This window comes from Callithrix jacchus, chromosome 4 (assembly GCF_049354715.1).
Source record: "Callithrix jacchus isolate 240 chromosome 4, calJac240_pri, whole genome shotgun sequence".
Classification (NCBI taxonomy): Eukaryota; Metazoa; Chordata; class Mammalia; order Primates; family Cebidae; genus Callithrix; species Callithrix jacchus.
Window position 1 is genome coordinate 84,510,109 of NC_133505.1, and position 141,451 is coordinate 84,651,559.

The 141,451-nt window shown below is 38.4% G+C and overlaps 1 protein-coding gene, 2 long non-coding RNA genes and 1 pseudogene across 8 annotated transcripts; all 4 read right to left on the reverse strand.

Moving 5' to 3' along the window:
* Window positions 1–37,486: 37,486 nt before the first annotated feature.
* LOC103792513 (uncharacterized) lies at window positions 37,487–40,080 on the reverse strand. The gene is made up of 2 exons (XR_008480724.2): window positions 39,639–40,080; window positions 37,487–37,989 (listed from the first exon to the last, which is right to left on the reverse strand). It is a non-coding gene; the product is annotated as an uncharacterized LOC103792513 (long non-coding RNA).
* Window positions 40,081–42,117: 2,037 nt separating this feature from the next.
* LOC144582170 (uncharacterized) lies at window positions 42,118–49,175 on the reverse strand. The gene is made up of 3 exons (XR_013534338.1): window positions 48,428–49,175; window positions 44,352–44,499; window positions 42,118–42,260 (listed from the first exon to the last, which is right to left on the reverse strand). It is a non-coding gene; the product is annotated as an uncharacterized LOC144582170 (long non-coding RNA).
* Window positions 49,176–64,944: 15,769 nt separating this feature from the next.
* On the reverse strand, window positions 64,945–97,568 carry HMGN3 (high mobility group nucleosomal binding domain 3). 6 transcript variants are annotated; one of them, XM_008994695.4, is made up of 7 exons: window positions 97,419–97,568; window positions 78,967–79,017; window positions 72,689–72,718; window positions 67,302–67,352; window positions 65,984–66,097; window positions 65,821–65,863; window positions 64,945–65,426 (listed from the first exon to the last, which is right to left on the reverse strand). In XM_008994695.4, the coding sequence occupies exons 1-7, from the start codon at window positions 97,431–97,433 to the stop codon at window positions 65,413–65,415; spliced, it is 318 nt and encodes a 105-aa protein (XP_008992943.3). In that variant the 5' UTR covers window positions 97,434–97,568; the 3' UTR covers window positions 64,945–65,412. The 6 variants fall into 6 exon arrangements, with proteins under 6 accessions (XP_008992943.3, XP_008992942.3, XP_002746797.3 ...); XM_008994694.4 differs by having other exon boundaries at window positions 65,764–65,863; XM_002746751.5 differs by lacking the exon at window positions 65,821–65,863 and having other exon boundaries at window positions 66,025–66,097.
* A 41,786-nt stretch (window positions 97,569–139,354) lies between these two features.
* Window positions 139,355–139,473, reverse strand: LOC118153191 (5S ribosomal RNA; annotated as a pseudogene).
* Window positions 139,474–141,451: the final 1,978 nt, after the last annotated feature.

The window sequence follows — 141,451 nt, forward strand, 5'->3', positions numbered from 1 at the left end:
ACAGAAAGAAGAGGAACGCTAGGAAAGGTGGGAAACCCGAGTTTGGTGATGTAATAAAAAAATTAAGACATGAAGGTGTTAGGAGGAACACTGAGAACATTTAAAAACAAATGGATTGGAGATGTATTCAGGAGGTAGCATTGATGAGATTTGGTGATTAGTTGCTGTAGAAACAGTAAAGAGCTGTAGCAAATGGGAAAGATCTAGCGCAATTGCCAGAAAATAACAAAAGTCCAATCTAGGATGGCAACCAAGAACTGTACCACAGCACCAATTATCAATGTGCATGATATCTGTGTATTCATATATAACTATAAATCAAGTTATTTCTGAAGACCTTTTGCTTTTGGTCTTCTCATGCCTATGGAATTATTTTATGCATCTTCATAGATCTGGAGAGAAATAACTATCTCTATGAGTTTACTTAGGGATTCCAGCCATGTGCAGTAATTTTTCTAGAGGGAAGGGATTTCTTAGAGACAGATGGAAATAAGAGGGCAGAGAGAAGAAAAAGTTTTGAGTCCCAAGGAATTTTCTTTTTTGACAGCTCATGGTTATCCTTTCCTGTGAGCTCCACCTACTGTTTGAATCATTCAGACTCTTTTCTTAAATACATGTTCTGTTAAAGACATTCTGCAAGGCCTTGTGAAGGACCTAAGGATGAATAGCAATTAAGGGGCATCAACTCCACTGGCAGCTCCTTCAGGGCTGCCTTGGAGTCACTGGCCCTAAATAATCACCCTCTAAACCTTGTTGCCTTTATCAGCAATAGGGGAATTAAAAACCTGCCCAATATACCTTCTTTCTGCTTACATCTTTGGAAGATCTTCTTTCTTCCAAGTGCCAATCTTCCTGCTTCTTGTAAATGCAATCACTGTCAATTTCATCTGCCTTCTGCTTCAGGTCCCCAAACAGCACTATTTGGGGGTTCTCTTTTGTTTCTCTTTTGTCCCTTGGCCTGATAACAATAATGGCATTGGCTAACATGCCCATCTCTTATTTTGTCCTACATATTTAGTCATCAAGAGTATGTATCAACCAGGAATCACACTTGTTGCTTCAGACACTTTGACTCATGTAACCTTTTTTCAGCAAGCTGATGGTGGCCCACAAACAGCCTCTAAAGAATATGGTCATGAATTTGAATACTGCTTGTTCTCTAACCTCTCCCTCTTACAATGGCACAATCTCTGGTTCCTCCTGATCCCTTCTCTCCTCTCCCCCAGTTTTCCCCTCTTTCTCCTCTCTGTCTCTTACTGGAGTAAGTAACTAAGGGAAGCAGACATCCATAAATCAGAGCTAGGCAGAAACTGAGCTCTCTCTCCAATTCTCCATTGAAAATACTTCAGGTCAGAGATCACTGATATATCAAAAATTCTCTTAGAATAACAAAATATCAGCTTGCTTAGCCAATGGCTAGGTGCATGATTTTAGGCAAGTTATCTCTCCAGGCCTGTTTCCAAACTGTTATGTGATTAAGGGGTACTGGTAGAATTATTAAAGAAGCCTACAAAGCTTAATCTTTAAGGCCCTTCATCTACGCAGACCCCTTTCTAAGGTTCTGTGAAGAGGGACTGTAATTTTATATTATTTTCTTAAAGATCCATCCTCGCCCAAATCATATAAACTTCAAGCCTTACTAAACACAGGTCTACCTTTGCTGATAGGATTTTGTGAAAATAAAATAAACAATATATGTAAGTCACTTAGCATGAAACCTGGCAGCTATTCCTGTCATCATTATCATTATTAACACTACTAAATTATTTATCTATAGAAAAGATTGTAAAGGGCTTAATTACAATTTTAAAAATAAAACTTCAAAAAGTATATAAATGAATACAAAATATACATTTTTTCAATTTTACTGGGATTTTGCAGTAGTGACAACATTTTTCAAACATTTTCAAATTCACTTTTTAATTATAAAAGTAGTGCATGTTTGTTGTAAAAATTCAAACAATATACGTGTCTTAAGTTAAAATTTAAAGTCACCTTTCTTTTTCTCCTCTCACTTACTATTGATTCTCCCTCTCATACGCTTTTCCTGCTAGGGTAATCATATATTAATAGTTTGGTGTGTATTCTACCAAATTAAAAAATGTACTTTAGATTTAAAAGTATCTTAAAAACAACAGAAAATTATTTTGTTGTTTTTTAAAGTTCCCTCTCAGTTGAAAACTGGCACAAAAGAGCAACATCAAAGAGTTACCTATTTTACATAATTAGAATGCACACATTTGCATACATACATACATATGTGTTTGTGTATGTACAGATAGATATGAGGGGACTTTATAGTTTCTGAAAATGAAATTTAAAAACAAAAATATAAAATATAAACATTATTTCTAAACAGAAGCTTTATCAAGTTCAAGACAGTTTTGTAAGTAGCGATACCAGCGGGTTAATCCATCTCTAAAGAACAGAGGATCTTGAGAATTGAATCATGTCAATGCAGTGTTTTTTACATTATTAACTGAATGAAAATGAATTCCCTTTAAACATTCTTTAAGATATGGAAACAAAAATCAGAAGGAGCCAAATCAGGACTATAAGGTGGATAGCTAATGATTTCCCATCAAAATTCTTGAAAAATTGCCTTTGTTTGATGAGAGGAATGAACAGGAGCATAGTCGTGGTGGAAAAGGGTTCTCTGATAGAGTTTTCTGCTAAAGTGTTGGCTAAATTTCCCAAAACACTGTCATAATAAGCAGATATGATTGTTCTCTGGCCTTCTAGAAAGTTACCAAGCAAAATGCTTTGAGCAACCCCAAAAACTGCCTCCATGACCTTTGCTCTTAATTGGTCCACTTTTGCTCTGATTGGACCACTTCTACCACTTCATAGCCATTCCTTCGATTTTGCTTTGTCTTTAGACTAGTGCTGGTAAAGTCATGTTTCATCTCCTGATACAATTCTTTGAAGAAATTATTTGGGATCTTGATCCCACTTGTTTAAAATTTCCAGGGAAAATTCTGCGTTTGTCTGTAGCTGATCTGGCTAAAACAATTTTGGCACACATCGAATAGAAAGTTTGCTCAACTTGGTATTTTTCAGTCAGAATTGTGTAAGTTGAACCAATTGAGATGTCTATGGTGCTGGCTATTGTTTGTGCTGTTAGTCATTGGTCCTCTTCAATTAGGGCACAAACAAAATCAATTTTTTCCTTGAAAATGGATGTAGATGGTCTGCAGCTGTGGGCTTCATTTTCAAAATTGTCTCATCCCTTATTAAAATGGGTTATTGGAGAATTATCCAAGATGGCTAACATCTCGGGATAGCAACTCCCAGTGAAAGCGCAGAGAACGAGAGGACGCCACACTTTCAGACAAATTTTGGTCGCTCACGGAGCAGAAGACTCCCAGTGGAGGAGCTGCACGGGTGGACAGCACGTCTCTTGTGGCCGGTGCAGCGGTTTTGCCGGCACCTCGGCGTGGCAGCTCTTGGTGCAGAGTAAACAGGACTGGTTCCCCTTCTGACCGAGATTTGGAGCTCCAGGAAGGCAGAGTTGCCTATTACGGACTCAAGAAGGAAGCCAGACTGGAGATTCCCCGGGCAGAAAAGCACCATCAGTCTTAACGCCGCTGTATTGGCCAGCGCAGTGGGTTGCTCATATTTCGGCCCTAGGAATTAACAATTTGGACGTCCACTCAGAGATCTAATTTGAAAGTTGGTAATTACAAAGACGACAGGTGGATAAGTTTACAATGATGGGAAGAAACCAGCATAAAAAGGCTGAGAATACTCAAAATCAGAATGCCTCTCCCTCTAAAGAGGATCACAGTTCCTCATCAACAAGGGAACAAGGCTTGATGGAGAAGGAGCGCATTCCATTAACAGAATCAGGCTTCAGAAGATGGATAATAAGTAACGTCTGTGAGTTAAAAGAACATGTTGTAGCCCAATGTAGAGAAACTAAGAACTTTGAAAAAAGGTTTGAAGAAATCCTAATGAGAATAGACAACTTAGAGAGAAATATAAGTGAATTAATGGAACTGAAGAATACAATGCAGGAACTCTGAGAAGTATGCACAGGTTTAAACACTCGAATTGTTCAAGCAGAAGAAAGGATATCAGAGGTTGAAGTCCAACTCAATGAAATAAAATGAGAAGACAAGATTAGAGAAAAAAGGTTAAAAAGGAATGAGCAAAGTCCCCAAGAAATGTGGGACTATGTGAAAAGATGAAATTTACGTTTGATAGGTGTACCTGAATGCAACAGAGAGAATGAATCCAAGCTGGAAAATATTCTTCAGGATATTATTCAGGAAATTTTCCTAAACTAGCAAAGCAGGACAATATTCAACCCCAGGTAATACAGAGAACACCACAAAGATATTCCTCAAGAAGAGCAACCCCAAGGCACATAATCCTTAGATTCACCAGGGTGGAAACGAAGGAGAAAATTCTAAGGGCAGCCAGAGAGAAAGGTCAGGTTACCCACAAAGGCAAGCCTATCAGACTTACAGCAAGTCTCTCAGCAGAAACTCTACAAGCCAGAAGAGAGTGGGGGCCAGTATTCAACATCCTTAAAGAACAGAAGTTTCAGCCCAGAATTTCATATCCAGCAAAAATAAGCTTCACAACTGAAGGAAAAATAAAATCTTTTATGAACAAGCAAGTACTCAGAGATTTTATTACCACCAGGCCTGCTTTACAAGAGCTTCTGAAAGAAGCATTACACATAGAAAGAAACAACCAGTATTAGCCTTTCTAAAAATATACCAAAAAGTAAAGAGCATCACATAAAGAAGAATTTACATCAACGAATGGATAAAACAGCAAGTTGACATCAAATGGCAGCAATACTAAATTTAAATCGACTAAATCCCCCAATCAAAAGATACAGCCAAAACCCAACGGCATGTTACATCCAGACCCGTTTCACATGCAAGGATACACAAAGACTCAAAACAAAGGGATGGAGAAAGATTTACCAACCAAATGGAGAGCAAAAATAAATAAATAAATAAATAAAAAGCAGGAGTTGCAATTCTCGTAGCTGATAAAATAGATTTTAAAGCAACAAAGATATAGTGGTAAAAAGGATCGATGCCACAACAAGAGCTAACAATCCTAACACCCAGATACACAGAGACTTAGACTCAGTAAGACAGAAAATTAATAAGGATATCAAGGACTCAAACTCAGATCCGGAACAAGTAAACTTAATAAATATTTATAGAGCTCTCCACTTTAAATACACAAAATATACATTCTTGTCAATACCACATCACACCTACTCATAGGTTTAAATGAAATATTGATTGGCCATTATTAATACCCATTTTTTTTTTAGAATAAAGCAACATTTCCATTCTCTCTCCCTCTTTTTCTTCCTCTTTCTTCCTCTCCTTCACTCCTTTTTTTTTCTTTCCTTCTCTCCAAAAAATAAATAAATAAATAAATAAATAAAGACAAAAAGAAATCAACCTGTAGACCTCTAGATCCAGGTCGGCAATGTCTCTCTCATTGCCTGATTTCCTTCCTTTCCTTCTCTCCCTCCCTCCCTCCTCTCCTTCCTTCCTCCCTCCCTTTCTCCTTTCCTCCCTTCCTGCCTTCCTCCCTTCCAAAAAAAAATGGGTTATCAATTTGTAAACTGGGTATTTCACTGGGGCATTGTCCCCATAAACTTTTGTAAAGCAGTAATAATTTTACCATTCTTCCACCCAAGCTTCACCATAAATTGGATGTTTGTTCTTATTTCAGTTTTAAAGGAAGTTGTGTTGCTTTGATAGGGACTATTCAAACTGAAATTTTATCTTTCTGAGTACTGCAAAACTAGACCTATTCATACACATTATAACTAGTTAGTACAAGTTAGTACACGGTTTTTTTTTTGGTACAAAACAATTTGAAATCCACGCACTGCGTTTTTTACAATGTGCACTTTCCATGAACTTTTTGATGACCCTTATATGGTAATTTTTGCAAATCAAGAATTTGAAGAAACCAGTCCCCTTAAAGATTTTCTTAATTCACAAAAATCATTTATTAAGTGTTATCAGAAAGTGCCTGCTAAAGAACAATATACACATAACCTTAATATCAACACTTGCTAAAGATCAGTGTTTAGCCTTTCTACCCAGGTCAGGTTATGAAAGATAATGGAAAACAACCTCAAATAAAAGAAGCCACATATCTCTTTTATCTTCCTGCTTAGGTATACATGTTATGTATGTAGCTTTTGTTTTTTTTTTGGTTTTTGTTTTTTTTTTTTTTGAGACGGAGTTTCGCTCTTGTTACCCAGGCTGGCGTGCAATGGCGCGACCTCTGCTCACCGCAGTCTCCGCCTCCTGGGTTCAGGCAATTCTCCTGCCTCAGCCTCCGGAGTAGCTGGGATTACAGGCATGTGCCACCATGCCCAGCTAATTTTTTGTATTTTTAGTAGAGACGGGGTTTCACCAAATTGACCAGGATGGTCTCGATCTCTTGACCTCGTGATCCATCCGCCTCGGCCTCCCAAAGTGCTGGGATTACAGGCTTGAGCCACCGCACCCGGCCTGTATGTAGCTTTTGTATCAAGGAAGAAATAAAAACTAGTGCAGCTTCTGTCTGCATTTTTGTTCTATATTCAAGAGTATACCAAGCATAGAGGAAAGCTCATACTATTACAAAATTGTTTAGAATATGTGTACAAATATTGCACAAAGTGTTTATTACAGTCATTGTAAAAAGATTCCTAATAAGTTCTTAGGTCAATTTTGCTGCCACCAGAAATTAAATACTAAATACTGCATCCGAAATTTTTCTAGTGCCTGATGTGATATTTTACCTATAAAATATACGTTCACCCAGGAAACCTTAAATACAATCAAAAGGAGAGAAGAGTAAAAAGGGGAAAATATCTTCAAATATTTATTGAGAACCTTTGTGTCATACTCTTCCAAAAGTAGTTATTTTTCAGAAAGAACACAGATAATTATTCTCATGGGTTAGCTCTTAAGAACTTTTCATCAATATTTACTTAAACGAGTAACTTTCATGAACTTTCTAGTTTAACTTATTAAGTGCAATTTAAAAGTAAAGAACAGATACAGTTTATGGAGAAATCATTAACATACAATTGACAGAATTTTTTATGTACCTATGTATTTATAAAATATGTATTTGTAGCTTAATATAAATAATATGACTAAATTAACCCACAATTACATATTATTTTCTCTAATTTATGGATTTGATCTGTATTATTGGTTTACTGCCACCCACATAAATAAACCAGTTTAAACTACATATTATTTTAAGGGAAATATATGTCAGGACAGTTAACAAAGAATCTAATTTTAAATGTGTATATCTATACATATTATGTTTTTATAAGCACTTTAAACATTCAAAGAAAACTCTCATTAAGTGATTAAGATTCCAGATTATCTTAAAACATATATAGATTTCTGTGGTAAAATCAAGTTTGGCCTATTTTCTCTTTGTATGCATTGTAACACAAAATGTATTTTCTCTTCTGTAGTTATATACTTAGTAGGTAACACTCACACACACACACACACACACACACACATCCATACATAAAATGTTTTTTCATGTTTATTTTTGCTGTTGGGTTTGTACTCACAAACCATAACAAAAGTGGAACTTGCAAATCCAACTGCTACTAGAATTTGATTGTAAACAATGAAAACAAACTTTACCTAAGTAAACAGAAAAGAAATCTGTTAGAAGGATATAGATTAGCTCACAGAATCAAAGGGAAAGTTGATGAGTAACCCCATGAAGGAAAGAACCTAGGGCGGTTCCGGAGGTCTAGGTAGGAGGAACAGCATCCCCAGAAAGCTCACTGGAATGAATCTGCACTGGCATTTTCTGTTTCGACCTCACTCTGCTCAGGATTCAGATATAGAGGAGAGAGTCTGATCTGTGTAGCCAGGTTCGTAAGCCCATGACTTGACTGGGACAGCTGGATATCTTTACTGAAATTACCAAGGAGAAGGTTGGCATTTGAGAGGACATAGATTCCCAAAGGAAAACTGAACTGTGGTTATTGAAAAGGGGAAATGATTCTGGGCAAGGAAAACAGTACATGCTCTTAGATTCTAAAATATGGGATACCATAACTAGCATAGTATTTACTTGTAATTTCTACCTATGGCTTCGATTAATAGTTTATACATTTTAATGAGAGGATATTATAACTAGCGAGGCTTTCATTAAAAATAATAAATTAAAAAACAAGGACTTTTTAATTTATCCTATTTATCCCTTTCACATTCACCTGTTACTGCTAAGCTTTCAATGAAGCATGCAACCCTTATACAAATAATCTCTTTGCACTTGAATAAGTATTGAATACAAGCCAGAAGACCTAGACTGTATTCCCAGTTGCTTCTCTAATGTGCTAGGAGATATTAACTGAATGCTTTTTATGGTTTAGTTTCTTCATTTGTGAAACAAAAGCATTAGAGTACATTAAGTTCCGACTGTAGCGTTTATTCTGTGGTTTGGTGATGGCAGGCAGAATTCTCTGCTATTGGTTTCTGCCACCTTTTCCCAGGGTCAGGTCTCTTTACAGAGGAGCCATTGACTTAGTGTTTATAATTTCTGCAGGATGACTCCCGGCAGGAGAATATCCTGCCCCTACTGAGGAGTTAAGAAGAGTTCATTCAATCATTCACTTACATAGCCAATAAATCATTAACCAAGCTTACAGTGTTCCAAGCATTAGGGGATACAGGTGAGAGTCACTATTCTCAAGAAGCTTACAGATTCTGGTTCATAGTAATCCCTAAGTAAGAAGGGAGATCTTGTGAACTTGAAGACACCTGAAGGCAAGAAAGAGTTATATAAAGATCAGTTCATCCAGGTGTGCTAACTGTAGAGCAAGGTTATGTATAAAGGCTACAGAAGCAAGGAAGTGGGCACTCTTCCCACTCCAGGAGGTCAGAGGGCCAGGTATAGTTCTGGAGAGTTTGAGGCATTTATTCATTCAACAGTTATTGAACACCTTTGTGAAAACGCTGTTTGACAATGGAGAATGGCTATGGATATGAAAGCCAGAGCGTAAAGAAGATGGAGTGAGAGCAGACAGAGGATAGGAAAGGAAAGATGTTTTTGACAGAAAAGTCGAGAAACAGCACACCTGCAGCTATGGCATCATAAAAACAGAATAATACTAGCAGCTATGACCTAATGCTTGCTCTTTGCTAGGCATGATCCTAACTGCTTTCCAGGTACCAATTTATTTTTGAGACAGGTACTGTTACTATTTCTGTTTTACAGTTGAGAAAATGGAGACAGTTTAAGCAATCTCCCCAGGGTAATGTAGTAAGAATGCAGCAGGCTTGCAGTTTGAACCCAGACAAAGCAGGCTTTAGAGTCTGGTTGTTTAAGCATCAAGCTATACCACTTCCCTGAACATTTTCAATAGCTGAACAAACAATCATCCAATATAAATTTAGTAGGGTTGATCTATTTTAGAACAAATCAAAATACTGAGCCAGTTTAAAAAAATAAATTAGTACATACAACTATAAATATTCTTCTTAAAATTACACCATCATTTCCTTTTTATAGTCTCTTCACCCCACCCCCAGGATACATTTTCTCCAAAAGCAGCCTTTATGACAGAATCTTTGGCTAGAAATTAACACTTGGATAGAACTGGGAAAAATCTGATCTATTTGGGGTTTTTTAGGTTAGAAAAGGAAAACTTCCTTTGAAACTGAGAAAGTGTGGTTATTTTTTTTACAGGAAGAATAGTATTTTTTGGTTCATAATAATTCCTAAGTGGAGGCAGGTGAAAGCCACTACTTCCCAGTTCCTCAAGAAACAAATTCTTTTTAATTTGAAAAAAACCTGAAGGAAAAGAAATAAATATACTATTGTAGGACAATCTAATCACATTGTCCCCCTCAGATTTAAGGTGTAACATTATTAAGAGTTATAAAAAGTTTTTATTTGATTACAGGATCTTTTTTTGTTAGTAGCACTTTTTGTTAGATAATATATTTTTAAATACATTACCTAGAGATACATAATCTTGTACCTAGTTTTGGTTTTGATTTTTTTAATTGGTAAAGAACTGAAGAACTAATACTATTACAAATTTAAAAGCATGGCATACACACATTCTCACAATAGAGCCACACAGCAAAGTTTGAAGGATCACATAGAGAAAACTTTTTGATTTCTATAGAATTATTTTCAATTAAATAATAAAAATCTTAAGTCTAAAGCCTCAATTTTTCCCATCAAATTTCTTTTTAGACTTTTTTCATAACTCACAGAAATATTTCCCTCTTTTGAATTTCCACAAAATATTATCTTTTTTCAATGTATTTGGCCCTTCTTTGCTTGAAATATAAAGGACTACTATATATGTCTAATTGTTCTTATCCTGTGTGAAGCAGGTTCACTGTGCACTGGTTACCCACTTGTCTGAGACTGGTGACAAATGGCAAGCATCTCTGATCTGAGGCCTTTGCTCATGCTGCTTCTTCGGCCTAAAGCACCTTCGCCCACTTGTACACCTAGCTACTATCCATTCCTTCCTCAGTTCTAACTCAGATATTGCTGTTTTCAGGAAGCCTTGTCTGACACCCCACATCCACTTAGCTGTTCTTCCTCTGTACTCCCATACCTCCTCCATTATTGTGTATCTTCTTTTAAGTGCCCATTGACTTGGCTGTCTTTCTGCGGGATTGTTAACAAAGACCTTTTTATTACCTATCAAAGAACCTGACACCTAATAGGTGCCAGGCATATGAATGAATTAACATATGGCTCATCAGAATACTCAAACCTTTTTTGCCCCACATTTTGGGCCATATGTTTGCAAAGACCCACTTTCCTAAATCTGAAACTTAGGGAAAAAATTTCTATGAATTAACTACCCTGATCTCACTTAGTTTTATAATTTAACCTTTTTCTACTTCTCTACCCTGACAAAACAATTCTTAATTTTAATTCAAGACTCCCTAATATGGTTTGGCTGTGTTCCCACCCAAATCTCATCTTAAATTTTAGTTTCCATAATCCCTTCGTATCGTGAAAGGGACTGGGTGGGAGGTAATTGAATCACGGGGGCAGTTACCCTGATGCTGGTCTCATGATAGTGAGTAAGTTCTCATGAGATCTGATGGTTTTATAAGGGGTGTTCCCCCCTCTTCACTGGACACCTCTTCTTCCTGCTGCCATGTGAAGAAGGATGTGTTTGCGTCCCCTTCCATCACAATTGTAAGTTTCCCAAGGCCTCACCAGCTATGCTGAACTGTGAGTCAATTAAGCCTGTTTCCTTTATAAATTACCCATTCTTAGATATGTGTTAGCAGCATGAGAATGGACAAATACACTCCCTCTGTGGGAATAATAGCCACACTCTATTGCGTATCTTCAGTGAACATGCTTTTTGGATATTCAGCCTTTTGCATCAAACATTTGATCAAGAGAAATATCAGATAGTGCCAGGCCTAGTGTCATTCCTGGAGAATATGCCTCCATGGTGCTTCCCAGTGTGAAGGAGGTTGTGCCTGGTCCTCTTCCGCCCCTTGGCTTCCTTTCCACAATTTTCATGAGTCTGCTGCTATGGGGTGCTGGTTTCTTCTCTCTGACACCTTGTAATTGGCCTGGACCTGGCTTCTTGTCTGTGCCTTTGCCTCCTGGCCTGGAGCTGAGAATAGGACTGCTGCTTGTCCTATTCTAATCCTAGCACACTTAGGTCAGGGCATGCAGCTGTCACTGTCATTAGCTGCAAGGAGCACTTTCACATTCTAATGTTGTTTCCCATCAACTGCCCCTCCGATCCTCACAGCAGCTGGGAAAGAAAGGTGCTTGCCATTTTCAAATCCTTTTGTATTTGTAGCAGGGTTGCAAATTTAATAACTTTGTTTCTCATAACTGATTTAATCTTTCTCACCTACTAGACCGTGTATTTTAAATGTAAAGATTCACAATAACTGACTTTTTTTTTTGTAGTTTAAACAGTCTTTTGGAGATACCTCAGTCTCTTTGGGAAAATGCTAATTATTTAAGATTTTCTCTTCTTTCTTTTTTTTGAAACAGAGTTTCGCTCTTGTTACCCAGGCTGGAGTGCAATGGCGCGATCTCGGCTCGCCGCAACCTCCGCCTCCTGGTTTCAGGCAATTCTCCTGCCTCAGCCTGCCGAGTAGCTGGGATTACAGGCATCCACCACTATGCCCAGCTACTTTTTTGTATTTTTAGTAGAGACGGGGTTTCACCACGTTGACCAGAATGGTCTCAATCTCTTGACCTCATGATCCACCCGCCTCGGCCTCCCAAAGTGCTGGGATTACAGGCGTGAACCACCACGCCCGGCCTTCTCTTCTTTCTTTTACTCAACTCCAAGACACGATTATGACATCATGTGGAGGGGGCAAGGAGGATGGTAGCAAAAAGGAGTTTTGAATTCAGATGATGGCCTCTGTGGCCTCTCACTGGTCTCTGCAGTTGAGTGGCTGGTCTTGTGCCTGGACTTCTAACTGTGGTGGATGATAGTCCCATTTACCCTGCAGGTTGTGTGAACACCTACCATTGGAGGACTGTTTGCCTATCTGTCTCACTTCTGGACCTTGTTAGTCCACTGGGCCTTCTGCAGCTCTACTTTCCCCAGTGGGATACAGAGGCATTTCTGGATCCCCTGGTTACTGCATGCAGATCAGGAAAGCAGAGTCTTTGGTCCATACAACTCTCTCTACCAAGTGCCACTGTTGGGCTTCTCACCCCACATGTCCTCCCAGAATTCCACAGAAGGAGCAATGCAAAGACCATCTTCTTTCATGTTCCCCAACATATCTAATGAACCACCCTGCTGGCAGGACTTCTGCCTGGAAGAGATGGCTGAGAGTGAGTCTTACTTCCTGTCTCTGTCTCATTTCTCTTTGCTGCAAATCTTCCCTAGACCAAAAGAGATGATAGGCTGGCCTCTTTTTCCCCTTTGTCACATTCTTCTCAAGTTACAAAGTCTTCCCTCAGATTTATCCTGAATGCTGTCTATCCTTGGCATTTGGTAACTTCCACAGCAAAGTCAACATGAAACTTAAAAGAATTTAGAAAATGTAGAGTCTTTTGACAAAGCTTGGATTTCAGGATTATTATTATTATTATTTTGCTGCAGACAAAATATCTGCTTTGGATATTAAACACTGAATATTGAAACCCTCTTTATTTTTGTATTCCAGTTCTAATTCTAACACCTTGGGCAGAATAACCAAAGATTACTCATCAAAAAAAAAGTAAAAGAGGAAAAACTCATTAATATATACCAAAATATTGAAAATACTCCCAATACAATATTGATTTGGAGAAAACATTAACTATAGCAAAATTTCATTAATATGCACTGAATTGTGGAGTCAGTCTGGATTTGCAAAATTTTTAAGTTATTGACTATTACTAAAGGGAAGTAACAAGAAAATATGTAGAAATAAAATAAAATATTATTAAAGATGAGAAAGGGGGCCGGGCGCGGTGGCTCTGGCCTGTAATCCCAGCACTTTGAGAGGCTGAGGCAGGTGGATCACGAGGTCAAGAGATTGAGACCATGGTGAAACCCCATCTCTACTAAAAAAATACAAAAATTAGCAGGGTGTGGTTGTGCGTGCCTGTGGTCCCAGCTACTCAGGAGGCTGGGGCAGGAGAAATGCTTGAACCCAGGAGGCGGAGGTTGCAGTGAGCCAAGATTGTGCCACTGCACTTTAGCCTGGCACCTGGCAACAGAGCAAGACTCTGTTTCAAAAAAAAAAATTAAAAAAAAAAAACAAAAAAACATGAGTAAGGGACAACTGTTATTGGGCATTTGTAAGGGCTGTGTTCTACGTGTTTTGTAGAGTGCTATATTTTAAGTGTATATGTTGAGAAACATACATGTTACACATATATTACATGTATATGTTAAGATCTTTACATATACAAGCCAATTTATCTTTACAACCTATTTTACAGAAGAGTAAACAACACTGAAAGATTAACAACTTGCCTGGTATCAAGAAGTTGGCATGGTACTGGACCAAAACAGAGATATAGACCAATGGAACAGGACAGAGGCCTCGGAGGCAACACAAAACATCTACAACCATCCGATCTTTGACAACCTGACAAAAACAAGCAATGGGGAAAGGATTCCCTTTTTAATAAATGGTATTGGGAAAACTGGCCAGCCATGTGCAGAAAGCAGAAACTGGACCCCTTCCTGACACCTTACACTAAAATTAACTCCAGATGGATTAAAGACTTAAACATAAGACCTAACACCACAAAAACCCTAGAAGAAAATCTAGGCAAAACCATTCAGGACATAGGAGTAGGCAAGGACTTCATGAACAAAACACCAAAAGCATTGGCAACAAAAGCCAAAATAGACAAATGGGACCTAATGAAACTCCACAGCTTCTGCACGGCAAAAGAAACAGTCATTAGAGTGAATCGGCAACCAACAGAATGGGAAAAAATTTTTGCAGTGTACCCATCTGACAAAGGGCTGATATCCAGAATTTACAAAGAACTCAAACAGATTTACAGGAAAAAAACAAGCCCATTCAAAAGTGGTCAAAGAATATGAACAGACACTTTACTAAAGAAGACATACATGAGGCCAACAAACATATGAAAAAATGCTCATCATCACCGGTCATTAGAGAAATGCAAATCAAAACTACATTGAGATACCATCTCTCGCCAGTTAGAATGGCGATCATTAAAAAATCTGGAGACAACAGATGCTGGAGAGGATGTGGAGAAAAAGGAACACTTTTACACTGTTGGTGGGAGTGTAAATTAGTTCAACCATTGTGGAAGACAGTGTGGCGATTCCTCAAGGAGCTAGAAATAGAAATTCCATTTGACCCAGCAATCCCATTACTGGGTATATATCCAAAGGATTATTAAATTATTCTACTATAAGGACACATGCACACGAATGTTCATTGCAGCACTGTTTACAATAGCAAAGACCTGGAACCAACCCAAATGCCCATTGATGATAGACTGGACAGGGAAAATGTGGCACATATACACCATGGAATATTATGTAGCCATCAAAAACGATGAGTTCATGTCCTTTGTAGGGACATGGATGAACCTGGAGACCATCATTCTCAGCAAACTGACACAAGAAGAGAAAATGAAATACCGCCTGTTCTCACTCATAGGCGGGTGTTGAACAATGAGAACACATGGACACAGGGAGGAGAGTACTACACACTGGGGTCTGTTGGGGGGAATAGGGGAGGGACAGTGGGGGGTGGGGAGTTGGGGAGAGAGCATGGGAGAAATGCCAGATATAGGTGAAGGGAAGGGAGGCAGCAAATCACACTGCCACATGTGTACCTATGCAACAATCTTGCATGTTCTTCACATTTACCCCAAAACCTAAAATGCAATTAAAAAAAAGAGAATAAAAGGTAACTAACTCATGATATTAAATACTGGATAATAAACAAAAAGAAGAAAAAGAAAGAAGTTGGTAAGTTGTTTTGTTAGGTTTGCCTAAGGCCCCACGTATAACTTTCATAAAATTAATCTTTTAAAAAAATAAATTCTATGAAAAGAAGATAATTAATCAATAAATGAAGAGAATATAATTAGTATATTTTATATAGAAATGACCATTCTTGATATTTTCTTATTCACCTAGTATTATATAAAAATTTTCCATTGCTTATTTTTCAAACAACCTCTTTATAAATTTTATAATGAAAGTTTAGCCATTGGTTTACATAGCTATTCAGAAAGTTTACCCTATAAGGATTTGCCTTAATGCATTTTACTCTATGATTTACACAGAAATAAATACAATCTTTCCTTATTATATTTGTCATTTAATCTACTTTCTCTATGCACTTTGTAATTACAAGGTGTCAAAATATTTAGTCGATTCACTAGAAATTTAGAAAAAAAACAGTCAAAGGTCACTCAGCTTCACTTAACCATAAAGCCTCCTAAACTGATTGGACTGACAAAATGTAGAAAATATGAGTTTTCAGACACTGTATTTAATAATAAGATATTTAGAAACAAAGTATGTGTGTAAATGACTTGCTTTGGAATAAAAGGCATACTATTCAATACAAGCAGACATCTTAGATTACAGGTAACTTTTGAAAACGGAAACTAGCAAAATCAAAATGTAAAAATAACCTACTATAACAAGTTATTTAAAATTTTTGAAATAGATAAAATGGCAATAAAAAAGGGACTTTAAAAAACTTTATTAAATCTAGTCCTTAGATTTTTTTTTTTTCTTTTGACAAAGTCTTATTCTGTCATCCAGTTTGGCATGCAGTGACACAATCTTGGCTCACTGCAACCTCCATCTCCTGGTCTCAAGAGATTCTCCTGCCTCAGCCTCCCCAGTAGCTGTGATTACAGGCAGGTGCCACCATGCCCAGCTAATTTTTGTATTTTTAGTAGAGATGGAGTTTTGTCGTGTTGCCAGGCTAGTCTTGAACTCTAGACCTCAAGTGATTGCCCACTTTAACCTCCCAAAGTGCTGGAATTACAGGCATGAGCCACTGGACCTGGTCTTAGATCTTTATTTCTAATACCATTCTCAAATTAAAGGGACCAAGACTCCTTGAAATAAATGGCAGATTCTAGGACGGGGTCAAGGAATGTACATGATGAGCCTAAAGGATCTGGTAGTGCTAGAAGGTAAGAAAGTCCTTAAAACCACACATGCTCATAATGGTAAGGGTATGACAAAGGAACATAAGAGCCAAATGAGAGAGCTAATGGCCAAAGCTGGAACAATTTGAACAATAAAGTAAAGTAGTATAGAATTGTACCCCAAATGTAAAATAAATATCTATGAATCCAAACTGACTAAATGGTTGGATAAATAAATAACTAATTGGAAGAGAAAAAACACATTTGTTGTGCAGAAGAATTCCAAATAATTTATGAAAATAGGCAGGGTGCAGTGGCTCATGCCTGTAATCCCAGTACTTTGGGAGGCCCAGGTGGCTTATCACTTGAGGCCTGGAGTTTGAGACTAGCCTGGCCAACATGGCAAAAATCTGTCTCCACTTAAAATACAAAAATTAGCAGGGCATGATGGTGCACACCTGTAGTCCCAAGCTACTTGGGAGGCTGAGGTGGGAGGATCACCTGAGCCCAGCAAGTGGAGGCTGCAGTGAGCCATGATAGCACCACTGCACTTCATCCCAGGTAACAGAGTGAGACCCTGTCTTAAAAAAAAAAAAATTATATGGAGACGATCCAAGATGGCCGATCGCTAACATCCCGGGATTGCAGCTCTCAGTGAAGGCGTGGAGAACTAGAGCCACACTTTCAGACAAATTCTGGTCGCTCACAGAGCAGAAGATCCCCAGTGGAGGAGACACACAGGTCGCCGGCACGACTCTTGTGGCCGGCGCAGCGGTTCCACTTGCACCTCTGTGCGGCAGCTCTCGGAGCAGAGTAAACAGGTCCGGAGGACCCACATGGGCCCCCAGCACAACACCAGAGCCCGGCGCAGCGGCTGTGATGGCACCTTGGTGCGGCAGCACTCGGCGCAGAGTAAACGGGACCGGTTCCCCTTCTGACCGAGGTTTGGAGCCCCGGGAAGGCAGTCGACTACTAAGGACCAAGAAGGAAGCCCGACAGGAGAATCCTGGGAAGAAAAGCACCATCAGTTTTTTTTTATTTTTTATTGCATTTTAGGTTTTGGGGTACATGTGCAGAGCATGCAATACAGTTGCATAAGTACACACATGGCAGTGTGTTTTGTTTGCTTTCTCCCCTTCACCCGCATTTGGCATTTCTCTCCAGGATATCCCTCCTCACCTCCCCCTCCCACTGGTCTTCCCCTTTTCCCCCCAATAGACCCCAATGTTTAGTACTCCCCTCTCTGTGTCCATGTGTTCTCATTTTTCATCACCCGCCTATGAGTGAGAATATGCGGTTTCATTTTCTGTTCTTGTGTCAGTTTGCTGAGAATGACGTTCTCCAGATTCATTCATGTCCCTACAAATGACATGAACTCATCATTTCTGATTGCTGCATAATATTCCATGGTGTATATGTGCCACATTTTCCCAATCCAGTCTATCATCAATGAGCATTTGGGTTGATTCCAGGTCTTTGCTATTGTAAACAGTGCTGCAATGAACATTCGTGTGCATGTGTCCTTATAGTAGAACGATTTATAGTCCTTTGGATATATACCCAGTAATGGGATTGCTGGGTCAAATGGAATTTCTATTTCTAAGGCCTTGAGGAATCGCCACACTGTCTTCCACAATGGTTGAACTAATTTACACTCCCACCAACAGTGTAAAAGTGTTCCTTTTCTCCACATCCTCTCCAGCATCTGTTGTCTCCAGATTTTTAATGATTGCCATTCTAATTGGTGAGAGATGGTATCTCAATGTGGTTTTGATTTGCATCTCTCTAATGACTAGTGACGATGAGCATTTTTTCATATGATTGTTGGCCTCATATATGTCTTCTTTCGTAAAGTGTCTGTTCATATCCTTTGCCCAATTTTGAATGGGCTTGTTTTTTTCCTGTAAATCTGTTTGAGTTCTTTGTAAATTCTGGATATCAGCCCTTTGTCAGATGGGTACACTGCAAAAATTTTTTCCCATTCTGTTGGTTGCTGATTCACTCTAATGACTGTTTCTTTTGCTGTGCAGAAGCTGTGGAGTTTCATTAGGTCCCATTTGTCTATTTTGGCTTTAGTTGCCAATGCTTTTGGTGTTTTGTTCATGAAGTCCTTGCCTACTCCTATGTCCTGGATGGTTTTGCCTAGGGTTTTTATGGTGCCAGGTCTTATGTTTAAGTCTTTAATCCATCTGGAGTTAATTTTAGTGTAAAGTGTCAGGAAGGGGTCCAGTTTCTGCTTTCTGCACATGGCTAGCCAGTTTTCCCAGCACCATTTGTTGAACAGGGAATCCTTTCCCCATTGCTTGTTTTTGTCGGGTTTATCAAAGATTGTATGGTTGTAGATATGTTGTGTTGCCTCTGATGCCTCTGTCCTGTTCCATTGGTCTATATCTCTGTTTTGTTACCAGTACCATGCTGTTTTGATTACTGTAGCCTTGTAGTATAGTTTGAAATCCGGTAGGGTGATGCCCCCGCTGTGTTCTTTTTGCTTAGAATTGACTTGGCTATGCGGGCTCTCTTTTGCTTTCATATGAAGTTCATGGTGGTTTTTTCCAGTTCTGGGAAGAAAGTCAATGGTAGCTTGATGGGTATAGCATTGATTCTGTAAATTACTTTGGGCAGTATAGCCATTTTTACGATATTAATTCTTCCTAATCATGAACATGGAATGTTTCTCCATCTGTTTGTGTCCTCTCTGATTTTGTTGAGCAGTGGTTTGTAGTTTTCTTTGAAGAGGTCCCTTACGTTCCTTGTGAGTTGTATTCCAAGGTATTTTATTCTTTTTGTAGCAATTGTGAATGGCAGTTAGTTCTTGATTTGGCTCTCTTTAAGTCTGTTATTGGTGTAGAGGAAGGCTTGTGATTTTTGCACATTGATTTTATATCCTGAGACTTTGCTGAAGTTGCCTATCAGTTTCAGGAGTTTTTGGGCTGAGGTGATGGGGTCTTCTAGGGATACTATCATGTCGTCTGCAAATAGAGACAATTTGGCTTCCACCTTTCCTATTTGAATACCCTTTATTTCTTTTTCTTGCCTGATTGCTGTGGCTAGAACTTCCAGTACTATATTGAATAGAAGTGGTGACAGAGGGCATCCTTGTCTAGTGCCGGATTTCAAAGGGAATGCCTCCAGTTTTTGCCCATTAAGTATGATATTGGCTGTCAGTTTGTCATAAATAGCTTTTATTGCTTTGAGATACGTTCCATTGATATCGAGTTTACTGAGGGTTTTTAGCATAAAGGGCTATTGAATTTTGTCAAATGACTTCTCTGCATCAATTGAGATAATCATGTGGTTTTTGTTTTTGGTTCTGTTTATGTGGTAAATTACGTTTATACACTTGCGTATGTTGAACCAGCCTTGCATCCCCGGGATGAATCCTACTTGATCATGATGAATACGTTTTTTGATTTGCTGTTGCAATCAGCTTGCCAATATTTTATTGAAGATTTTTGCATCTATGTTCATCATGGATATTGGCCTGAAGTTTTCTTTTCTTGTTGGGTCTCTGCCGGGTTTTGGTAACAGGATGATATTGGTCTCATAAAATGATTTGGGAAGGATTCCTTCTTTTTGGATTATTTGGAATAGTTTCAGAAGAAATGGTACCAGCTCCTCTTTGTGTGTCTGGTAGAATTCGGCTGTGAACCCGTCTGGACCTGGGCTTTTTTTCTGTGGTAGGCTCTTAATTGATGCCTCGACTTCTGCCCTTGTTATTGGTCTATTCATAGTTTCAGCTTCCTCCTGGTTTAGGCTTGGGAGGACACAGGAGTCCGGGAATTTATCCATTTCTTCCAGGTTTACTAGTTTATGTGCATAGAGTTGTTTGTAATATTCTCTGATGATGGTTTGAATTTCTGTGGAATCTGTGGTGATTTCCCCTTTATCCTTTTTTATTGCATCTATTTGGTTGTTCTCTCTTTTCTTTTTAATCAATCTGGCTAGTGGTCTGTCTATTTTGTGATCAGCACCATCAGTTTTAACGCCGCTGCTCTGGCCCTGGGTACTAACAACCTGGATGCCCACTCAAGAGACCTAATCTGAAAGTAGGTAAATTCAAAGACGACAGGAGGATAAATTTACAATGACGGGAAGAAACCAGCGTAAAAAAGCTGAGAATACTCAAAGTCAGAACGCCTCTCCCTCTAAAGATGATCACAGTTCCACATCGACAATGGAACAAGGCTTGATGGAGAACGAGTGCATCCCAATGACAGAAGAACCCTTCAAGGAATGGATAATAAGAAACTTCTGTGAGTTAAAAGAACATGTTGTAGTCCAATGTAAAGAAACTAGGAACTTTGAAAAAAAGTTTGATGAAATCCTAATGAGAATAGACAACTGAGAGAGGAGTATGAGCGAATTAATGGAACTGAAGAATACAATACAGGAACTCCGAGAAGTATGCACAGGTTTAAACACTCGAATTGTTCAAGCAGAAAAAGGGATAACAGAGGTCAAAGTCCAACTTAATGAAATATAACGTAAAGAAAAGATTAGAGAAAAAAGGATAAAAAGGAATGAGCAAAGTCTCCAAGAAATGTGGGACTATGTGAAAAGACCAAATTTACGTTTGACAGGTGTACCTGAATGTGACAGAGAGAATGAATCCAAGCTGGAAAATACCCTTCAGGATATTATTCAGGAAAGTTTTCCTAAACTAGCAAAGCAGGGTAATATTCAACCCCAGGTAATACAGAGAACACCACAAAGATATTCCTCAAGAAGAGCAACCCCAAGGCACATAATCGTTAGATTCACCAGGGTTGAAACGAAGGAGAAAATACTAAGGGCAGCCAGAGAGAAAGGTCAGATTACCCACAAAGGCAAGCCTATCAGATGTACAGCAGATCTCTCAGCAGAAACTCTACAAGCCAGAAGAGAGTGGGGGCCAATATTCAACATTCTCAAAGAACAGAACCTTCAGCCCAGAATTTTATATCCAGCCAAACTAAACTTCACAACTGAAGGAAAAATAAAATCTTTTATGAACAAGCAAGAACTCAGAGATTTTATTACCACCAGGCCTGCTTTACAAGAGCTTCTGAAAGAAGCATCACACACAGAAAGAAACAACCAGTATTAGCCTTTCTAAAAATATACCAAAAAGTAAAGAGCACCAACATAAAGAAGAATTTACACCAACGAATGGATAAAACAGCCAGTTAACATCAAATGGCAGTAACCCTAAATTTAAATCGACTAAATCCCCCTATCAAAAGACACAGCCAAAACCCAATGGCATGTTACATCCAGACCTGTTTCACATGCAAGGATACACAAAGACTCAAAACAAAGGGATGGAGAAAGATTTACCAACCAAATGAAGAGCAAAAATAAATAATAAATAAATAAAAAGCAGGAGTCGCAAATCTCGTATTGGATAAAATAGATTTTAAAGCAACAAAGATACAGTGGTAAAAGGATCAATGCAACAACAAGAGCTAATGATCCTAACAGATACATAGAGACTTAGACTGAATGAGACAGAAAATTAATAAGGATATCAAGGACTTGAACTCAGATCCAGAACAAGTAAACTTAATAAATATTTATAGAGCTCCCCACTTCAAATACACAAAATATACATTCTTATCAATACCACATCACACCTACTCATAAGTTTAAATGAAACATTGATTGGCCATTATTAATACCCAATTTTTTTCAGAATAAAGCAATATTTCCATTTACTCTCCCTCTTTCTCTTCCTCTTTCTTCCTCTCCTTTACTTATTTTTTTCTTTCCTTCTCTAAAAAAAAAAAAAATTATAAATATATTCCACCCAAAAGTGATGAAGCATAGCTCTCCACTCCTTAAGTGTGGGCTTTGTGTAGTGCTCCCCTTCCAAAGGGCACTGTGTGAAACACGGGGGAAAAGTGTATTTTTATAATGAAGACTGACAAACACTACCTCAGTCTGGTGATCAGGGTTACGTCAACAGTGATAATTAATGTGTACAAAATGTACCTTTGATATGACCTCATGAAAATGGCACTTGACTTCTGTGGTCTCCTTCCCTGAAACCCATAACCCATTCTACAGTGGACCTCACCAATACTCCTTAAAACTGTCAAGGTCATCAAATGTGAGAAAAGTCTGAAAAACTGTCACAGCGAAGAGGAGCCTAAGGAGACATGACTACAAAGGCAACTGAATATCCTAGATGGGATCCTTGACCAGAAAAAATACATTAGGTAAGAACTAAAGACATCTGAATAAAGTATGGATTTTAGTTCATAAAAACATATCAATATTTGTTTGTTAATTTTAACAAATGTGCCATACTACTTTAAGATATTAATAATAAGGAAAACTGGATGTAAATATTCTGTATGATATTCACATATTTTTCTGTAAATCGAAAACTATTCTAAAATCCTAAGTTCATTTTTTAAAAAGAAACTATATGTGGATATAATATTGCATAGCACATTTCTAGATCCAAGTACTAGTATTCAGGAAACACATAGGACTAAAAAGCAGATTATACTATACCATGGGATACACTCAGTAAAATCTAGGCTGTAGAAAAGGCCACAGGACAACGACCCAGTTTCTTCAACAAATAAATTGCAAAAGGAAAAAAAGAAAAAGTTGAAGATTAAAATAGAATCAAGGGGCATGTTAACCGATCACAGTTTGGTTACTGATTGGGCCTTATTTGGTTTCTGATTGAAACAAACTGCAAAAAAATGATAAAATTACAAAATAGTTGGAAATCTGGATACACACTGAATATTTCATGATATTAAGCAATTATTGTTAATTTTATTTGGGGTGTGATGATGCTAATGTGATTAATTTTTTAAGAATCCTATCTTTTTAAAGATATATATTGAAATATTTAAGAGTTAAGTTATAGATATCAGATGTTCGTTCCAAACTAACAGGGTAGAAGAGGGGTGGGTGCGAGTACGAATGAAGCAGGACTGGCTATGAGTTGCTAATTGTTGAAACTGGGTTAGGTGTATGGGGATTCATGATACTACTCCATATGCCTATTCACAGGTTTAAATTTTTCTGTAATAAAAAATTAAATAAGATAAACCTATAGAGTGAAAATAATGACCTAATAAACCTTACTATATAGTACTCTACCTGTAAATAGTAAAGTGTTTTCCACCTACACATCACCAATTTTCAAAATAGTAGTTTGAAGATAGAAAGTGACATTTAAGCTGCGTGTACAGGAAGCCAAAAATCTACTGGTTGATTTGATTAATTCAGATAAAGAGCTAGTCAATTTAGAAGAGGGGAAAAATCCCAGTAAATAGATTACTGAATTTAATATTTGTCTGGCATCTTAAGGAAGACATGATTTGACTGTGAACAAAAACTACAAAAGAACTCAGAAACAAAGTAAAAGTCACAAGGGCCAGCTCTAGATAAAACTGTGAAGGCAACATTTATTTTCCAAATATTTACTTGCAATGAACATCACTGTAAACACACATAACCTAAGTTGATGATAAGTACCAAAGCATGACACTATAATTAGATTAAGTTTTGATAAAATTCTATCAAAAGTTCTAACAATATAGATCTGTGTTGAAGTGGTATTTCAATTATTTACATACTACTTTTTAAAGCCTAATATATACAACTTTTAAAGCCTAATGTATATAACTCTCTAAAATTTACAAAGCACTTTCATGTTACAGTATATCATGTTACCTCATTTTGGAAATCAGACAAAAACAGGTAATATTATCTGTGTTTATCAGGTAGAAACCAGGCTCTGGGAGGCCTCTTAGTGTTGTTCCCACTGCCAGAAGCATAGGAATGGAGACTGAAACCCAGGTGTTCTGGCATCAAGTCCAGTGCACTTAGCTATCTCTCAGGAGGGAATTCATAATATATTCTTACTGCTTCTACTTGGGTTATAGTGGAAAGAAGGTTGACATGAATAAACATCTTTAGGAACACTACCTTCTCTTTTGCCAATCTCTAGTATTTAAATCGTGTCCATAAACTGGTGCTTCCTCTCAATGACTGTATAGTATTAATAGTCAATATTCTGGGCAAGGTGATGCTCCATTAATATCACATCCTGTTTGTTCAGTGATGAACAGTTGAGATCCAGAAATTAAGCTCTGTGAGAATGCTAAATTTTCTTCTCAATATTATGAAATCCTTTGATGTTGAAAAAATGAATATGCACGAAAGTATACTAAATACTGTATAATAACTTTACAATGTCAATTAATATGAAGTTCATCATTCTGGTCCATTATTTGGCAAATGGCCTTATTCTTCCACAGTGTCTTTCTCCAGGAGGACTTCTGTTCCTCTTCAGCAGATTTATTTAACACACTTTCACTCCTGCTTGAATCCATTTCCAGCCTATTTTATGTGCAAAAAAGCCCATTCATAATAGTTTAAGTGACTGTTTTTCTCACCTCATTAATAACTATTTCTAAAGTATTTTAAACAATGTTTTGGAATCAGTCCATCACTTGCTTTTGCAAGTTATCTTTTTCTAACTTCCCCCAAATGACTTGCCTTTGTTTACAATTAAGGGCTCCTCTTACAGTTTCTTCCTGAGTATCCCCTTTGGAGCTAGACAGATACTTGTTTTGCACAGCAGTCTTTCCAGCCAATAATAAAAACATGGGCATGCATTATAACAAAGTTTAAGTGGATTTAATCAGAATGCAGTTTAACAGTTCAAATACATCCACATTTCAAAAACCGTAGAAGAACTTAACATTATATGCTCAGTTTCAGCAATATGAACAAACCAAATTGTCAAATTGTATCAACAGAAAATAAATGCACTTCCAAAATAATTACCCTGATCTGCTGCAAACAGCTTGATCATACTGGAGAATGTGACTCATAGGGTTGTCAAAAGTATTATGCCACTTTACCTCATGCAGAATAATCAGACTAAGAGAACCTAAAATGTCACTTCACAAACACAAGTTGAGGAAATGGAAAGAGATAAACTGGGTTAAAAAAAGAATGCCTGTTGGACCATGGCAGAGTGGGTGATTCATTGCCCTGCTTCACCAAGTGTATTACCATAGATGTAGTAGCTTGAAGCAACACAGATTTATTAACTTACAGTTCTGTAGGTCAGAAGTTCAGCAAGAATCTTACGAGACAAAAATCAATGTGTCGGCAGGGCTCTGTTTTTTCTGGAGGCCAGCTCAGCAGGTCCAATCTCACTGACTCTTCTGTCACCTCCTTCTCTGGCCACAGCCAGGACAGGGACTCTGTTTTCAGGGATTTGCATTATTAGATTGAACCCACCTGGATATTGCAGGATAATTTCCCCATCTCAAAGCCCATAACCTGAATCACATTTAGAGAGTACCTTTGCCATGTAGGGAACATACTCACAGGTTCTGGGGATTAGGGTGTGGATTTCTTTGTGAACCATTATCCTGCCCACCACACCAAGTAAAGAGTAGAATGACAGAGACTTGGGGTGCAGGCTCTTTCCGGCCTCCATCTTTCAATGTTTCCTCATGTCTTATCCTCCGGACTGGATCTGAACCTATTAGGAATGAGCCTCACCACATTTTAACCCTCCTACTGTTTACTGTCAGCTCACCTGGCTTTAAAAACAACATCATCCATAATTTACTCCATTATTCTCAGCAATAATATCTAGAAATCTGGAAAATATATGAAATAAGTTATTTTTTATGTTAGCTGAAAAAATAAGCATTAAGTATTAGGAAAAATCTTGCATCTACACATCAGCCATCTTCTGGAGCCAAGGGTGGGTGGCAAATATTTTTTCCAAAATTAGTCATACTCATTACAATACTATCACAAAGCAGGTCATCATATATTTAACAGTAGCAGCAAATTTGGATTCTTTAGATAAGTAAAATTTAAATAGATAGGTTTGCTCAGAGAAGGACATCCAGTGACTCCTACCTCCCTTGTAGTTTTTAGGTGAACTAGGTGACCTCAAGAGGCCAGAAGATTATCTTATCATGTTCTTAGGTCCAAACAAATAACTGATTCTCTATTTATTTAAAAAAATACAGTATCTTATTTTAAAAGAACAGTACTAATTCAAGTTTTGAAGTGAAGTATATATATTCTACCAAAATTTTATTAATGAATAAAGTTAGTTTGTTCTTACATTACTTAAAGTGAAAGCAAAATCAAATTTACCTTGAAGCTAATTAAATTTAAGCTTCAAACCCTCTAATTTATATTAGCAGTATTTGACCATATTTTTCTAAAGATGATCACAAAGATTGCATTAAGTTTCAGGCCCTGTAAAATTGGGTCCACCTACCACTAGCTGAAGGAGTTTTCTGTCTGAATTACGTGTTTAACAATCATAATATTTTCTTAAAAAATGTGCATTTGGTCATATTATTTTAATGTTTTCTATCTCTCAGATGTGATAAACTTAGTTGTTCACAGTTCTTTATTCCTTTCCAGCTTTGTCATGTTTTCCTGTAGTGCAATCAATTTCCTCCCCAACTGACTTTGGAATTGCTTTGCCAATGGAATGTGAGTGGATGAGAAGTATGCTACCAGCAGAAAACTGCAATGCTCTTGCGGGGAGGGGCTCTGCCCCCTCAATCCTCTGCCCTTCTTAGTAATACATGCTCCAAATAGTGGCTGCTGCTTTAACCTGGTTCCCAGATTAAGAAGACATAGAGCCTGGCCACGGTTGGCACAAGCCCAAACAACCTACTGCCCTCCTATAATGTGAGCGATAAATACATGTGTTTGCACTGAGATTTTGGTTATTATTTGTTACTGCAGCAAAAGCCAGGGTGATTGCCATTCTGCTTACTTTTTCATTTCACCATAAGAAATCTATCTCTCTGTCTATTATTTATCTATCCAACCTAGTATTTTCCTGGGTTTGCAGTATGCATATTATGCTCTTTGATTGCCTCTAACTAGCATACTTATTAATGGTTGCCAAGGACTGAGTCATTAAGTGCATACCCTTCTCTTCCCTGGAGACAGTCCATTGTAAGCATTTTTTTTAAGTAAATTGGCAGGTATACATGAAGAAGGAAGCTTACATCACTCGGGACTTTCGATCTCAAGCCTGTACTACACACTCACCATTTTCTGAAAATGCAAAATCTATCTCTGTCTTTTTCTTGAAGTTTTAAAATAAAATAAGTGAAGGGATTTTTTCTGCCTAATTATTTTTAATTATGCCCCTATAGAATTAGTGGAAATTTCCTCTTCTTGTTTATCTGAAAACACGTTATGTGAAGTGAGGCTATGTCCCCTGATGAGCACTATTTACATTTTAAAGTATCTAAACATGAGTCTCTTCTGCCGAGCCTCTCCAATGTGGCCAAATTAATGTCATTTCAATTTTTGCATTTCTACTAAATTTCCCCAATTGGTGATAACAGATGTTATTTTTGCATGTGAGTTTACTAAATATATTATTTCCTTAAACACACAAGATTATAAAAAAATCTATCCCTTCCCTGAAAGGTGCTGTGATTCTCAACTATCAACTTACGGCCAGGCACAGTGGCTCACACCTGCAATCCCAGCACTTTGGGAGGCCAGGCGGGTAGCTCACCTGAGGTCAGGAGATAAAAGGCCAGCCTGACCAACATGGTGAACCCCCATTTCTACTAAAAATGCAAAAAATTAGGCGGGCATAGTGGCGCATGCCTGTAGTCCCAGCTACTAGGGAGGCTGAGGCAGGAGAATTGCTTGAACCCAGGAGCCAGAGGTTGCAGTGAACCAAGATTGCTCCATTGCACTCCAGCCTGGGCAACAAGAAAAAAATTCTGTCTCAAAGAAAAAAACAAAAAACAAAAACCTATAAACCCTTCTGACTATCAGAGATGTATTACCCTTGAGACATCATGACACATATGTAGAAAACCCCATTCTTGGTAAGACAATCTATCCTTGAAAAACAGCAAGATATTCTCTTATTTTACAATGACTTTGATGAGTCTGACTGAATGTGCATCCCCTGGTTCTGTTTCAAATATTCTTGCATCTGAATTGTAAAGAAAGCTTTATTTTAAAAACTTTTTTTAGAAGTAACCAATTGCAGTTATATAAAACCTTAATGCTATTTAAAACAACTTAAATTTAAGCAAAGAAAAAGAGCAAAACAACAAGTTAATATTAAATAAATTAGGTTTAAAAATAATCCAGGATGTGGAGAATGCCCGAATATCTTTTTGCTTCTTTTTGGTGTGAGTTCAAATTTATCCTTACAGGAAGATAAAAATGTCCAAAACAGGGGAAGAAGTCTTTCAAGTGCTATCATAAATTGTAGTAGCTAATCAGCATATGTTGAGACAATACACTGGACCAAGCTAAAGAAATATGCTTTTTTCCAGGGGATAAGAAAATGGAAAAAGACACTTTGGAACATTGCACGGATATCTAAATTTAGGTTAGGTTGATATTTGTTTGGATTTAACTGTAAAGAGAACTCACTTAATTGCTTGACTATATTATTTCTTATATTAAACTGAATGCTTCTTAAGCAAATAAGACTTTTACTTCTTTTAATTCGAGACTAGTGGAGTGCACAAGGTAACCTGTGAGGCTGAAGCTGACTTTGTCTTGGTGGGAACAGTGGCATATGACCAACCAGGCACAGGAGGCTTCGGCCAAGTACTTCTTTCTAAATTTTCATTTCTTCACCTGTAAACAGAGAGGATCATGTCTCCATCACAAGATTGCTGGAGAATTTAACAAAATTCTGGAAGTAAATTGTAGTGTCCTCAATGATTAGCCAATAGCCCTCAACATTGAGGCAAGACCCTGCACCAGCAAAAAGAGTAAGACTTGCTGAAGGCTCAGATGATTGTTAGCATTTTTAAGTAATAAAGTAGTTTTCAATTAAAGCATGTAAATTGTTGCTTTTAGGCAAAATGCTATTGCACACTTAATAAGCTAGAGTATAGTAAAAACATAACTTTTATATGTACTGGGAAAAAAATTTGTGTGACTGGCTTTAATGCAATATTTGCTTTATTGTAGAGTCTGAAACTACATATGCAATATCTCTGAGGTATGCCTGTACCACGAAATTTACCTGTTTAAGTGTACAATTCCATTGTTTTTATATATTTGCAGAATTGTGTATATATATAAATAATCACAATCTAATTTTCATCATCTAGAATAGAAGCCTCATACCTATTCAGAGTCATTCCCAGATTATACAAGATGGCCAAATAGGAACAGCTCCAGAGTGCAGTTCCCAGCAAGAACAATGTAAAGGATGAGTGCTCACTGCATTTCCAAAGAAGTTTTCACTGCCCACAGACCAGGAGATTCCCAGGCTGAAAAGTGCCATGAATTTTCAGCAGGGCTGGTGCCGCAGGTTGGCACACAGAAACTCACACAAATCTGGGTGGGCATTTCAACTGAATGCCTGGGAGACAGAGCTGCCCATTCAACTGAAAAGGATGGGACTGAGACAGGGAGCCAGGAGATCTGGCTCGGCAGGTACCACCCCTATAAAACAAGCAATCTGAAACACTCTGGATTCAGAGTTTCACAGCAAGTGCAGCTGGACCTGGAGGGTCCAGCTCAGTTGGGGGAAGGGCGTCTGCCGATACCGAGGCAGTTCACACAGCAGCTGGGCAGAGCCTGAGGCAGCTCAGCAACACCTCTGCTTGCAGACTGTGACTAGACTACTCCGTGCAGGGCAGGGCATCTGTGAAAAAAGGCAGCAGCATGACAGGAAGTTATAAATAAAGCTGACCTTCCTAGGTCAGAGCACCTGGGAAAAGAGACAGTTATGAGTTCTAGCAGACTTAAAGGTACCTGCCCAGCAGCTATGCACAGAGTAACAGAGCTCCCAGCACAGCACTTGAGCTCCTATAAGAGACAGACTGTCTCCCCAAGCAGCACCCTGACCCCCAAATACGCAAAGAGACACCTCATAAAGGAGAGCTCAGGCTGACATCTGGCAGGTACCCTTCTGGGACAATGATAACAGAAGAAGAAACCAGCAGCAACCCTTACTATTCTGCAGCCCCCATGAGTGATCCCCAGGCAAGCAGGGTCTGGAGTGGACCTCCAGTGGTCCTGCAGCAGAGGGCACTGACTGTTAGAAGGAATACTAAAAAACAGACAGAAATAACTTCAACATCAACAAAAAGGATGTCCACTCAGAGACCCCATCCGAAAGTCACCAACTACAAAGACCACAGGTAGATAAAGCCACTAAGATGGGAAGAAACCAGCACAAAAAGGATGAAAACACCAAAAACCAGAATGCCTCTCCTCCTCCAAGGGATCACAGCTCCTCACCAGCAAGGGATCAAAGGTGGATGGACAGTGAATCTGATGAATTGACAGAAATGGGCTTCAGAAGGCGGGTAATAACAAACTTCTCAGAGCTAAAAGAACACGTGCTAACCCAATGCAAAGAAACTAAGAACCTAGAAAAAGTTTAAATGAGATGCTAACTAGAATAAACAGCTTAGAGAAGAATATAAAGGAATTAACGGAGTTGAAAAACACAACATGAGAATTTCACGAAGCATACACAAGTTTGTATAGCCGAATTAATCAGGCAGAAGAAAGGGTATCAGAGATTGAAGATCAACTCAATGAAATAAAACGAGAAGGCAAGAATAGAGAAAAAACAGTGAAAATAAGTGAACAAAGCCTCCAAGAAATATGGGATTATGTGAAAAGACCTAATCTACGTTTGATAGGTGTACCTGAATGTGACAGAGAGAATGAATCCAAGCTGGAAAACACTCTTCAGGATATTATCCAGAACTTCCCCAGCTAGCAAGGCAGGCTACCATACAAATTCAGGAAATACAGAGAACATCACAAAAGATATTCCTCAAGAAGAGCAACTCCAAGGAACATAATGGTCAGATTCACCAGGGTGAAAATGCTAAGAGCAGCCAGAGAGAAAGATCAGGTTACCCACAAAGGGAAGCCCATCAGACTCATAGCAGATCTCTCCGAAGAAACCCTACAAGCCAGAAGAGAGAGGGGGACAATTTTCAACATCCTTAAAGAAAGGAACTTTCAACCCAGAATTTCATATCAGGCAAAATAAGCTTCTTAAGTGAAGGAGAAATAAAATATTTTACAAACATGCAATGTCTGAGAGATTTCATCACTACCAGGCCTGCTTTACAAGAGCTCCTGAAAGAAGCACTAAACAAAGATAGGAATAACCAGTACCAGCCATTCCAAAAATGTACCAAATGGTAAGGACTACTGACATAATGAAGGAAATGCATCAACTAACACGCAAAACATCCAGCTGCCATCAAAATGGCAGGATCAGATTCACACATAACAACGTTAAACTTAAATGTAAATGGGCTAAATGCCCCAATCAAAAGACAAAGACTGGCAAATTGGATAACAATTTAAGACCCATCAGGGTGCTGTGTTGAGGAAACCCATCTCATGTGCAAGGACACACATAGGCTAAAATAAAGGATGGAGGAAGATTCATCAAGCAAATGAAGAGCAAAAAAGAGCAGGAGTTGCAATCCTAGTCTCTGATAAAATGGACTTTAAATCAAAAAGATCAAAAGAGACAAAGAAGGGCATTATATAATGGCAAAAGGATCAATGCATCAAGAAGAACTAACAATTCTAAATATACATGCACCCAATACAGGAGCACTCAGGTACATAAAGCAAGTTCTTAATGACTTACAAAGAGACTTAGACTCCCACACAATAAGAGTGGGAGACTTTAACATTAAACTGTCAATATTAGACAGATCAATGAGACAGAAAATTAGCAGGGATATCCAGGACTTGAACTCAGATCTGGAACAAGAAGACCTAATAGACATGTACAGAAATCTCCACCCCAAATCCACAGAATTCTTCTCAGCACCACATTGCACCTACTCTAAAACTGACCACATAATTGGAAGTAAATCACTCCTCAGTAAATGCAAAATAATGGAAATCATAACAAACAGTCTCTCAGACCACAGGGCAATCAAATTAGAATTCAGAATTTAGAAACTAACTCAGAACCACACAGCTTCATGGAAACTGAACAACTGGCTCCTGAATATCCACTGGATAAACAATGAATGAAGGCAGAAGTAAAAATGTTCTTTGAAACAAAGAACGAAGACAAAACATACCAGAATCTCTGGGACACATTTAAAGCAGTGTCTAGAGGGAAATTTATAGCAATAAATGCCCACATGAAAAGCAAGGAAAGATCTAAAATCGACACCCTATCATCAGCATTGAAATAGCTAGAGGAGAAAGATCAAAAAAACTCAAAAGCTAGCAGAAGACAAGAAATTACTAAGATCAGAAAAGAACTGAAGGAGATAGAGACACAAAAAACCCTTCAAAAAATCAATAAATCCAGAAGCTGGTTTTTTGAAAAGATCAACAAAATAGACAGACTGCTAGCCAGATTAATAAAAAAGAAAGGAGAGAAGAATCAAATAGATGCAATAAAAAATTAAAAAGGAGATATCACCACCGACTCCACAGAAATACAAACTACCATCAGAGATTATTACAAACAACTCTATGCATATAAACCAGTAAAACTGGAAGAAATGGATAAATTCCTGGACACTTGTACCCTCCCAAGCCTAAACAAGGAAGAAGCTGAAACCTCGAACATATCAATAACAAGGGCTGAAGTTAAGGCAGCAATTAATAGCCTATCAACCAAAAAAAGCCCAGGTCCTGATGGGTTGACAGCTGAATTCTACCAGACGTACAAAGAGAGCTGGTACCATTCCTTCTGAAAGTATTCCAAATAATCCAAAAGGAGGGAATCCTTCCCAAATCATTTTATGAGACCAACATCATCCTGATACCAAAACCTGGCAGAGACTCAAAAAACAGAGAAAACGTCAGGCCAATATCCATGATGAACATAAATGCAAAAATATTCAATAAAATACTGGCACAAGGATTGTAACAGCACATCAAAAAGCTTATCCATCATAATCAAGTAGGCTTCATCCCAGGGATGCAAGGCTGGTTCAACATACGGACATCTATAAATGTAATTCACCATATAAACAGAACCAAAGACAAAAACCATGATTATCTCAATAGATGCAGAGAAGGCCTTTGACAAAATTTAGCAGCACTTTATGCTAAAAAAATCTCAATAAACTAGGTATCGAAGGAACATATTTCAAAATAATAAAAGCTATTTACAACAAACCTATGGCCAATATCATACTGAATGGGCAAAAACTGGAAGCATTCCCTTTGAAATCTGGCCATAGACAAGGATGCCCTCTTTTACCCCTCCTATTCAATATAGTATTGGAAGTTCTAAGCAGAGCAATTAGGCAAGAAAAAAAATAAATGATGTTCAATTAGGAAAGGAGGAAGTCAAATTGTCTCTATTTGCAGACAACATGATTGTTCATTTAGAAGACCCTATCATCACAACCCCAAATCTCCTGAAACTGATAAGCAACTTCAGCAAAATCTCGGGATACAAAATCAATGTGCAGAAATCACAAGCATTTCTATACACCAATAATAGACTAACAAAGCCAAATCATGAGCGAACTCCCATTCACAATTGCTACAAGGAGAATAAAATACCTAGGAATACAGCTAACAAAGGATGTAAAGGACCTCTTCATGGAGAAGTACAAACCACTGCTCAAAAAGTAAGAGGACACAAACAGATTGAGAAACATTCCATGCTCATGGTTAGTAAGAATCAGTATTGTGAAAATGGCCATACTGCCCAAAGTAATTTATAGATTCAATGCTGCCCCCATCAAACTACCTATGACCCTCTTCACCGAACTGGAAAAAAACACCTTAAGCTTCATATGGAACCAAAAGAGAGCCTGCATAGCCAAGACAATCCTAAGCAAAAAGAACAAAGCTGGAGGCATCATGCTGCTTGATTTTGAACTATACTACAAGGCTACAGTAATCAAAACAGCATGGTACTGGTACCAAAATAGAGAGAGAGAGACCAATGGAACAGAACAGAGGCATTGGAGGCAATGCTACACATCTACAATCATCTGATCTTTGACAAACCTGACAAAAGTAATGGGGAAAGGATTCCCTGTTTAATAAATGGTGTTGAGAAAACTGGCTAGCCATGTGCAGAAAGCAGAAACTGGACCCCTTCCTGATACCTTACACTAAAATTAACTCCAGATGGATTAAAGACTTAAACATAAGACCTAACACCACAAAAGCCCTAGAAGAAAATCTAAGCAAAACCATTCAGGACATAGGATTGGCGAGGACTTCATGACTAAAACACCAAAAGCATTGGCAAGAAAAGCCAAAATAGACAAATGGGACCTAATCAAACTCCAGAGCTTCTGTACAACAAAAAACAACCATCATTAGAGTGAACCAGCAACCAACAGAATGTGAAAAAATTTTCACAATCTACCCATCTGACAAAGGGCTAATATCCAAAATCTACAAAGAACTAAAACAGATTTACAAGAAAAAAAAAAAACAAACCCATCCAAAAGTGGGCAAAGGATATGAACAGACCCTTTTCAAAAGAAGGCATATATGAGGCCAACAAACATGTGTAAAAATGCTCATCATCACTGATTATTAGAAATAGGCAAATCAAAACCACATTGAGATACTACCTCAAGCCAGTTAGAATAGTGATCATTAAAACATCTGGAGACAGCAGATGCTGGAGAGGATGCAGAGAAATAGGAACACTTTTGCACTGCTGGTGGGAGTGTAAACTAGTTCAACCATTGTGGAAGACAGTATGGTGCTTCCTCAAGGACCTAGAAATAGAAAGTCTCTTTGACCTAGCAATCCCATTACTGGGTATATACCCAAAGGATTATAAATCTTTCTACTATAAAGACACATGCACACATATGTTCATAGTGGCACTGTTTACAATAGCAAAGACCTGGAACCAACCCAAATGCCCATTGACCATAGACTGGACAAGGACAATGTGGCACATATACACCATGGAATACTACACAGCCATAAAAAATGATGAATTTGTCTCCTTTGTAGGGACATGGATGAATCTTGAAACCATCATTCTTAGCAAACTCACACAGAAAGAGAAAATCAAACACCACATGTTCTCACTCATAGGTGGGTGTCGAACAATGAGAACACATGGACACAGGCAGGAGAGCATCACACACTGGGGTCCCTTGGAGGGGGCCAAGGGAGGGAGAGCGGGGGTTGGGGAGGTCAGGGATGGATAACATCGGGAGAAATGCCAGATGTGGGTGACAGGGGGATGGAGGCAGCAAACACATTGCCATGTGTGTACCTATGCAGCAGTCCTCCATGATCTGCACATGTACCCCAGAACCTAGAGTACAATTTAAAAATAAAAGAGTCATTCTCTATTCTCTTGCATCCCAGCTTTAGATAATTGGATGGACTTTTTATATAAATGGAATCCTAATATATAGTCTTTTTTTTGAGACAGAGTTTCGCTCTTGTTACCTAGGTGGGAGTGCAATGGCACGACCTCGGCTCACCGCAACCTCCGCCTCCTGGGTTCAGGCAATTCTCCCGCCTCAGCCTCCTGAGTAGCTGGGATTACAGGCACGCGCCACCATGCCCAGCTAATTTTTTGTATTTTTAGTAGAGACGGGGTTTCACCATGTTGACCAAGATGGTCTCGATCTCTTGACCTAGTGATCCACCCGACTCAGCCTACCAAAGTGCTGGGATTATAGGCTTGAGCCACCGCGCCCGGCCTACATAGTCTTTTGTAATTTGTTTCTTTCAATAAGCATAATTTTTTGAGGTTCATTCATGTTATAATATGTATCAAGTCTTCATTCCTTATAATGGAATGATATTCCATTGTGTGGATGCTATGGTTTAATGTTCCCACCAAAACCCACCTTGAAACTTCATGCCCATAGTAACAGTATTAAGAAGTGGGAACTTCAAGAAGGAATTAGGTCATGAGAATTCCACCCTCATGAGGGGATTAATGCTGCTTGGAGGGAGTAGGTTAGTCATCTCAGGAGTGATTACTGATTACAAGGATGAGTTTGGCTTCATTTCCTCTCTCTGTCTTGCATTTTGCTTTTGTCTTCTGCTAAAGGATTGCCCTCACCAGTTGCTAAACCATGGTTCCAGAACCATGAGCCATTTCTTTTCTTTACATATTACGCAGTCTGTGGTACTCTGTTATAGCAGTGGAAAACAGACTAAGACAATGGATATACCACATTTCATATTTCCATTCATCAGGAGACAGACATTTGGGCTATTTCCACTTTTTTGGCTAGATTTTTTTCTTTTTTCTTTTTTTTTTTTTTGAGACGAAGTTTCGCTCTTGTTACCCAGGCTGGAGTGCAATGGCGTGATCTCGGCTCACCACAACCTCCACCTCCTGGGTTCAGACAATTCTCCTGCCTCAGCCTCCTGAGTAGCTGGGATTACAGGCAGGCGCCACCATGCCCAGCTAATTTTTTGTATTTTGAGTAGAGACGGGGTTTCACCATGTTGACCAGGATGGTCTCGAACTCTTGACCTTGTGATCCACCCACCTCGGCCTCCCAAAGTGCTGGGATTACAGGCTTGAGCCACTGCGCCTGGCCTAGATTTTTAAACTGTTAATAATTTTTTCTACAGGAAGCCTATTTCTTAAAGATCCTTCTTTATGAAGGTCTTATTGAGTGATTAATTTATCCCATTTATATTAACCTAAGACATTAAATGACTATTATTTAAAGTTCCCAGATAGCATGAGATAATCAAATATCAATCATTATTTTTAGATAATCAATTATTGTACTAAACTGATGTCATCTCAGTCAAAAAACAGAGACTTGGCATTTTAGTGCGCTCATTCAGCTTCAAGTTAAATGTCCCATTTCTGTAAGGTTTTCTGATATAATGAATATAACACACAGTTTCCCATCATTACCTCTGAAGCCAGTGAAGGGCCTGGAGATAGGACCTCAGGTTGGAAGTCCCTGTTTCAAATTACAGAAGAGTATAATAGGCACTTAGCTTTATTGTTTCAATTACATAAAGTAACAAGGACTAATTTCCAAAGCATTGGCATAAAATGTCCCCAGGGGATCTGGTTTACTGAACAGCTAAAAGTGATCTACAATGAACATATTTGCTATCGTACATAAATGGTACTTTTAAAGAGCTTTAGAGTTTTTTTCTTAGGAAGAGAAATCTGATTTAGCCTGTTTGTATGTTTGGCTACACAGAAAGAGAAACCTGCATTGCGTTCTGTCCCAGTGGTTCCCAGTGGTCCACCAAACAGCAAGCATAAGTCCTCTTTCTCCCTGGTGTATTTTTACCCAGGTTGCACCCATCTCAGGTAGAAGAGAGCTGATCCTGATGGTCTGATTTCAGCATATGGAAGGGATTACTTTTTCCAGGGTGGAACTCTTTTAAGGCATTTACACATTTAGCAATTACAGGTAGGATCCAACTTGGTTCTTTTTTTCCATCTCCAACAGTGTGCAGATTCATTGCTCTGACCTGAGAAGCAGAAGCAAAGCAAAGGAAATGGCAACACTTCAATTAATTTTGAAAAAAAGAGATGATGTTGATGAGGAAAAGACAGGTAAAATGCCATGAGATTAAGGCTATCCAGAGAGTAACGTTCTTTTGCACGCTCCTCTATAAATCCAACTTGGTCTGCCCCTGCCTGTGGCTAGGTCTCCTGGACCCAGCTTTGCATTTGCTAAGAAGATCTGTAGCAGAAGGCCCATGTCAGCTAACTCTGGTAACAAACAGTCCCAGATCTCAGTGGCTTAATTTGTTAAAAATATATTGCTTCCTCACATCACAGTCTAATGTGGTTGGCAGTCATGCAGGAAGAGTTCAGGTTTCTTCTCTTTTGACACCACCATTGTCAACACATATCCTAGTCATCACAAAATGAGTGGCCAGGCCTGCAAGTCATGTACTGCCGCCCGTCTTCCATTAGTCAGAACTCCCATAGCTTGAGCCTAACTGCAAAGGGCCCAGGAGGAAAGTCAATGGGCTTGGTAAACACTTGGCAGTGTCTCTATCACACTAGCTCTGGGCTAGGGGATAAGAAATATTTCTATTCTTCTCTGAAGGCCTGATTCTGGTGTCTCTGGAAGGGACTCATTGTCACATTTTATAGTAAATTCTGAGATTAGCCTTTCAATATAGTGAATAGTAGGGGTTCACCTAGAGTTGAATTGTTGAATATTCCTGATTCCCCATTTCAAAACATTATCTCAAATAGCAATTAATAGTATCTGAATCAGCAGTTGGAGATTCTGAAAAAGTGAAATTCAAGAGCTTTGCTGAATCCTCTCTAAGTAGATTTTATTTAATGCTGCAAAGGTCAGTAAGAGTGCAGTCGTGTACTAGAGCTTTGGCTCTTTCCTGATTTACATTGTTGAAATGTTTTATCACTGAAAAAGATTTCACCTCCAGCAAAAAAAAAAGCTACTGGAATTTTCATTTAACCTATGTGTGCATAGGATTACAACCTGATTCTCAGAAGAGATGCCCAGCGGTTAAGAGCATGGGTTCTTTGAAGACTGCTCTAATGTGACCTTGAGCCATTTACTTTTTTGTTTGTCTGTTTGTTTGTTTGAGACAAAGTCTTGCTGTGTTGTTCAGGCTGGAGAGCAGTGGCGTGATCTCAGCTCACGGCAACCTCCTCCTCCTGGGTTCAAGTGATTCTAATGCCTTAGCTCTGGATTAGCTGGGATTTACAGGTATGCCAAGTTACGTATTTTTTGTAGAGATGGTGTTTTACCATATTGCCAAGGCTGGTCTTGAATTCCTGACCTCAAGTGATCCTCTGGCCTTGGCCTCCCAAAGTGCTAGGATTACAGACATGAGCCACCATGCCTGGCTGAGTGATTTACTTAATCCTCTGTGCCTCAGTTTCCCTATTTTTCAAACTGAAGAGTGAGGCATAAGGATGATAATAATAGTACTTACCCGGAATAAAGTGGATTGCCTTGCTTATCCTACATTCCACCTCCCTCCAGGGGTCCTTCCTCTCCTATGAGGTTGAAAAGCTAAACTCTGCATTTCTCAAACTCCTTTGCAGATTGGTATTTGGAAGTTAGGTTAGTCTTGTCATTTAGATTGACTTGTTTGAAATTTGGAAGGCAGACATGAGGAGGCCATTCACTCACCTCACTTGGCCAATTTTCTGCTGGCAAGCTAGATCTTGGAGGTGTGAGGCTACATCAGCAGCAGGAGTCCAGCGTCCTTTTTCTAGCTTCTTTGGTGTCAACAGCAGGGGTAGCAGTGGGGTCTGCAGCAGCTTCTCAAATCTGGATTCCTGCTCTGGGATGCATTATTGAATTTACCAGCTCTCGGTGACCTTAAAAGTCGTAGCTTTCCTAGTGAGAGAGTTCTGTATTTCTCTGAGAATTACTCCTGGAGGCCCAACCTAGAACCTATTCCTTCACCCTTTCCAACAACTTTGTACACATCTAATTTTTTGTATTGAATCCCAGCTTGCATAAAGTGGTTTCATTTTTTCTGTAATGCATCCTGACAAAATCGGTATCTCATAGTGTTATTGTGAGAATGGAGTAGTATACATGAAACTAAACTAAAACCTGGCATGTAGTAAGTATTAAATACATGTGAGTTTTGTTATTATGTACACATATGACCAAGAATGTGAAATGAACTGTTACAGGATTGTCCAGAGTTCCATTTTAAAAGATAAATCTAGTCCTAGCAATATGGCTACCCAGCACCAAATAAAGTGGAGATTTAGTTACACACAGTTAATTTGCCCACATTTTCTTTTACATGCTAAGTAAGGAAAAGCTGTTCGGCCCTCTGCTGACCCCATTACATTGATAACTGCCATTTCACCTGGTCCTAAAAGGGCACAACCTCAAATTACTCTTTAGCTCTTGGACTCTATGAGGACACTGTGGATGAAGATGAATATGCACCAAGAAATATCTTATTAAAACCCTCTTTTTAAAAATCAATTCATTTAATTTCAGAAGCCAGCTAAAGATGGATAACTGGCTATTCTTAAAAAATGCTAATATGAAAGAAGAAAATTTTAAACGAAATTATATTTGGTCACTCTGAAACTTCCTTTATTCAAGATTTTAAAAGCCTAATTTAACATTCATTCTTTCATCCTGAAATCCATTCAGTCTGCCTTTCTTATAAATTACCTTTTCAATGAATGCTTTGTATCAAAGCTACAGAATTGTTTCCATTTGTGGTTCCTTCTATTGAGCTGATATTTTGAATCCAAAGTGACCATTACTTGCCAGGCATGAGGAATTTTCAACAACTCAATATCATTGATGTAATTTGGGTGGCTGTTTTTGGGGATGGCAGATGTTTGTTATCAATGATGATGATGATATTTTTGACAAAAGAGAGACTGTTTAGCTTTTTTGGGAAATATTTCATTTTCCTATTTACATCCTTGTATGACTTGATAAGCATCTTCTACCATCAAAGGATTGCTGAATGCCACAAAGAAGAGAGGTGAGAGTACACTTTAGAACTAGGTAGACTCCGATAAGATTCTGACTACAACTTTTAATAGCAATTTTTGACAAAAATTATTACCAAATTTCATTTGTAAAACAATAATAATCATAGTTTCTCCTTGGATTTTTTTATGCCTACTAAGGTAAACATGTACATAAAATACTTAAGAGAATACTTGGCACGTTGGAAATCTGTGGAGCCACTTTTTATTACAAGCAAGTTGCTTTGGTTTCTCACTCAAATTTCTTTGCAGAATATTAAGATAAATTTGTTTCAAGATCTAGTAAATTATTTTAAGTATTATTCTGAGTATTATTACTATTCCTTAGTATCCTTTTTTGACACCTCTTAATTTGTAAATTAGTGAACTCTCTTTGAACCAGAATATTTCATTAACAGAGAACTCCTAAAATATGACAGATAACAACAGGTTACTGTATTTTTCATAAGTCACTCAATAGTTCTAAAAAAATCACATGTTAAAAAATACTAAAACAAAGCTTGAATATAAATGTCTACAGGCCTAAATGCCATAGAATCACTTCATGAATTCTATTATTGCATGGGGAAAAAAAAAAAGAAATATTTTTCCAGTTGAGCACCTGTTTATTTCAATCATCAGAGCACGGGAGGCTATATTTGAAAACTTCACTTCTGAGCTCAGAATCTAAACTTACTCCACAGATGGTTTTTAGGATATTTCTAGACAGGAAATACAAACTGTTCATAAAGTATTAAATATTCTTATAGTCATTATTGGAAATGCTTTATGTTTACAAATGTGACTTCAATTATAAGCGTGTAGGGCTTTAAAAAGCTAAAGGCAGAGGACCATTGGTGGGAATCACGCCACTGACATTTTCTACAATGAACATTTGTAGATCCCCAGGAGTGTGTTTTCATCTGCATATGCAAAGATGATGAGAGTTGTTGAGAGTTCTGAGTCTTCTGTGAGTTTTGACTTACCAAAGCCAGGACCCCTGCCCTGGTCCAAGGAACTGACTGGGTTTTGAAAGTTGAGGAGGGAAGTTTCCCTTCAAGTACTCAATGCCTCTTGTCCCTGTAAGGCATGATCCACACAAACCCAGGGAATAAGGACCCTGATTTCCCATAGCCATCTCTGGCCATCTGACTTACCTTTTGCTTTACCTTAGCCTGTTGTTCTGTAACCAGACTTCTTCGTGCTCTGTCAGATAAATAGCAATCAATTGTGATTGTCAAAGTTCCACCTGCTGGTGTTAGCACTGAGGTTTATGACAATGGTACATCTGACTGCTACCCTGAAAATGACATGGAAATACCACATTTGGGGCTCCATTCCTCAAAATCAGGGTATTTGACATGAAATATTATAACATAAAAATTAGATGTAGATAATGAGTAAAATTTTCCTTTTGTGAAAAAATATTGTGGTTTATCCTTTTTTGACACCTCTTAATTTGTAAACATTTTTAGACAGGGTCTTGTTCTGTCACCCAGTTTGGAGTACAGCAGCATGTACCATGATAGCTCACTGCAGCCTCAAACTCCTGGGCTCAAGTGATCCTCACACCTTAGCCTCCCAAGTAGCTAGGACCACAGGCATGTGTCACCATGCCCAGCTAATTTTATTTTTTATAGAGATAGGGTCTTGCTATGTTGCCTAGGCTGATCTGGAACACCTGGACTCAAGTGATCTTCCTGCCTCTGTCTCCCAAAGTGCTAGGATTACAGCCTAAGCCATCTCCCAATTTTAAAAACATTTTATGGAAGTTAAATTTACATACCATTAAATATACTCATTTTAAGTATACAATTCAATTACTTTTTGTAAATTTACCCAGATTTGCCACTATCACCAAAATTCAGTTTTAGAACATTTTGGATTGTTCATTGCTAGTATACTGAAATACAATTGACTGGGCACTGTGGCTTACACCTGTAATCCCAGCACTTTGAGAGGCCGAAGCGGGTGGATCATGAGGTCAGGAGTTCAAGATCAGCCTGGTCAAGAGACCAGCCAGGCCAATATGATGAAACCCCATCTCTACTAAAAATACAAAAATTAGCCGGGCTTGGTGGCAGGTGCCCATATTCCCAGCTACTCAGGAGGCTGAGGCAGGAGAATTGCTTGAACCCGGGAGGTGGAGGTTGATGTGAGCAGAACATTGCACTCCAGCCTGGGGACAGAGCGAGAGTATGACTCAAAAAAACCCAAAAAGACAAAAAAGAAATACAATTGATTTTTGTATATTGATCTTGTGTACTACAATTTTACCAGACTTTTCAAAAGTAGTTCTAATAGTTTTTTTTCTTGTGTGTGTTCCTTAGGATCTTCTATATATAAATTTCTGTTTTCTGTGAATAAAGACAGTTTTATTTTTCCCCTAATTTTTAACAGATTTCAAATCTAGTCACTTCATGACAAGGAGATACTGGGAGGAGATGCTGGTCTTGGGCATACAGCCCTTGCAGGGTATCTATCTGGCAAGTCTGGCATGAATCAGGAAACTATCCCTTGATTTCAGGAACAAGACCCTTCTTTGGAGTTATTTGTTTACTTATAACTGTGGTTATAATTACATATACTTATATGTTTTTATATATTTATAACTGTGATTATTTAGCACAGTTAATGAGAGCGTTTTCCTTCATAGGTTGAAAAACAAAAGAAATGCAATACTGGTAATTCAAATGCGTTTTGATGGCATTTATGGATACAACCTATACATTATGTACTGTAATTTTTACTAGATGTTCATTGCTGCTGCTTCTTACTCAACTGAAGAATGAAAGAATTACTCCTCACAAAAAATTGTCTCCTTTATTTCCTTTTTTCCCCACAATTTGTCAATTGCACTTAATTTTGATATCTTTATAAACTCCCATGAACTTCATATCCATGATCTATTTATTGCTAAATTCTACTCCTCTCTTATCATATTGCCACAAAAGGCTTAACTTTTTAAATTGTTCTCCCTTTCTCTCCTTGACCACTTGAAAAGCCAAAGATATTTTCTCCATTGTTAAAGCTATTTAATATTCTTCCAGATAAAATACCAGTCTACACATTTACCATTTCTCATCCTGATTAATGTAAACTTCTACTGTTGGCTTACTTACAAATCACTTTTATTTGCCAAAAATTATTTTCCGTCTTTGTTCTTGTAAGAACATATCTTTACTAGACTCCTTTTTGTTGTTGTTGTTAACTGCATTCCCCCTTAGGATTTCCATTATATTATGGATCTTGTTTGTCCTCCATGTGTACCGCTTTCTGTCATCTTGGCTAATCTTTTCACTTTGAGGATTTTAGTCTCTGCAGCTATCCTTTTGAAATGTAACTCCTCTACCCATTTCAGAGAGTAGCATTCACACATCCACACACTTACCAAGCTGGGGGTTTGGAAGTCGGGAAATGTGCTGTTTTAGTCACCTGTGTGCCCCCAGCACCTAGCACAGGACTCTGCATAAAGATGCCTCTTCATTTTCCCTGATGGCTGAGCACCTTCCAGGAGGTGCCTAATGCCCTGCGGCACTCTGGGGACAGAAAGAGGAATTAGAAGCTGTCCAGGGCTTTGATGAGCTCACACTCTAACTTTGAGCATTGCGGAAAGGGCAACTTATGATTCAGTGTGATAAGGCTATGACAGAGACAAACGGCTATGAAAACATAGAGAAAAGACTCGCCCAGGGGTGAAAGTTTCGGGAAGAAGGTGCCACTGGAACAGGGCCTTGACAGAGTTTTTAGTAGAAAAGAATCTAAGCAAAATGGTTCCATAGACACTTTAGCTGTTGAAGTAAAATTGGAAAAAAAAAAACCAGTATATTAAGAGCACACATTCTGGTCTATAGTTCCATCTCTGCTATTTTCTAGTCATGTGGTCTTGGGCACAACATTTATCTTTGTTCTGATTTTCTTATATTTTAAATGGGAATGATATGACAACATATGTGTCAACAACTCTGTGAGGGTCACATAAAATTATACATGTGCAAATTCACTTGTGAATCCTCACTTCCAAAACATTATATGAAAATAGCTTAATCAGTATATGTTGTACATATGGTATGAAAGTTTATATTCCCTATTGGGAAGCCAATTGATAGTGTTTGTGGTTAAATATAAACTCATATAATTATCAAAAATTATGATTAAAAATCAATAACAGAAGAGAAAAGCATATTATTTAGAATATTGGAAGCAAAACACCAGTGAAATACCTGAAAGTGTTTGCCTTTGGGGAGTGAGCTTTGGAGGGCAAGTGCATAGTAGGCAGGTGTTTACGTATCACTTAACTTTTAAAATATTTGGTTTTTAAAAAAGTAAAAGTAAACCAAAAAGAGTGGAGAGCCATACAGAAGGAAATTTGTGACCTGGAATCCCCTGTTCTGTCATAACCCCAAAGAAGAGCACAGACCCTGCCCCTTGAAGCCTGGCCTCATACCCAGACTCACTCTGAGATTACTGAAGTTCAAGAGCAGTAGCTCCTAATGGGGGATGTACTATGTCCTCAGGGAAAGTTTTGGTCTCCTGGTGGGGGGGAGGGGTCATTATTAATTGTCATAGTGACAAGGGGTGGTGAGCTGGGTGAAGGAAAGTCTGGAGTGGGTCACAGGCATCTCCTGGGCAGGAACCGGGGATGCTAGGTATCTTGCAAGATGTGAACAGGTCCACACAGTGTAGGATTGTCCTGCCTGTCTCGTGACTTTCACATATCGCACTGTACCTTCATGTAGTCAGAAAAACGCATCCTGTTTACAAGTATCTAAGCCTAGACTCAACTGTGTTCTAATATATTCACATTGAATTTTCTGAAATTTTTTCTTGCAGTTTTAAACATGTTTAGTTTAGAACTCTAACAAATATTGTGTGTGCCATTTCAGAAAATCACATCACCAACAGCAACACCATTTGTAGATTCTGAGACTCCAGTGCAACTGTAGCTGTTGCATCACAGTGAATCCAAGCATATAGAGAAATATATTTATTCTCTATTTCAAAGTTTCCCGTATAAAAGAAGTATATTGATAATCCACTGAAAGGGTTTTACTTTTCTTATGTTATGCATCTATCTCTTCCATTATGTCTTCTTGTGAAGTCATGCCTAAACATCTACATATTAAAATATAGTTTATTATTAATTACTTAAAAATTTGTATTCATTTTACAGCTAGAGTAGTATGTATTCATTTTGAAATTATGCCTGTAGAGAGGTCATATTATCTATAAACTTTATTTCAAGATAGTAAAAGAGTTTTTAACAAGTATTTATCACATAAGGCAATGAATCTGATAGGGCTTGAGTATAGTTATTTAAGGAAGGCCTGGAAGTTCTTTTTCGTATTTGACCTACTCTGACTGTTTAGGGCCGTTTTCAATTTTCAGTCACCTTCCTCCTCCCTTTGGAGATGGAAAAGAGCTACTCAGAACCACCTTAAATTTTTCTTTCTCTTTTTAAGTCCAGAGGTGTCAATGATGTGATATTGCCCACCAGGTTTGGCATAGCAAAGCCTTTTGTGGCTATAAATATAATTTTACATAGTTCACAGTTCAAAATCCATACTTTTTTGTGTGTGGAATCGGCTGCAGGATGACAGGAGCTTTTCTGCTGTCTTTCACTGCAGCCTCTCTGGAGCTTCCAGGACTGGTTTTAAAACTGGCCCTGTTTCGTGATCTCTGGGGCCCCATGTGTCCCCAGAGCTAGGGCCTGCTACACTCTGCCTTCTACCCTGCACACTGCTAATTCACCAAACTAATTAGGCTGGTTAAGGGTCTGTAAAGGCAGAAATCTGTTGGAGTTTCGTTTCATTCATTTCTTTCAGAGGAACTTGCAAGGAAGCTCCTGTCAGCTTTTGGAACGGGAACAGAATCTCAAAGGCTTGGCATGAGAAATAGCTGAAGGCGCCAACCTTCCAGGCCAAATATTCTAGTCACAAAGAGTCCCAATTCAACTTTTTCCCTTGAGGCAAACTTCAAAGTATGCAGGAATCAAAAACTCATATAATGAAAATAAACCAAGGGATAACACACTTAGCTAAGACTTGCTGGAAACACATTTCTCCCACTGTACCTCAATTCTCTCTGCCTCCAGAAAGACTTCATGGTACTTAATTACTTGCAAGAGGGACAGAGCAGGTTTTCTAATGTTCACTTACTTTATTCCAGTTGCACCAGTTTTATTGAAAAAAGTTACGTAGCTTAGTACCCGCCAGGCACTGTCCTAAGCACTTTAAAAATGTTAATTCATGTAATCCTCATAACAACCCTATGAGATAGGCACTTTTATTATTCTTATTTTACACATGAGGAAACATGTACACATTGTCTATTTTCCTGTGCTGGTAGATTTTCTTCTTTCTTTTTTTTCTTACATAAGGTTTAAGACAATGCATAATTATCTTGTGGAATTTTTTTTCATGATTGAAAAAAATCATAAAATGACTAGAGCAAAGCATAATCTCAAAACACAATGGTTAGAGTTGTGAGGTTTTTGTTCTAGTGAAATGTGAGCTACTTAAGAAATTCCATAGAAGGGCATAAACTAAAACCTTTTAGAGATTCATTTGACCATTAGACCTAATTTAGCAGAATAAAACAGCACCAGAGGTTTTAACCTCTTGAATTTCTCATGTTTTTATGTGCTCTTGGCATTGCCTAATTTTTCCCCCACTAGTGAACATCTAGGCTTTTGGGAGGTGGCAAGAGAAGAATAGCATCCTTACAACCTGTGTAAGGCTATTGTTCACACACCAATGCACATATTGAAAGAGTAAATGTCCAACTACAGCCATTCACACTTTTTGCTTGCACCTATGTAGTACCACTTATCTGCAAGCTTTTGTGACAATTTAACACATATTCAACTAGTTGGTTTTAAAAACTATCATAGTGTTAGCAAAGTCTTGAGATTTTTGGTCTCTTAAAATTAAAACTGTCCTACTGGAGCATTTTGGATTTTGTAAAAGAAAAGTATATGGCAGCTTCACTTACTAGATAAATCTTCCGTAATATAAATTATTTAGGGTATTGAAATTCTTACCACCCTTATTTTGGAATTCTGAAGCACATGCCATTTAGATTTGGATTATTTTCAACTATCAATTAGTAGGGAGCGGTGGGACTACTCTCCCCTTTAAAGCATTTTTCCATGCCACTGAAATTTTACAGGAAGCTTGCTATTAACTGGAATGGTCAGAGAATGTGGATGTCTGGCTACTTGGATAAGGAAAGAGTTAATGAGAAAGCCCATTCTGTTAGAACTCTTAGTCTCCTCTGTAAAACTAATTAGCCCACCTAATGGCCTTAGAAAACAAAGTATATAGTACTAAACATCACTGATTCTTTCTTTAGAGAACAAGGTATTGTTATACCTCAGTGTCCTCATTCAGAAGGTTCATTATTGCTCTACAGAACTTAAGAGAACAGAGGGGACAGAACTCAACCTTCATTGCTTCCTGGACTTACCAACTTTGGAATTCTTTTCAATTTTTTTTTTTTAATCAACAAGATGCATAGGCTCTGGAGCAGCTTGCCAGGGTTTAAATTCTAGTTCTACCATTTACTCATTGCATGATGTTGAGCAAGTTGATTCTCTGTTGCTGAGTTTCCTCATCGTAAAATAGGCAAAATAGTAGCACCTACAACAAAAACAACCCATTACTACTCATGTTATGAGTATTAAATATTCATACTAAAGCACTCAGGAGAATGTCTGTGTCTGAAATTAGGTAAACTGCAAAGTCTAACGGGATAGTCTCCAAGACTGTCCTCACTCTTACACTAACTGAAAGCCTGGGGGAAGTGTTCTAAAACCACCCCTTGTTTTGATAATTCACTGAAAGAGCTAACAGAACTTACTGAAAGCCATTACACTGATAACTGTTACAGTTTATTATAGGATACACATTAGAACCAGCCACAGGAAGAGACACAAAGGGCCAAATCTAGGAGGGCTCCCAGCACAAAGCTGCCATTATCCACAGGATATTCTACTCTCCTGGTATCGATGTGCAACAATACAGACGGATTATTGCCAACGTGGGACGCTCACCTGAACTTCAGTGTCCAGAGTATTTATTAGAGCTTCATTATGTAGGCATGACTGATTGTTTGCCCATGTACTTAAACTCAGTCTCTAGTTTCTCCCCTCACTCTCCAGTGTCAACCTAACACCGCATGGCTCAAGGGCCCTACCATGTGTAACCTTGTTAGCATAAATTATCAGGAATTGTCTAGCTCACCATGAATAAAAAACATGTTTCTTTCACTTGGAAAATTCCAAGAGTTTAAAGGTTACCTCCCAGAAGCCAGGGACAAGGACCAGACCTCTCTTTGGGTCAGGCCAATTTCTTTATTATGCAGAGTAAGCAATCTCCTAATGTTTATGATTATCATAGTAATTGCCCTCTTTCTCTTTTAAGAAGATCAAGGAAAAACATTTTTTTCACTTCTCTAACTTTTTATTACAAAAATGTATAAACATACATAAAAAACATTGTAAGAAACACACAATATAACCACCATTAGATCCTACAATTAACATTTTGCCATATTTATCTATCTAGATGAATATGTATATACATATGTGTGCATATATAATAAGCATGTTATGTATGTGTAATATTTTTGCTAAATCATTTGAAAATAAGTTGCAGCTATCACAACTATTTATCCTTCAAAACTTCAGCACATATTTCCTATGAAAAACTACAATACCACTATTATAACTTAGAAAACTAACAATAGTTTCCTAACATGTAATATCCAGACTATATTCTAATTAAAGACAAAATATGAGTTGATTAGGGGATCCAATTAGTTGACATACTCCCTTTCTCTTTTCCCCCAGACACCATGCTCATCCTGTATCTCCCCTGTAGAAGCCTCCCCTGTAGGCTTCATGTTTCTTGCTGATCAAGTCCAAACACTGGTATCTGCTTTTCAATGTTTCTATGATCTTGTAGGTCTTTTGTGTGTTGCCTCTGTTCCCACATACATTTACATAACATTTCCTGATTGCCTACTGTGTTCCAGGCACGGTGCTGATTACTTCGTGTTCACAGTCTCAGTTCCTATTGCCTCACACCATCAACCCTCTCTGCTCAGACATGGTGTCTCCCTATCTTTCTGCAAAAACTGTGCACAGTGATCACAGATAGGTGTTATTCTGTCTTCTCAGCCTTCAGAGTCCCCTGGTTTAGTGATCTTCAAATTGTGTCCCATGGATTCAGTTGATGAGCCCCAGAAGTGACCTTGAGGTTGAGGTGATGGACAAGAGGGTGGGTCATAGAGTCCCTATAGCTTCCCTGCCACCACCAAGAAAGAATTGTTAGTATCCTACTACTTAAAAAAATGATTTTACAAGCCATTAATGTAATTCAACCAAATCATTATACAGAAGAATAGTGAATCAATTTGCTCAGATATCCAAAACTTGGGTTTGGGGGAGAAGAACCTACTGCAGGGATATTTGACTACCGGTGCTTCCCTTTAGCCTTTGGAAAGGTTGTCTGCTTGTCTGAACAGCCACTGAAACTCCTCTCAGATCCACTCTTACCTCCTTAAAGGTTTGGCAACATCTACCCTTTCTTTACCATTAAATCTCCCCACAGCTGCCCAAGGTGGTATCTTTCTCTGTTCTTGTAAAGCATTTTTAGTCTGAACTGCATACATTTAACATTTAATTTTGCACTCTGGAAAATCTTTTTTCTTTTTTTTGTGTGTTTTAGTTTTGTTTCCCTTCAGGGTCAGTGGTACTTTGATCCTGGGAGAACAACTTGGACATTTTAGTCCACCAAAACATTTCAATAAACATTCACCAAATAATTACTGTGTACCAGGCACTAGTTGAGGTGTTTTGAAGAACGTAAGGATGAGTAACTCCCTGCCTCCAGACAATGAAATTATATTTGTGAAAAGAGGCAAGGAAATAATGTTCTACAGTGTGAATGAAGTAAGTACAAAATATAGGTCAAGAAAGGTGCTGTGAAAATGTAAGAGGAAATACAACGCATTGTAACAGAAACAATCAATAAAGTTTCCATTTGTTTCTATCCATCATGGGGCACCCTGTAGACAAGTGCTGCTGATTAACAGAGAGGTTTTACTCCATCTTAGTTTTGATGAATTAGTATTCAATTTTGCTAAGAAGCGCATACCGCCAAAGGTCTGTTTTGCCTTATGAGAACAAAGCCAAAAATTAAATCTTTTTTGGCTTTGTTCAAAATTAAATCATTTTGGGGTTGTGATTACTCTTGCAGCACAGGGCTCAGAACACAGTAACTGCTTAACAGTTGCTTATTAAAAGCAGCTTGTGGTGCTTTGTACATACTGAGTAAACCAGTTTCTAGGAGTACCATTCATTATGAATTTCTCACACTAAATTCCATTAAAGAGCAAAAGCATATTTTGAGATCACCTTATTCTGAATTGATCCTACCTTCAGGAGATTTCAAAAATTTCTCAGGAAAAAAGCAATTCTTATGGAATTCAAAGAAGACTCAGCTCCAAGAATAAAACTACATCAGATAATTATTAAGGTCAAGCCCAGGTCTATGATTGCCAACTCTGATGCTACCTTCCTCCTATCATTTATTCTCCCAAAAGTCTATTTTAACCTCAAATTCAAATTCCATAGGTCATTTATGTGACATTCTAGGGTTTTCTAGTACAAAAATATATTAGCGGAAGAGCCACAAGAAATACTTCCAGGACAAATTATTTCTTGGAAGTACAACTGAACATTAATTACGCCAAACCCAAATTGTCATTTTTGGCAGGCACTCTGTGGCAACCAGATGAATAATACTCTTAAGATGTTATTCATTAAGTTAACTTATTTAATTTCTTGTGGGTTTGTTTATGGCTAACATCTGTTAAAGTCATGGAGATATAGTTCTCAAAATGAAATCCATTAGAAAAACTATATTAAAGGTGTACCATGAAGAGGTTAGAATTCCATAATGGCTCTTATAAATGTATGTTTGTGTTATTACATAATTAATGTTGGCTTACCCACTCCCTAGACTTTAAGCACCGTAAGAGCAGGAAAACTAACCTTTTCACTACCGTTTCCCCAGTGCCTTGCAAAATGTCACATATCTAGGTGTCCAACATATTTTTGATAAATTGATGAATTTGGAAGACAGACTTTGGTGCAATCCTGATTACTCTTTGCCCAGTAAAACTTGCTTGTTAGAGATCAGGAAGAACTCACAGAAGATACACTTATCAAATTCTCAGAGAGGGGAGCAGCTAGGGAAAGTGTAGGTTGAGCCATAGGAAAATGCTGTTTTTGCAGGCCCAAATGAGAAGAGAAGATGAGCATTTCTTTTGGTTCAACCTAACATGACAGTTTTGAATATTTCTGTTCCCATTTCTCAGTCATCTGAATTTAAAAGACTAATTTAAATGCACCACACTTGTAAAAGACATCTAAGTCCTATGACCATAATCCGGAAGAGTGAGAGAGTTATTTTAGACGGGATGTGAGAGACATCTTTAGACATTTGAACAATTGTTGGGGGAAGGATCAAATTAGTTTCTTTGTGCCTGATCCTAGTTTAACTGGAATCAATATTTGAAAGCTACAAGGAGACAATTATTAATTCAGCAATAAGGATGAACTTTCTAACTTTCAGAGCTGTGATACTTCTTCAAACCTGATGTATTTAATCAGCCTGAGTAACTTTTTGTTTGATTCTATTGTAAAGAGAAATCTAAGCCACATCAGGGAGAGACTAGATGATCTCAGGGGCTCTTCTCTGCTTCAGAGTTTATGACTTAGCTTCAAGGAACCCAGTAAGACCCATTAATGTAAGTCCAGGTGTATTTATCTCTGATGAAATATTCTGTATTCAATTGTTAAGTAGTTTATGATCTAAAAAGAAATGTATTACAGATCATGATATAATTTTTCTACAAAAATTGGACTTGAGTCTAGATTAAAAATAAATGTGAGTACACAAGCTAAACAAGTATTATCACAAGAATAGCACCACAACCAAGAGAAAGATTTTCTTAAATTTATGGTATTAGTGTTTCAAAGCAGCTTTAAATCCAAATTAAATTAGATAAAGATTGTTTAATTTTTGCATTAATTCCAAGGATTACTTAAATTAGATAAAGATTGTTTAATCTTTGCATTAATTCCAAAAAGTACTTTCTAGAATCATGGTTTATATGTTTGGGCTACACCAAACACATAGCTTTCAATTAGCCTCAGTTAGAGATGAAAATAGGAGTGGTAACAACCCTGAGCTTGGTTCTTTCCTGTTCGTAAAAGACCAAATTCAGTTCAACAAGTATTTGCTGAGTCTATTTAACTTGTTATGTCCTGGAGGCACAAGGGAGAATGAGGCAATGCAACCACTCCTCAAGGAACTAATGTGCTTCATGTTTTTGTTAGAAATATTAATACTCCCTGAATTAGTCCATTCTCACACTGCTAATAAAGACATGCATGAGGCTGGGTAATTTACAAATAAAAGAGGTTTAAAGGTCTCACAGTTTCACAAGGCTGGGAAGGCCTCACAATCACAGTGGAAGCCAAAAAAGGAGCAAAGTCACATTTTACATGGTGGCAGGCAAGAGAAGCCAGAAGTGAAGAGGGGGAAAGCCCCTTATAAAACCATCAGATCTCATGAGAACTAACTCACCATCATGAGAACAGGATGGGGGAAGTGCCCCCATGATTCAATTATCTCCCCCTGGTCCCTCCATGACACTTGGGAATTATAGGAACAATTCAAGATGAGATTTGGGTGGGGACACAGCCAAATTATATCACTCCTGAATACTTAATTTGTGCCATTTAACACTTCTAAATGCATTATAAAGTAAGAGCTCTTTTAAATCCTATTTATATATAAAAATACTAAAATATAAAAAACAGACTAAACTCTTGTGGTCATACAGCTGATGAGTAACCAAGACAAGACTGAACCGATTCTGGCTTCAGGATTCACAAGCATAACCATGATAATATATTGCCTTCTAAGAGAAGGACAATTCCTTGGCATTGTTCAAGGGATACTCACTGCCTCTGACAAACATACATGTTATATACTCATCAGAGGATGGCTACTAGCCTGTTTGTATTCATCCAATTCTTGTTCAACTGATATTTGTGGAAAACCTACTGTATTTTAGATACTGCAGCAGCTGATTCCACAGTGACTATCTCATTCAATCCTAAAAGCTTTGGCAAACAGATACTATCTTTATTTTACAGAGAAAACTGAGAGCTAGAACTTAAATGACCTTTCTGGGTTCACACGATTATTGAGAAATAGTGCTGGGATTTAAGCTCAGGCTACTGATTCTAAGGCCTTATAAGGTTATTTTTCAAATGAATATAAGTCAGTAGTTGTTAGTATATTTACAAAGTTGTGCAAGCATCACCACTATTTAATTCCAGAACATTACAAAAGACACCCTGCACCCTTTAGCAGCCACTTTCCTTTCTTCCCTCCCCCATCCCCTGGCAACCACTAATCTAGTTTGTGTCTCTATGGATTTGCCTATTCTGGACATTTCATATATGTGGCCTTTTATCTCTGGCTTCTTATACTTAGCATTTTGTTTCCAAGGTTTATCTGTGTGGCAACATGTATCAATATTTCATTCCTGTTTTTGGCTATTCCACTTTACAGACATACTATATTTGTTTATGTACTCATCAGTTGATGAACATCTGGACTGGTTCTCATTTTTTGGTTATTATGAATGCTACCATAAGCATTCATGTGCAAGTTTTTGTGTGAATATATGCTTTCAGTTCTCTTGGGTATGTACCTAGGAGTGGAATTGCTGGATCATATGGTAACTGTCCAACTTTTGAGGAGCTGCCAAACTGTATTCTAAAGAGGCTTCCCATTTTACAGTCCCACCATCAGTGAACAAAGGCTCAAATCTCTATCTTCTCCATTACTCTTTTTCCTCTAAAATTATTATAATAGCCATCCCAGGGCCTGGAGCGGTGGCTCAAGCCTGTAATCCCAGCACTTTGGGAGGCTGAGGCGGGTGGATCACGAGGTCAACAGATCAAGACCACCCTGGTCAACATGGTGAAACCCCGTCTCTACTAAAAAATTACAAAAAATTAGCTGGGCATGGTGGCGCGTGCCTGTAATCCCAGCTACTCTGGAGGCTGAGGCAGGAGAATTGCCTGAACCCAGAAGGCGGAGGTTGCGGTGAGCTGAGATTGCGCCATTGCACTCCAGCCTGGGTAACAAGAGTGAAACTCCGTCTCAAAAAAAAAAAAAAATAACCATCCCAGTGGGTATAAAGTGATTCCTCATTATGATTTTCAGTTCCATTTCCCTACTACTGATGTTGACTGTCCTCTCATATTTCATGTGCTTACTGGCCATTCATATCCAATTTTGGAGTGATGGCTATTGAAATATTTTGCCTCTTTTTCCTTCAAGATGGAGTTTTGCTCCTGTCACCAAGGCTGGAATGCAATGGCCTGATCTCAGATTACTGCAACGTCCACCTCCTTGGCTCAAGCAATTCTCCTGACTTAGCCTCCCAGTAGCTGAAATGACAGTCATGTGCTACCACACCTGGTTAATTTTGTATTTTTAGTAGAGTCAGGGTTTCACTATGTGGGCCAGGATGATCTCAAACTCCTGACCTCAGGTGATCTGCCCTTGGCCTCCCACAATGCTGGGATTACAGGTGTGAGCAACCTAAATTACTTATTTTTAATTTGGCTTCCTGTGCTTTTGATATCATACCTAAGAAATCATTGCATAATTTAAAGTCATGAAGATATACACATAAATATCATTTTAAAACTGGGCTTTCAAAGACTTTCTCTTCTGCCATGAGGGAAGAGATGCATAATCACAAAGTTCCCTTTATGGCTTTAAGTGAGCCAAAGTCTGTATTTGGTGTTGTAAAATTGGGCTTATTTTTACTAGGGGATAGGAACATTAAATTAATTAAATAATTTTCTCCCAAATTAAAATTATTTATGTAAAGTGCTTATTATAGGACGTTAAACACACTCTGGCTATTATTATCCTAATCATTATAACAATCCTAAAGATTTTAAATCAATATTCTGGATAAAATGTAAATAGAAAATAATAAAATTTTGGCACTCATAACTAAGGGAAAAGCATTCAAAGAAGAGACATATTAGCATGTGATAGCTGATTTGAGAAAGCCCGCTATTTTTGGCAACCCAAGGGAAGGCATTTGCACCTCTAACAAAGTTATGTCCCCTAAAATATGGGAATAGAAACCTTCATTTCATACCTGTCTCAAACTTCTTAATTATGTAAACATACATCTAAGATTTTATGGGATGGTTCATTTTTTGTTAGACCATTGCATCATGACTTTTGGTTCAGATTAACTTTTCACAGAACTTGTAATTGCATATTCTAGGGCCACATGCCCTTCAGTAGCCATATGCCCACACTTACTGCACCAGAATTCATGGGGAAGCCTCCAGAGAATTTTAAGTGTGCAGTAAATTTTAAGTGTACAAATAGTGCAACTCAATTACATGGGGCACCATTTGACTCAAAGTGATTGTAGATTCATAGGGCTTTTATGATTCTCCAGCAAGTTAGCAGACAAGTGTGTTGGGGAAGGAGAATCTTTTTCTAATTTTCTATAAATTCACCAAAGGGGTAGCAGTGGGGCAGTGCGGAGAGATTCCCACAACTTCCATGTAGTTGAAGGTAGTGTGTCCTTATCTTTGGCAGTACATTCATCAAGTCTTCAAGTTCTGGGGGACCAATTTGGGGATTCTGGGTTATTTTGGGTAGCTGTGGGCTCTATGGTATTCATTTATTTTGTCAATGTGGCAATGATACTATCCATATATTGTACTTAAGTAGACAGCAATAGTCTATAGAACCCCTGATCTTTGTGTGTTTAATGCTATTACCAATAGTAATAATAGTAACACCATCAATGGTTATTATGAGCAACAATGATTTAAAACACACTGACTTGAGCTTTTGCCAGGAGGACCCAAGATGGCCTGATAGGGACAGCTCCAGAGCACAGTTCCCAGTGAGAAGAGTGCAGAGGGTGAGTGCTCACCACATTTCCAAACAAGTTTTCACTGGCCACAGACCAGGAGATTCCTGGGCTCAAGAGTGCCACGAGTTTTCAGTGCAGTGGTTTCAGTCAGTGCCTAGTAGCTGCACAGAAACTCACATAAGCCTGGGCAGCCATTTTAGACAGGTGCCTGGAATGCCTGGGAGACAGACCCACCCATTCAACTGAAAGGGAGGGGGCTGAGACGGAGCCAGGAGATCTGGCTCGGCGGGTACTACCCCACAAAACAAGCAATCTATAACACTCTGGACTGAGAGTTTCGCAGCAAGCGCAGCTGGACCCAGGATGGTCCAACTCAGTTGGGGGAAGGATGTCCCTGACTAATGAGGCAGTCCGCCACTACTGAGGCAGTTCACACAGCAGCTGGGCAGAGCCTGAGGCAGCTCAACAACAGCTGGCAGACTGTGACTGACTACTCCATGTGGGGCAGGGCATCTATGAAAAAAGGCAGCAGCATGACAGAAACTTATAAATAAAGTTGACCTTCCTAGGTCAGAGCACCTGGCAAAAGAGAGAGTTATGAGTTCTACTCCAGCAGACTTAAAGGTACCTGCCCAGCAGCTATGCACAGAGCAACGGAGCTCCAAGCACAGCACTTGAGCTCCTATAAGAGACAGACTGTCTCCTCAAGCAGCTCCCCGGCTCCTGTATACATAAAGAGACAGAGACACCTCATAAAGGAGAGCTCAGGCTGACATTTGGTGGGTACCCTTCTGGGATGAGGATAGCAGAGGAAGAAACTGGCAGCAACCCTTCCTGTTCTGCAGCCCCCACAGGTGATCCCCAGGCAAGCAGGATCTGGAGTGGACCTCCAGTGGTCCTGCAGCAGAGGGGGCTGCCTCTATGAAGGAAAACTAAGAAACAGAAAGAAATAGCTTCAACATCAACAAAAAGGATGTCCACTCAGAGACCCCATCCGAAAGTCACCAATTACAAAGGCCACAGGTAGATAAAGCCACTAAGATGGGAAGAAACCAGCACAAAAAGGATGAAAACACCAAAAACCAGAACGCCTCTCCTCCTCCAAGGGATCACAGCTCCTCACCAGCAAGGGATCAAAGGTGGATGGACAGTGAATCTGATGAATTGACAGAAATGGGCTTCAGAAGGCAGGTAATAACAAACTTCTCAGAGCTAAAAGAACATGTGCTAACCCAATGCAAAGAAACTAAGAACCTAGAAAAAGTTTAGATGAGATGCTAACTAGAATAAACAGCTTAGAGAAGAATATAAAGGACTTGATGGAGTTGAAAAACACAGCACGAGAACTTCATGAAGCATACACAAGTTTCAATGGCTGAATCGACCAAGTAGAAGAAAGGATATCAGAGATTGAAGATTAACTCAATGAAATAAAATGAGAAGGCAAGACTAGAGAGAAAAAGAGTGAAAATAAATGAACAAAGCCTCCAAGAAATATGGGATTATGTGAAAAGACCTAATCTACGTTTGGTAGGTGTACCTGAATGTGACGGAGAGAATGAATCCAAGCTGGAAAACGCTCTTCAGGATATTATCCAGAACTTCCCCAACTGGCAAGTCAGACCACCATATAAGTCCAGGAAATACAGAGAACACCACTAAAGATATTCCTCAAGAAGAGCAACCCCAAGGCATATAATTTTCCGATTCACCAGGGTGGAAATGAAGGAAAAAATGCTAAGGGCAGCCAGAGAGAAAGATCAGGTCACCCAAAATTGAAGCCCATCAGACTCACAGCAGATCTCTCAGCAGAAACCCTATAAGCCAGAAGAGAGTGGGGATGTTTCTTCAACATCCTTAAAGAAAAGAACTTTCAACCTAGAATTTCATATCCAGCCAAAATAAGCTTCTTAAGTGAAGGAGAAACAAAATCCTTTACAAACATGCAATTTCTGAGAGATTTTGTCACCAGGTCTGCCTTACAAGAGCTCCTGAAAGAAGCACTAAACAAGGAAAGGAACAACCAGTACCAGCCACTCCAAAAATGCACCAAATGGTAAAGACCATCAACACAATGAAGAAAATGTGTCATCTAACAGGTAAAACATCCACTTAGCATCAAAATGGAAGGATCAAATTCACACACAACAGTATTAACTTTAAATGTAAATGGACTAAATGCCCCAATCAAAAGACACAGACTGGTAAGTTGGATAAAAAGTCAAGACCCATCAGGGTGCTGTATTGAGGAAACCCAACTCATGTGCAAGGACACACATAGGCTAAAATAAAGTGATGGCAGAAGATTTATCAAGCAAATGGAAAGGAAAAAGAATAGGAGTTGCAATCCTAGTATCTGATAAAAATGACCTTTAAACCAACAAAGATCAAAAGAGACAAAGGAGGGCATAACATAATGGTAAAAGGATAAATGCATCAGGAAGAACTAAGGATCCTAAATATACATGCACCCTATACAGGAGCAGCCAGGCACATAAAGCAAGTTCTTAATGATCTACAAAGAGACTTAGACTCCCACACAATAGTGGGAGACTTTAACACTCCACTGTCAATATTAGACGGATCAATGAGACAAAAAAATGACAAGGATATCCAGGACTTGAACTCAGATCTGGACCAAGCGGACCTAATAGATATCTACAGAAATCTCCACCCCAAATCCACAGAACATACATTCTTCTCAGCACCGCATTACACCTACTCTAAAATTGACCAAGTAATTGGAAGTAAATCACTCCTCAGCAAATGCAAAATAACGGAAATCATAACAAACAGTCTGTCAGACCACAGGGCAATCAAATTAGAACTCAGAATTGAGAAACTAACTCAGAACCGCACAACTTCATGGAAACTGAACAACTGGCTCTTGAATGTCGACTGCATAAACAATGAAATGAAGGCAGAAATAAAGATATTCTTTGAAAGCAATGAGAATGAAGACACAACATACAGGATCTCTGGGACATATTTAAAGCAGTGTCTAGAGGAAATTTATAGCAATAAATGCCCATATGAGAAGAAAGGAAAGATCTAAAATTGACGCTCTATGGTCAAAATTGAAACAGGTAAAGGAGCAAGATAAAAAAAAAAAACTCAAAAGCTAGCAGAAGACAAGAAATAACAAAGATTAGAGCAGAACTGAAGGTGACAGAGACTCAAAAAATACCTTCAAAAAAAATCAACACATCCAGGAGCTGGTTTTCTGAGAAGATCACCAAACTAGACAGACTGCTAGCCAGACTAATAGAAAAGAAAAGGGAGAAGAATCAAATAGATGCAATAAAAAAATGAAAAAGGGGATATCACCACCAACTCCACAGAAATACAAACTACCATCAGAGATTACTACAAACAACTCTATGCACATAAACCAGTAAACCTGGAAGAAATGGATAAATTCCTGGACACTTGCACCCTCCCAAGCCTAAATCAGGAAGAAATTGAAACCTTGAACAGACCAATAACAAGGCTGAAGTTGAGGCAGCAATTAATAGCCTACCAACCAAAAAAAGCCCAGATCCAGATGCGTTCACCGCTGAATTCTATCAGACATACAAAGGAGCTGGTACCATTCCTTCTCAAAGTATTCCAAACAATCCAAAAAGAGGGAATCCTTCCCAAATCATTTTATGAAACCAACATCATCCTGATACCAAAACTGGCAGAAACTCAAAAAAAAAGAGAAAACTTCAGGCCAATATCCAGGATGAAAATAGATGCAAAAATATTCAATAAAATACTGGCAAACTGATTACAAAACTACATCAAAAAGCTTGTCTATCACGATCAAGTAGGCTTCATTCTGGGATGCAAGGATGATTTAACATACGCAAGTCTATAAACGTAATCCACCACATAAACAGAACCAAAGACAAAAACCACATGATTATCTCAATAGATGCAGAGAAGGCCTTGGACAAAATTCAACAGCCCTTTATGCTAACAACTCTCAATACTAGGTATCGAAGGAACATATCTCAAAATAATAAAAGCTATTCACAACAAAACTATGGCCAATATCATACTGAATGGGCAAAAACTGGAAGCATTCCCTTTGAAATCTGGCACTAGACAAGGAAGCCATCTCTCACCACTACTATTCAATACAGTATTGGAAATTCTAGCCAGAGCATTCAGGCAAGGGGGAAAAAAAAACAAAGGGGATTCAATTAGGAAAAGAGGAAGTCAAATTGTCCCTATTTGCAGATGACATGATTGTATATTTAGAAGACCCTATCATCTCAGCCCAAAAGCAACTACAGCGAAGTCTCAGGATACAAAATCAATGTGCAGAAATCACAGGCATTTCTATACACCAATAACAGACTAACAGAGAGCCAAATCATGAGCAAACTCTCATTCACAATTGCTACAAAGAGAATAAAATGCCTAGGGATACAACTAAAAAGGATGTAAAGGACCTCTTCAAGGAGAACTGCAAACCACTGCTCAAGGAAATAAGAGATGATACAAACAGATGGAAAAACATTCCATGCTCATGGTTAGGAAGAATCAATAACATGAAAAGTCCATACTGCTGAAAGTAATTTATAGATTCAATGCTATCCCCATCAAGCTATCAATGACCTTCTTCACAGAACTGGAAAAAAACCCCTTAAACTTCATATGGAACCAAAATTGAGCCCCCATAGCCATGACAATCCTAATCAAAAAGAACAAAACCGGAGGCATCATGGGACCTGATTTCAAACTATACTACAAAGCTACAGTAATCAAAACAGTTTGGTACTGGTACCAAAACAGAGATACAGACCAATGGAACAGAACAGAAGTCTTGGAGGTAATGCCACACATCTACAACCATCTGATTTTTGATGAACCTGACAAAAGCAATGAGGAAAGGACTCCCTGTTTAATAAATGGTGTTGGGAAAACTGGTTAGCAGTGGGCAGAAAGCAGAAACTGGACTCCTTCCTGACACCTTACACTAAAATTCACTCCAGATGGATTAAAGACTTAAACATAAGACCTAACACCATAAAAACATTAGAAGAAAACCTAAAAACCATTCAGGACATAGGCATAGGCAAGGACTTCATGACTAAAACACCAAAAGCATTGGCAAGAAAAGCCAAGCTAGACAAATGGGACCTAATCAAACTCCAGGGCTTCTGCACAGCAAAAGAAACAGTCATTATAGTGAAATGGCTACCAAAAGAATGGGAAAAAATTTTTGCAATCTACCCATCTGACAAAGGGCTAATATCCTGAATCTACAAAGAACTAAAAGAGATTTACAAAAAAAAAAACAAACCCATCCCAAAGTAGGTGAAGGATATCAACACTTTTGAAAAGAAGACATATATGAGGCCAATAAACATATGAAAAAATGCTCATCACCACTGATTATTAGAGAAATGCAAATCAAAACCACATTGAGATACCACCTCACGCCAGTTAGAATGGCGATCATTAAAAAATCTGGAGACAACAGATGCTGGAGAGGATGTGGAGAAATAGGAATGCTTTTACACTGTTGGTGGGAGTGTAAACTAGTTCAACCATTGTGGAAGACAGTGTGGTACTTCCTTAAGGACCTAGAAATAGAAACCTCACTTGACCCAGCAATCCTATTACTGGTTATATACTCAAAGGATTATAAATCATTCTATTATAAAGACACAACCAAATGTATGTTAACAGCAGCACTGTTTACAATAGCAAAGACCTGGAACCAACCCAAATGCCCACTGATGATAAACTGGACAAGGAAAATGTGGCACATATACACCATGGAATACTATGCAGCCATAAAAAATAATGAGTTCATGTTCTTTGTAGGCACATGGATGAATCTGGAAGCCATCATTCTCAGCAAACTGACACATAACAGAAAATCAAACACCACATGTTTTTCACTCATAGGTGGGTGTTGAACAATAAGAACACATGGACACAGGGAGGGGAGCATCACATACTGGGGTCTGTTGTAGGGGGCCAAGGGTGGGGAGGTCAGGGAGGGATAACATGGGGAGAAATGCCAGATGTGGGTGATGGAGTGATGGAGGCAGCAAACCATATTGCCATGTCTGTACCTATGCAACAAACCTGCATGATCTGCACATGTACCCCAGAACCTAAAGTACAATAAAAACAAACAAAAAAACACACTGACTCCCCATTAGCAAAATCGACAAAATCAGAATTCACAGAAGAAATTCAAACAATCATTAAACAGAAAAAGTTCAATTTTACTAGTAATAAAACAAATTTAAAATTAAAAGTGAGGCATATTTTCATTAATTAGACTGACCAAAATGAGTGCTGGCCAAGGTAAGAAGAGATGGTATTCATATGGTGTTGATGGAACTGGAAATTGGTATATCTTTTTGAGTGGCAGTCAAAATGTCAGATTCCCTTTGACTCAGATATTCCACCTCTGGGAAATTATTTGGTTGAGCAGAAGAAATACATATGTAGGCAAAGCTCTGTATACAAGCATGCTTATTGAAGTATCATTGGCAGCACTGTAATATTAGAAATGATCTATTTCTCCAACTACAGATTATTGAGTAAATTCAAAGTAGGATAGTGATTCCTTCTTCTAAAAATTATATACACATATGTATGGGTGTATACATAATCCTAACCATAACACACACACACACACACACACACACACACACGAAAGATAAAACTGTAGTGATTACCTCTGGGATGTAGAAATGGGAGGAAAAAATATTTTGACTTTTTGCTTTATGTATTGTTGTAGTATCTAGTCTTTTTTAAAATAAAAAATGTACTGGTATCACTTATATAATTTTTTAAAAAGCAAACCTACTGAATTTATGGTTCACTTCTGGACTAGAAACCAGTCAGCAATATACTTCAACTGAGTACTGTGTACTGAAAATATTTGTGTAAAGTATTCACTGGATACTAGATACTTTTCTTTGAGATAAAGTAGTTTTTAGCATGTTTAAAACTGATGAATTAAGCTATGTTTCAGGCTCAGAAGCCAAGTAAACTATGAACAGCATTATTCTGTATATAATATAGTAGATAAATGCAGTCAACTAATGACGAGACAAGTTTAAGTTCTTAGCCCCAAAATATAATCTGGAGGAGGAACTTTGTCTTTGTTGATAAGCATAACATAAAAGCATCTACCTCCCAAAGGAACAACAGCTTCTTTTCAGGAGTCCCTGAGCAGCACAGGCACTACTTGCCATCTTATAAGATCAAAGTCTTCATTTAAGCCAAATGCCCAGAATTCAGCTTTCCTGGGGTGCTCATGCAGTTACCAAACTTCTCAGGTAGCAAATAACAACAAATGACATGTATAAAATAACTCCTCTGTTCCTGGTGCTGCTATGTCCTTTCACAGACATAAAGACACTATTTAAAATTCAAAAGACTCCAGCCTGGATTTTCTCCTTCCAATAAGTCAAATACACTACACATTCCTATTTCTTATCCTAGAAAGGAGCTCTAATAATACCTGTGCCAGCTCCATTCTCAAACTGATGCAAGGCTGAAACATGCTCATGTTGGGTAAAACACTTTCAAAGCTGTGAAGTCCTCAACTGAATGGGAAAGTACTTTGTACAAATGTGACTTAGTACTTATTATTCTGAAAGTGGGAGATTCTCAAAGTAGAGCCCTGGTTTATGTTTTTTTTAACTAGCTTTGATTTAGCAGAACTATATCCTATTTATAAGGACTTAAAAAATTAATGCTTTATGAAGTTTTATTACACAGTAACCATTGCTGGCCACTTATGGTATAATGTGAATTAGATGTAATTCTTCTACATTAGCATTCATAGATGATTTTATTAAAATAGTAACAATGTTAAAGGCCAGAAAATTAAGAAAAAATATTATTTGACTTATTGGAGATACCGCTATGGCAAAGTCTATCAAAATTCTTATCTTCTGCAACATTAAAATGAAACACTCCCAAAATGCAGTAAAGATACTAAGAGTCAGATATTTTGCAGACAAGAAAACCTTTTATTTTAAACCACAAATAGTCAGCAGGTGGCCACAACTATCCATGTTTCATTAAAGTCACATAAAACCTAGGTACAAAAGCACCACTGATTATTGCTCTAGAAAAACTGCATGAAAATTTCAAATATGCACAGTAAAAACACCACAGTATGCACAGGACTAAATTTTAAAGCAAGTGCATGGAATGCTGAATCAATCTTACACACAGCTTCCAATATTAAACTGGTATTTATTTTACTTGAGGATGATGTAAATTTCCAAAAAGCATGACTATGAGAGGGTAAAATGTCCATCCTTATATATTTTTGTATGCCAACTAGTAGAGTCCTAAAAAATTAGCATTTACAAAATACTTGGTAAAAATAGCTTTTAAAAGTTGTCCCAAGAGATACATAAAATCAACCCCAATTTTTCATGACAATTCATTCTCCCTCGTTATCTACAGATTCAGTTTTCTGTGCCTGTGAAAAAGGAAAAAAAATATATAGTTACTACTAAAACTACTACAAGAAAAGGAAATTCCACCCACCAACACACACAGTTTAGAACATTTGTTTTCTCCTTTTTTCCCCCAGCTTTACTGCAAAACCTATTTCAACTCTGGGTGAAAAAGGCAAAGCAGGAACATATTACACAAACACTCCATTGTGTTTATTGCTTTCTGCTTTTCAAACAACCACAGAAGCCTTACCTGTAAGCTCCCACTCTTCATCATAATAATTAAGGGGGAAAAAAAAAAGACCACATCACTACTATCTGATTCTAGTCACTGCAAACATGCAGAATTTTCTACTGTACCCTTAACTGTCACTGTTTCAATCTGCCCCTTTACTGATAGTGTGCTGGGTGGGGTACCTCTGGAGGTTGAGACATTAACAGTTGAGCGAGAGATGTGGATCTGCAATAACATTACAGGCAATAAAAAGAGACATTAAGAACGTGCTATCACCAGCTGAAGGATTGAGAAATTTCTTTAAAGACACTGATTCAATCAGTGGGAGGTATTTATGGAAAGTACCTCTTCAGCTTTAGTTTCACCATTTTCAGATGGTGCAGTACCTTCCTTTCCAGCTTCCTGCTTTTCCTCCTTCTTCCCTTTAGCACCTCTGCTAATCTTTGCTCCAGGTTCTTTCTAACAGAGGATCAAAACACAGGGAAAGAGAATGTTAGAAACAGTGTGATGTTGGCTAAAATCAATCAGCCTCTGTGCAAACACAAGGTGAAGCACAACCGCCACCACTGTGGTGGCCTTTCTGGAGACATGGGAACCCAATTTTGCTGGGTTTCAACTAAGTTACACAGGACAGATATGAATCTCTGTGAAAATGTAGTAACAGGTTGCACAGAAAGTCCACTGTGCTTTCTCTTCTGTGGAAAACACAATCTGTGATTCCTCTCCTAGCTTTGGATTTGTTCAGTGGATCTCCCTCCAGTAAGGGGAGAAGTGGTTCTGCCATGGAGAGAGCAGCAGCAGGACTTGGGGAAAGAAGAGGCAGAGGTGGGAAAGAACCCAGCCAGGGGGTGGCTCCTCTGCTGCTTTCCAAGGAAACCCCTCACATGGCTTGCATGACTAGAAAGCTGGGAAGGTGTCAGGAAATGAAGCCCAGATGAAGAAAAGTTCCTATTTTTAAGACCTAACAACAAAAATAAGTTCTGTTTCTGGAATCATCTATTCATGCCACTACACACGCAACTTTTAAACAATTCACATGAGACAATACCAAAGGGCAGAGTGCAGAAAAGCCATTTTGGGTAAGTTCCCTAATAAATCTGTCCTTCAGCTTCCTCATCTGCAAAACAGGATATTTGTATCGACTTCAATAAAGCTGATGTGAGGGTCATATGAGTAAAGCAATCAACCATATCTGCCATAGTATAAAGGCCTTATAAATGCTAGTATTACTTGCCGGCATTATTTTATTATTATTATTAGACCTCAGAATGGCCTGCAAAATCCAGTTAGATGAAGTCAGAAGCCCCTTCCTGAACTCCTCCCACAGTGGGGCAGTGCTGCCAGAGTCAAAACTCACCCCCACTGCATGCCATGTGAACCGCATGTTCATGAGGCTGCTGCCAAACCCCCTTCAGAAGTGAGGCTTCTCAGAGTAACACCTCTGACTTCCTGCGCCTCACTGACCGAATGAAAAACACACTCCTATTAACATAGAAACTGCTTTATGCCTTTTAAGAAAGCCCGTAACAGCGATAACGGTTTTCTGGTCAGTACATTTTAGCTTGGATCATTAAAAATGGCCTTTCCTTGAATGATTCTGAGGTAGGGAATTATAATTTATTCATTGTTTAAAAAGCCAAGAGTGGGAAACAGCATTTCTTACCTTAGCAGATGTTTTTCTTGGTTTGGGTTCAGGTTTTGGTGGAGCAGGTTTCTGCAAAGATAATATAAATTACACAAATACTAAAAAAGACAACTGTCAGCATCAAAAGAGACACAAAGAAACAAACAAAGACAACTATCCATTTTGACATGGCTTTGGTCATTAAAAGTATTTCATCCTATTTTCAGCAGCTGGTAACAGCTGCTGAAACAGAGATCTTTATCTCTGCACTTCATAACTATTTTCACCCTGGGTTCACAAGGGAACCGCAGGTGAGATCCAAAAGCCGACTGCTTATTCCCCAGTCCAGAAGACCTCTCTGGGAACAGGTCTAAGCTTCTATCTCCAATGTGTCTGTTCTTCCTTTTATCACAGCACAGCAGCAAGAGGAATGACTCAGGCCCATGGCCAAAGGACTCAATGAATTCAGTTGCACTGGCCTTCCTAACAGTCTAGAAATCACAGCACAATCACTAGCAAAGTCCAACTGGTAAAGAAGACTGCTGCCTGTGAAGTATTTCAAAATCACTTTCAAATCCTTCCACTTCTGATGTAGATTTTGAGTTCTCTTGCCAAGCTTCTTCCCACTTTTATTCTCTCCATTGCCAGCTCAAGGTGAGAATCTCTTGCCTAACCAGATGCTGGGCTCATTTGTCTGTAGAGGTTTTTATTGAGAACGTAATTATAATGCTAAAATGTCTACTGTTAGCTCACAAAGTTTAAAAATTTTCACAGATATTATTAGCCAAAGAGTCCCCTAGGAAACTATTTTTCTCCTGCCCCATGTGGTCCTGCAGTCCCCATGAGCAGCACGTGCACAGCGTGTGACCATGGTCCCTCCTCCAGACAATGCTTCAGCCCTGGCCAGCTTCCAGGGGCCTGAGACCAGGTGGCACATGGGGGCACTGGGGAAAGATAACTAGTTCAAACCAGGAGTTTTCTGTAGATATTTTAGGGCAAATATTTCTCTCATAGAACTAGAAAAAAGTGTACATATCTCCTGGCAATAGAAGAATGGTTTTAAAATAGAAAACGCTGGCCAGTGTCTCCCCCTATGGAGAAAAATACATGTTCCTCATTAGTGCCTCTAGGTAATTCAGGTTTGCACAGAATCTGGCCCTTTTCATCAAGGGCATAAAGTGAAATTATAGACAGTTCCATTCCAGAAGACTGGCTGTTAGAAATGACCATTCAAATAAAAAAAGAAAATTGAGCTTGAAAAGTAAGAAATGTTTTTATTAATCTTCTTACCACCCTAAATCTGCAGCCCAAATACAGCAGCTTTCATGGCTCTTACGTTTTCAGAATTTAAAAAATTTTGTTGCCCTAAGCTTTGATATATTGTATTAATATATATGTTTTCTCCATTTATAGTAAACAATTTACTTTTATATTATTTTCTGTAGGACAGACCTTTCCTTCTGACCCAGCATTCAAGTGTTTTGATAGGACCAGGAAAATTCAAGTGTTTTGTAGTCTGTAATCCTGCTGGCCTCTGAGGAGGCTCTCTTTCAGTAGCACAGGAATGATCTCAGTGGAAGATGCTTATATTGCCAGTTTCTGGTGCTCAGGAAAAGCTTTGTTTTAGATTTTGGTTTTCATTTGACTTACAAGGTCTATTCCTTTACCTGCCTAGAGATTCACAACAGCACCCCTAGCTCTTAAGTCCTCCTAGTGACTGATATATCTTCCTGATATCAGGAAGATAGTGGTTTGGCTGTGTCCCCACTCAAATCTCATCTTGAGTTGTAACTCCTACAATTCCTATGTGCCGTGCAAGGAACCTAGTGGGAAGTGATTGAATTATAGGGGTGGGGTCTTTCCTGTGCTTTTCTCGTGATAGTAAATGAGTCTCAAGAGATCTGATGAATTTAATAACAGGAGTTTCCCTGAACAAGTTCTCTCTCTCTCTGCCTGCCAGCATTCATGTAAGACATAACTTGCTCCTTTTTGCCTTTCTCCATGATTATGAGCTTTCCCCAGCCACATGGAACTGTGAGTCCAATTAAACTTCTTTCTTTTGTAAATTGTCCAGTTTTAGGTATGTCTTTATCAGCAGCATGAAAATGGACTAATGCAGTAAATTAATACCAGAAGAGCAGGTCACTGCTGAAAGATAACTGAAAATGTGGAAGTGACTTTAGAACTGGGTTAGAACAGTTTGGAGGGCTCAGAAGAAGACAGGAAAATGTGGGAAAGTTTGGAACTCCCTAGAGACTTGTTGAACGGCTTTGACCAAAATGCTTATAATGATATAAACAATGAAATCCAGGCAGAAGTGGTCTCAGGTGGAGATGAGGAATTTGTTGGGAAGTGGAGCAAAGGTATGTTTTAGCAAAGAGACTGGCAACACTGTGCCTTTGCTATACAGATTTTTGGAACTTTGAACTTGAGAGAGATGGTTTAGGGTCTCTGGTGGAATAAATTTCAAAGCAGCAAAGCATTCAAGATGTGACTTGGGTGCTATTAGAGGCATTCAGTTTTAATCGGAAAACAGAGCATAAAAGTTTGGAAAATTTGCAGCCTGACAATGAGATAGAAAAGAAAATCCCATTTTCTAAGGAGAAATTCAAGCTGGCTGCAGAAATTTGCATAAGTAATGAGGAGCCAAATGTTAATCATCAAGACAATGGGAAAAATGTCCAGGGCTTATGAGAGACTTTTGCAGCAGCCCCTCCCATCATAGGCCTAGAAGATTAGAAGGAAAAAATGGTTTCGTGGGCCAGACCTAGGGTCCCTCTGCTGTGTGCAGTCTAGTGACTTGGTGCCCTGTGTCCCAGCCACTCTAGCCATGACTAAAAGTGGCTATGGTACAGCTCAGGCTATATTGGTCAGTGGGTGGAGGCCCCAAGCCTTGGCAGCTTCTGTGTGATGTTGAGCCTGCAGGAGCACAGAAGTTAAGAACTGAGGTTTGGGAACCTCTACCTAGATTTCAGAAGATGTATGGAATCGGCTGGTTGCTCAGGCAGATGTTGCAGGGGTGGGGCCCACATGGAATAACTCAGTTAAAGTGGGAAAGAAAAAAAAATCAATTAATACAGTGTGTGACAGTTTTTACCTGAAATCACCAGCAAACTAACTGACCTTTTCACTTTTTTTTTTTTTTGAGACGGAGTTTTGCTCTTGTTATCCAGGCTGGAGTACAATGGTGCAATCTCGGCTCACCGTAACCTCCGCCTCCTGGGCTCAGGCAATTCTCCTGCCTCAGCCTCCTGAGTAGCTGGGATTACAGGCACGCGCCACCATGCCCAGCTAATTTTTGTATTTTTAGTAGAGACGGGATTTCACCATGTTGACCTGGGTAGTCTCGATCTCTTGACCTCATAATCCACCCGCCTCGGCCTCCCAAAGTGCTGGGATTACAGGCATGAGCCACCGCGCCCAGCCCTTTTCACTTTTAAATAATTGTGTTGATGTCCTGAAGACATTATCATTATCAGAAGTGCAGAAGGGAAATGTGGGGTTGGAGTCCTCACACAGAGTCCCCACTGGGAAACTACCTACTGGAGCTGTGGGAATAGGGCCACTGTCCTCCAGGTGCACATTGTGAGAATAGGGTCACTGTCCTCCAGGACAGTTTGCAATGTGCACCTGGAAAATCTGCAGCCAATCAATGCCAACCTGTGAAAGCAGCTGGGAGGGAGGCCGTACCCTGCTTAGCCATGGCATAGAGTTACCCAAGACCATGGAAACCCACCTCTTGTATCAGTGTGACCCAGATGCAAGAGGAGGAGTCTAAGGAGATCATTTTGGAGCTTTAAGAGTTGACTGCCCTGCAGGATTCTGGACTTGCATGGGGCCTACTGTAGCCCTTTTGTTTTGGCTAATTTCTCCCATTTGGAACAGCTGTATTTACCCAGTACCCATACCCCTATTTTACCTAAGAAGTAACTAACTTGCTTTTGATTTTACAGGCTCATAGGCAGAAGGGACTTGCCTTGTCTCTAATGAGCCTTGGACTTTTGAGTTAATGCTGAAATCAATTAAGATTTAGGGGAGTGTTGGGAAGGCATGATTGGTTTTGAAATGTGAGGAAATGAGATTTGGGAGGGGTTGCAGGTGGAATGATATGCTTTGGCTGTGTCCCCACCCAAATTGTATCTTGAATTGTAACTCCCACAATTCCCCTGTGTCATGGGAGGAACCCGGTGGGAGGTGACTGAATTATGGGGGCGGGTCTTTCCTGAGCTGTTCTCATGATGGTGAATGAGTCCCATGAGATCTGATGGTTTTAAAAATGGGAGTTTCCCTGCACAAGCTCTCTCTCTCTCTCTGCCTGCTGCCATCCATGTAAGATGTGACTTGTTCCTCGTCTTCTGCCATGATTGTGAGGTTTTTCCCAGCCACATGGAACTTTAAGTCCAATTAAATTTCTTTCTTTTGTAAATTGCCCTGTCTTGGGATGTATTTATCAGCAGTGTGAAAATGAACTAATAAACTTCCTTATGAGACTTGTGAAACACTGGCTCAGCCAAACCAAACAGCTGTACTTCTGAACCTGTGAGTGGACCTAATATCCATTTTTGCTTTGATTCCCTACATTGTACCAGGCACAGGTTTGGGTTGAGAATGAAATCCATGCTTTCCTGAAGGCCAAAGTAGCATGAAGCTTTTGTAATAACTAGCATGGAAATATATTAATATAGTATCAGCCAAAATGTCAATGCCTTTCCCTTTCCCTTCTCAGTGGGAAGCCTGGGCTGCAGGAACTTTAACCAAAATCCTCCACTAGAGTCCAGCTAATCTCTTAGGAGGGCAACATAAGAGAAGCGCATAAGAGCTAGTAAGGAGCACATACTGGTACAGAAAAGCTGTAGAATGTCCACCTCAGAGGCTCAGCCATATCTGCCCATTTCAGCTTGTCTCCTAACCCTGCAAGAATCTCCTGGCCCACAGAAGGAGACTCCAAATAGCAAAGTAGAATTATTACTGTTACAAAGATTCTTTAGGTCTGAAATGAGGCTACAGTATATGGACTCAGACAACTTTCAGAACATTCTCATACAAACATTCTGAAGTATGAGTTGTGAACAGAGAATTAGAATTCTGTCCACTTCAGTACATCATAGGTAGAATCTGAAGACTGGAACTTTGCTTAATGTATTACTTTTGTTTCAGAGATCTAGCAATGTCAAATAACATCCTGTTATATATTCTTCCTAATGGGTCTAGCCACTGGTTTTTTTTGTTTTTTTTTGACACATTTGATCAAATGAATTGCTTGGCAAACACTGGTCAAATTTGCTAAACATGAAGACCCTAGGTAGTTTTCAAAAAGAAAATAAACTCATGGGAAACCATCTTAATCTTCCTTTTGCTGCTTTACTTAGGACAATGGCATCATGTATTCACATGAACTAACACTGAAGTGGTTCTAAGGTACTTACCGCTGACAATCTGGCAGACCGTCTTGTGGGCTACAAAGGGAATGGAAAAATATACATATTTTTTGGTGATTATACAAAACCAAGTTGATTTTTAAAAATCTATTCTTAATATACCTTACTTTGTTGAATGACTATAATGTATGAGTCCCATCACCTTCTTCAGGTAAGCACAGTGAAACATATTCCAAGTCTCCTAGGCATCATGATACTCAAGAGGAAGTGTTTCTAAAAAGGGGTAGGTACACCATTCAAATAAATGGCCACTCGCAACCAAGGGTGTGGTGAATAAGTAAAGGAAACGAAGATAAATTTAGGCTTTATCCCAAATTAAAACCTCTATTTTTATGACAAAATCAACAGCAAGAACATTGAGGTGCTACTTAAGAGCTAGTCTTCGGTCTGACTCCAGCTCCTTAAAAATGGAACTAAAGCTTTTAAGTTAATACAAGAAGACACTTATGCAATTGGGTAGAAACTAAAATAGCAGGAGTTCCCCATGTTCCCCAGGCTGCTATGTTAGAAACGAAAGTGACTACAAATTTTGGCAGTTAACAAGAATGGCTTCTTTTGACCTATAACAAAACAAACACATTTATCTATATGTTCAAAGATTTAATTAGAATTAAAAGTGTATATATTTTTTCTTTTACCTTCAAAGTTTAGAAAATTTACAGAGAAACTGTATAGAGATTGATCTTCTGGGGAAAATCTTCTCTTTTTCAAGGATATTACAAGTTAACCGCAAATGACACTGCAAACTGTCCTAGGCACTTCAACAATAACAGAACTGTCCTAGGCACTTCAGCAATAATACACAAAATTGATATTCTACTTACTATCCAGCCTTAGGTGGCTCCCCAAAGGCTTTCACATTCTAAAAGTATAACTGCCTTTAAAAAAAAAAGTACTCCAGAAATAAATACTCCATACTTTTTATCTGCTTAATTCACTGCTCTATTTCTAGTACAGTAGTGTACTGCCCAACATACAGTACAAACTCAGAATATTTGCTGAATAAATGAATCCAATCCTTTTCCTAATTCTCACTGCCTCATGCAGACTTTTTCTCATTACAATAGCTTAAATGTTTCAAATAATTTTTCCTAAGGGGGACAGCAAAAATGGTCAGTAGGAATCCATGCTTTAATTATGAGGAATCATGGAATTCTTGAAGTGGGGCTAAGGTCAGTCAAGGTCAGCCAGTCAGGCCAAACTGGAAGAAATATTTCTTGCCATCTCCACAGCTAAGAACTTTCTTGCTGAAAATAGCCAGAGAAGCTAAACTCATCTTTCTTTAAACTACAGAAGGAAATGAAGGGCCACAGCCTCCATAAATACTTTTAACCCTAGGGTCTTGAGGAAAGATCAGAGCTGGACTTAAGGCCAGCAAGAAGAATGTGCTGAGAATGGGAGACTGTGCAGGTTAAGTGGTGAGGTGGGATACACTCACTGCACAGAGTAAAAGCACATAGAGCTCAGCACATAGTCCTGTGAATCGGTACAGGAGAAGTGCGTGTCAGATTCTCCATAGGAACCATAGTGCCTGCTATGGTTATCAAGGGTGCATTCCTGACAGTGTACCCATGAGTCCCTGGGAACCAGAATCCAACTTTCACAATACTTTTTACAGGATAGTAACTGTATTAATTGAGTATACTGAAGAAAAGGCAACATTAACAAGTAAAGTGGGCAATAAAAGGGTATCATGTGTTTTTTAAATGTGCTTTCTGAGCAGAGAGAAAAGAGCACCTGCCAATTACCCAACAGAGCTCAGCTCTGAAGCTTCAGTGTGGCCTCAAGAACTACTCATGTCTCACAAACTACAGAAGGCAGAACAATACCTTCCAAGACAAAAGTGGCATTCTCCATGCTAAAGAGAGGTGAATGAACCTTATCTGACTCCCTCATGACTTGATGTCAACTTATGTGCATCATGTTGGTCTTGCCTCATATTCACTTTATCCCACTCAGGTCTCCATCCCCTCTTGCACAGGCGCACTTTCTCTTACATTTCTATGGCTCCAGTATGCAACAGGGACCCTCAATAGGTGTTGAGATGAACAGAAGGGGAAAGCACCAGAAACATATAGCAACTGTGAGCTTGTGGGGAGGGAAAGAGGTCCTGGAGCCATTACTCAGTTACTCTTTAGTTTGAGGCCCGAAAGGGGGACAAACATGCTAGCCATTACTCAGAACTGCCTCCCTATCTGCCATCTAGAAGTCTTCAATAAAATCTCCCTGAAGTGAGGCAAAATCATGTGAAAAGTTCCTCAATTGTGACACTGTTGTTCCTCTCCATATGAACACCTGAACATACTGAATAGACCAAGTGATGTCAGAGAGCTCTTTGGGATTTCCAGAGACATTCCTATCTAAGCACTGCTTTGCAGGGCCTAACAGCTGTTCAGATCCAAAGGACTGAATACCTTTTAAAAATTCAGGTCCAGTACAGGAATTCAAAAATAAAAAGTCTAGGAAATTAATACCCCCCAAAAAATGCCTAAGCTATCTAAACCAGCAAGTCCCTAAAAATCCTATTTTCTATTATAAAATCATTTTGTGACTTTCTACCTAATATTTACCAGCTCTTCTTTCTATTCCATTAAAAAAAGACCTTTCTTATATTTTCCATTCTAGTAGCCACCATTTTTCTCTTTCACTGCAAACAGGGGAGGCTGAGACAAACCTTTCACTCAGCAGTACTGATTATGCATGCAAGTAAGGACACCTTCCTGGAAAGTTCCATCAGCTTTCATAGCCTTAAAATCTATAAACTATTAGACTATATTTATTGGATATGAAATAGATTAGACTGCTATTTTTTTCCTTTTTAAAACACGAACATCTGAAGTATTCATTTGAGACTCAGATTGCTGCGTGGAACTACTAAAGAAAAAAAAGTATATTAAGAATTTCTCTTGATTTTTTTTTTATTGTGAATCCTCGGGAAAAGTGGTCCAGAGACTACTTGTTAGCACTTCTTTGACATTCCCTATTACCCTTCCTTGCATTTTCTTCATTGCCAATATCCAATTATTTTACTAGTTCTGAGAGGGAGGGAAGGAGGGCTTTTAGAATGAAAAGCCATTCTTGATAAATATGACAAACAGATATGACAAATGTGATGGTTTGTCACTATGGTATTCAGATGATGGTCACAATTGAATTATTCCATAAGCATTTATTAACTGATCATCCTTTAGGTTGGAGAAAATAAGCCTATACTGAAAGACATGAAATCTACTTTAATGTCCTGGTTGCAGAAGCAACATAAAAGTCTAATCTCCCAATGACAAATTAGACAGTGAAAGCTAGATTCAGTGGAATCACTGGACTTTGCTAAATTGGAAATATGGGAGTATTTTTATTTTTGAGCTCCTGAGACTGACCATGTATCTCCAAGCAAAACCCAAAAGTCAAGTTTTTTTAATTCTAAAAAAAAAGCCTAAAAAGAAATTGTCTTCTTTTCAAAACTGGGAAGTAGGAAAGTTTGTACCTCAGATCCTTGGCTGGGAATAGACAAGCCAGAAAAATGGATACTGGATGACCAGATTTTTAGCACTGCCACAAAAGGGCCATAGGGATAGAGGATTTTGGAGCAGGAGATTCAGATCTGTTTCCTGGTTCTGCTATTGACAAGTTGTAACACCCAGGGAAAATCATGTTTGTCTAAGAACTTTGCTCTAATTAAAATAGGGACAACACCTGCCAATCTGTTCTGAAAAATAGCACTTCTCTGACATTAACTATTTCCCTTCCTTGCTTTGTTTTTCTTCATAGCTAATATTCAATCATTTTACTTTACTCTCTCTCCCACTAACAGGAAGCTCCATGAAAGCAGGAATTTTTGCTTGTTTTATTCAATGTGGGATGTGGAGAGCCTAGAACAGTGCTTGGCACATTATAGGTGCTTATACATTTTTGCTAAGGAATAATCTGCCTTCCTTTCAGAGTTACTATATAGACCAGACAAAATAATGGATGTAAAAGGGTTTGTAACTGTTGACTGTAATGACTATATTATTTTGGTTATTTACCATCCAACTCCCCTGAAGTACTATCCTTTGTACAATGCATTCTAATATGACAGTGGGAGAGGATTTTCAAACAGAATCCCCCTTAGTAGCTGTTATCCATTCACTATTGTCAATATAGTGCCATACTCAATGACATATCTGGGAAATTCAGTCAATTCAGTGGGAAAGAAAAAAAATCAACTAATGCACTGACAGTTTTTACCTGAAACCACGAGCAAACTAACTGACCTTTTCATTTTTTACATAACTGTGTTAAATGACAGGTAATCTTTCCTAGAAAATACTTTTAGTAACAACAACAAAATTTCATAAAATATGTAGAAAATAAAATAAAATATAAAAATAACAAATAAAAACATAATAAAAAAATTAGCCGGGTATGGTAGCATGCACCTAGAGTCCCAGCTACTTACTTGGAGGCTGAGGTGGGAGAATCACTTGAGCCAAGGAGATGGAGGCTGAAGTGATTTATGATCTCGCCACCTCACCCACTCCAGCCTGGATGACAGGGTGAGATGTTGTCTCAAAAAAAAAAAAATAATATGTGTAAGACAGCTGTACAAGCAAAACCACACACATATCATTTATATACATTCTCACCAGCTTGATTTGCTTTTAGTATAGTAGAATTGGAAAGACTATCAACACTTACCGTGTGCCATGGTGTTCCTAGTTTTTCTGACTGACAAATCAATTTAAATGCCAGTCCCTAAAGAAAAACCCAGATGCTTTTGTTTTAGTGTCCAAATCTTAAAAACAATAAGGTTAGTTACACTTAGCCAACTGTTCTAAACATCATGGCTGGACGTGGTGACTCACGCCTGTAATTCCAGCACTTTGGGAGGTCGAGGTGGATGGATCACAAGGTCAGGAGATTGATATCATCCTGGTTAACATGGCAAAACCCTGTCTCTACTAAAAATACAAAAAATTTGCTGGACATGGTGGACGTGCTTGTAGTCCCAGCTATTCACGAGGCTGCAACAGGACAATCACTTGAACCCAGGAGGCGGAGATTGCAATGAGCCAAGATCACGCCACTGCACTCCAGCCTGGGCAACAGAGCAAGACCCCATCTCAAAAAAAAAATTCACATTTTGCCATTTTCCAAGAAAATTCAAGCATTTGTCACTTTTTGGTTGGTTATCATTTTTTTAGTTGGTTCTCACATTTGTATGGTGACTCTGCTTTGGATAAAAAAAATCATAAGTATTCCAAACTCTGTCAAACCATGAATGCTAAGTACATAGATGGTGGAAACAAATGATTTTGTTTGTTTTGCTTTTAGGTTATTTCTTTATAGATTCTATTTAAGATTTTCCACTTGGCAGAATGAAATTTCCTTGCACAAATCTTGTATAGGGGTTTTGGTATTATGATAAACTCCTCTGAATGATTAACCACAATATGACTCACCCGATCAAAGAATCTGTAACTAGATACGTTTTTGTCTCACTCATGACCCCTTTTAGTTGGTAAGTTCGAGGGTAACAGCTGCAGTTTTTCACCTACTCTAAAGCTCTGTGAAAAGGGAATGGCTATCTTCAAAATTACATCTCATTTCCTACTGTTTAGCCCATCTTATTTTAGAGGTTCATAATAATAAATGTGGAGGGTCAAATCCCAGAAAATTTCTAGAATTTTGGAGGTTTCTGAATTTTAATACAAAACATTGTTGAGTCATTGCCTAATTAGTTATCCCAATATCCTAAGACTGCTCCCAATTTTTAAAAAAAGCTTTAATATTTTGACATATTGTGTATCCTTCTATAGTTTTTGACTTTAAAGATGATCCTTTCTCAGGCAAAATATTCAGCACCTAAAAAGTGATTTATAATCCACTCATTGGAGCACAGAATTTACGATATCAACAGTCTTTCATTTTCTTGGTGTGAAAGGCAGACTTTGTTCTCCTTGATGAATTTGCCTATTATCTTACTCTTTGCCCAGAAGGAATTCTCAGTATCTGCTTTAACAGAAAGCAGGGCCGACAAGTAGAAACATAAACAACACAGTAAGTGGAAAAACACCTCATCAATATACCCAACTGAAATATACCTAGGCCAAGAGAGACTACATACAGACACTTATCTCTGTTCTATGTAGTCTTAACAACTTTGTTCATTCATGTTCAACCTTGTTCATAAGACTGTCTGCATTTCATTCAGACGCAGACAATCTTAACAATATTAAACATTTCAATGTAAATAATTAAATATAAAATGTTAAAGACATACTTACCTCCTGTTTAGTTACTTTGGATCCATCTTTGCCCTCTGCATTCTCTGGAGACTAGAAAGACAATATTTCAGTGAACTGTATTTAAATTGGAAAACACACATTAGAAAAATGTTTTTAAAAAGTTATTTTATTCCCAGAACCAAATAAGCCAACAGATTTTTTTTGCAGAAAAAAAATAAGTTATAATAGGGTATGTCTTTTATACACTTATGTGCAAGCATGCACACACAGTAGATAGCTGCATAACTGTTCTACTTTTAAAACGGAAATGGTGAAAGGACACCATCCCTTGTTCTCAATGTGCATGCACCCTAAGTGACTTTCATTTATCTTTGATGATTCCAGTTAAAGAACAGTGGCCAGTGGCAGGAATGCCTGTGAGCCACCCTCTTGTTCCAATTGCTTTTCTAGTCACTTGTTCCTTTGAGATCAGGGCAGGCTGCTGGTAAAGCCCAGGCCAACCACGAAAGTACATTTTCATCCCATCCTTGCCTAGCCTTGATTTCTAGCCCATTTCTTGATATGACCTGACAAATTTATCATAGATTACTATTTTTCCATTATCAACTCCAGCATCTCTACTAAACTCCCAGCCTTGGCATGACAGCCAGGCTACATGCCACCCCCAATTTATTTCCAGGTTTTGATGCAGCCCCTGGGGCAGCACCTGCCTTCTCTTGTGACAGCTGAAACCTGACTCCTTTACAGGATGTGTATGCTATGGGGAAAACATACTTTATGTTTTCTTTATATTTTAAAGTAAAATATACTTTGGATTTATTGGATACTCCACATGTCCCAGTATTTTTTATTGGCCAAGAGTTAATAAATAATGTTTAAACAAACTAATTAGAAAACTAGACTACTTAACATATTTTAAAACTATTTTATGGTTGGAAAGTGAATACTCAGTCTCTACGGCACAAATAGGCTGCTGATCTGAATAGAACGCTCATTAGAAAAAAATACAAATAGCAAACTGACATTTGACATGATATTTGGCTCAGCAAAATAAAACAGCTATGTGGTAATGCCTCATCTGATAAAAGGAGAACAAAATTCAAGAGATCATAAAAACCCAGTGCTTGAAGCTGGTGACACTGTAAATATAATTTCAAAGAACAACTTGGCAATATGAAAAAGACACAGAGGACTAATATCATGAGCTAGTAATTTCAATTTTGGAACCTGGACTCAAAAAAAGAAATTCTTTGTAAATAATGGGTTTTATTTGTACTATTTCTAACATGGAATAAGTGGAAGCAACTCACATAACAGTAAATAATAGAGAAATGTTTAAGTAAACTATTATTTACATATTTATGTAACTGAATGAACAGAATTAAAAAGTTAGGCAAAATGAATATATAAAAAGTCCACATAAAAGAATGTTAAATTCAAAAACTTAGGTCATAAAAAAGTATGCAAAACAAAAGTCCTAGGTATATATAAAAGTCTTTAGGAAAGACAAAAGCTTTTCTCCAAGGCCAAGGACCCAGTGACCTTTGTGTATTCCCTGGAGCTGCCTATTACCCGTAGCCTATCATATGTCCTCTTTACAGAACCTCCCATGTCATGGATTTCTCTCATTTCCAAATCAAGCATCTCCCCTCCTCCATGGAAACTTCTCTATCATGAAGAAACAGCTTTCTCTTTTTTGTTCCCCACTCTCTTGCACAGGAATATTTGGTTCATAGATCTTGTATCAGTCAGCTGTGGTAAAGATGGTAAAATCTTAGTCTGAATATATGAAGATAATTCCTAGCTGGGCCACTGGGCTTTGCACACTTCCATGGCTACAAACTCAACCCTTCTGGCCACACAACAGACCCTTGGTTATCTAGGAGTGCTGGGCTTTCATTTAGATCTGTCAGGTCACTCAGCAGATTTCAGTCTTGGGTACTGTCTACCTATAACTGATAGGTAGTTAAAGCAGCAGCACATAGCTATTATAAGAAAAACTGATGTTAATGAGATTATTTTCATATTTTTCTATGCAGTGGATTAGTGACAGGCAGTATGATAGAGTTCAATCTCTAAACATTGCCATAATAATGTTTATATGGTATGCAAATTATTCAAAAAGAGATTCTTGTAAAGGCACTGCATAAAAAAAGCAGGTACACTAAAAACGTGAATGCCTTCAGATGAATGAACATAAGGCTCTGGATGTGAAAAGCTAGCAAAGCTGGTTTCTCTGGCAATCTCCCCATAACTGCTTTCTATTAACAAGCATTTAATACATCTACAGTCAGGAACAATCAATCTTTATCACAGATCAGTGTGATACAAGGTATGAATGCAGGATGTGAGCTCAAGACACCTGGCTTGAATCTCGGCTCTACCTAGAAGCTGTATGATCTGAGACAGTGACTTGATCACAGTGGCTCAGTCTCCTCATCCATGAATGATACATTATAATGACAGCTAACTCAAAGGGTCAAGTTTATGATCAAGTGAGATACTGCAGAAAACATTTCATAAACTGTAAATTGATATACCAAGGTTATGAAATAAAAAAGATCTTAAGATGACTTCTGAATTATACAGTATGAAACTATATTCAGCAGAGCCTTAAAGTTAAGCACATTTCCTTACATCCAGATTCCCAGAAAACTGGTTATCTGTTTTTGCTGCACAGACTAACAGGTAGACTATTTTGGAAAGACCTACAATTACAAGCTGTCTTATCACATAACCCTCTCCATCAATTAACACTAAGCCATAGGCTGGGGACAGGAATGAAGACAGCATGGTTTTAAGGGATTAAAACAGAAACCCAAAGCTTTTTGCACTAAGGGACTGTAAGGAATAAAAACAAAGAAAAGGGGAAACAAAGGGTTGGGGGTGTATATAGGGGAATCTCAGATGTACTTCAACTGTCAACTGTCTAGCAGGTGGATATGAACTGCCCAGCAGGTGGATATGAAAGATGAGAAGAGTTAGATGGGATGCAGGGACTGCCAAGGCAAAGGGGGCTCTTGCCCCACTCTCTAGGACACAGCAGGTTTCTACTAATCCGGTTTGAACCAAGAATAGTCAAGAGGGCCCAAACAATGGTTAAATAAAAAGGTCTAATGCACACATCCAAGGTTCCTTCAGTTCCCAAGTGGCCTGCATACTGAGTTGAGAGCCAGCAAGGAGGTGGGGGATACATAGCAGGGTGGTCAGATGGAGGTCATAGCGGGGATTCTGGGCACCAGTGAGAGATGATCTAAGGGCAAGTCAGCAGGCAGGTAGATCACTGAACACCTGGCAACTAGGTCAGGACAGATAATCAGCCAGGAGCACCTGAATGTTGGCACAGAATGATTATTCTAGGTGAATGAGGCTGATCCAGAGTAATCTCAAAAGGGCGGTAACTTTGGGCAGCTACATACTGTGTGAATGGAGCTGAATAGCTGTCACCCTCTAGAGGATAAGCTGAAAACATAGAAATCAATCATCAAATAAAAACCAGGGCTTTGGGTGCTGTCTCTTGAGTGTTGGTAGAATGCTCACCTTGAATCTAATGGGTACTAGAGCAAAGTAGGTTGATATACTCTGGAAGAATTTGTGTCCATTTCAGATGGTGCCTTATATAATTTGTTCTAGGCCCTAAGAGTTCTAACGAATAATTGTCATAGTAGAGTCTAGTGTCTTCAGCTAAATGGGAGAGATTTCTCCCTTAGCTGAAGTACTGGGCATCCTTTATGGCTGATGTGTCAAGATGTATCAGGACAACTTTTTCCTTCACTCTTAGAAGCCAGACTTACAGTTTTGCAGGACCCATAAGTGCTATGGAGTGTGAACACACATCAGGGTCAAAACAGGAAGTCTTTTTTCATCACACCCAGTGTTAAGGCTGACATGGGCAAGATCCCTTAACCCATTCTCTGCAAGAGATGTTTTAACTTTGTGTTGTTAGTTCCTCATGCCTTTTAAGGAAGCTGCAAACTTGAAGATACTGCTGTATGCTCTCTCCCCCTGTACAGCCCTAGGCTTTGTTTCCTATCCCCTCTGGCACATCCCAAAAAGGAAAACAATGAGGAGTTGGGAGGAAAGGAATGCTTGCTCAATCAGATTTTAAGACTTAAAAATAATAAACAATATAGGTAACTAACACTTATACAACAATATGATACTTAAAAGAGACACCAAAATCTCAAGGATATAGAAAGCATGAAAATAAAAGGATGGTGAAAAAATATATACTTAGCTAAACTTAATTAAAAAGTAGAAAAAACCTAAATTTGTGTCATCAGGAGGATATATACAGGATGGTATATAATAAAATAATAAGTAGCAATGAACACAAATGAACTGTGAGTATGCACATCCAACATAGGATGAATCTCACAAACGTAATGCTGGACAAAAAAGGGAAGTCATAGCATGATAGTAAATAAAGTTTAAAAACGCAAATATGTAGAAAATCTATAAAGAAGAGCATAACAAATGATAACCACAAAATCATGACAGAGGCTACCCTTTGCTGAGGAAAGGGAGGCTAATTTGGGAAAGACGAAGTCAATGGTAAGAGTTACATTTCTTAAGCTAGATTGTGGTTTATTATTATGTAAATCATGCATATGTAAATACTACATTCTGTCTGTATGTTTTATATTAAAATGTCTTTCATTCATAGAAAATAGAAGTTTTGAATAAAAAAGCAGGCTAGTTGAAATAAAAAAACTCAAAACACAGATAAACTCACAGTAGGAATTGCCATAGACTGCTTAGGAATTAACCCAGAATGCAACAAAGAACAACAAAAGGATGAACAAGAGAGGTTAGGAGTCACGGTGGTTAACTGAGAAGCTCCACAACTATTTAACAGGCATTTCAGAAGCAGAAAAAGAGGTACCAATACGAAGGTAAAGATATAATGACTGAGTATTTTCCCAAAGTAAAGTCTTGACTCTCCACATTGAACACGCACACCAAGGAACAAACAGAAAACAAAACAAAACAAACACATAAGGCACATTGCAATAAAATTACAAAACATCAAGGAAAATGAGAAAAATCCTTAAAGTTATCAGAGTTAAGGCAGATTACCTATAAAGAATTACTTCGCCAGCAACGAATACAAATGTATGAAAATACAAAGTACTATTCAAGGAATTGAGGAAAACTGTCAACGTAGAATTCTATACCTAGCTATCACTCAAGACTGGTGGCAAAATAAAGCCATTTCAGAATACAAATATAAAGAGAGCTCACTCACAAAAAAATCCTTTCTTTCAACAAGAATCTATTACTAAAGGATCAAATCTAGCAATAAGAAAAATGAATCTAGAAGGAAGGAAAAGTATATAAGAAAAAAATGTTAAAAATATACTAATAAATCTAATTACTAACTGTAAATAACATTACCTATTGTGTGTGTTTTTAGTTTCAATAGCAATTCTAGAGAAGTTCTGTCCTACAGAAATATAACATATAATTTTAGATTTTCTAATTGCCACATCAAAAAAGCATAAAAACAGATGAAATTAATTTCAATATTTTATTTAACTGAATATATCTAAAACTTTAGTATTTCACCTGGTAACTAATGCCAAAAAATGATTAATGAGATATTTCACAGACTTTTTTTATACTAAATCTTTAAAATCCAGTGTTCATTTTATACTTAGAGCACATCTTAAATGCTAAATTTTATCAGGAACATCTAAATATGCATTTAAAATTCATAAAATTCATAGTAGTTTCACCCAGGTTGTTCCAAACATTTACAATTTTCCAATAGCGGATTCTAATATCAGTTTTTAAATAAAATAAAAAATTCCGCTCCTCATTCTTCTTAAGTGCTTAATAAATTCATGCAGCTAATGGCTACCACACTGCACAGCACAGCTTTAGACAATAACAACCATGAAAGATAGAAGTGGGGTCAGTAGATAAGAAGTTAAAGGATATTACCTGGTTTTGTTCTGGAGGATGATACAGATAGAAAGTAATTTTAGACTTTGTTAAAATAAACTTAAAGTTATTAAAAAATTTAAAAACAGAAATAAGATCTATAAACTTCAGTGGAATAAAGCACATTTACCAATAAAAAGCAGGAAAGTAAAGAACAAAATAAAGGAAAACAGAATAGAAAACATAAAAAGTCCAAATATATCAGCAATCGCAATATACCTAAACAAAGCATACCCCTCCATTATGGTCAAGTGACAGAGGGAAGAAACAGAGTAACACATGTACACAATTGTACTTCTATAAATTTTTTTTTTTAGATGGAGTCCTGTTCTTGTCACCATGATCTTGGCTCACTGCAACCTCCACCTCCCAGTTCTAGCAATTCTCCTGCCTCAGACGCCTGAGTGGCTGGGATTACAGGCGCCTGCCAACATGCCCCACTAATTTTTTTTGTATTTTTAGTAAGATGGGGTTCCACCATGTTGGCCAGTCTGGTCTCGAACTCCTGACCTTGTGATCTGCCCACCTGAGCCTCTCAAAGTGCTGGGATTACTGGCCTGAGCCACTGTGCCTGCTAATTTTCTTTTTTTGTTTTCTCACTCAGTCACCAAGGCTGGACTGCAATGGTGTGATCTCGGCTCACTGCAAACTCTACCTCCTGGGTTCAAGCAATTCTCCTGCCTCATTCTCTGGAGTAGCTGGGATTACAAGAACATGGCCCCACCCCCAGCTAATTTGTATATTTTTAGTAGAGATCGGGTTTCATCACATTGGTCAGGCTGGTCTCAAACTCCTGACCTCAGGTGAGCCACCCACTTCAGCCTCCCAACATGCTGGGATTACAGGCAGGAGCCACTGCACCCGGCCACTTACACAAATTTTAGAACATGCACCAATCAATATGAGAGATGGGTGGAGTGTCATAAAGACATAGAAACAAGAACCAGAAGAATACACAACTAATTCATAATGATGGCTATCTCCATGGGGGCTGACAAAGAAAAGGAAACCAAGGGGGTGTTTCAAAGATTAAAAATTGTAATTAAGGGGTAAAGGAAAACAATGAGAAGTAGTCAGAATGTAGTTTGTTAAAATATGTATTAAATAAAATACATATGGAACTTAAGGAATCTTTAAAGCTTTCCATTTAGATCACTTTGTCTTTGGTACATTTATCCTCCATATACAGCATGCTTTACTTTTCACACCAAGAATTTCTACAATGTAGAACTAATTCTGTCCAATATTATTAAAAAATCCATAGTTTATACCTAAAACAGAGACAAAGAAAGAGCAAAAAGAAAAAGAAATAAGAAAACCAATACCTCTCAAATCGAGCAGTTCATGATGTAATCTGAGTAAATTATAAGAGTCAGATTTGAATATTCAAAACAATAAATACTTAGGTGAGGAAACTGTGTATGTATATCTTGTACATAACCCTACTGTCCACTAGTTACTGAAATACCTAGAAGACTTCATGTTAATAATGCTCCTCTCTTACCAAGAACAGGACTGAACCCTGAGGCCAGCTTTAGGGCAGGATCACAAATAATAATGCCTTGTTGGGTAACTTTCTATGACTGGCACCTAGAAACCATGTCACCAGCCTATATTGTAATAAAGACATTTTAAACAAGTGAATACTCATGTTTACATAACTCCTGATTCCTCCTCGTCTCATTCATTAGGTACTGTAGTTAAAAATACATGCAATTATTAGAAATAAACATACATATGAAGTATTATGGTGTGATGGTTAACAGCAAAATGTCTCAGTAAAACAGCTTGGTCAGAATGCTGCTGGTTCTATCACTTCCTAGCTGTGTGACACACAGGAAATTTCTTAATCTCACTAAATCCCAATATTTTCCCCTGTGTTTGAGAAAGCTGCAGGGCTCACTGATTAAGATCACAGGCTCTAGAGCCAGACTTCAGAAGTGAAATCCCAACTCAGCAATTCCTTCTCACAGGTGGTTTGAGGAAGTCTGTTAACCACTTGGTGCTTCAATTTTCTCATATGTAAAATGAGAACGGGAAGAGGACACAACTTACTGAGTGGTTGGAAGAATTAACATTATTAATGTAAAGTGCTAAGAACAGCCTGACTCATAGAAAAAGACCTCTCTCTTAGCTGTGAGATGACATTGCCTCACTGAACTGCTGTGAGAATAAAATGAAATTATAGTATAATACTTCTCACACATTTTTATCTAATAATTTCATGTATTTTTATTTAAACTAAGGTACATTATGAATATAAAACACTTAGGTCTGGTACATCCAAGCATTCAATAAATAACTCAATTTTTAAATTAATTCAGTTTTAATAGTAGTAAGTATATTTGTGTTAATTACTGACATACATTTCTCTTAAAATATTACATTTGGAGCCAATTTTGAAATTTAAAACCACTTTTCCATCTTCCTACTTCTGAATATATATATAATTTACTTTATGTGTGACCAAATACATATTTGCCTTGGGCATATCTAAATAGCCCTGTTTCTGGACATGCCCACAAGGTAGAATAATACCAGATTCAACAAATACCTGTACCAAGAATCTCTACATGATTTGACTGAATTCTTCTAAGAAGACAGTGAAATGTACAATAAATAAGTAACCAGTGGAAAGGAATTCAACATTTTGATTTTGTTTGTTAACTTCGACAGTGATTTTTAAATTACTCAGGAGACTAACATCATATTTCAACACTCTAGGTACTGTGAAAGCAGACAGCTTAAATGATGTTTATTTCAGTCACCATTTCCAAATTGTGCCCTGCAGGAAACTGGAATATATTTAACTCTGGTGTAAACAAAAGCAACATTTTAGGAGAAAAATATAAGAAAAGAGGATCACTTGGTAACTGATCTTCCAAGGGAATTTTAATGTTATATCAAGATATTTTTAAACATATTTTTTTCCATGAGAAAAATCAACCATGTAAAAATACACAAGATTAAAGCTTATACTTTTTCAAAAACACTCCATTTGTTACTTGGTGGTTGAACATGTATTCCTATAATTGCAGTGAATTCGACATCTGGGTAGGATCTACTTGCTCCCTACTACTCATTGTGTACACCATTTGTCATCCCACAAAGTGGAGGCCCAGTGCTGTTAGAAGCCTGTTGTTTCACTGTGGGTCTCATAATAATTAAAAAGCTCATCATCACAACATCATATATCCATTGATTGTTTTACACATACCAGGCACTGGGCTAAGTTCTTTGCATTCAACACCTCAATCAATTCTCATAATAATGCAATGAAATAGAGCATATTATTACTCCCATTGTACAAATGAGAAAACTGAGTCTTAGAGAATTAGGAATTTAGCAACTTAGGGAGAGGTTAAGGAATCTACCATATATCATATAGCTAATAAACAGCAAATGCCAGAACCATACTGGAGTTGTCCCCTCTATATGAAATAATTAAACCTACTTACAATGAAATGATTAAACTTATTACTTCCTTCCTTTGAAAACAATTTATTCATCCATTTGTTCTACAAATATTTACACTACCTGTGCTAGGTGCTATGGGGGATGAAAGAAAGATCAGAGCCATGAATGACTTCACGGTAAAGTCAAATTAGGATTACAAAACAAAATTAATTCAAAAATAGGCAATCACTCAAGTAACTTGTGCCGATTTAGAAACACAGTGCCAGACAACTTCTGGAACATAACAGGGTGGTTAAAAGCTATAACCCCTGACCCTTTTAATCAAACAACACTCTTTCACAGTGTTTCTTCTTTGGACATTCAGCCTGGCTAAACCTTTGAATGTTCACTGCTCATAGCTTCTCTTGTGGCTCATTATCACTTTCTTCTATGAATTATAAATACTTGTGTATGTGTTCTACCTATCCCATTAGACTGAAAAATTCTTAAAAACAAGGGCACTTACTCATTTGAGTTGAAAAAAACAGTAATTTTTCATTTAATTTCCCAAGGTGATATCTTGCATAAAGATGATGCCCAATGAATGTTTAACATGGAGTGAATTAATAATTAAATGTACAGCCCCACCATTTTGGAGCCTTTACCCAAATATAGATTCCATATCAATATGTAACTCAATTAAATGCAGCAAGCATTTACGGATGTCAGGCCCTTTCATATTCAGACAGGGAAACTCAATATTGCTAAGAAAGCAATTCTTTCCAAACTGATTTATAGATTCAATTCAATCTCTATCAAAATAATGGCAGACTTTTTTTTTGTAGAAATGTATAAGGTGATTCTAAAATTTACATGAAAACATAAAAGACCAAATAGCCAGAAACGATTTTGGGGAAAAAGTAACAAAAAGTGAAAAATTGACATTACCAGATTTTAAATCTTAATATAAAACCATAGTAATCAAGATATCAAAACAGTGTAGTTTTTCCGTCCTTTTGAGACAGGGTCTCACTCTGTTGCCCAGGCTGGAGTGTAGTGGCGCGATCTTGGCTCACAGCAGCTTAAACCTCCAGGGCTAAAGAGATCCTCCAGCCTCAGCTTCCTGAGCAGCTGCCACTACAGGTGCACCCCATGATGGTCAGCTAATTTTTAAATTTTATGTAGAGATGAGGTCTTGCTATGTGGCCCAAGCTGGTCTCAAACTCCTGACCCCAAGTAGTCCTCCTGTCTCAGCCTCTAAAAATGTTGGGATTACAGGTGTGAGCCACTGAGACTACCCAAGATAATGTAGTACTGGTGTAAGAACATACATACAGATCATAGAACATAATTGAGTGACCAGAAATAAAATTTTACATTTATGACAGAGTTTCAACAAAGGTGCCTAGAGAATTCAGTGGAGAAAGGATGGTGTTTTCAACAAATGGTGCTGATAATTGGATTTCTACAGTAAAAAAATAAATTTAAATCCTAATCTCATACCATATAAAAAATTAACTTAAAATGGATCAGATACCTAAATATAAGAGTTAAAAGTATAAAACCTCTAGGAGAAAATATCCATAACCTTTAATTAGGCAAAGATTTATTAGATATAACACTAAATGGATTTCAACAAAATTTAAAACTTGTTATTCAAAAGACACCATTAAGAAAAAAAAAAATTTAATCACAAACTGGGAGAATATAACTATCAATCATATTTACAATAAGGGACTTCTATCTCAGACATATAAAAAACTCTTACAAATCAATAATAAGACAACCCAATTAAATATAGGCAAAATATCTGAATAGACATTTCACATATGATATACTTTATGCTAGTAAACACACAAAAAGATGCTTATTGTTAGTAGTTACTATAGAAATATAAATGAAAATTCATTAGGATGTCTATAAGCAAAAAATGAACAATACCAAGTATGAACAAGTATGTTGGAACTAGAACTCATGTACTCTGGAAAACAGTTTGGAGGTTCCTTAAAATGTTAAATGGTGACTTTCATACACCCACCAGTTCTACTCTTAGAAATCTTCTGAAGAGAAATGAAAATATATGTTCATGCAATAGCTTACGTACAAATATTCATGGCCACATAATATATAATTCTAACCTGGAACAATCCAAATGTCCATCAACTTATGAAAGAATAAACAAAAAGTAGAATATCCATACAATGGAATACCATTGGACTATAAAGAAAGATGTAATGATGCATGCTACAGCACATAGTGATCTCAAAGATATTATGCTGAGTAAAAAAAAATCAGTCATAAAAGACTACACATTGTATCATTTCTTTTATATAAAATTTCCAGAAATGTTTAATCTAGAAACAGGAAAAGTAGATTAGTGCCTGGGACTAGGCTGGGAGTGGGGATAGGCTATAAACTCCATGAGGGACCTTTGTGGAATGATGGAAATGTTTCAAAACTGGATTATGATAATGGTTGCACAACTCTATACTTTACTGAAAATCCCTGAATTGTATAAATTGAATGGATGAATGGACTTTACAATAAGTAAATAATACTTCAATAGATATTTTAATTAAGAGTGCTAAGTGGCTATATCCCTCAGCACTAGCCAGTACCTCTACTTTTAATCTTTTTTTAAACCAGATTGGTTATTTTAAAAAATTACATCTCATTATTCTTAGTAATGTACATTTCTTTGATTTCTAGTAAAACTAAACATTTATGTCTACTTAGTCTTCATTATTTTCCTATAAAGATATACATCTTTTCCACAAGGAAATGTGGGATGCTATCTTTTTAAAATAGTAAACCTTTTCAGTATATGTGGTACAAATATTTTTCCCAGTTTTTCATAAATTTAAAATTTTTGTTAACATTTTTTTTTTTGCCACCTTGAAATATTCATTTTCATGTAGCCAAATTTATCTGTGTTTTCATTTACAGTTTCTGTTTTTGGTGTTATGACAAGTAATATTCTTTTCAAAATTAACTATCACAAACCTTGATCACTGTTAGTTAAGCATCTCCTGTGTTAATAAGTCCAATGCCACTGCTACTGGGCCTTCCATTCCAAGGAAACAGATAAAAACCTAATTTTGAATTTCAAAGCTAGAAGCAGATGGGCTTTCCTTCCTTAAACCTTTAAGTATCAAGAGACATGACTGTTTACATGCCAAATTCATGGAAAATTGCCTCATTAGAGAATTTCTGATGTGATACATTAGACATTTAAAATAGTTCTAGTGATAAGGAACTGGAAACTATTAATTAAAAGAAAGATGTAAAAATGTATTTCCTGTGGCTAATCATGCCAGGACTGTGATTCTAGGCCTCGCTGTCTGATATCTCTTTGTAGAACATCAAATCATCACATAACACACATAACAACATGACCACTGTGGGCATTTGTGGATGTCTGACCAGAACAGTCTAGAACTCAATCACTCATTGTCTCACTACCACCTGAGTCCATGAAATGTTATCATTTCCTTTGTAATTCCACTCATCCACCACCTGTTACCTGATACAGGAAACTCACTTTATTTACATCTCACAAACTTAGAGATTAATATGCACTGAAGAACTCTTCACTAAGTGCTGTATTACTTCACAAAATACTATAGTATTTATAACAAACCATTTGACTTAATGTACCTATGACTATCACACACAAAGACACACATAAAAATTACAAAGAGGATAAGGATCCAAGATGGCCGATCGCTAACATCCTGGGATTGCAGCTCTCAGGGAAGGCGCGGAGAACTAGAGGACGCCACACTTTCAGACAAATTCTTGTCGCTCACGGAGCAGGAGATCCCCCAGTGGAGGAAACACACGGGTGGCCAGCGCAACTCTCGTGGCCGGTGCAGTGGTTCCGCTGGCACCTCGGCGCAGCTCTCGGAGCAAAGTAAACAGGTTCGGAGGACCTGCACGGGTCCCCAGCAGGACACCAGAGCCGGGCGCAGCCGCTGTGACGGCACCTCGGTGCGAGAGCGCTCGGCCCAGAGTAAACAGGACCGGTTCCCCTTCTGACTGAGGTTTGGAGCCCCGGGAAGGCAGAGTCGCCTACTACGGACACAAGAAGGAAGCCTGACAGGAGAATCCTGGGCAGAAAAGCACCATCAGTTTTAACGCAGCTGCTCTGGCCCTGGGAACTAACAATCTGGACGCCCACTCAAGAGACCTAATCTGAAAGTTGGTAATTTCAAAGATGACAGGAGGATAAATTTACAATGACGGGAAGAAACCAGCGTAAAAAAGCTGAGAATACTCAAAATCAGAACGCCTCTCCCTCTAAAGATGATCACAGTTCCACATCAACAATGGAACAAGGCTTGATGGAGAATGAGCACATCCCAATGACAGAATCACTCTTCAAGGAATGGATAATAAGAAACTTCGGTGAGTTAAAAGACCATGTTGTAGCCCAATGTAAAGAAACTAGGAACTTTGAAAAAAGGTTTGATGAAATCCTATTGAGAATAGACAACTTAGAGCGGAGTATGAGTGAATTAATGGAACTGAAGAATACAATACAGGAACTCCGAGAAGTATGCACAGGTTTAAACACTCGAATTGTTCAAGCAGAAGAAGGGATATCAGAGGTCAAAGTCCAACTTAATGAAATAAAACGTGAAGAAAAGATTAGAGAAAAAAGGATAAAAAGGAATGAGCAAAGTCTCCAAGAAATGTGGGACTATGTGAAAAGACCAAATTTACGTTTGATAGGTGTACCTGAATGCAACGGAGAGAATGAATCCAAGCTGGAAAATACCCTTCAGGATATTATTCAGGAAAATTTTCCTAAACTAGCAAAGCAGGTCAAAATTCAACCCCAGGAAATACAGAGAACACCACAAAGATATTCCTCAAGAAGAGCAACCCCAAGGCACATAATCGTTAGATTCACCAGGGTGGAAACGAAGGAGAAAATACTAAGGGCAGCCAGAGAGAAAGGTCATGTTACCCACAAAGGCAAGCTTATCAGACTTACAGCAGATCTCTCAGCAGAAACTCTACAAGCCGAAGAGAGTGGGGGCCAATATTCAACATTCTCAAAGAACAGAACCTTCAGCCCAGAATTTCATATCCAGCCAAACTAAGCTTCACAACTGAAGGAAAAATAAAATCTTTTATGAACAAGCAAGAACTCAGAGATTTTATTACCACCAGGCCTGCTTTACAAGAGCTTCTGAAAGAAGCATTACACATAGAAAGAAACAACCAGTATTAGCCTTTCTAAAAATACACCAAAAAGTAAAGAGCACCAACATAAAGAAGAATTTACACCAACTAATGGATAAAACAGCCAGTCAACATCAAATGGCAGTAACCCTAAATTTAAATTGACTAAATCCCCCAATCAAAAGACACAGCCAAAACCCAATGGCATGTTACATCCAGACCTGTTTCACATGCAAGGATACACAAAGACTCAAAACAAAGGGATGGAGAAAGATTTACCAACCAAATGGAGAGCAAAAATAAATAATAAATAAATAAGCAGGAGTTGCAATTCTCGTGTCGGAGAAAATAGATTTTAAAGCAACAAAGATATAGTGGTAAAAGGATCAATGCAACAACAAGAGCTAACGATCCTAACACCCAGATACGAGACTTAGATTCAATGAGACAGAAAGTTAATAAGGATATCATGGACTCGAACTCAGATCTGGAACAAGTAAACTTAATAAATATTTATAGAGCTCTCCACTTCAAATACACAAAATATACATTCTTGTCAATACCACATCACACCTACCCGTAAGTTTAAATGAAACATTGATTGGCTATTATTAATACTCAATTTTTTTCAAAATAAAGCAATATTTCCATTTACTCTCCCTCTTTCTCTTCCTCTTTCTTCCTCTCCTTTACTTTTTTTTTTTTTTCTTTCCTTCTCTCAAAAAAAAAAAAGAAATCAACTTGTAAACCTCTAGATCCAGGTCGGCAATGTCTCTCTCATTGCTTGATTTCCTTCCTTCCCTTCCCTCCCTCCCTCCCTCCCCGCTTCCTCCCTTCCTTCCTTCCTTCCTTCATCCCTTCCTTCCTCCCTACCGTCCTTCTTCCCTCCCTCCCCGCTTCCTCCCTTCCTTCCTTCCTTCATCCCTTCCTTCCTCCCTACCGTCCTTCTTCCCTCCCTTCCTGCCTTCCTCCCCCCCTCAAAAAAAAAGAAAAAAAAAAATTACCAAGAAATGTCATGAGAACATTTTAATATTAATGCAGATGATATTACAGCCCTGAAGTTGCATAACTGAGGGCTGGTCATGTTAAGATACAATCAGGAGACACATCTGAATACCTGGTAACCAAAAATGACTCTGACCTCTTCTTTGTATATTTGAGTTGTACCCACACTTTTAAGGCCAGCCCAAAGTTAACTTTCTTTCCTTATCTTTCCTACTGCTTGTGAAATCTATAACTACACATTCTGGAACATATACACAGCCTTATGTTATTCAACTGTTTTGTGCCTGCTAGTCTTATCACCTTATCAAACACAAGCTCCAACAGGGCAAAAACAGTATGTTCCTGTAGCATTAAAACAGGGATAGGATTCCAGATGTTTTCATTGACTTTATCTGTCCCACTTCTTGCTCTGCAGAACAACTTACTCAAATGCTCATTAAATAACATTTCTTGATTTCTAGGAAAAGTTGATCCAGGGGGCTATGAAGGCAAAAAAAAGAAATACTATGGGGACATTTTAAAAGTTTCTTATATTGTAGAGCAGACAGTTCTTTAGTCAAGAAAAATATTGTGTAGTATGTAAATGCTTTGGCAATTACCCCAGCTTTAAAGATGTTGAAGAGCTATGCATGGATTGCCTCCAATTCTTTCTTGTATTTAAGCAGACTTTACCTAATAACAGCGGTTTCTCACGTAAGTTCCACTGAATTTCAGGATTCCATGAGGCTGCTCTAATATTTGACTGATAGATGGGCTGGCAATGATCACTGTGTTTAATCTGAGGTTGTTCTTGCTCAGGTGCCAACTGAGGTCTTTAGGCTTTAGTTATAAACAGAAAGCCTTCCTATTAATCAAGGAGAAGTTTTCCATCACTGGAGAACACTCTGATGTCCTGAAGGATGACACACACGTGCCTGTACAGAGTTTAGCCCCTAGTCTCAGGACTACTGGCTAGCTTATACATGGGGGTCCCCTGCCTTCCAAAGAAATAAAACCATAATTGTTATTTTACTGTTCTTTTCCTCTTCCCTCTATCGCCTTGAAAGAGATAGACGTTCCCCTGTAAGAACAATGGTTTCAGCAACTCCGGCCCTTGAATAAACAGCTAGGAAGGGTTCCATCATCAGGGTCCATTATATATAAAGTATGCACACCTAACCTACTGTTTATGTAAACATTTGTTGATAATTCCCAGGAAAAAAAAGATGGCCCCCAGCTCACTTACTCTGTAACCCATATCTTGATTAGTTCCTTTAAGGGAATGCCTCTACTAGCATTCCCAACCCATCATTAACCCTCAGTCAAAATGATGACAATGGTGACATCATTTAATATTCTAATTCTAGTAAAACAGGGCTAGGAAATACTTTCATAAAATGTAAGTTTAAATAATAAATCTCAAGTATTAGTCTTCTTAATATGCCATCTGTCTTCTTAAACTGGGAGTACCTTTGGATTTCCTAAACTCCTCTTGACTCACCTTTTCCTAAATGAGAACATAATGGGTGAGAATAAGACTTCGGCATCTATAGTATCTGATCAAATCTTTACTAGTAGTTATTGGTTGGTGAGATGCAGGACAATTTATTTCTTTAAGTCTCAGCTGAATGAGGATAACACTGCTTAAGGTGTTCTGAGATTAAATGAGATAATGCAAATCAAATTCTGCATAGCGTGAGACACACAGTATGTGCACAACAAGCTAAGACTTTTAAACACTTTCAATTACTATTATTTTTAAAAAGTGGAGTAGGAGGCAAGTTTCCACCCAATTCTCAGTAATAACATATAAGGAAAAAGCTTCTGAATTTTTTAAACTTCAGTATTTTAAAGTAATGCAGTCACTCACATACACAAATTAGTCCATGGTCTTTGATAAAACAGGATATTAGGCATAATTTTGCTTCAAACTGAATATCCACACTCATTGACCCCGTTGGAAACACTGAGGCTGGCGATGGGAGGATGCAAAGCACTTGCCCAGAAACCAGCCATCATACACTGGTTTCTCAGGGAGGAGGAAAGCCTTCCCTTCCTTCCCAGGGAAAGTCGCAGCCCCACCCCGAGGCAGATTTATGTCTCCGAACGTGGTAGTCGGTGTCCGGGGCCTGCACAGAAGCGGACAGTCCGCAGGGGGCGGAAGATGGGACAAAAATGACTCCAGTTCGCTTTACAGGCAGAGGGGCAGACAGCGCACGAACCCCACCTTCCCCAACTGAGTGTGGGTTCCAGTCACTGGGGAGGACCTGTTGGCCCCCTGACCTTGGACGAGCCATATTGGATACACTGGCGCTGTCCCGCCTTCCACGCTGCCAACTCCGCTGCTCTCGCCGTGAAGTGCGGGTAGGTCCAGGCCGCCAGGCCCCGCCTCGCCGGTCCCAGCCCTGATTGACACTGGAGTTGGTACATACGGGTCTGCCGCGGAGGCGAGCAGGAGGGTGAGCGCTATTTTAAACATGGCTTTCTGTCTCCCTTAGCCTCGGAGCGACCACGGCGGCGCAGCCAGCCGCGGGCGCAGCCGCAAGGGAATAACCCCATCATCTGCCCGATTTATTTTCTTCCCTCTCCCTATGTTTGGACGTGTTTTTCTCCCCTCTCTGTTTTTCCTTCACACTAATTCACAACCTGGCAGTTTGCAAAGAGGACATTCCCCTTTGGAATGGAAAGCCGCTTTTGCTTCTTGTCGGGGGAAACCATTCCAGCAAGAATGAGTTCAAAAAGAGGGGAATCCGCGTCACTGGAGAGAAAGTAACATTCAGAGATCGACGAGGACAGAGGGAGGGGGAGAGGGAGAGAGGAATGTCTGCAACAGGCATCTAAAAACAAGTGTGGAGGAGCAGAGATTGCCAATCCCCAGGTTTCTACCGCGCGCATTCTGCGTGAGCCATTACAATGCCAGGATTCACTGTAAGCACAATTTTAAGGCCTTTTAAATCTTTTTGGGTAAGACTTACCTTTCTCTTCGGCATAATGCCTATGTCGGTGAAGCGAAAAGTAAAGCAACCGGCTGGAACTGCTGGCGCCACCGCTGGATGCTGCCTCTGCTGCTGCAGCTGCTCACGCGCAGGGCACGGCGTAGCCCGGCCTCTTCGACCTGCACCTCCGCGGCTCCCTCCGGGGGCCCTCTGCTCGCCTCCCTGCTGCTCCAATGAGGAGCCCCGCCAGCCAGCCGCGAAGCCCCATTGGCCGAGTCAACGTTCTAAATTCCACGAGGGCACGCCCACCTCCGCACGCAGTACGCGCTGTTGTAGTTTCCACTTCACCGAAAAAAAATCTGCCTGGCGACTGAGCATGCCCAGTTGAACTAGTAGCCCCCAGGCCACACAATCCTGAAGTTTCATTGTTTCACTGCTCTCTCTTGGAGATTGCAAGAGTAAGAACAGTGTGTGCCTTCATAGGAAGGAAAAAAGCGTAACAATGAACACGTAAACTTTATAATGTAAGTATATACACAGCAGGTACTTTATACATTTCCTAGAGTGGGAAGGTACTCTGTTCTGGAAGAGCGTAAAAACCTCTAAACGTCTGTTTCCTCCTCTAGATATAGAGTGACAAGAGTCGCTAAAATAGCTCTAATTTTCTAAAATCTGTGATTATAAATCACTCACTAATTCAGCCAACTTCAAACTAGATGTGAAGAGGAAAAGGACACGTTTATTATGGAAATTAGGAAAAGAAAGAACAAGGTAAAAACTGATTATTTTATATTTGAAACATATATTTGAATCACACCTGTCATGTTACACCTTATGCATAATGTTTCTTAACGTTCTGCAAGGCATAAAATGAGCATTGCAAAAATACTTGTGAATTCATTTTATGAGACCAGATTTACTCTGCTATCAAAACCAGTGAAAGACGTCAAAAGAAAAGAGAGTTACAGACCAATATCTCTCATAAAATCAACACAAGAGTCATGAACAAAAATTTAGTAAATGAAACTCAACAACATTTAAAGGGACAATACGTCATGACCCATGGGGTTTATCTTAGAAATGCAAAGTTGCTTTTTTAATATCTGAGAATCAATCAATGTAATTTGCAGAATTAATAGACTAAAGGGGGAAAACAATCCTTTTCGCAGATGCAGGAAAACTGCTACTTGAATGGGTAAGCTAATTGTGATGAACACATACAGTGGAATACTACTCAGCAATAAAAAGGAATAAATTTTTCAACATGGAAAATGTCAGAAACAAAATTCTGCATGAAAGACGTCAACTACAGAAGATCACAATGATTGACCCCATTCATATGAAATTATAGAAAAAGCAAAATTGGGCAAAGTTAGTTTCAGAATCAGCAGTCAAAGCTCATATCTATTGAAGCCTTTTACAAATATGGCCAAATCTACCTTGGTAACACAGAGGCTACAAATATGTATTAAAAATATCTTCAAAGAATGAAGTTTAATATTTCACTTTTTCTTTAGTAATTTTCAGAATAAATTAATTGATCTAGCATACTCCAGAGGTTGTTAATGACTTTCTTTTTTGGAACATCTTTATGAACCCATGGATTTTTATATATTTGGTATGCATCAGTGTATTGTGATCATTATTATTACCTTTTTAATGCTCATGTTACCACATCTTTAGCATGCCTCTTCAAATTAGTGCCTGTGTCCTTTTGATAGGATCCCAACTATTTTTGATAGATTCCCTGTTCTCAGACATTCAGCGAATGACAATAGTATACTCAAACAAACTAAGATAAAAACCAGTTGCTTAGAGATAGATAAAAGTTTACAGGTTAATAATTTTACCATTAAAATAATATTTATAATGAAGACGTCTTGCAAGAGAGTAATCTGCCAAGTGCTTGATAGTTTAAACAAGAAAAACGTCAGTGAAAATATTTTTAATAAGATATGTGTGAGAAGGATACTGAGTAGCACTTGCAATCTGGATGGCTATGTTTCTTTATGGAGATGGAAAAGTGCCACATCAAAGGTATGGCTTCTTTGTTAATTTTTTTCAAAACCAAACAATCCTATCAACAACAGCAAACAAAACTGTAAATGTTTTTGCTGCACATAATAAAAATTATCCAATGAAATTGAAGCTTGCTTGTTGGATAAAGAAAGTTGAGGGCCAGGCGCCATGGCTCACGCCTGTAATCCCAGCACTTTGGGAGGCCGAGGCGGGTGGATCACAAGGTCAAGAGATCGAGACTATCCTGGTCAACATGGTGAAACCCCGTCTCTACTAAAAATACAAAAAAATTAGCTGGGCATGGTCGCACGTGCCTGTAATCCCAGCTACTCAGGAGGCTGAGCCAGGAGAATTGCCTGAACCCAGGAGGCGGAGGTTGCGATGAGCCAAGATCACGCCATTGCACTCCAGCCTGGGTAACAAGAGCAAAACTCCGTCTCAAAAAAAAAAAAAAAAGGAAAGTTGACTGTGGGGACCTTGAGTCCTTGGAATCTTTCGTTCATTTACAAGTTATGAAAATAACAGTTTTGGTTGAAAAACAACAGCATCACTTATCTTTCCTTTGATGTAGATTGCACCTGTCTGAGCACTACTCTAGAAATGAAGTGTTCTCCCTTGTACCTTGAGTATCCTTCAGGATCTAGGAAGGTCAACACAAACCTCTACTGGTGGCCCTGGAGGTAAGAGGAGTAGGCAAAGAGAATGATTTGGTGGGTAGCTAGAATTCTAGGCTAAGAGACAAAGACATCCGGGCAGAAATGAACATGTCACATACAAGACAGTGAGAAGGTCAAGCTGGTAAGAAGTACAGACTCATTTATTCCATTGAGCATTTCTACTACTTTGGAATATCAGCCTCTAAGACAGTAAAAGTAGGATGCATATACTATAGCTAAGATAGACATGGATAAATTAACAGTTACTGACTGAGAAAGAAAGAAGAAAAAAATAGTGAAAAAACTTGTTTTCCAATTCCAGCTCCTCTCCTCTTTTTTCCTACTCAAAACTGTTGGAACTGTACACCTACTCCACATTTTTCAAATGCAGGGCAAAAGCATTTATAGTGTCATGACTATCATTAAGGAAAAGAAAGAGACAGAGACATTGACAGACACAGACACACACACATACACAGAGTGAGAGAGAACAAGAGAGAGAGAGAAAGAGAGAGAGAAGGATAAGAAAAGCAAAGAAAGGGCCAAGCATAGAAAATATCAGAGTGTATTTCACATGGTAAAGGTAAATAATGTTTTGTAAGATAATTGTTTCTATTTTTCATATGTGCTCACATAAACACATGAAGAACACATACATGTATGTGTGTGCCTTGGATTGTGACATGAAATATATTTTTAGTATGGTGTTGATCAAAAAAATTGAATGCCACTGCCAATGAATCTTGCGCATCTTTGGCATTCCAAAAATTCTTAATATTAAAATTGTTCTAGAGGTAGAATCTCAGTCTGCTGCCCCAGGCTGGCATGTAGTGGCACAATCATAGCTCACTGCACCTCAGACTGCTGGGCTAAAGAGATCCTTCTACCTCAGCCTCCGAGTAGCTGTATAGGTGTAAGCCACCACACCAGGCTTGAGAGGAAGTTTTCAAAGGACAGAATAATTTGCAAATCACTTCCTTTTGAACTGATTCTCTTTTCCTCCTTTAGGCAGACACAGATAGGGTCCCTTAGGCTTTTGCTGTAATTAATGACAAATTACTAGAGAAGCAGACCTAGAATCTACATATTGTTGCTTCTGATAGTTGCAACTGTACACCTACTTTGCATTTTTGAGACAGGAGGGAAAAAAATGATAGTCATGACTCTCATTAAGGAAAAGAGACAGAAACATAGACACATACACACACACACACACACACACACACACACACAGGGAGAGACAGAGGGAAAAAGGAAGAGAGGGGAAAAAGCGAAAATGATAGTGTGTTGCTTCTAATAGTTTGTAATTCCAGATTAAGTTACTATTCTTCCATAAATAGGCCAAAAAAATTACACAGTGAAGAATTCAGGTGTGTAACAAAACAACATCAAAAACAACAAATAAGAGGTGGCAAAAGAATATTTTGTTTGTATTTTCTAGTCAAGTCTCTACTTTGATTGGGTGCTAACTTTTGAAGAGACCAAGGTTAGTTTTTACATAGCAACAAGGAGAGTCCAAGAGCCAATGGTCCCAAATCCAATGAGCAGCCTGATAATAGTGCAGATCCCCAGGCCTCAACCTCACGGTATTGAATGGCTAGGCTTGGGAATCTGCATTTTTCAAACGAGCTTTTCATGTGTGGCTTACACTATAATTTGGGAATTCTAGACTAGGCCATTGTTCTCAACAAATATTTGCTGAATGCCGCTACTTAGATTCTGATGACAGATATCTCTAAAAGCCTGTGAACTTCTTAACACACTTCCAGAGCAGGAGCATAAATCTGTGAGTGAAACTTGCCCCACAGATCTCACCTTATGCTTTTGCTCTATCTCAGTTTTGCTGGGCACAGCCTGCTTATTTCACATTCTTCCTCTCCTCTAGTTGCAAGAAACCTAAAGAATAATTAAAAACTGCACATATCCGGATACCTAGAAAAGTACCTTCTTCTTCCCAGGCAGCCCTCTAGGCAGCTCCTTTGGCCCCCATGAAATGAAAATTCCTGACCCCAAATCCTCAAAGGGAACTTACCTTGGCCAAAGCCCCACAAGCCACACCCTTTCGAGGCTAAATGTTAGCGATTGCATAAGCATATCTCGACCATATTAATAGCAAGAGGAGTCAGGGTATTCTGTAACCTTCCAAGGAACTCACTCTTTGTTTTCCCAGCCTTTGATCGAATTGAATATTTGCACAGAGTCTTTACCCCACGTATGTTTTACACAGTTTTCCCACCCCTGGTACTTTTCAGGTTCAATCTCTGTGCTATTTACCTCTCCTTCTTGCTCCTGCTTCTTAAGCTCACAGGAGTATGATTAATTTGCTCTTTGTAGCTCCCAAATAACTATTTGGGGATGAATAGATATGATCAGTGGCTAGAACCAGGGATTGGACTACATTGGTTTAGCCATTCCTTTCCATCAGCTTGTTAGCATGGCTGGTACCAAGAGCCATCTAGGCTCAAGGAGGTGAGAAGGTTAAGGGAAGGAAATCCCAAAAGTTCATAGTGAGGACACAGCAAAGTAGGGACTCCATCCCATCCCGTTAGGTAAAAAAGCCACAAGCTGCAAGGTGCCAAAAACCAATTAGTGGTTATTGCAGAGCTCTCCAACTGAATTGCACATTCTCAGTGCCAGTACACTCTCAAATACGACCACACCATCTTCTCTAAGCTAGCAATTTTGACTACCCATTTTTGGTGTTTTCTACATTTCCTTCAAATCTCAGAATCTCTGGGAGCTTGTAAGGAACATCCCTGTCACTACTCCCAAGGGTCCTGCCTTTCAGAGATACCATCCCATTTTCCTTTTCTCAACGAAAGCAAGAAAATGCTGGTTGGGGAAATGAGAATTGAATGAATCATTTTCAGGTTAGTTCGGTTAATAACTCTTACAATTCTCAAGCACTAGGAAGTGTTAGCCAATAAAATGAGTTTGGCCAGGTCAGAATGAATTCTAGCCACCAGGCAATAAATTTTTGTCCAGGAGTGGAAAACTAGCCTGGAAATGTGCCACAATCTTCAAGGCTGCTTATCTGCATAGGGTTTTTGTTGTTTTTAAAACATAGGATTGTGCTACTCCTACAAAAAATCTCTCATCCTTTTCCACCTTCTCATTCCCACTCCCACTTCTGCTCTCTGGAATTGTAAGCAAATGGATTCTTTTTCTCCTCCCATGACTAAATAATCCAATTTACTTCTTAACATGTCAAAAAAATATTTAAGTTTTAACCATTTTAAAACTAAATGCTTATCAAAAAGTTTAGAATTTGCAGTCATAGGCATGAATTCAAATCTCAAACTATTGAGCTACCACCACATTACTCAACCTCTTTGAATCCTGGTTTCCTTATTGTAAAATGAAAAAAATAATGTCTAGTCAAGGTAGATATTGCTAGTTACTTGCCCAATATTCACGCTAGCTTTCTTCCTACTAACAGAATTCAGATTTTTGCAATAGGCCTGGTCAAAACAAAACAATCTTCAGTTCCTCCAGCTCCCTGGCAGATAGAGGTTGCTATGTGACACCTTTGGGGCTAATGAAATGTATGTGGAACTCACAAGGTGGCTGTGTAAACACCACCAAATAACAGGGCAAACCTAGCCAGGCAGCCAGCTGCCTTGTGCCTTTGTTCTTTCTCTCCTTTGATCCTGGAAGTTGCTAACAGTGTCCGGAAGTAGAACAGCCGTCTATGTCCAAAAAGAGAAGGGTCACAGTTAAGGATGAAAGAGCACAAAGGCAGGTCTCGAGATCTCTGCAGTGGCCCCAGATTGCCCAGCTTTAGTCTACCTTTAACGTTTGGAAAATAAACACCATGTTTGATCAAGCCACTTTAGGTGGATGTCTGTGATGTGCACCTGAATACTATCCCTAACTGATACACTGCTTCATGGAACTGGTGTGAAAATCGAAGATGATAAACCACCAAACTACGGGAATGTGCATATGCCTGAAGGATGATGCTTAACATATTTTGTTTGAAGCAATTATGTTATACTCCCCCTAAAATGATAAAAGGGAGCACAGAAAATATTTAACTTTTCCTGAATCCCTAAGGGCCTGATTATGCACAGTTAGCATAAGCCTCTTAAAATTACTTTGAAGTAGGCAGGGATAAAAATGATTAAAAGAAGTATTTTATTGTTGCCTTAGAATGTGGTGCTACATAATATGGCCTATTGCTATGTTGTACTGATGTAAATGCTGGATTGTTGCTCATGTGCCTCCCTACACTCCAGATGCTGGAGTTCCCACTGCAGCTAGGGTTCTGGATATAATTTGCATTTGGCTATTTAGATGCACTAGCATGAAGTATTGACAGTGGAGGTTAGGAAGAGGCCACACTTTTGCTACATCTGCTGTGTCTGCTGCTTCTATTTTTCCTAAAACAACGTCAGCAAAGATCCCAGGCACTAGCACTGTGGTTTTGGAGAGGCACATCTCCTTGTGCTCACTCTGTAGCAAGTGAGGTGTGGTCTGAAATTGGCAGAGATAGGGGCTTCATGATTGGAAAAGTATTTTTATTCTTATACAGTCCTGATACTAGTGGATTCCTGCTTGCAAAAGAGACATCGCTCCTTTGACGACCTTGTTCTGAGTGTGACTTTGGGAGACTTTTCTGAAAGTTCAACCCACAGTCTGGCTCTTTAGTCCTCTGAGCTATCCCATAAGCTATTGAATCTTTGAAATCTTTTTTCCTTAAATTAGATAGAGTGGGGTCTATTTTCTTAAACTGAATCCAGAACTACAGAGGTTTAAGGTTGCTTACCAAATCTTATCAGCTTTCAGAGACATGCTTGGCTGGGCTCAATGGCTCGTGCTTGTAATCCTACCACTTTGGGAGGCCAAGGTGGGTAGACTGCTTGAGCCCAGGAATTTGAGATCAACTTGGCAACATGGTAAAACCCCATCTCTACCAAGAAAAACCCCACAAATATTAGCCGGGCATGGTGGCATGTGTCTGTCGTGCCAACTACTCAGGACTTAGCTACTCCCAGCTTAGGGGGGAGAATTGCTTGAGCCAGGGAGGTTGTGGAGGTTGCAGTGAGATGAGATCATGTCACTGCACTTCAGCTTGGGTGACAGAGCCCAACCCTGTCTCAAAAACAAAACAAAATTTCTACAGAACAACAACAAAAGCTACACATTCTCCTCTCACTGGAGCTGATTATGGAAACAGATGTTGATACAGATTGCCATGTGTGTCTTTCAGTGATCTCAGTGAACAGAACCCTTTGAAGACCACCCTCCACAATGGACATAGAGCTATCAAAGCTGGAAGTGAACCTTTTATTTAAGCTGCTGAGATTTGAGGAAAATTTGTTTCCACAGGATTATCGATCTTGTCCTGAAATGATAAAACTTAGAACCTAAGAGAAAGGTGCTGATTTAATAATAAAACAAACCCTAAAATACATGGCATTGTCTTAACAGCTGGTCAGAGGAATCAAGCAAACTATTACTGAATCCTGGAAGAATGGAATTCATTTCTCTAGTGGGGAAAAATTTGGTAAGTCTATTGCCTACAGTAATTTAAAGGCAAAAGGCATATCTAACCTTAGGGAAGAGGTTGAAAACAGATCATCATTACTGTTTATTGCTTATTATCAACTGTAGTTAATTAGATATTATAAGAAAAAATATATGTTCAGAGAAGACTTGGTCAGTTTGTAAGAACAGATGAAACAGACTTTAGAGAAAGTCAAAAACTTACAAGGTTGGAAAAGTCACCTTCTTCTCAGTCTAAATAACGAAGGTAAAATTGATCCTTTGAGCAACAAAAGCACATTGAAACTCAGCTTTGTGGCAAGGATCAAATCACTGATTGTGAATTAGGATGTGGTACCCAGTAATTCCTTCAATTAGACAAAATGGCCCAGAATGATTTAAATTGGTTCATGGGAAAAGATGTAGCTGTCACTGCTAGGCACAAGAAACCTATAACTGGGGGAGAGGAGACAGAGGGAGAAGAGGGAATAGGGAGGGAAAACAGAAGTGCTGGGGCAAGAAAACACAGAAGTATGGCAAAGAAATATGTCTAGAAAGGAAACATGGGAGTAAGTCAGAAGACAACCAAGGTTAATTTTGTAAGATCATTTTAGTGCTAAACAAATGCTCTAACCTGGATTAAATGTGATTGTTCCAATTTGAGACTTAACATAGCTGTTGTACTCTCTGCCAATGATAGGCAGGAAGCAGGCTGAGAAAGCTGGTCAATTTCTAAAACAGACATATCTTCAGTGCCTATTCAAACAAGCCTGAAAGAGGACTTTCCTAAAAGGAGAATCCAAGAGTCATGGACATCAGTGAACAGGGGAGCTCCTTTTAGGAAATCCAGCCTATTCAACGAACATTTCCAGTAGGGAGTTTAAAACATCTGCCAAGTCTAGAAATTGTTACAGGCCAATGGCTGCCATAAGTTTCCCATCCTTCCACTTTATAATGTGAGTATTTATTGAAGGTATCTTGACTCTGTTCTACCACTGGATAATGTGTGAGTGGGAGGTGAGAGGGCTGGGTCTCTGGATCGAAAGGAGATACACACCGACCTATTTTACAGACTCCTTCATATTATCCCCTCACATAGAGACTACCATGCATCATCCAGAGATCTGGGGTTTTGAACTTGATGCCATCAATAAGACTTTTGAGTTATCTTCCCTCGGAGGAAAGTAAAGAATGCACTTTATATGTGGGAAGGAAGATGAAGGAAGTATCTCATGCCCTGAAGTGAAGACTGCAATAATCATTACTACTATTCACCACATATTTCTGCTTTACTCCTTCACAAAAGTATTATTCTTCCCTTCCCCATCTTTGAAAGGTAAGTATAACTAGGTAACTTGCTTTGACTAATTAAATGTGAACAGAAGTGATGTGTGTCTTTTCTGAGCATCATTTTTTTTTTTACTGTGGCAAAGAACACATAAAATTGACCATCTTAGCCATTTTTAGTATGTAGTTCAGTAGTGTTAAGTATATTCCCATTGTTGTGAAGTTGATCTCCAAAACCCTTCCATCCTGCAAAACTTAAAACTCTGTACCCATCAAACAACTTCCGTTTTCCACCTCCTCCCGTCCCTGGTAACCACCATTCTTCTTTCTGTGTCTATGTATTTTACTATTCTATGTCCCTCATGTAAGTTAAATCATACAGTATTGGTCTTTTTTTGAGTGGCTTTTTTCACTTAGTGTAATGTCCTCAAAGTCCATTCATGTTGTAGTATGTAAGAGAATTTCCTCCATTTTTGGAGGCTGGGTAATATTCTATTATATGACTATACCACATTTTATTTATGTGTCCATCCATCAATGAACATTTGAGTTGCTTCTAGCTCTTGGCTATTGTGAATAGTGTTGCTATGCTGAGCACTATCATTAAGAGCCAGTGGGTGATTCACTATACTGCCCCATCTTTTATTTATTTATTTATTTATTTATTTACTGAATTTTAGGTTTTGGGGTACATGTGAAGAACATGCAAGATTGTTGCATAGGTACAGACAAGGCAGTGTGATTTGCTGCCTCCCTTCCCTTCACCTATATCTGGCATTTCTCCCCATGCTATCTCTCCCCAACTCCCCCCACAACTGTCCCTCCCCTATTTCCCCCCCATAGACCCCAGTGTGTGATACTCCCCTCCCTGTGTCCATGTGTTCTCATTGTTCAACACCCACCTATGAGTGTGGATGTGTGGTGTTTGATTTTCTGTTCTTATGTCAGTTTGCTGAGAATGATGGTTTCCAGGTTCATCCATGTCCATACAAAGGACACAAACACATCGTTTTTGATGGCTGCATAATATTCCATGGTGTATATGTGCCACATTTTCCCTGTCCAGTCTATCATCGATGATTGCCCCTGTCTTTTGCTGCCATGAGCAATGCATCATATGCAAAGATGGGCTTCTCTCCACCTGGGCTTTTAAATTTTTGAAAGAAGCAGAGCTCCCAGCTGACCCAAGATGGACGTGTAGAGTGAATGATAAGTAAGACTTTGCTGTTCTGAAGCCATAAAGATTTGGGAATCCTTTTTCTTTTCCTAGTGAAAACTGATAAGGTTTTAAAATTAAAACTTGACTCTTCCAAAGTTTGCAGAGAAGAACTTTGATTGGAGCCTCCCATAATGGAGAAAGCTGATGTATTTGAGCCCTGTAATTCTCTTGTCTCCTGTAGTTACACCTTCTTCTTGAGTTTGTCGGGGTGGGAGGGTAGGATGGATGGCCATATCCATAGCTTCTCCTTCTTTAAGTAGCCAAAGTCTGGAGAAATCTCAAATCCTGTTTTCTCGTTCTTCATCCATTTATCTCTTTTTCTGTACTCTAAATTGGCAACTTCATTGCACTCTGTATTTGGTAGGATTAGCTTTGGTTGTGAGTATCAAAACCCCCAAGTAACAATGGGTAGGAAAATAGAATTAACACTTTCCCTCACATTAAAAACACAGGGTTGACATAGTGGTTCCACAACTAATTGGGACACATTTCTTCTGTTTCATTACTCTTTCACCTTCATTATGCACTTGTATCTTGGTTAAAGATGTCTAATCCACCTTTATTCCTCATATGTGCATTTTGGCCAACAGGAAGGATAAAAGATAAAGAAAGGCCCTTCCTCTTTAAGGCAAGTTCCTGAAGCTGCATATATCACTTTCATTTACATCCCGTCATAGAATTTAGTCACATCAAAGGAAGTGGAGAAACATGGACTTTATTCTGTGCAATCATATTCTAGGTCTTTAGGAAATGACACGAATATTTATAGTGATATTCCCAGTTTTTAGTAAATACTTGTGATGAAGAAAGAACATTGATATTGAAGTATAATTAGCTATGGTAGGTAGAAAAATTGTCCCCCAAAGATGTCTACATCCTAATACTAGAATGTTCTGTAAATACTTTCTCTTTCATGGGAAAAAGGATTTTGCATATATGATTAAGGTAAGAACCTTTAGGCAGGCAGATTATCCAAATAGGCCCAATCTAATCACATAGATTCTTAAAAGCAGATAATTTTTTCCAAGCTATGGTCAGAAGGGAGCTAAAATGAGGGTCAGAGATTCCATGTGAAAAGGACTCAACCCACCATCACTGGCTTTGAAGATGAAGACAGGGAATCATTAGCCAAGGAATGTAGGTGGCCTTTAGAAACAGGAAAAGGCAAGGATATAGACTTCCTCCTAGGCTCTCCAGAAAGGAACTCAGACCAGCTAACACCTAATCTTAGCCCAGTGAGGTCCAGGCTTCTAATCTATAAAATTGAAAGATAATAAATTTGTATTATCTTTCAATTATTTCAAGACAATAAGTATCAAAATTCTAGTCTATAAAATTGAAAGATAATAAATTTTTGTTGTTTAAGCCAGGAGTCCCCAATCCTCTGGCCATTGGTCTGTGGCCTGTTATCTGTTCATTTATCTGTTATCTGTTAGGAAGTGGGCCGCATAGCAGGAGATGAGTGGTGAGTGAGCATTACTGCCTGAGCTCTACTTCCTGTCAGATGTGTGGTGGCATTAGGTTCTCACAGGAGCATGAGCCCTATTGTGAACTGCATATGTAAGGGATCTAGTTGCATACTCCTTATGAGAATCTAATGCCTGGTGATCTGAGTAGGAACAGTTTCATCTTGAAGCCATCTTCCACCCCACCTCTGAGTCTGTGGAAAAATTGTCTTCCACAAAACTGGTCCCTGATGCCTAAAAGGTTGGAGACCACTGGTTTAAGTCACTAAGTTTATGATAATTTGTTATAACAGCAACAAAAAAATAATACATTAGCAGCTTTAGCCACAGTGCCTTCCACTTTGGCCATTCAAATATCTGCACACTCTTTTTTTCACACATAGACTATACTCGCCTTCTGTCCAAAGAAGAAACCCATCCATGTCTTTCAGTTACAGTGTCCAGCTCAAAGTCTAACACCTCCAGGAAATACTGAGTCCTTTCTATCAGGTCTGTATGTAGCTAAGTTATCTGCTCCCCAAATACCTAATATACTGCAATGGGGTAAAAAGATTCATTCTCTCTCTTTTCTGTAATTTTTTTTTTAAGATAGAGACAGGGTCTTGCTATGTTGCCCAGGCTGTTCTTGAACTTCCAGGCTCAAGTGAGTCTTTCACCTGGGTCTCCCAAAGTGTTGGCATTACAGGCATGAGCCACTGTGCCCAGCCAAAAACTCATTCTCTAGCACAGAGCTCCTTGACTGGCTCATTTAGCAGCCTTGATGACCGGTTTTCCTCTTCAAGATGATTAGTTATGGAAAATCATTACTTATCAGAACATACAACTTCAGAAAGATACAAACTCTGCCTAACTTCAGGCCTTTGCCACCTGTGCCCCACACAGGGTCACTATACGTGGACAATAGAAACTAGAGCTTCTTCCTAGATCTTTGATCTCATCTAGAATTTTATCCTAGGTTGACTAACATCTTTTTCTGGACCAAAGATAAAAGTCTTGATGAGGCTTCACATCTGCTTTTGACCCTAAAATGAAACTCTAAGAAATTTTAGTTCAAAGGCATGGATCAACTGACTTTACATAAGAAGAGTTTAAAGAGCTTAAGCCCCACAATTTGAGAATCAGCATCATCCCCATTTGTAAGAAATCCATTTGCTGCTTTCCCTACGTAGAGACTCCCTTCAGAATAAAGTGCCTAGTATGTCATTGTCTTTAGCCTGGAGAAATAATCTTCACCTCAGATACTGATGTACCACTTCTTCTTTCTCAAATATGTAGAATCCCTGCATCCTGTTAATTTTCCCCCTCTATCAATACGGCAAAATTAAAATGAGTAGTATTCTGCTCCAGTTAAAATGTAGAAAGTTATGATAGTCACTCTCACCTTTAACTGGAAAAAAATTGGATAAACTGAGAAAATCATTTTTAAAATGATACCTATTGAATACAAAAAATTCTAAAGGAACTAAATTCGAAAGAGGGATCAAATCCTAGAAATTTATATAAACACATAAAAATGATAGAAATGTAATCAAATTTTTGAAAACTCACTCCAAAGGATAATTTTTCCAGACAAAATAAAAATATTAAATTAATTTCTTAAAACCTATTCTTAATAAACTTAACTTTATGCTTTTTCTTGATAAGAGAATATAACAATTTAATTGCTAGATTTTATTCAGATATTGAATTTTTAAGCACTTGACATAACTAATAATGGATCACATAATTTTTCAGCATAAATAATAAAATGTAAACTATTTTTGTTTAATTCTCACACAAAAAACCATGAGGAACAAATATAAACAACATCCACAGACCAACAGTAATACATAGCCATCAGCAGGCCACTTCTTGAAATAGTCTGAGATTCAGCCTTTGAGCAAGAGAAAGTCCTTGATTCACAGCTGTCTATGTGCATAGTTTTGTAGCATTGATTTAGCATGTATTTTGTGTACCTTCGGTAAATTCAGTGTCCATGCTTCTCATGCGATGCCCCTCTCAAATCCAAAACCCAATGAGAGGAATTAAATAGTATTAAGAAATGAGATTTTATCAGGTAGGGTTGAGTCTTAGAGGCCCGTTATACCATTGCAATATTAAGATTTTTTTGAACATCCCCCAAGAAATAATTTTTGTCCAATTGAGTACAATAATGTACTCACTGAAAATGCATAATGTAAATGAATTTAAACCAGTGATAGGACATATTTATACAATTAATATTTTGAATATGTATTTGCAGGACAGAAATATTTTCCCTTGAATTGTATAACCTTTTTTGTTTTTTAAACATGTAACTTATATTTACAAGAGATAACTCCCCGAGCCTGACCCCCAAAATTTCACTAATTTGCTTAAAAAAGTCGGAGAGTCAAAACTCATTTAATAGAAATTCATTTTGAAACACACTTTTCCTAGGCACCTCAGGGATCATCTTGTGCTATAGTGTCCAGCCCCAGATATTTGGATAATTACAAACGTAATAATGGGTGTTGAGAGCTTTTTTTTTTTTTTTTGAGATGGAATCTTGTTCTGTATCCCAGGTTATAGTGCAGTGGCACAATCCTGACTTACTGCAACCTCCGCCTCCCAAGTCCTGGTTCAAGCAATTCTCCTGCCTCAGTCTCCCAAGTAGCTTGGATTATAGGCATGCACCACCATGCCCACCTATTTTTTGTATTTTTAGTAGAGACTGGGTTTCACCATGTTGGCCAGGCTGGTCTTGAACTCCTGACCTCTTGATCTGCCCACCTCGGCCTCCCAAAGTGCTGGGATTACAGGCATGAACCACTGTGCCTGGCCATTGTAAGCTATTTTTAATGTTTCAAAATGCCTAGACAAAATCATACTCTGCCTGGAGCTTGATTCTCTAATATGTTCAGTCAGATAGGTTTTTATTCTGTAGAAACGGGACATCAATTCCCTGACATCTCCTTGCAGTGCATTCATGTACCCTGCCTTCTGCCTCCCACAGCTCTTTTTTGTTTACCACCATGCCTAACCCCCTTAGATATTTGTCAGAATATTTAACAAAACAAAAAATTACTGCTTAGTAAGTGAATTTTTCTAAATATAAAATTTTGAAGCAGAAAGTTTATGATTAAAAGTTATTTTTTTAATTAATTTTTTTAAATTGCATTTTAGGTTTTGGGGTACATGTGAAGAACATGCAAGACAGCTGCATAGGTACACATGTGGCAGTATGATTTGCTGCCTTCCTCCCCTTCACCTATATCTGGCATTTCTCCCCATGCTATCTCTCCCCCATTCCCCACCCCCTGCTGTCCCTCCCCATTCCCCCAACAGACCCCAGTGTGTAGTGCTACCGTGTCCATGTGTTCTCATTGTTCAACACCCGCCTATGAGTGAGAACATGCGGTATTTCATTTCCTGTTCTTGTGTCAGTTTGCTGATAATGATGGTCTCCAGGTTCATCCATGTCCCTACAAAGGACACGAACTCATCGTTTTGATGGCTACATAATATTCCATGGTGTATATATGCCACATTTTCCCTGTCCAGTTTATCATTGATGGGCATTTGGGTTGATTCCAGGTCTTTGCTATTGTAAACAGTGCTGCAATGAACATTCGTGTGCATGTGCCTTATAGTAGAACGATTTATAATCCTTTGGATATATACCCATTAATGGGATTGCTGGGTCAAATGGAATTTCTATTTCTAGGTCCTTGAGGAATTGCCACACTGTCTTCCACAATGGTTGAACTAATTTACACTCCCACCAGCAGTGTAAAAGTGTTCCTGTTTCTCCACATCCTCTCCAGCATCTGTTGTCTCCAGATTTTTTAATGATCGCCATTCTAATTGGCGTGAGATGGTATCTCAATGTAGTTTTGATTTGTATTTCTCTAATGACCAGTGACGATGAGCATTTTTTCATATGTTTGTTGGCCTCATGTACGTCTTCTTTTGTAAAGTGTCTGTTCATATACTTTGCCCACTTTTGAATGGGCTTGTTTGTTTTTTTCTTGTAAATCTATTTTAGTTCTTTGTAAATTCTGGATATCAGCCCTTTGTCAGATGGGTAAACTGCAAAAATTTTTTTCCATTCTGTTGGTTGCTGATTCACTCTAATGACTGTTTCTTTTGCGGTGCAGAAGCTGTGGAGTTTGATTAGGTCCCATTTGTCTATTTTGGCTTTAGTTGCCAATGCTTTTGGTGTTTTGGTCATAAAGTCCTTGCCTACTCCTATGTTCTGAATGGTTTTGCCTAGATTTTCTTCTGGCGTTTTTCATGGTGTTAGGTCTTATGTTTAAGTCTTTACCCCATCTGGAGTTAATTTTAGTGTAAGGTGTCAGGAAGGGGTCCAGTTTCTGCTTTTTGCATATAGCTAGCCAGTTTTACCAACACCATTTATTAAACAGGGAATCGTTTCCCCATTGCTTGTTTTTGTCAGGTTTATCAAAGATTGTATGGTTGTAGATATGTTGTGCTGCCTCCAATGCCTCTGTTCTGGTCCATTAGTCTATATCTCTGTTTTGGTAGCAGTGCCATGCTGTTTTGATTACTGTAGCCTTGTAGTATAGTTTGAAGTCTGGTGGTGTGATGCCTCCCGCTGTGTCCTTTTTACGTAGAATTGACTTGGCTGTGTGGGCTCTCTTTTGGTTCCATATGAAGTTTAAGGTGGTTTTTTTCCAGTTCTGTGAAGGTGGTCACTGGTAGCTTGATGGGGATAGCACTGAATATGTAAATTACTTTGGGCAATATGGCCGTTTTCACGATATTGATTCTTCCTAACCATGAACATGAAATGTTTCTCCATCTGTTTGCGTCCTCTTATTTCGTTGAGTAGTAGTTTGTAGTTCTCCTTGAAGAGGTCCTTTACGTTCCTTGTTAGTTGTATTCCTAGGTATTTTATTCTCTTTGTAGCAATTGTGAATGTCAGTTCGTTCTTGATTTGGCTCTCTTTAAGACTGTTATTGGTGTATAGGAATGCTTGTGATTTTTGCACATTGATTTTGTATCCTGAGATTTTGCTGAAGTCGCTTATCAGTTTCAAGAGATTTTGGGCTGAGACGATGGGGTCTTCTAGATATACTATCATGTCGTCTGCAAATAGAGACAATTTGGCTTCCTCCTTTCCTATTTGAATACCCTTTATTTCTTTTTCTTGCCTGATTGCTCTGGCTAGAACTTCCAGTACTATATTGAATAGGAGTGGTGAGAGAGGGCATCCTTGTCTAGTGCCAGATTTCAAAGGGAATGCTTCCAGTTTTTGCCCAATCAGTATGATATTGGCTGTTGGTTTGTCATAAATAGCTTTTATTATTTTGAGATACGTTCCATCAATACCTAGTTTATTTAAGGTTTTTAGCATAAAGGGCTGTTGAATTTTGTCAAAGGCCTTCTCTGCATCAATTGAGATAATCATGTGGTTTTTGTTTTTGGTTCTGTTCATGTGGTGAATTACGTTTATAGACTTGCATATGTTGAACCAGCCTTGCATTCCCGGAATGAATCCTCCTTGATCATGGTGGATAAGCTTTTTGATGTGCTGTTGCAATCAGCTTGCCAGTATTTTATTGAAGATTTTTGCATCTATGTTCATCATGGATATTGGCCTGAAGTTTTCTTGCTGAGTCTCTGCCAGGTTTTGGTATCAGGATGATGTTGGTCTCATAAAATGATTTGGGGAGGATTCCCTCTTTTTGGATTATTTGGAATAATTTCAGAAGGAATGATAACAATTCCTCTTTGTGTGTCTGGTAGAATTTGGCTGTGAAGCCATATGGACCTGGGCTTTTTTTGTGTGGTAGGCTCTTAATTGCTGCCTCAACTTCAGATCTTGTTATTGGTCTATTCATGGTTTCAACTTCTTCCTGGTTTAGGCTTGAGAGGAGGCAAGTGTCCAGGAATTTATCAATTTCTTCCAGGTTTCCTAGTTTATGTGCATAGAGTTGTTTGTAATGATCTCTGATGATGGTTTGAATTTCTGTGGGATCTGCGGTGATTTCCCCTTTATCGTTTTTTATTGCATCTATTTGGTTATTCTCTCTTTTCTTTTTTATTAATCTGGCTAGTGGTTTATCTATTTTGTTGATCTTTTCGAAAAACCAGCTCTCGGATTTATTGATTTTTTGAAGGGTTTTTCGTGTCTCTATCTCCTTCAGTTCTACTCTGGTCTTTGTATTTCTTGTCTTCTGCTAGGTTTTGAGTTTTTTTTTTGATCTTGCTCCTCTAGCTCTTTCAATTTTGATGATAGGGTGTCAATTTTGGATCTCTCCACTCTTCTCATGTGGGCACTTATAGCTATATATTTCCCTCTAGAGACTGCTTTAAATGTGTCCCAGAGATTCTGGTATGTTGTGTCTTTGTTCTCGTTGGTTTCGAAAAACTTCATTATTTCTGCCTTCATTTCATTGCTTATGCAGTTGATATTCGAGAGGCAGTTTTTGAGTTTCCATGAAGCTGTGTGGTTCTGAGTTAGTTTCTGAATTCTGAGTTCTAACTTGATTGCACTGTGGTCTGAGAGACTGCTTGTTATGATTTCCGTTGTTTTGCATTTGCTGAGGAGTGCTTTACTTCCAATTATGTGGTCAATTTTAGAGTAGGTGTGATGTGGTGCTGAGAAGAATGTATATTCTGTGGATTTGGGGTGGAGAGTTCTGTAAATGTCTATCAGGTTTGCCTGGTCCAGGTCTGAGTTCATGTTCTGGATATCCTTGTTAATTTTCTGTCTGGTTGATCTGTCTAATATTGACAGTTGAGTGTTAAAGTCTCCCACTATTATTGTGTGGGAGTCTAAACCGCTTTGTAAGTCATTAAGAACTTGCCTTATGTATCTGGGTGCTCCTGTATTGGGTTCATATATATTTAGGATTGTTTGCTCTTCTTGTTGTATCAATCCTTTTACCATTATGTAATGGCCTTCTTTGTCTCCTTTGATCTTTGATGCTTTAAAGTCTATTTTATCAGAGATAAGAATTGCAACTCCTGCTTTTTTTTTGCTCTCCATTTGCTTGGTAATTCTTCCTCCATCCCTTTATTTTGAGCCTTTGTGTATCCTTGCATGTGAGATGGGTTTCCTGTATACAGCACACCAATGGGTTTTGGCTTTTTTATCCAATTTGCCAGTCTGTGTCTTTTGATAGGTGCATTTAGCCCATTTACATTTAGGGTTAATATTGTTAGGTGTGAATTTGATACTGCCATTTTGATGCTAGCTGGCTGTTTTGCCCATTAGTTGATGCAGATTCTTCATTTTGTTGATGCTCTTTAGCATTTGGTATGTTTTTGAAGTGGCTGGTACTGGTTGTTCCTTTCTATGTGTAGTGCCTCTTTCAGGAACTCTTGTAAAGCAGTCCTGGTGGTGACAAATCTCTGAGTACTTGCTTGTTCACAAAGGATTTTATTTTTCCTTCACTTATGAAGTTTAGTTTGGCTGGATATGATATTCTGGGTTGAAGTTCTTTTCTTTAAGAATGTTGAATATTGGCCCCCACTCTCCTGGCTTGTAGGGTTTCTGCTGAGAGATCTGCTGTGAGTCTGATGGGCTTCCTTTTGTGGGTAACCCGACCTTTCTTTCTGGCTGTCCTTACTATTTGCTCCTTCATTTCAACCCTGGTGAATCTGACGATTATGTGCCTTGGGGTTGCTCTTCTTGAGGAATATCTTTGTGGTGTTCTCTGTATTTCCTGGACTTGAATATTGGCCTGCCTTGCTAGGTTGGGGAACTTTTCCTGGATAATATCCTGAAGAGTATTTTCCAGCTTGGATTCATTCTCTTCATCACATTCAGGTACACCTATCAAATGTAGATTAGGTCTCTTCACATAGTCTCACATTTCTTGGAGAATTTTTTCATTCCTTTTTGCACTTTTTTCTTTAATCTTGCCTTCTCATTTTATTTCATTGAGTTGATCTTTAACCTCTGATATCCTTTCTTCTGCTTGGTCAATTCAGCTGTTGAAACTTGTGCATGCTTCACGAAGTTCTTGTGTTGTGTTTTTCAGCTCCGTCAATTCACTCATATTCCTCTCTAAGTTGTCCATTCTTGTTATCATTTCGTCAAATCTTTTTTCAGGGTTCTTAGTTTCTTTGCATTTTGTTACGATGTGTTCTTTTAGCTCACAGAAGTTTCTCATTACCCACCTTCTGATGTCTGATTCTGTCATTTCATCACACTCATTCTCCATCCAGCTTTGTTCCCTTGCTGGTGAGGAGTTGTGATCCCTTGTAGGAAGAGAGGTGTTCTGATTTCAGGTGTTTTCCTCCTTTTTGCACTGGTTTCATCCCATATTTGTGGATTTATCCACCTGTCGTCTGTGTAGTTGCTGATTTTCAGATTGGGCTCTGAGTGGCCATCCAGATTGTTGATGATGAAGTTATTTCTGTTTCTTAGTTTTCCTTCTAACAGTCTTGCCCCTGTGCTGTAGGACTGCTGAGGTCTACTCCAGGCCCTTCTTGCCTGGGGATCATCTGCAGCAGCTGCAGAACAGTAAGGGTTGCTACCAGTTTCTTCTTCTGCTATCTTTGTCCCAGAATGATGCCCACCAAATGTCAGTCTGATCAGTCCTTCGTGAGGTGACTCTTTGGATATATGGGGTTCAAAGAGCTGCTTGAGGAGACAGTCTGTTCTTTATAGGAACTCAAGTGCTGAGCTGTGAGCTCCGTTGTTCATTCAGAGCTGCTAGGCAGGTATGTTTATGTCTGCTGCAGCAGAACTCATAAACCCCCTCTTTTTCCCCAGGTGCTCTGTCCCCAGGGAGTTAGGGCTTTATTTATGAGTATCCATTGTGCTGCTGCCTTTTTTTTTCAGGGCTGCCCTGCCCAGCAGGGAGGCAACCTAGTCACTGTCTGCCTGCAGAGGCTTTGCTGAGCTGCTGTGGGCTCTGCCCTGCTGTGGTGTGAACTGTTTATGTGGGTGTGGTTAGAACTGCCTCAGCAATGGTGGCCTGCCTCTGTAATGGCGGACTCTCTCTGTTATGGCAGGTTGCCTCGGGAATGGCAGGCTGCCTCAGCAATGGTGGGCTACCTCTGTAAGGGTGGAGTGCCTCAGTAATGGCGAACGCCCCTCCCCAACAGAGCTGGACCGTCCCAGGTTCAGCTGTGCTTGCCATGAAACTCTCAACCCTGAGCGTTTCCAACTGCTGGGTTTTTTTATTTGTTTGTTTTTGTGGGGGTGGGACCTGCCAAGCCTGCTCACCTGGCTCCCTGCCTCATAGCCTTTTTTTTTTTTAAGTTGAACAGTTGACTCTCACCTGCTGAAAGGGCGCTGGGATCTGTGCGATTTCCAGTGTGGTGACCCACTATGCCCGATGAAACAATGGCGCTGCCTGGGAATCTCCTGGCCTGGCTCCCTGTTTCAGACCCCTGTTTAATCAGATGAATGGGTGAATCTGCCTTCTCAGAGCTCCAATTGCCAGCTTAAAATGGCAACCAGACCAGTGTATTTTGTATGGAGAGCCACTGCGCCAGGGCGCCAGCTATACAGCCGCACAGGCCGAAACTGCCACGCTGGCCAAAACAGCCGCGCTGGTGACCCATGGGGCTCCTCTGCCTGGGAATCTCCTGGTCTGTGGGCAATAAAGCTCCATATGGAAATGCAGCGTCCACTCACCCTCTGTGCTTTCACTGGGAGCTGCAATCCTGAGCTACTCCTAAAGGGCCATCTTGGATGTCTCTCCGATTAAAAGTTATTAACAGGGGAGCTTAGTAGTGAAAATGTTTCAACTAATGATTTATTCTAACTTTCTACTGAGGTATAAAGAGGTCAAATGTATTTTCCAAGACCATACAACTGGTTAATAATAGAAGCAGGATTAAGTCCCAAATTTCTGACTAAAACCTGTTATACATTGCTGTCCTCAGCATCAACAACACTAAACACTTGTACATAAATGGCATGAAGGCCATTTTCTACTAATACAGGTTAGTGGTTGCCTTATCCATTTCCCATGGATAAGGTTCATGAGAGCTAATTTTGCCTGCTTGGTGTATGCCAGGATACTGTCTTCAGCCCAGAGCACAGCAGAAGGCAGGGATGCAAAATGCTGGTGCAGCATTTTTGACAGATCCTGAAAGCAAGCCTATGTTGTCTGTGACTGCAGAGTTGTGCTATGATCATTGTGGTTCACAATCATGTCCTTAAGGCACTACAAGTTTTTAGGATGTGATCTAAAGTATCAAAAAGTCATTATATTTAGAACAGTTTTAGCATTCACTACACATGATGGCATTCTAAGGTTACAATATGGCAATCCACACAATTTATTTCATTGGACTTTAAAAGAAGATTCCTGGAATATAATTTAGTAGAAGACTCAAGGTATAGAGTCATATTACTTGTTATTTTAGTTTATACTTGTTGTAATAGTTTTACTTTTGCCTCATCAAGCCTTTGGTAACTATTACAGTAGGAAGCTCATTCAGTTTTTGCCTCTTTGGATTATTCAACTCCATTGAAACACAATCAATTCATCAATTGTGTATTTATTTAATAAATTCATTGTGCATCTGCCATGTACCAGACTTGGGCTAGATACTGGGTATTTACTGATGGGAAAAAATATATAAAGTGTAACAACTATAACATGTATAGCACAATAAAAATAAAATAACTGTGATAAGTACTACTGAAAGGAAGGTATGTTTATTAAAGGCAGACTTGATGAAATTGAAGATAATAATAAAGGATTCCTTGAGGAAGGAATGATTAAGCAACAGTCTGAAGAAGTAGCCTTTAAGTAAACAAAAAAGCAGAGAACGGACTTCCAGGCAGAACAGCATGTATGAAGTCCCTGTGGCATGAGTTGGTTCAATGAAATGAAGGCTAGTGCTGCTGGAGTGCAGAGAGGGTTAGAGAATGTTGTATGAGATGAAACCAGAGTTAGGACCAAGTTATGCATGATTTATAGGCAGTTTTGGGCATTGTGGCTACATTCTGAAAGCACTGAAACTGTTGAAGGAGGTGGGGTGATTAGATTTATGTTCTGAGAAATCATGTGACAGTATTGTACAGAACAGAGCAGAGAAGAAGAAAGGATGTATTAAGGCCTATTAGGAGATTATTTTAGAAACAGGAATGACAAATGATACCTATTTAGACCCTGCCCTATCAACAGGGGTGATATCACACCAACAGGGCCAAAATTGGTTCATGAAGGGGGAAAAAATCTTAGCTATTACAATGATTTGTAGCCCTATAAAGTTCAACCCTAACTAATAAAATCTTAATCCTTAGTATTTAATTTCTATTACTGGGTTTTGCTGTTATTTTGGGGTATCACATTAAGAGAATAGAAATTGAATTAATGGAAAATATGCAAAATGTGTGGAAGATAGATCAGTGTTATAAAACTATGTGGAATAGATGGCTGTGATTCAAGGACTTTCTCAGGCACGATTATTCTACCTTAAAGTCATATTGCAAGAGATGACTGAAGCATGGCTATGGGCTGCTATTGGCCACCTTGTGGATGTTGTTTATATTTGATCCTCATGCTTTTGTGTGTGCACTGGGGTTTCAGAATTAAACTAAAATTGTTCATAATGCATTATTTAATTTGACAAAAGTTAAACAACTCATCATTCATTTTGTCAAATGTTAAAAAGAAAAAATGCCAACAATATCAGAATAGATATCTAGCAGTTAAATAAGCAAAAAGATGTTCTTATATTAAGCAAAAGTCAAAAGCTTACGAAAAATATTTTTTAAGAAATTATTGTTAAGTTTTACTTCTGCTGGAAAATATTATTTGAATTTTTTGAAAGAAATTGATTCTATTGCTATTATTATTGTATAATTTTATATATTAATCATTTGCATCTGTAGTTTGATGTATTATAATTTATTTAAGCATGTAAATTATATTTGAAGTTACTCAGCATATTCAGTTTTAAAGTTAAATGTTAATACCCTTAAAATTTTTAATTTACTTTAACTTGAAAACTTTACTTATTTGTCATTCTTCATTATATACAAAAAGCTTACTTTTTTATTATGCTTTAAATTATGAGATACATGTGCAGAACGTGTAGGTTTGTTACATATACACATGCCATGGTGGTTAGCTGCACCCATCAACCCATCATCTCCATTAGGTATTTCTCCTAATGCTGTCCCTCCCCTATCCTCTCACCCACCAACAGGCCCCAGTGTGTGATGTTCCCCTCCCTGTGTCCATGTGTCCTCATTGCTCAATTCCCACTTATGAGTGAGAACATGCAGTGTTTGGTTTTCTCTTCCTGTGTTAGCTTGCCCTGAATGATGGTTTCCAGCTTCATGCATGTCCCTACAAAGGACATGAACTCATCCCTTTTTTATGGCTGCTTAGTATTCCACAGTGTATATGTGCCACATCTTCTTTATCCAGTCTATCATTGATGGCATTTGGGTTGGTCCAAGTCTTTGCTATTGTGAATAGTGCTGCAGTAAACATATTGTGCATGTATCTTTATAGTAAGATGTTTTATAATCCTTTGGATCTATACCCAATAATGCGGTTGCTAGGTCAGATGGCATTGCTGGTTCTAGACCCTCAAGGAATCTCCACACTGTCTTCCACAATTGTTGAATTAATTTATACTCCCATCAACAGTGTAAAAGTGTTCCTACTTCTCCACATCCTCTCCAGCATCTGTTGTTTCCCCACTTTTTAATGATAACCATTCTAACTAGCGTGAGATGGTATCTCATTGTAGTTTTGATTTGCATTTCTCTAATGACCAATGATGAGCTTTTTTTCATATGTTTGCTAGTCCCATAAATGTCTTCTTTTGAGAGGTGTGTGTTCATATCCTTTGCCCACTTTTTGATGAGGTTGTTTTTTTCTTGTAAATTTGTTTAAGTTCTTTGTAGATTCTGGATATTAGCCCTTTGTCAGATAAATAGATTGCAAAAATTCTATTCTCCCATTCTGTAAGTTGCCTGTTCAGTCTGATGATAGTATCTTTTGCTGTGCAAAGCTCTTTAGTTTAATTAGATCCCATTTTTCAATTTTGGCTTTTGTTGCCATTGCTTTTGGTGTTTTAGTCATGAAGTTTTTTTGCCCATGCCTATGTCCTGAATAGTATTAAGACATACCATTCTAGGTTTTCTTCTAAAATTTTATGGTTTTAGGTCTTACATTTATGTCTTTAATTCATCTTAAGTTAATTTTTGTATAAGGTATAAGGAAGAGGGCCAGAAAAGTTTCAGCTTTCTGCATATGGCAAGTGAGTTTTCCCGACACCATTTATTAAAGAGGGAATCCTTTCCCCATTGCTTATTTTTGTCAGGTTTGTCAAAGATCAGATAGTTGTAGATATATGGTGTTATTTCTGAGGCCTCTGTTCTTTTCCATTGGTCTATATATCTGTTTTGCTACCAATACTATGCTGTTTTGGTTGCTGTAGTCTTGTAGTATAGTTTGAAGTCAGGTAGCATGATGCCTCCAGCTTTGTTATTTTTGCTTAGCATTGTCTGAGCTATATGGGCTCTTTTTCGGTTCCATATGAAATTCAAAGTGGTTTTTTCTAATTCTTTGAAGAAAGTCAATGGTAGCTTGATGGAGATAGCATTGAATCTGTAAATTACTTTGGGCAGTATGGCCATTGTCATGGTATTGATTCGTCCTTACCATGAGCAAGGAATGTTTTTCCATCTGTTTGTGTTCTCTCTTATTTCCTTGAGCAGTGGCTTACAGTTCTCTTTGAAGAGGTCCTTCACATTCCTTGTAAGTTGTATTCCTAGGTATTTTATTCTCTTTGTAGCAGTTGTGAATGGGAGTTCACTCATGATTTGGATGTCTATTTTTTAAAAAAGTGAAAGTATGTTTATTAAGAAAGTAAAGGAATAAAAGAATGGCTACTCCATAGGCAGAGCATCGGTGTGGGCTGCTCAGCTGCTCAATTTATGGTTATTTCTTGATTATATGCTAAGCAAGGGGCAGATTATTTCTGAGTTTTCCAGGAAAGGGGTGGGCAATTCCCAGAACTGAGGGTTCCTCCTCTTTGTAGATCATATAGTGTAACTTCCTGATATTGCCATGGCATTTGCAAACTGTCATGGCACTGGTGGGCATGTCTTTCAGCATGCTAATGCATCATAATTAGCATGTAATGAACAGTGAGGAGGATGACCAGAGGTCACTTTCATTGCCATCTTTGTTTTGGTGGGATTTGGCTGGCTTCTTTACCATATGCAGTTTTATCAGCAAGGTCTTTGTAATCTTTATCTTGTACTGACCTCCTGTCTCATCCTGTGACTAAAAATGACTTAACCTCCTGGCAATGCAGCCCAGTAAGTCTCAGCCTTATTTTATCCAGCCCCTGTTCAAGATGGAGTAGCTCTGGTTTGAACACCTCTGACATATTTTTCCCTTCCCTTTTATAAGAGAACTCTTAATCCTAAGGGTTATAGAGGGGCAAAGATCCATCTTTGGATCTTTCATATCCTTTGCCACTTGGTGTTTTTTAACCTTTGTTGGTTTAAAGTCTGTTTTGTCAGAGACTAGGATTGAAACTCTCATTTTTATTTGCTTCCCCTTTGCTCCATTCCTTTATTTTGAGCTTGTGTGTATCTTTGCACATAAGATGGGCCTCCTAAATACAGCACACCAGTGAGTCTTGACTCCTTATCCAATTTGTCAGTCTGTGTCTTTTAATTAGGGCATATAGCTCATTTACATTTAAGGTTAGTTTTGTTATGTGTGAATTTGATCCTGTTATTATGATGCTATTTGGTAATTTTGCACACTAGTTTTTGCAGTTTTTTATAGTATGATTGGTCTTTATATATTGCTGTGTTTTTGCAGTGACTGGTACCAGTTTTTCCTTTCCATATGTACTGCTTCTTTCAGGAGTTCTTGCAGAGCTGGCCTGCTGGTAACAAAATCCCTCAGTATTTGCTTGTCTGGAAAGGATTTTATGTCTCCTTCACTAAGGAAGCTTAGTTTGGCTGGATGTGAAATTCTGGGTTGAAAATTATTTTCTTTAAGAATGTTGAATATTGGCTCCCAATCTCTTCTGGCTTGTAGAGTTTCTGCTGAGAGGTCCACTGTTAGTCTGATGGGCTTCCCTCTGTAGGTTACCTGGCCTTTTTCTCTAGCTGCCCTTAAGAGCTTTTCTTTCATTTCGACCTTGGAGAATCTGATATTATGTGTCTTGAGGTCGATCTTCTTGTGGAGTATCTTAATGGCATTCTCTGTGTTTCCTGAATTTCAGTATTGGCCTGCCTTGCTAGGTTGGGGAAGTTCTCCTGGATAATATCATGAAGTGTGTTTTCCAGCTTGTTTCCATTCTCCCTGTCTTCTTCTGGTACTCCAATCAATCATAGGTTCAGTCTTTTTATGAAGTCCTGTATTTCTTGGAGACTTTTATTCCTTTTCATTCTTTTTTGTCTATTCTTGTCTGCATGTCTTATTTCAGTAAGGTGGTCTTCAACTCAGATATTCTTTCTTCTGCTTGGTTGATTCATCTATTGATACTTGTATATGCTTCATGAAGTTCTTGTGCTGTGTTTTTCAGCTCCATCAGATCATTTATGTTTCTGTCTAAACTAGTTATTCTAGTTAGCAATTCCTCTAACCTTTTATCAAGGTTCTTGGCTACTTTGCATTGGGTTAGAGCATCTTCCTTTAGCTAGGCATAGTTTTTTATTACCCATCTTCTGAAGCCTACCTCTGTCAATTCACTCATCTCATCCTCTGTCCAGTTCTGTGCCCTTAATGGAGAGACATTGTGATCATTTGGAGACAGGTACTGTGGCCTTTTGGGTTTTCAGCATTTTTTTCATTGATTCTTTCTCATCTTCATGAGTTTGTCTAGTTTCTATCTTTCAGGCTGCTGATCCTTGGATGGGGTTTTTGTGGGGGTCTTTTTGTTGTTGATGATGATGCTGTTGTCATTTTCTGCTTGTTTGTTTTTCTTTCAACAGTCAGGTCCTTTTCTGTAGGGCTGCTGAAATTTGCTGGAGGCTTACATCTGGCCGTATTCATCTGGCCGTATTCATCTGATTCACTCCTGGGCCTGAAGATGTCACTCAAGGAGGCTGGAGAACAGCAAAGATGGTGCCTGCTCCTTCTTCTTGGACCTCTGACCTCAAGTTGGCACCAACCTGATGCCAGTAGGATTGCTCCTGTATAGGATGTCTGACAACCCCTGTTGGAGGGTCTCACCTAGTTAGGTGGTACAAGGAACAGGGCCCATTTAATGAAGCACTTTTTCCCTTGGTGGAGGGGGTGTGTTTCGCTGGGGGGGGAACCCAGCTGTCCAGATTCCTCTAGGCTGTCCAGATTCCTCAGAACTACCAGGAGGAGAGGCTAAGTCTGCTGGTTCACAGAGAGATTTGAATTCTGTCCCTGAGCCTCTGGCTGGAGTTATTGGAGTCCCTGCAGGGAAGCCCACCCAATGAGGAAGCATGGTCAGGGTTATGCCTGAAGAGGCACTCTGGCTGCAGACTGCCACAGCTGGTGTGTTGGGCTGTGGGGAAAAGTCTTGGGACCAAACCATCCAACCTCCCTGCCCTCAGCAGGAGAAAAACACAGTCTGGAGCTATAAAAATGGATGCCACCCTTCCCCTGCCCAGGGACCTTAGTGTGTTAGGCAGCTGTGAGTCCCAGTGCTGGTTGCTGCCTCTCCCCCAAGGCGCTCAAATGGCTTAGACAGCAGGCAGCCCTAGCCTTTTCCCCAGGAGTTCTGTAGGCTTAAGCAGATTCCAGCTGAGAGGCTATAAGAATCTGCACGTTCCAGGTGTGGGATGCTAGGCCTCGGTGGCATGGGTTCCTGAGTGGGATTTTCTGATCCATGGGTTGCACAGTTCCTTGGAAATAGCACAATTTCGCCAGCTAAGTAGCATGCTTACTCACTGCCTCCCTTGGCTGAGGGGAGAGGATTCCCCTGCCTCTATGACTCTCAGGTGGGCTGTCACAGCACACTGTTCTTCCTTCTCTCCATGAGTTACACCAGACTTCTTGTCAATTTTATTGAGAGAACCTGGATGCTTTGGTTTCTGGCAAAGGATTCACACTTACAGTTTTTTTCAATGGGAGCCTCCAAACGCTGCTGCTTCTAGTTGGCCATTTTGGCCCTACAGGTCCTATTTTTATACCAGATTCTGGATCTCAAAAAGACGGAATCAGTCCATTTCCCTTGGAAGTCTTATTTCTCAACAGAAAGGTGGGGATCTTGCCATACCTTCCAGGAGACCAAGAGCATGCTTTTTAAATTCAAAAGTGCAAGGAACCTAGTATCTCTCCATAAATGACATTAGCCATCCCCAAAACTGTATTTCCTACCTACTTATTATACACCAAAACTCTCACATAACATGAAGTAATTTCTTGTACCCCCAAAAGTAAAAAATGTCAGATAATGCCATGTAAAACAAAACAAAGTTTATATTTTGAGAGGGGTCCATCCACTTTGGATTCCTGAGAGTTCATGAGGAAAACAGAGTCTGTGGCACCTCTGTTTTCCCCAAGGAGTCCCAGGTTGTTAGAGCCTGAATAGCTACTTTTAATTAAGCTGACTTTTAACCATAGCACTCTTAAAAAAATCATTTTAAATCTCTTATTATCTGACTTTAGCCACATCAAATAGCCAATATTTCTGGCTTTTAAACTTTATCAAAGGTAACCTCCTAAGTGCTCAGAGAAAGGAAAATTCAAGATGGCTCATGTAGGGGAAGAGAATCAACAAACAGTAAAGATCACACAGATATCAAACCAGAAAGGGCGCTCTCCCTAAGCCAGGAATTGAACATGAACCTAAGCCACCATTGTAAAACGGCAAAACCTTAGCTGCTGAGCTACAGCATTTGGTGGTTTCCATTGCCCTTCCCAGAGGAGCCTACAGCAGTCAATTTTGAGCTTTCAAAGGCTTTTAACTGCTCAAGATAAAGTTTAGAGCTAACTATGACATAAATTCCAAAATTTCTGGAAGACAGAGATTAAGAGAAAGTACTGCCATGTGATTACAAGGTCAAGCCCCCAAGGACATAACTAACCAGATTGTTGGACTGGTTTGAACAGCAGGCTTATGTGTTCATGTTCTATCCTAAGGTACTACTCTTCTTTATGACAGAGTGACACAGACAGACAAGTTCATAGCACAAAGTACAGCAAATTCACTACAGCTTCAGGGTAGCCTCCCAAATCTTTTTTCCCATTAATTGAAACGTTATATTGGAGATAAACAGTGATTTTCACCATTCATTCAATCAGTATGCACAGAGTGAGAGAAACCAGAAGCCTGACTAGTAAGAAATTCCTAACATTTTGCTGGCATACCAGGCTTCTGGATTCCCAGGGGACTTAGCAACCCTTCTTGCCACACCATAACACTGGGGGTCAAGCTCCAACACAAAAGAAAATCTTTTTTTCTTTTTCTTCCCTGTTTCATGGAACCACAGGCAAATCCTCTCAATTTTGTAAGGTGCCACCCAACCAACTGCATGGGGGACCCAAATTAACATTTCCATTCTGGCCGGTGCAAAATACATGTGACAACACATAGATATTAGCCACTCTGCTTAGCATCCAATATTGAACTAGCAAGGCTCAAAGTTTCCCCTGGATGGGACTTGTCATCTTTAATCCACCCAAAGTGGATTAAAGGAGTTTCAACATATGATCTCTGGGCAAGATGGTTGCCTTGAGTAACAGAAAAGATAGAAAAAAGGGAGAGAAAGAGAGCAAGAAAAGCATTGCCTGCAGTGTGGCAGAGAAAGCAAAGAGCTCAGGGAGGCCAGAGAAAGACCCATCCATTGCAGCAACACTGAATCAAAAGTTCAGGCTTGTCGGTTGTGAAGGAATCTTTTCCAGCAGTCCCATCAGCTCTCAAGTGTGCCCCTTTGGGGAGAAAACAGATCATGTGCCATGATCCTGCACATGCCTAATCCTGTCACCCATAGCCATCAGCAAAGAGCGCAAGGCAGATTAATCCAAAGAGAATAGTGACTAACATCCCATAGTACCAAATCCCTTTTAACCAAGCAGGACTTTACTGAGGTGAGGGAACTCTAACCCCTAAATCTTAGGAAGAACTCTAAACTTTCATAAGTTGGGCCTTGAACCCAAGTTGATTCAGACATCCTTGCCTTTTATTAAGAGGGGCCTTTAACCCACTCTGTCTTAGGAGGGACTTTAACCCTCCTAAGTTAGACATCTAACCCTATCCCATCCTTTACCCAAGTCCTGGCATTTACCCAATTCAGCCAATTGGTGCTATAGTCTATCTCCTTTGGGTCAGGGGACTCTTCAATATTTTCCCTTTGTGCTTTGCCAGCAAGATGTTACTGGAGAAGGGTCCAAATCCAGACCCCAAGAAAGGGTTCTTGGATCTCACACAAAAAAGAATTCAGAACAAGTCCATATAGTAAAGTGAAAGCAAGTTTATTAAGAAAGTAAAGGAGTAAAAGAATGACTACTCCATAGCAGAGTAGCCATGCTTATTATTTTATGTTTCAATCACAGCTGTACAGCATACTCATGGTATTAACAATTCATGGGTACAAACAGGAAACCAATACAAAGTAACAAGAAAAAAAGGTTGATAAACACTGGTTTAGATGAGAGCAATGGAAGTAGGACTGCAGAACAATCGGTCAATTACAAAGAATTTTTTTGGAGGTAAATGATTAGGACTCAGTGATGAATCTGATTTGAAGGGTGACAGAGAGGAAGATGTCAAATATGACTCCTAGGTCTGGCTTAAGCAATACCATAGATTATTCTATCAGCCCTGAAATAAGAAAGTATTAGAAGATCACCAAGGGTTTATTTGTCATTTGATGGTTTATTTTGTGAAGTCTATTAGTGTGTGCACAATTGTGTATTTGTGAGCACATATTTAATGAAAGGAAAGGGTCTTTGGTGTATTAACTTTTAGGTGTCTGTAGCAGGCAGAATAATGGGCCTCTCAAAATGTTCACAACCTAATTCCTGGAAGCTGTCAATAAATTATTTTACATTGCAAAGAGGAATTAAGGTTACAGATAGAATTAAGGTTTTAATCTCTTGACCTTAAGATATTAATGGTAATCACCAGGAAAGCCACCAGGAAAATAATTCAGAAATATATAGTAAAAGATAACTATACAAAGGAATTTAAATGGTACACTAGAAATATCTATTTAACAGAAAAGATGGCAGTAATGGAGGAATTCAGGAATAAAAAAGACATAACATAAAAACCAAATAGCAAAGTAACAGATGTAATCCCATTTTAACAATAAATATATTAAATGTGTAAACAGATTAAATTCAGTTAAGAGACAGATTGGCAGATGGATTTTAAAATATAATCCAATTATATGCTACTTACAAGAGACTCACTCTAGATACAAAGGTACAAATAGCTTGAAAGTAAAAGGATAGGAAATAGATACCTGTAAAAGTAACCAAAAGAAAGCTCTAGTGGCTATATTATTAGACAAAATGTACTTTAAGACAAAAATTATCTCTTGAGTCAAAGATGGACATTTTATAATGATAAAAGATCAATCCACCAGGAAAATACAATAAATATAGATGTATATATACTTAACAGAGACTCAATATATATTAAGCAAAAGCTGACAAATTGAGCAAAGGTATACAATTCAACAGTAATTGGAGACTTCAGTACCCCACTTGCCATAATCAATAGACAAGTAGATAGATCAGTAAGGAAGTAAACTTGAGCAACACTACCAATCAATTAGACCTAACAGACATCTACAGGATACTCCACCCAGTAACAGTAGAATACATACTCTTCTCAAGAGCTCATGGAATATTCACCAAAATAGGCCATTAAACAAATTCTGTAAATTTGGAATGATTGAAATCATACACAGTGTGTCCTTTTGCCCACAATAAAATAAACTGAAATCAAAAACAGAAGAAAATTTTGCAAAATTCACACATGTGGAAATTAAATAACATACATCTAAAGAACCAATTATTCAAAGGGGAAATTAGAAAATACTTCTAGATGAATGTAAGTGAAAACACAGCAAACCAAAACTAATGGGATATAATGAAAGCAGTGACCTGAGAGAATTTCTAACTGTAGACACCTACACTTTAAAAAGAAGAAATAAACTACATTTTCACATAAAAAAAAAGAAGAAGAAGAGCAAACTGAATCAAAAGCAAGGAGAAAGAAGGAAATAATAAATATTAGAGCTAATATAAACACAACAGAGAACAGAAAAATCATACAGAACATCAATGAAACTAAATGTTGTTTCTTTAAGGATATCAACAAAATTATTAACATTTAATTAGACTGATAACTACTTGAAAAGAGAGAGAGGGGGAGAGAGAAGACTCAAATTACCAAAGTCAGGAAAGAAAGTGGGGATACTGGTAGCAATGTTCCTCCTTAGTAAAAAGGATTTTAATGAAATATGGTAAATAATGGTATGCTGATAAGTTAGATTACCAAGATAAAATGACAAATTCTTGGAAGACACAAACTACCAACACTGACACAAGAAGAAATATTTAATCTCAATTCACCTATGACAAGTAAGGAGATTGAAATCAGTTATCAAAAACTTTTCATTAAAGAAAAGCCTAGGATCAGATGGTTTCACTGGTGAGTTCTACCAAACACCCAAAAAAGAATTAGCACCAATCCTTTACAAACTCTTCTAATAAATAGAAGAGAAGGGAACATTTCCTAACTCATTCTATGAGGCCACCATTACCCTGATACAAAAGCCAGACAAAAGCAACATAGGAAAAGAAAACTATAGGCCAATATCCTTTATGAATCTTCAACAACATGGTAGTAAACATAATCCAGCAACATACAGAAAGCATTATATACCATGGCCAAATGAAATTTATTCCAGCAATTCCAGATTAGTTCAACACGCAAAACTGAATCAATGTGATATAGCATATTATAGAATAAAGGAAGAAACTCCACATGATCATTTCACTAGATGAAGAAAAAGCATTTGACCATATGCAGCACCCTTTCATAATAAAAATGCTCAACAAACTAGGGGTAGAAGCTTCTTCAAACTAGTAAAAGGCATCTTTGAAAATCCCACAATGAACATCATACTTATGGTGAATGATGAAAGCTAAGATCAGGAAAGCCAAGGATGCCTGATCTTACCACTTATATTCAAGAGAATAAAAAGCATCCAGATTGGAAAGGAAGATGTAAATGTATCTCCATTTGCAGATGGCATGATCTTATATGTGAAAAACCATAATGAATCCACCAAAAAGCTATTAGAGCTAACAAGCTCAGCAAGTTCGCAGGATACAAGATCAATATACAAAACTGAGGTATAATTATGCTTACCAGCAATGAGCAATCACATATACCAGCAACGAGTAACCCAAAAATAAAATCAAGAAAACAATTCCACTTAACAATAGCATAAATAAGAATAAAGTACTTAAGGGTAAATTTAACCGAAGAGGCATAAGACATTTACGCTTAAAGCTACCAGATATTGCTGAAAGAAATTAAAGAAGACCCAAATAAATGGAAAGACATCTAGTATTGTTGCACTGGAAGTTTAATATTGTCAAGATCCCCCAAATTAATTACAGATATAATGCAATCTCTAACAAAATTTCAACTTTCCTTTTTTTTTTTTTTTTTTTTCAGAAATAGACAAGCTGATCCTAAAATTTATGTGGAATTATAAGGAACCCAGAATAATAAAAATAATCTTGAAAAATAAGAACAAAGTTGAAAGATGCATACTTTCTGATTTCAAACCCTACTTCGAAGAAATAGTACTCCAAACAGTATCAAATTAATATAAAGTTAGACAAATAAGTTCATACATGTATGGTCACCTAATTTTTGACAAGGGTGGTAAGACCATTCAATGAGAAAGAAATGGCCTTTTCAACAAAGGGTTCTGGGACAACTTGATATCCACACGCAAAATAATGAATTTGAACTGCCTTCCTCAGGCCTTATGCAAAAATTAACTCAAAATGGATCAAAAACTTAAATATAAGAGCAAAACTCTAAGATTTTTAGAAGAAAACATAGGTATGAATCTTTATGACCTTTGATCAAGGCAATGGCTTCTTAGATGACACCAAAAGCACAAGCAACCGAAGAAAAAATAAATAAATTGGGCTTCACCAAAATTTTTAAAAAGTTTGTGTGTTAAAAGACACTCTCAAAAATAGACTACCCACGCTATGGGAGAAAATATTTGCCCATTATATATCTGAGAAGAGTTAACTGTCCAGAATATAAAAATAACTTTTACAAATCAACATTAAAAAAGACAAGAAACTAAAAAACGAGCAAAGGATTTGAATATACGTTTCTCCGAAAAAGATACATAAATGGCCAATAAGCAACTGAAAATATGTTCAACATCATCAGTTATTAGGAAAATGCAAATCAAAACGATGAGATAATAACACTTCACAGCTATTAGGATGGTTATATAAAGTTTTTAAAGGAAGAAAGAAAGAAAATAACAAATGTTGGTGAGGATGTGGAGAAAATGGAATCCTCATACACGGCTTGTGGGAATGTAAAATGATATAACCACTTTGACAAATAATTTGACAGTTCCTGAAGAGAACTAAACATAGTAATTTGTGATTCCACCCTAGGCCCATACCCACAAGAACTGAAAAAATATGTCCACACAAAAACTTGTACCTGAATGTTTATAGTAGCATTATTCATAATAACCAAAAAGTGGCAACAGTCCTTAAGTTCATCAACGATGAGCAGAAAAATAAAAAATAGTGTATCTACACAATAAAATATTATTCAGCCATAAAAAAGAATGTAGTATTGATGCATACTACCACATGGATGAACCTTGAAAACATTATGCTAAGTCAAAGAAGCCAGTCACAAAAGACCACTTATTATTTCATGTCTATAAAAGGTCCCAAATGAGAAAATCCATAGTGACAGAACATAGATTCCTAGTTGCCAGGGGCTGGAGAAGACAGGAATAGGGAGTTACTGCTAAGGAGCATGGGGTGTCCTTTGGGGATGATAAAAAATGTTCTGGAATTAGATAGTGGTGATGATTGTACAACATTGTAAGTATACTAACAACCACTGAATTTTTAATTTTAAAATGATGAATTTTATGGCATGTGAGTTATATCTCAATTTGTAAGCAAAGAGGGAGACAGAAGAAGGGAGTCAGAGAAAGAGATGCCATGGAAGATGGACAAAGGGGACCATAATTCAAGGCATGCAGGTGACCTGTAGAAGCTGGCAAAGGCAAGAAAACAGATTTTCCCTTTGAGCCTACAGAAAGGAAAACAGCTCTACTAGTGCCTTGGACCTTGATTTTAGTCCAGTGAGACCCTTGTCAAACTTTTAACCTACAGAACTATAAGATAATAACTTTAGGTTGTTCTAAACCTGAAGTTTGTGGTAATTTGTTTTAGCAGCAGTAGAAAACTAATATAGTACCTTTGACATGTCTAAGTGGAAATGTCCAGTATGAAATTTCTTATGAGTCTGAGGTTCATAAGAGAGATATCGGCTAGATATATAATAGCAATTTCTAGATGCTATTTCAATACATTTATATATATGTATAAGAGAATTAATCCACTGGATCTCTACAGGCATTTGAGGTTATTAGTTATTCTTTACATTTTTATTACCAAGGCATAGAGATGTTCAATAACTTCCTTCCTTGAGACATACAGGTATTAAGTAGTAGGTACAGCTATGACTCAAATGTGGGGAGTCTGGCTTCAGAGTTGGGTCACTTCTCACAAATAAATAGATTTGTGAATTACCATGTAGGTTATAATTGAAGCTGTCTGAGAAACACCTGTTGGTAACATAGAACACATTGGTCACATTTGCAAGAGTTTTTTTGGTGGAGTGATGGGGAAGAAGCTAGATTGGGTTGATGAGTGAATGAGGGTTGACAAAGTGGAGATGCAAGTGTAGACAGAAGTTTTCCAGAAAACTTACCTTTGAAAAGGGAAAAAAAGAGCTTCATATCAGCAGGACAATGAGAGTTGGGTCGAGTTGTTTTTCAATGAAAGTCTTGAAGATGTTTAAAAACTGTGGGAAATTCTGATGGAGGGGGATGAGTCTATAAAAGTGAGAAAGAATATTTATTCCGGTTTAAGAATTCTGAGAAGGAAAGGAGGAGGAGGATCTATAACACTGGAAGGATTGGCCTTACACAGGAAAGGGACAGCTCCTTTATTATATCTGAATGGCTGGAAAGGGATGGGTGTAAGCTGATATATTAGGTTTTAAGAAGTTGAGGACATTTCTGAGGGCTTCTGTGTTTTATTCTCTCATATGAAGTAGGAGTTAAGGTCACCCTCTGAGAGTGGGCGAGGTGGTAGAATAGTAGGTGAAGTCAGTGGCTGTGGCAGTGACACCACAGTAGAGAATCAGCAGTTTGAGGAGAGTGAAGAAGGCTTAAGTCATCATTTTGGAGAACAGGAGATCAAGTTGCCTAGAGGAACCCTGTCATATTTTTGTCAGCCTCAAGGGCTCATTTAAGGATTTATTTGATTTGCTACTATCTTCTTAAGTTGTCCACAAATTACTACACATGTCTTAGATTTCTCCTCACTCCCAACAGTATTGTAAAATTCTTCTTCTAATTTCATCTCAATGTCCAAGATAGTGTTCAGAAACATTTAGAAAATATTCTTGGATTAATTAGGGTGTTTAATGAATCTGAATACTTCAGTTCCCAACACTTCTAGATAAAGGAAGTTTACTGTAACATGTTTATAAAAGGCAAATAAACTAGACATCTCCTTCCAAATCTGATTTCAATAGAAATCTTCAATTTTTTAAAAGGTCAGCTATAAAAATTTTTTATAGTTAAAATATTTTAGCTATAAAATATTTTAAAGTTAACAGAAAAATTACCAAAAGACTTTATCCCACAAAAGCTAGAGAAAAAAGCTTCGACCCTCTCATTTTTATTTTGAGGTTAATAAACCTTATTTTATAAGTTTATAGATCCATTACTAGTGGAATAAACATTCATATGGGTGTGTTGAATTGTGAGAAAGTGAGATCTTTTTTGAGGAAGCAGACGGTGAAATGAGACTCCTGCCAAACTCCCTTCCTTCTTGTTACTGTCCACAAATATGTGTATGGTTGCAATTGAGCTTCTCTGAGGCCCTCTTCCATGCCAGAGCTGATAAAAAAAAACTGTGACCATTTAGTTACAAATGGAAATCTCACAGCATGTAAAGCATAGCAACCAGGAGAGTCCCAAGGGAATTACCTAGCAACAATCAGAAAGTTAAAAACAAAGCAACCCAGTAACCACAACATAACCCAGACAAACTATAGAGCCAAGTAAAGAAGAAAACACTCCAGGCAGAGCAGTTTTGCTCTGTGTCAGATTCAGTCCAACAGTGTCACAAGACTTTTACTTCCTCACTCATGTTTAGCAGATGCCTACTGTGTTGCAGTGCTTTGCCAGGGGCTAGGAATTTTAAATTGAATATGAAATAGTCCGTGTCTTCAATGAAATAACCCCAGCAGTACAGTGTGACAAATTTTAGGATGAGGCATTGGCAATGTACTATGGGAGAAAAGGAGATTTGGGATGTTTGGGGATATGTTTACTTTGAGATGTGTTTGGGACATTCAGTTGGAACTGACCTGATCTCAGACTTCATTTGGCAGTTGGATTTATAAGCTATAGTTTGGAACAGACAGTATGAATGGTGATATATGAGAAGAATATCTACAGTTGTAGGCCAGGTGCAGTGGCTCACTCCTGTAACCCCAGCACTTTGGGAGGCCAGGGTGGGCAGATCACAAGGTCAAGAGATTGAGACCATCCTGATCAACATGGTGAAACCCCGTCTCTACTAAAAATACAAAAAAATTAGCCAAGCATGGTTGGTGCATGCCTGTAATCCCAGCTACTTGGGAGGCAGAGGCAGGAGAATCACTTGAACCCTAAAGGCAGAGGTGGTCGTGAGCCAAGATTGTGCCACTGCATTCCTCCATCTCAAAAAAGAAAGTTATCTATAGATTGTAGTTGAAGTTGAGGGTTTGGAGAGAGTCATGAGGGTATAAGAAAATGACTGCAGAGCTCTGGGAAGCAGTGACATTTAAAGGAGAAACCAAGAAGAGGAAGGTGGAAGGAGGTAGAAACAAACCTGAAAGCAACAGAAATGGAAGCAGGAGGGAGTACCAACAAGTGTCCAATGCTGCACAGCACTACCAAGTATATGTTGAATTTGGAAAGGAGGAGATCACTCGTGACATTCATTAGCCAGCTTAGAGCCCTTCTAGGAGGAAGACACGAAAATTAAGGAAGGAGAGAGAGCAAATGTAAATATGTTCATGGTATTGTAAAGGAAAATCCAGCACGTTTTCCATTTGAATATCACACTTTGACACAAGCTTCAGGCAGCTAGTCTAGTAGGCTCTATTCTAATTCTTTAAACACTTTTTCATCATTTAAATGAGATCGACTTTCAAGCCCTGAGAATGCAGGAAAGAGACTATGAAGTGAACTGGCACTTGAGTAGTCATCAGGTCCAGGTCTTTTACATACATGATTTCATTTAATACCCACAAAACCATTTAAAGAAGTTATCATTTTTTAGTTTAAGATTCAAATGAATCATAAAAGTGAGGTGTAAGTTAGTAGCATTGCCTAGTAACCTCAACTGTTACCACTTTGTTTTGATTTTAAAGCCTCAGGAAGACCTTTCATTTATTTTGCTTATGAGTTTTCCAGGTTTTGAAAAGCCTTGGGCCATTGGCTATCTATGACCTACCAGAATACTCCTTTGAGGCTCACTCCCACCTTCTCTTGCAAGTTGCATCAGAGCTACCTGTGTGGGCGCTCCTGGCTCATCACTTAGCTGATCCCCCTTCTACAACTCTTAGGGGATCTTCAAACTTGAACATCTATTTTTTGGGGTCATAAACAGAAAAGATCATGTCACGTCTATCTAAAACCTATATGTAATCTTATGATGATTTTCTTCCAACTGGAAAAAAGTACTCTCAGCAACTAATTTAAATTATTCACCTGCCACTCATATTCCCATTTCATATAAACTGATATTTATGAATTTCAGAAAAATTGAGTGCTAGCAATTCCATGAAGGCTTTGGGTGACTTTTAAAAGTTCATTTAAATACTATCTTATTTCCTAGAGGCTTAGACTCTTAAATCAGAAAGCCTATTCCATGTTACACTCTAAAATCAAGTTATTGGATTTTAAAAGTTCACCAGTTTCAGAAAAATTGAGTGCTAGCAATTCCATGAAGGCTTTGGGTGATTAGTTGAGCTTTATTATGCACTGGATATTTGTGTTCCCCCAAAATTCATATGTTAACACCCTGCTTCCCAGATTTGATGGTATTAGGAACTGGGGCCTTTGGAAGGTAATTAGGATTAGATGAGGTTACAAGGGTAGGGACCCCATGAAAGAGATAGTACCCTTTTTAGGGTCATGAGAGAGCTTGCCTTCCTTCTCTGCTTTTCACTATGTGAGCATAAAACAAGAAATGCAGTCTGCATCTTGGACAAGGTACTGCACCAAGGCCTGACCATGCTGGCACCCTGCTCTCAGACCTCCACCCTCCACAACTGTGAAAAATAAGTTTCTGTTGTTTATAGGCCATCCATTCTATGACACTTTTTAATAGCAGCCTAACATCAGCTTCATGGAGGATGTGATGGGAATATGGACTCGATGCTTTTCTTTGATTTAATGTTTATGTAGTTTTTGTGTATTTTAGTTATATTTTTAAATGTATGAGATTTATATATTAGTAAGGTCAGTCTACTATTTTAATGTCTAGGGATGTATTAACTTTTATAAACAGGACCCAAAGTGGTATAGATTAACTGAACAACCTTTTTAAAGCAATCTTTCATTTTAAGGGCACATCGCTGAGAATCTGAGCTTTTATAGCATTGTTTTTGAAATAAGAAACTCTCAAGAACTGATCCTCTTAGCCGACATGTGGACAGCTCCAGGCAGTTTAATCAGGTCTGTGTGTCGCTGAACAATGTACCTTATACAAAATCACATCTGGGGCTAAACCTCAACTCATTTCAATTTCTCAGGCAACATGTGAACAAAACCATATTTACTTTAAATATCACAAGCTGTGTATTCATGTTGACATATAATATTAAGATTAAATCACATAGCCTAAATGCCTACTTTTTATTTGGTTTAAAAGTTCATTTAAATACTATCTCATTTCCTAGAGGCTTAGACTCTTAAATCAGAAAGCCTATTCTATGTTACACTCTAAAATCAAGCTATTGGATTTGAAAAGTTCACCAAACATGAACAGAAAGCTAACACCACTTTTAAATGACTCTGGAGTAGTATTAAAAAAAAAACCTCAGTTTGGAAGGTCGCTGAATTCAAATCCAATCTCTTTATGCTCAAAGAGCCTACAAAACAGCTCCTCAGGTATAATGAAAAGGTATAATGATTAACGTAAATATTCCTTACACTTAAAAAATTTGACTTTTCCTTCAATCCGTTCGCCTTAACCATAACCTTTGACTCTCTTATAAACATATTTAATTCACTTCTAATTGACAATTCTTTTTATTTTTTAAGGGAAACTTATATATCCTCCTAAGGTTAGCTTTATTGTATTATTTTGATGTGTAGGGCCATTTTGGGGTGAGGTGGGGAATAAGCAATATCTTACCATTCTCATTTTTCTAGACATTGGAATTGAATATAGAAAGAAATGAAAGGACTGAAATGTCTGCAAAAAATTCCAAGTAGAGGTTTTAAATAAATTTTTTTTATTAAGAAAGTCAGAAAAAAATGAACTAGAAAAAGGAATGTATGACTTGCTGGGGAAACGGTCATTTTTTGGAAATAAGACAAGCCTTCTCCATCAGAAGAAGGAAATGGTGTGTATGGGCCAACAGTTTTTATTTTATTTATTTAAAAGCCTACAGCACCCAGTATTCGCAGGTGGTCTCCCATCCAAGTACTAACCAGGCCTGATCCTGCTGAGCTTCTGAGATCAGACGAGATCGGGCGTCCTCAGGGTGGTATGGCCATAGATGGGCTAACACTTTTATAGGAAAATTGACAATTATTACAAGGACTGAACTGTGAAAGTGTATGTATTTAGTTTTAGTCTAGAAAGTAATTGGGCTAAGTGAAGCCTGATGGGTTGCAACCTCTCAGAGAATATGGCCTCTGTAATAGTTTTGGAATGGAACTTTGTGCCCGAATTTAAAAACCTTGGTAAATTGCCAAAATTGAGAGCAGGGGAAGCCTTAGTGTTGGGCACTGTTAGTTGAAGGTTGTCATGAAGGAAATATACCCAGGGGAAATAAGCAAAGATTCCAAAGTCATAAAACGAATAACAAAGAGAGAAAACCTTGGCTTTCTTATCTGTGACCGTACTGTTGGGTGGTCTAGTCATACAATACTAGAGCTGGGAGTGACCTCGAGAACCTCTGCTTCTACCACTTCATTTTTAGATGACAAAATTGAGCCTCAGAGAAAAGCTACTTGGTGATATACCTGAGATTTGAACCAGAAACTCTGTTCCCAGTCTCGGGGAAAAATTTATTTTGTTTAGCATCACCTATTGCGAAGGTATTATAATAAAAGCGATGCGTCGGTTGCATGTAAATGCATACAAATGAACATCATCATCACTATTTTTACCAAGCATTTGAAAAGAAAACTCTTGCATTCGTTTCAGATAAAAGATTCAGATAATTCCCTAGAAGCCTGAGGAACAGATTCTAGATCAATCCTCTAAACTGGCTGGATTCCTCATCCACTTTCTGACCTCCTACTTTCTTGGTGAGAAATGATTATTGGCCCTCCTCAATGAGAGTGTATTGATAGAGCATAGTTTTTTGTCCCCTCCTGGATATTGCATGGAGGTTTGGCTTGAAACTCTTCTTTGCAAATGAAGCCATAAAGGGAAGAAAGGGTCAGACCCTTCCAAATCTTTGGATTTTCTTAGTTCCTCTTTTGTAAGCCTCCATTGTTGTGTGTAGTCAACAGGGTCCCAGAGGCATACCATCGCTGAACATCTTGGCAGTACTTGTCAGCAGCAGTGCCCGGCTCCTAGGGACTAATTCAGTTAGTGGTAGCTCTTGTTCTTAGTGACAGAGCCTTCCTGGAGCTGCTCCAGTAGCAGCCAGAGCTCCTAAGGAAAAGCAGCTCTGCCAGTCTTCCAAAGGCAAGCTCCATCTCCTTCAGCGACAAGACAGCTCTCTGTTACTCTTTCTAAAGATACCCCATGTCTCAGTTCCTATGGAATCCAGCATTTTTTTTCAAGCTACGTGTTTTGAATGCCTGAGAAGTCACTGAATTACTACAAGAACCAGTAAATCAATGTTTACATAAAGTATGTATGTTAATAAGCTGCGTAAGTATTAATAGTTACTATACTATATATTCTGTACCATACCAAGCCCTTTGCAGACATTATCTCATTTAATCCTCAAAAAAATGCTATGAGGTAGGTGTAATTGTGACCCCCATTTGATAGGTAAGGCAACTCAGTCTCGGAGAGGTTAAGCAAATTGCTGAAGATCATGAGACTAGGAAGTGGATAAACTGGTCCAGGTCATTTAATCTCAAGTCTACAGTGTTAGTCATGACATGAGTATGTCTCTTACATACGGGTATTACTTTTTTACAAATGTTTCTGTGTTTTGATCTAAAAGTTATAGATGTAAAAGTATTATATAATTTATAGATTTTTAAATCTTTTTTTCACTATTTTTTTAATACTGAAACTACCTCAACTGTCATATGATTGGTACATGATAGTCTTTTTCAGAGCTCTTTCAAGAATTTTACTCAAAGCCTTTAAAAAAAATAGTAGAGAAAAATGACTTTGTAAGACAATGGAACGTTACAGGATAGTTACACCTGATCCTTTAGCCGCATTCTGTTGTTCCTTAAGCAAGGACCCTACCATTGAGTGATCCCTTGAGTCAGATGAGCAATGAGGCACCTCTCAAGGCTCTGAATTACATTCAGATGATCAATTCTGACACAAAAAATTAGAA

Excerpts from the sequence above, each read along its gene's own strand:
- HMGN3 (XM_008994693.5), bottom strand. Across the intron at positions 72,719-78,966 it reads CCAAAGTAACTAAACAGGAG|CCCACAAGACGGTCTGCCAG; the intron begins GTAAGTATGTCT and ends TTCCCTTTGTAG. Across the intron at positions 67,353-72,688 it reads GGTCTGCCAGATTGTCAGCG|AAACCTGCTCCACCAAAACC; the intron begins GTAAGTACCTTA and ends TTATCTTTGCAG.